At 38.2% G+C, this 123,354-nt stretch overlaps 4 protein-coding genes across 4 annotated transcripts; 1 reads left to right on the plus strand and 3 right to left on the minus strand.

The window, feature by feature from the left end:
* Nucleotides 1–9,712: 9,712 nt before the first annotated feature.
* Nucleotides 9,713–35,938, minus strand: IQCK (IQ motif containing K). The gene is made up of 8 exons (XM_074158750.1): nt 35,902–35,938; nt 34,417–34,472; nt 32,995–33,133; nt 31,058–31,155; nt 25,150–25,202; nt 24,939–25,016; nt 15,805–15,889; nt 9,713–9,832 (listed from the first exon to the last, which is right to left on the minus strand). Exons 1-8 carry the CDS (start codon nt 35,936–35,938, stop codon nt 9,713–9,715), a joined length of 666 nt encoding a protein of 221 aa, XP_074014851.1.
* An 83-nt stretch (nt 35,939–36,021) lies between these two features.
* On the plus strand, nt 36,022–47,032 carry KNOP1 (lysine rich nucleolar protein 1). Its single transcript, XM_074158581.1, has 5 exons — nt 36,022–36,057; nt 37,099–38,524; nt 42,237–42,305; nt 42,818–42,895; nt 45,267–47,032. The coding sequence occupies exons 2-5, from the start codon at nt 37,100–37,102 to the stop codon at nt 45,576–45,578; spliced, it is 1,884 nt and encodes a 627-aa protein (XP_074014682.1). The 5' UTR covers nt 36,022–36,057; nt 37,099; the 3' UTR covers nt 45,579–47,032.
* Nucleotides 47,033–47,976: 944 nt separating this feature from the next.
* On the minus strand, nt 47,977–101,839 carry VPS35L (VPS35 endosomal protein sorting factor like). The gene is made up of 31 exons (XM_074158582.1): nt 101,811–101,839; nt 97,978–98,077; nt 96,855–97,022; nt 96,393–96,515; nt 96,018–96,042; nt 94,906–94,982; nt 93,270–93,398; nt 89,906–89,990; nt 88,885–88,944; nt 86,857–86,953; nt 86,398–86,445; nt 85,273–85,366; nt 84,867–84,944; nt 84,387–84,509; nt 83,635–83,681; nt 81,374–81,485; nt 81,050–81,166; nt 80,659–80,712; nt 80,156–80,236; nt 79,259–79,321; nt 78,114–78,199; nt 76,981–77,061; nt 74,249–74,312; nt 72,172–72,270; nt 71,280–71,357; nt 70,046–70,160; nt 60,413–60,552; nt 58,304–58,469; nt 56,369–56,487; nt 49,231–49,377; nt 47,977–48,693 (listed from the first exon to the last, which is right to left on the minus strand). Exons 1-31 carry the CDS (start codon nt 101,825–101,827, stop codon nt 48,595–48,597), a joined length of 2,892 nt encoding a protein of 963 aa, XP_074014683.1. The 5' UTR covers nt 101,828–101,839; the 3' UTR covers nt 47,977–48,594.
* Nucleotides 101,840–102,144: 305 nt separating this feature from the next.
* Nucleotides 102,145–121,286, minus strand: CCP110 (centriolar coiled-coil protein 110). The gene is made up of 14 exons (XM_074158541.1): nt 121,137–121,286; nt 119,758–119,886; nt 116,684–118,319; nt 115,570–115,694; nt 115,242–115,425; nt 113,972–114,111; nt 112,694–112,810; nt 112,329–112,430; nt 111,945–112,061; nt 111,402–111,481; nt 110,730–110,792; nt 109,709–109,768; nt 109,058–109,140; nt 102,145–104,352 (listed from the first exon to the last, which is right to left on the minus strand). Exons 1-14 carry the CDS (start codon nt 121,281–121,283, stop codon nt 104,300–104,302), a joined length of 3,036 nt encoding a protein of 1,011 aa, XP_074014642.1. The 5' UTR covers nt 121,284–121,286; the 3' UTR covers nt 102,145–104,299.
* Nucleotides 121,287–123,354: the final 2,068 nt, after the last annotated feature.

Below are 123,354 nucleotides of genomic sequence, written 5' to 3' on the forward strand. Positions count from 1 at the left end.
CCCTTTGGTGAAAGTGGAAAAAAAAAAAGAAAGAAAGAAAGAAAGAAGCACTCACATAAAACTGATGAATTCCTTACAGTTTACTGAGCTGAATTTTCCTAAATAAACCATAGAGGTGTAGTCTTTAAGAAATCCATTAGCTATTCAGACCATGTCTTTTCCTAATCCACCATTATTACCTACAGTACATTTTAAATATTTTTTTAAGCCTAGTGTAAGACATCCCATTTATATATATCTCATTTTCAGTATTTTCCTTGGGAAACTACTCAGTCCTGTAAACATTCATGCAATTGTAACTTCATTTATGGCCCCATTAATAAGGATCCATTAGAGCACATGACTATACTCATATGTTGTTTATGGAATGAATTCCAAGAAGTTTCACAGTGTGGCCATTTTTTTCTGGGTACTGAATTTAACATTTTTCCCTCCCTCAATTCATTCTGCTTTGATGTAATATGATTATTTACTTTGATACGATTACATACAGCCATCCATCAAAAGTATGCAGACTAGACTTCCCTTGTTCAACTTAACTTGGTAAGCATATTTAGCTTTCAAATCCTTCCTCATAATTCAGGTGAAGACACATCGCAGCTGTGCAAGGAGTGACTGACTGCATTTCCTTGCTTCTTGACAGTACGCATCTGTTTCTGCTCTAGCGCTCCGAAAATATGCAGCCTGTTCCCCCCTTTATCTGCAATCTCATTCCCATTTTCAAGGATTTTCCAGTGACAGAACACCTACATTTTCAGTTCTTCAGCATGTTGCTGGTTGCATCTTCCAAAGGGAAAAGATTCTTTCTATGAAAGAAGTCTTTTTAAAATCTCTCAGTATAGGTGAGTAATAACTTCTACTGCCAAAGGAGAAATAGAGCTTGAAAATTGAATGGAATGCAAAGGAATATTGCCTCCTGTATCTGGAAATCAACCCCTTCACCTGCTGTGAAGATTACTTTCTGTCTCAGTTTGGTTTAACTAGATTTTCCACACACTGTGTACATTCACTGTTACAGAAGTGATTTCCAAAGCCAAGGCTATGGTTGACCTGTAAGAACCACTAGTTAATAGGGTCACAATTGTTTTTGTCATAAAACCAGGAATATTTTTTTCTTTTACTATTTTCCCTAAGAACAATGCTTTTTAAACATAAAATTTTAGAAATTTTACACTGGTAAGAAGAAGAAAAGAAAGCCCTTAGGAAATAAAATAACTGAAAGTACTAGAGAGGGTATACAGAACCAATTGTCTTTCCCACAGCACACCAGCAGAGAAATAACCATTGTAACAGACATTGTCAGTGGAGTGTTTGTTCATGGAAGCAATGAATGAAGATGTAGGTATTTTCATAAAAAGGTCAAACATTTTCAAATCCTTTTCATTGCAGGAGAGATACTTTTTCATTTCCAGTGATGTCCCATCAGTACTGCATCTGTATAACACGCTGCTCAGAATCACGACTAGATGGGGTTTGTGCCCTGCACAGATCAAATTAACCAGGTCGTTAACGAAAAAGCGAATGCCTATTTCTTCTTGGAAATATTAAAGCAAAAACACGACAGGAGCTAAATAGGATACCAGCTAGAAAACAAGAAGATGCAGCAAATTATGTCCAGCTTCAAATGGCTGCAGATATTGAAGAAATTGATACGGACAGCCCTAGATAAATGCATGCTGGGAACAGAAGTTCTCCTAAACAATCTCATGGCACATCATCAGCCTCATGAAACCAAAAGCAGGTCCTGCTATGGGTGTGCCACTGTGTTACATCCTGCCAAACATGATCTCAAATAACATGCAGGTTATTAAATCACCTGTTTAAATACATTTACATTAAAGTAATTTTAGCATATTGGAATAATAAAATCAGAAAGGACATCATCTCCAGAAAAAAAAAGAAAAAGCCCCAGCCCATCTGCTATTGACTCACATCCTCTGGAGGTTGGGGTTTTATTAGCCATATTTTGTGTAGAAGATAGTATTTTTTAAAAAAGTCTGTAAAATATTCAAATATTCTGGAACAAATTTATCCCATCAACTGCTATATTGGGGAGAATTCTCTTTCTCCCTACAAGTCTAGAGCTGTGAGCCACTAAACCGAGTCCTGAGTGCCATGTCTCTCTGTACATTTTCAGTCTGAAAGTAGAAGTTGTTAAGAGTAAGAACTATCATGCCTTAAATATAGATCATTTTGTGGAATGTAATGTTACAGCACTGGAACAGTATAGCAAACAAAATGTCAGCTAAGAATGCTGGAGCTTTATGGTTTTAGGTAAAGTGTGAAAGAAACACACCTTTTTCGTTGCACTCAAAAAGAAATTTAGCAGGCATACGCATTAAAGAAGTCAAGAGTCCTCCAGGATGCTATTAATTTGTAAAGTAATTTTCATGCAAAGTTTTCACACTTTCTATCCCAGAATACTTTTCAAAACTAGTAATAAATAGTATAAAAGACAGTGAAAGAAAAATAAAGAATTACAAACAAAGGAAGAAAAGTGACACTTTAAATGTGCTGTAAATCTGGGGGAGAATCAGTGGTTTATGTGAGGCTATGTTACATCCCAGCCCACCAAACCTCGCAGACCTGCCATGCAGGGGATGGTTTCACGTGACACCACAGGCACAGGACAGACCAGCTGATCTAAAAGCCAGCGGCCATCACCAATGGGCGGTTTTCCTCCGCGCTATTACTGTTGCACCATTTCCCTTACACTGGATGTAAGGATTGTGTCAGTTTATCAGACTGATGCAGCTGAAAACTAACCCGAGGGGCAGCAGAACAGAACTGAAGAGCAGTTCTTTGTCAGACCTGGCAGCTGAACCAATGCACCATGAAGCCAAAGCCATGATGCTAGAGCCAAGGAAAGGAAAGGATGGCAGAAACCTTGGCTGAGGAAGGCCAGCGCTGCCTTTTTAACGGGGAAGTTGCTGGGTCACCTTAGCTGCCCCATAGAAATCGTACTTTGGTCCCTACTTGAAAAAAAAAGCCCAAGTGTTTCGTTCTGGCTACGTTCTAATGAAAACTAAAACTTCACTATTTGTTTCAATAATAATGAACATGTTTTAACACACTTTCTGAAACCAGAAAAATAAATTACATATGCCTTTGGATTTTTTAATTACAATCAGTTTACATTTCTAACTTCCTCTTAATATTCCTTTTTAAATATCATACCGGTCAGGATTATACAAAGATACTTGCATAAAATTATACATCTTCACCTAAAACATACCCATGAAGTAAGTTACACATAGCATTGTGCTGAAAGCCACAACAAAGCAGAACCTGACTGTTAGCTCACATTAACTGAGTCTCTGGCTGATATTTTCACGGAAGGTATGCTGATCTTTCTAGTAGTGTCAGTAGAATCACGTTACTGCTCGAGTCAGCGTTTTCTAAAAGCTATTTGGCAGCTCACCATTCATCCCCTACTGTTAGATTCAACACTGTTTACAGCATCTAATAAACAGGGTTAGTCTTACACAAATTTAAGAGGTACTTCATTGTTACTCTTAATGTAGTTAACTTTGTCATAAATTGCTGTATCTATTTAAAAATGTTTTTCTTCTTTTTCTTTTGATCATGAATCTTAATGCTTTATTTGTGACATCTGAGTTTACAGTAACAATAAATGCTTTGTCCTGCTTGATGTGAAGAGCTCAGTGGTTTAATTAAAGGGGATTAATTGAATTAACTGAATGAATTAATTCAGTTAAACCAAACGCGCAGAAAGACAAGGTTAAGAAGTAGTTGCATTATGCTATTCATTATTACACGAGTGCTCACAATCCACTTCAGCGCAAAGTCAGCTGGGTTAGACTGAAACACTAGTAAAAGCAGTGTAAACTAACCTTGCTGACTTTACAATGAAATAAGGTTTAACAACATTAACAGCAGAATAATAATAGCAAAAATAAGAGCAGCTGGAGCACTAACAAAATTAATTATGGCATCACAGCTGAGATTGATAATGAAAACCCCTGGACAGTAACTCCTCGAACTAGTACAGCTGTTTCCAAATAGCCATCTGTCTGGGCCCCAAGGCTATTTTACGTATGCATACTCTTAAATTAACTTAGCAGGGCTCAGTCAAGGAATTACAGAAACAATGTGATAATATTGAAAGCTAATGTGATATAAGCAATACCAACTTGAACGGGTTTAAGAAAAACATTGAAAAGGGGCAATTTTGCAACTTTCTTTGAAGTGGTGAAACAGCTGTTCGTCCAAGAGTCCAAAAATAATTAATTTGATGACAGGAAAGCTCTATGAGAGTGATTAAAAGGAAATTTGTTTTTCTTTTTGAAACAATTGGCAAAGAAGGCAAAGGAAATCTTATCACTACATTACTCTCCAAAACAACATAAATACAGTTTATGGAAAGATTAAATTTCTTCAGAGACGGGAGTTTTTTTAATCAATTCATCTGCCAAATGACACAGTCCGCTCCACCCTTAGCCCCTACTTTTCTTAGTTGGAACATTTTGAAAATGGTTTCAGCTTGTCCTCTGAAAATACACTTGCAATTATCACCTTTAAGATTTTACATGCATAAAGACTGTAAACTATGATCATATAAACATTGAATATCATGCACATCCTTTTTCACCGTGGTATCTTGTAAACATATAGGTTTATTTCTTAGAAGTAAGTGGGAAACATATACATTTGTACCTCTTACTGGTATCGTGGACAATGGAACATATGAAAAAACATGCTGAGATGATGTAAATGGTAACAAATTGAAAACAGAGAGTCCAAAACACAAACATTAAACTGCAATCATTTAAAATGAACTAGCAAGTTTGCTGGGTCAAATTCTACCATCACCTTCAAGAATGCAATTTTTCAACAATTAAGACTGACAATTAAATATGTATTACAAAGAGAAGAATTTGTCTTTTATTTTTTGAATTTATAATGGGATTAATTTTATCATAGTAAATTTGAATCTACTCATTTCAGATCTTCAAAAACAGATCTATTTAAAAGCCTACATTGTTTTTCAAAGTAAACTCTTAATAAGCTATAGTAAATAGGCTATGAAATCCCACAAAGACTTGAAAAAAACCTTGGATGCTCAGCCAAAGTTTTCTTTACATTTCAGTCAAGTCTGCTGGAAGACAATTTACGTCTTATGGATTTTATTTCTCATCATTTTTGTACACTGTTACTAGTTACTATTTCGTTTAATCTTCTAGCTCTAAGCTGCTAAAGCCAAGAATTCTACTTCACTTACTGCATACAAACACCCCATATATACACACACACACATATAAATGCGGTTTTCCCCTGGTGTGATGTATGATTTTGCTCCTCAGAATGAATTATTTTCAGCTATAAAATATCCCTTAGGGGATTGCATGGATTGGTAAATAAAACCTGACCTTTTGTGAATTAAAACTGCAGTACAAATATGAATAATGTTTTCAAAATCTATGCAGTCCTTGTAACAAGCTGCTATCATGAAAAAAAATCATGACAGTCTTCTGGTTTCAGTATTTGTACTAAAACGTCTGTTGCGCTGATGAAAATCCTTCTAGTTATGAGCAATTCTTAATGAAGTGAAGCAGTGATCAAAAGGTCCTGCAGACAGCACAGTGCAGACACAGAAAAGCGTGTCAACTCATAACACCTTGCACTATATAATACTGTAATAGCAACGCAACTGAGGAGGCCATGATACATACAGGAAGGTTTTGAAAAAAATTTCCTTCAAAAAAATTACTCTTTTATGACAGCTTTGATATCAGCTGATACTTAACTGTCCTTATGATTTAAAAAATTCTACCCTGAGACTTCCGCAGACTGAATTCACACTTACGCCTTCACAGCGGAAATACAACCTGCAGGAACCACTTTCATTGTGGTCCTGCTGGTGGCATAGACATGCAGAAACGCTTTTGAGGTTGTCATTCACTACCGTCTTTCTTAATTATAAGCCTGCCTCTCAATGTATCTAAATATCTACTCACAGAAATCTATTGCTGTTTGTATTGGTATCAATACTGGTATCAATGCAAACTCCTTATGACAAGAGCTCTTAAGACTGGGAAGGAACATTGGAAGAACATCAAGCATTTTGAAATGTATGCAAAACACCAACTTATTCTGCAATTGGAATTGGAAAAGTAGATTTCTCTACTGGATATTTCCTACTGAACTCAGGGGGTAATATATATTATAAATCTTGCCATATTGCAATGGAAGTAGATGTTGCTGGACACATTTTATTAAATAGCATGAGGCAGCTGAAGCTACCCTGCAGGAGCTTCAATCCAGCTAACACATTTTCCCTGGAAATGATGAAGAATGGCTGTTTGGGCAGGAAAAGTACCTCCAACAGGAAAACGCTTTTCCTTGCACTTGCAAAGATGCAAACCACAGAACTCTCCAGAGGTGGCTGCTGCAGTCACCATCTCTCCTCACAGGGAAAGCAGCAAAACTGGAGACAGACCTCCCTCTATGCAAGAGCTTTGTCTAGCGTAGGTAAGTCAGGAGGACCGGCTGAGGTTGTCCAGGCCCTGGGGAACATGGTGGACGCAGCACTTGAATGTGAATCTCTCCACTGCAAAGATTAAATCACCCTGTGGTACCAGCTTGTGCATGTGACTGGGAGGTGAGTGCTGCAGAGGATCAAAGGAGGCGGCACACAGAGGCAGCTCTTTAACAGTGTGCCCTGTTTGACAGGACGAGAGTTGCCACTGATTCACTTCATGTTATGTGACAGAATGTAGATTACTTCAGAAATCCAGAGCAACAATTTAAAATGTTTGATCCCAGTACTACCTGGAGTTTGCTGTGCAGCTGCTGCGTGAGAGCGGGTTTAAATAGTGTTCCACTACACGCAATAGAGGAGAAATTGTGTTACAATAGCAGTGTGTATGAAGATATTTATTGGAAAGGTTTAAACTATAACTACTGAACCCTGTGTTCATTAGAAGATACCCAGTGGAAATACCTACTTATCCAATTCTGACTGCAGAATTGGTTGGTGTTCCACATGTACTTCAGAAGCCTTGACAGTGAACTTAAAATGGTACAACTGCAACATTACCCTGACCAGATGCCCCAAAAACTACTGCTATCCAACAGATATGCAAGTACAAATAGGAAATAATAGAAAAGAAGTTTAGGGAATCAAAGGTTTGCCAGTGGGGGAGCTTGAAAACATGAAGAACTTACAAATATATGACTTGGTGTTTGGTGGTATTACAAAAAGTAGCTCGTCTGGAAGTGTTGTGATTTCACGCAAGAAAGAGTCTAGCATTTGCTTAAAATGTTATTATTAGCCCCAAGTGCCCATTACATTTATTTTGTGTGAAGGAAAAAACATCAAAATAAGGAAACCTGAAAACAAGGGGCTATTTTGTAATCCCAGTTGTTATAATGATGTTACTAAATAACAGATTTCTCATTTTTACACCTGCAAAAGGAGAAACTCCTTTCACCTTAAGGCAAAAATTTCAAAAGAAGATTGCAAGCAGAAAAGGAAATGTGTCTGGCTTTCATGCCATTCTTTAAGCCTGATCTACTTGTAACTAATGATAGATAGAATGGATGCACACTAAAAGTGAAAAACTAATTGCAGTGCATCAGGTTAATGACCTGACTGCTGTTAATTCCTTTGGCATTTACAGAGTATGGTAAAATGCTTCATAGGGAAGTTTCAGTAGTATGATCTATTAAAAAGCAGAGCAGTTTTGAAATTAACAATAGCCACAAAAAATTTGATGACTAGAGTTACTGAGGAATTGCAAGGCTGTAGTCACAACAAGCTCTGACTGCTCAGCAGTGACGTTAGTAACTACTATTTATGTATGGACATTCTTACTGTAGTTTCTAAAATAAAGCATACTGTGAGGATGTCAAACACTTAATTCCAGAATACTCTATTTCATATCAGTGCATGAGTAGAATAACTCCATTTAATTACAAGAACAGTTAAGTTGCACAGAGAATAAGGAAAGAAAAAACATTTGAGCAAAGACCCAGCAGGACATATTCAATGTCTCAGCTTAGACTTTAAGTGCATAGAAATCAGGCACCTGAAGCTGAACCAACAAAACAAGGGCATGGTCTATAGAGGCAACAAAGACAAAGAGCTCCAAGTGGTGACCCACAAATATTCAATGCTGAGTGAAAAGCTGCCTCAGTCATTAGGCAACACAGAGGACAGAGGCCTCCCATTAGGAGGAAGCTGCCGAATTCTAGATTGCACAACAGCAACTTTCTGTCAGTTGAAATCCAGAGTTGTAAATTTCTTCTGGATAGTACGTATCTAACTGACCAGGACTCAGCATTTGAAAACCTTTCACAGAAACCTGATTCTGAACTCCCTCACCCTGCAGGATTCAAACGTAGGTCTTTCCTTCTCCAGTGCAGTCCCATGAAAACCAGGCTCAGAATAAGGGCATAAACAGATGTGCTTTTCTGTACCAGTCTGAAGAGGTATAAGCCATGACTTGCCCCTGGCTTTTAACTCCTGCCAATCACCTGGAGATTGGTACTTCCTTAGCCATGAACAGTAACCAGGTATGAGAATACCGTCTCATATTCTGCCTAATTTAACCATGTTATAGGCTCCTGAAAGTCATTATTCCTCTCTCTTCCAGTCCACTTTCTCCTTTGTATTAGATACAGCAATCGTGTGCCAATAACATTGTGGAAAACTAACCTGCCCCATACCAAACCCCTCACTGCACCAAACCCATGGTGCAGTTATACAATCACCAAAATCAATGCAAGAGCTACAGAGCAGGACTAACCCTTTTAGCAGCTCCCAGTCTGATCCAACTGCCTGTGTGAAACTGCACCCTGAATACTTTATGTAGTTCAGGGCAAAGATTGTCCCTCTGAGAACACATCTGTGACAGTGCCATCCGACTGAAGGAGCACACAGTGGTGACTGGTACAACAGGATTTTCCCTCTCCAACACATGAACACCACAGCTGAACGACCTCTTCTCACCACCATCTATTGGCTAGTGGTTCACATCCCTGCGTGTATCACATTTAACTCCAGCCCATGAAGACTTGACAAAATGGCAACTGGTTGAGGAGCTCATGAATCCTCCTGCACGAGCAAAGCGTCTGGGTGAATAACCATAATCACTCCACTGTGCCTGAGTAAGTGAATGATAACTTTGGCTCTGTCAGTAAAGCCTTAACCACGATCAGGGCAAAAAGGAAACATATTACAGTGGCGGTTCTTAAAGCAATCTGGCCTCATTTCCTTTGGCAATTATACTGGGTTGTTTGGGTTTGTTTTCTTTTTTTAGAACTGTACAGGCCAACTTCTGCTATAAATAACTACAGGAAAATGCCAGTAGAACATTTACCAGATAGAAATCCCACAGTTCAGAAGAAATGTACAACAACCTGTCTGGTAAAAATCAGTATTTACGTGTTGTGCAGCTGGTAGAGGTCTGATCCTGTCTAAGAAATACTGTGCCAGCACATTATCATAGTCCTGTGAAATTATTGAGCTTTGGCCCTGTACTGTATTTTTAATTGCCACTTTCAGCTATACAGGCTAAGAGTAAGTAGTAACTGTAAAGAAACAGCCAGGCCTTTCCAACAGACATTGCCTTCTCTTCTCACCTGTGATTCGTGTCTTACTGTGTGTCCTACTTCTTAATACAAGTTGAAATATAAAAATTAAACACTTACTGTAAAAAAGAAAAATCATTATAATATACAATTTAATTCACCCACCTTTGGCTTCTTGCTTACTCCAGAATTCTCTCACGCTCTTAAAAATGTTTTTGTCGTCTCTCAACTTCTTTTGCCACTGACGTAGCTCTTGTATTTCACTATCGCAGCGGACCTGGGAAAGGGAAAACAAAAAATGCAACTAAAATTATATATGTCCATTGCATATATATGTCCGTTTGCACCCAAGAAGACAAGACAAATTTTTTTCACAGGCCTGTGGCTGGGCAAATACATGACAACCATCCTTTTCGCAGGGCCTGATATAAAAGCACAAGCCCAGAGGTTTACAGTTTTCAACTTATACTGAAATAAAACCTACATAATTGACAAACCCTATTGAAAACATAAATATGCCAATTAGGGGATCATTTTGATTACCAAGCACTCCTGAGGATGTGATTGCAGTGAGATGCTTATTCTTTGCGTTAATTAAAATTTAAAGCATTATGCCAAAGGGTATTAGTGCCTTTAGAAAACCACAACGCTATAAAACCAACCCATTGACCAACATAATAGAGCAGAAGAGGAGCATGAAGGGTCATACAGCAGGAAATTTATTCCAGCAAACTGATTCACACCTGCTACCAGCTGCAAATAGGCTCACTGACAATCCCAGCCATACAATTTTCACAAACGTGAGAGCCATTAATCTGTTATTTAAAGTAATGCGAATGCATAACTTGATATTTATTCTTGTCAGTCAATCACCCCATGAAAGGCATAATTCTGCTTCCACATAAAATGACAATAGTCACAGGCCTTGACTCCATTTAAGATTTAAGTTGAATTCTTCTGTTACTGCTTTTGTACTGGTGTAGATCCTACTAATAAAAGAAAGAGCCAGATTTACATCAACAGCTTTTACCACTCTGCTACTTAAACTTGTTCGAAGCAGGATTTGATTAATTAACAGTGGTAATTAACAGTAGGCCAGTTGCCTACCTCGGCATTCACACAATTACTACCTCCAGTACAAGAGCAAAAATCCAGAACAGACACCATTCTGACAATAGTGGGAAGGGGACATGCTACTATTAGCTTAGACATTGGTAAGTGATTATTCTCTTAGAGTCATATTCAAATTATAATAGAATTATTAAAAATACATTTTCTTTTTTTTCTAAATATTATGTATATAAAATGTCATTATGTTTTAGGACTTAATGTCCAAGTAATTCAGGCTGAAGTTGAAGAACATGGTAGAAACAAGCAGCAATAAGCTTGGTTTCCCTGGCACATTTTTTCTTTCAGGAAGCTGTCTACTTAGTTTCCTAGAAAATTTCTTATGTTCATTTTTTTCTTACATGATATGGTAACGAGTTTGCTCTGTGATTTGAATGCTATTACTCCACTCCATTACACTTTGGTTTTCTCCCACTTTCCTGAGATACATACAGAGCAAAAGAGCATGACTTAGTTTTCCACTAGTTAAAAACAACAACAAAAATAACAAACCCCAAACAACTTAAAGAAAACAATGTGAATTATTTATCAAAAGTATTCTTTCCACTTAGAATTCCTCCTTTGTGATTCAGCTAAGAATGCAATAGACAGTAGCTGAACTCCCACAGCACTTCTCAATCCACTTAAGAGAAGATAACTTGCTGTATTTCAGATAGTGCACTGGCAGAGCAGAAATACAAGGTTACATGATCAATAAAGACAGGCAAGACTTTTACTCAGTCACTTGACATCAGATACCTCTCAGGCCTCTAATAATATCTCTTCATACTAATATAGCTTTGTATTATCTTCTATAAAAGCGATATGAAGTTCTTACAAGGTTGATATGAAATTTTTATTAAAAATAAAAAAAAATAAATTACTGTTACAAGTGATCTTCTTTTCAGCTATACAAAAAAAAAAATCAAAACCATTTTCTATTAAATCCATCAAATACTATTTCCAAAAATACAGTATAATCCCAAACATGGGATAGTTTCTTTAGGCTTGGAAGAGACATTTTTTCTTTTATACTGTCATGTATGCTTTTATTTAATCCGTAATTCTCTATTACATGAAGTCAGCTTATCTGCTCAGAAAAGGGTTAAGGGAACGCTTATGGGACATATAAATGACAGCAGCAGAAAAGAGGCAGGAAGATAGAGAAATTACTACCTCTATTTCTACCTATAATTTTTTTTGGAAAAAATGAATATTTTTATATTCATTTATAACTGCAGCAATGTAAGACCTGTATTTTGGCCCAAGACAGGGAAACAGTGGTGTCTGTACACTGAAAATGAAGACAGTAACACTTAACAGTTAAAAGATAAAAGGCAAGTACAGTAGATGCTGTATACTCTCCCAAGATAATTAAAACAGTAAAAGTATAGTGAAATACATAGCAAAATTCAGGGCTCTGAGACAAAGGCATAGTCAGATAGACTCAAATACTCCAAAGTCCAACATTAAATTCAAGCAGTGAAGATGAGCTCCCAGAACAAAGTGATTTTTTAGGAAAGTGAAAGAAAAGAAAAAAGGAACACAGATACATCACCTGCAGTGAAACAGGTAACAGGAACTTAAGAAAATACTATCATCATATTCTAAATATGCTTAATAGATTATAATTTAGCATAGCTGTGATAATTTCTCACAGACTAGTCTGCATTGTGTAATCAGAGTGCAGTTCTACCATGATTAAAAAGCCATGACTCATCAGCAAAACCTCCAGGCAAATAATCAAACGGTCAAAGTCTTGTCCAAATAACTGATGTGTGTCTCCTGCAGACTAGCAATGCATGAAGCACCGAAAGAGTCTTAACTTTGAAGTGAGAGTTCCCTCTTACTCAAGTCACTTGAATAGAATCTACATTTGCTACAAAGAACAGTGAATATTTGTGTGACCTTCTGGGTCCAAGCCCTTGCTAGTAGCCACAACTTGCTGAAAAGGAATATAAACTGTGATAGCAAAAGCAGAACAACACAACGCTTTGTAAGAGATAAAGATAAACCTGCTTAAATTCTGATTTATCTTTTGCTCAAACAATATTTATGTATAAAACAGCACTGAATATTTACATAATGCTGTTCAATTTAAACTCCATGATATTACAAGATTTAGTCAACATAAACTGCTTTCAGTGCTAGGGGAGAACATGCTGCACAACAGCAGAAGGATAGCACTAAAGCTCTGACCAGAGACGTTAGAGGAAATTGTATTAATGAAAAATCCCTTTAGACTAGAATAGTTATGCAAATTGCAAAGATTAAAAAGACCCCAGAGAACAAATGGCACTAAACACTGATTCTGAAGTAGAGGGGTGAAGAAATATATCTTCTTTTATTGGAAAAGCGCCTGGAAAATTGATACCTACCAACCAAGGGCTTTCATCAGATACTGAATACTGCCTTGGCCCCTGACAGGTGAATGAAACCTCAATAAAAAAGGACGGTGAGAAGTGAAGAGAAAGAATTCTGATGACAGAGATGTCTCAAGCCTTATTTAGGTGCTCCTCCTTGCCCTCAGAGAGACACCTCAAGATGGTATCTTCCTTAGCGATCTCCTTAGAGTACTCAGAAGTTGTAGCTTCTACTGCTGTTTTCTCTGGAATTTAATTCTTGATTAAACTTGAAATAATTTTCAGAGTGCTCATCAATGTCTTTGTATCAAAGATTGTAGCAAAGACTTTGTTGATAGCAGCCATTAATTATTACTACCAAAACTAGTATTTTCCTGAAATTTGATTCAGATAAGGATGAATGTACTGCTTTGATCGTGCTTTATTATGAGAAAGTTCTCAATATTCTGTACCTAGAGCTCTTTTTTTGTCCCTTTACATAGAAAAATATTTAATGCCTGATCTATTTTTGCCGATTGCCATGTGGTTTTGATACTGCCACACCCAGGGAGCTAGATGTGGCAGAAACAAGTGAAGTATCATGAGAAGACACAGTGCTCAGCCAGTTTCATAACTAGATAAACTCTATTGCCTAGACCAATGTGGTTAACAAAATATCAAAAATGGTCTAAGGCCACAGAAGATGCGTCTGAGAAAAATAATTTGCTATGGTTTCTTACACTTTATATGACATTGTTTGAGAATAAAAAACTTACAAGATTCACATTTTGGGTAGCGTTGTTAAAGACAAAACTATCCTGCCCACATTTCTGAGCCTTTCACTTTTTCTGAAATCCAACAAGTGTGTCCAGAATCCTTCTCCATCCATCTTTCAAACAAGTACTCGTGGCATGTGATTTTATGTCCTTTAAAGTGTATCTTGAGAAGACCAATGATAAAGCACACTGTTCCTTTATCACAGTGCCATGTAAAATATGTATGTGTGTTTGTGTTTAATTATTCAATGTCATCACAATGTGTAAACTTTTATTTCAATAATAGTGTTTAAAATTTCCAAATTCTGTGAATTATAAAACAAGGCTTAATAAAAACATCAGAAAAGAGTTTAAAATAATAACACAATAATGTCCTTAAAATGCAAAAGAGCATTATTTGTAAGTGTTCAGTTATTACAATAAATCAGTGTTAGCTAACCGAGCTATTTATTTTAAAAGCAAATCATCTGAATTCGTGGTAAATTTTTATAATATACTTTATCATTAATTCGATGAAATCCCATTTAAGCTTAATGTTCTCTTAATATACAAGCCCAAGGATAACACATTGCCCTATGTAGTAACTTGTAACTAAAGATTTTTTTTAAATATCTGATTTAAATTTAAATTTTAATATTTAAAAACCCAAGTTCTTTCAACTCTAATAAGCTAAATCATGTAACAGCTAATTATAGCCTGAATTATTTTTGATGAATCCTACTTTTTATAACTACAGTTTCTCTCTCCTTTCTGGGAACTGTTTTAGAATGATAAATACTACTGGGAAAATTTTAAAGTTAATATATATAGCAAGGAAGGATAGAAGTTTTAGTAGAAGCACAAGGTATCTGAGCAACCTTGCACTGTTCAGCAAACCATTACTCAGTAACGGTTGCCTTTGCAATACTCCACTGTAAGGATGCCTGCAGTGATATTGTCAATGCTAATTAATGGTAGTGTCCATGCCATCTCTGCTTAAAAAAAAGGAAAATAAAGGAAAACAAACAAGAAAAAGGCATCAAAAAAAATCAGTCAAGAAGATCATTTCAAGGTATTTCATAATCTTCGGCTGCACAGCACATTTATAGTAGCCACTCATATATTCATGTTTGTTAATAGTAAAGAAGTGTTTTATACTGATTGTTATTTAAACATTAGCTGATGTACAGACAGAGACATTTCACTGTCCATCACAATGAAATTACTGCTATAGCTGGAGGCTATTTACAAGCTAAAATTTTGATAAAGGCAGTCAAAGACATTTCTTTGTCACCAAAGTCACCTGAATTTCAAGTCTATTTTTTTCCAAGGCATGGAGGTGTTAGAGCCTTTCAAAGAAATATTTGACAGAATCTGTTCAGGATTTTCAAAATAATTTATTTCATACTGTAGGCTTAGCATGGCTGTTACCCTTCAAAATAACAGCATTAGCCAACTTTGTATTTATTTTATGTGCCTTGATTTTCCCCCTTATATTGGGGATTGAGTTAGTGCTGTATTACTAGTATGGCTTCCAACATCTGCTTGCCATTTTATATTCCCTTTCCTTGAAAAACAGCCTTCTTGCCTCTCCTACATCTCCTGTCTCAATCTTGGTCTCAATTTTTGATTTGTTTCTGTACACCTTTATTTCTTAAGAGACCTCACTGATCCTCCTTGTGCATCTCTGCACTCACTCACATATCCCTGCATGAAGCAAAATAATACTTCAACCTTTAGCAACTAGCCAAAGATCAACTAAAATAAATTTAAATTGTTCTGTGTTAATTGTACTTTTGAAAATCAAATTTCTGCAGATTTTCTGTCGTTGAGGAAAACAGAGAGATTGTATCAGTGTAAATGCCTGTGAAATAATTGTAGTCACTAGGCATAAGGCAGAGCAACATCCAAAGCCAATGAACCATGGGGGTCTCAGCAGCTATTTATAGTATCTCCTACTTAAAATTTATGTAAGGATTTTCCCTGGGGCCTTCACAGTCCTACGGTTTTCAACATCAAGCAAAATAATTATAGATTACTCTTACCCGATAACCTCTCCAGAAGGACTGAATTATTATGCTTGCTTCTTCTTCTGACAGAAGGAGAGAGAGAGGAATAGGTGGCCTAGGACTTAAAAAAAAAAAAAAAAAGTTTTGTGAACACCCTATAAAAGTAAAATATTTTCTTCCCTAACATACTTTATATATTGACAAAAAAAGAGAAATGTTGCTCAGGAGCTTGAAAGATACTATTATTTATTGCTTGAAAGATAAAATGTGCAAAGAGTATCTCCTTTAAAAATACATTGTGCTATTGATACTACAATTATTTCTTCTTGAAAAAAATAATATACAAGTGTCACATCAAGCACAGTAATCTTTCTTATTTTTCTACACAGATTTCAAATTCCTACTATTATGGTAAGGTTTGAGGTGGCAGTGAGAGAGGGGCAAGAGAAGTAGGTGTGCCATTTGTAAAGCAGAGGAGGTTTTAGTGTGCATGCAACAATGAACAAACTTATGACATAAATGTTACGTTTATAACAGTTATTAAATACACAGAATGCAAAAATATTTTAGTACATTAACTAATGATTATCATATCTGCATAAGCATGGATCCATGTTTAGAAATGTCTAAACAAGTTCTTAAAATGCTGAAATTTTACTTTTAATAGCATATACACATCATTTGGTGATAAATGAAAGTAAAACGTGAAGCCAACAATTTTCAGCCAAAATATACAGAAATTTGAAAGCACGTTTGGTGTTTCTGTTGCTAGCAATTTTAATGGGAAACACTCTAAACTATAATTACAATTCAGCCATCACTAAAAAAAAACTCAAACCACTATATCAAATCTTGCTTCCCAAAAGCCATTTTCCATAGGTGTTGATTTATTTCTCACATACGATGATCAGACAGGATCCAATGGAAAGGACAAGACAAAATTAATTTATATAGTTTCTTTTATAATAAATGTAATTCAAAGCTAATGAGCTATAGGGCAGTAATGTTGCAACTCATGAAAATACCAGTTACAAACAGCAGACTTGGCAGAGCTTTGGAATGGCTGCTGAGAGCAGTGGGACAAGTCCACGTGGGACACAGACTGAACACAGCTTTGACATGGAAGACCACAATATCATGAATTCGGATGCAGCAACCATCGACAGACACATGCAACCCGTGCATGGACATTGTTTAGAGTATTCATACTATAAAGACACATATACTGCAAAGACCATCAATTAACCAGCTATTTATGCAGTCTTACGTTTTCTGGCTAAAACATTACTTCTGCCATTTCTTTTGCAAATTTATTTTACAGTATATTACAACTCAAGGTAGCAGGCTTGACAGCTTACATTTTCCTTTCACTTAATTTCATTCATATTAGTCTCTGCCCTAGTGAGCTTCCTACGCTCTCTGACGTCTTTCTCTTAGGGCTTGTCTGAAGGAGCATTTCAACTTAGAGCACAGTCTCAACTATTATCTAATGCTACACTGACTACACCGTTTGAGTCTGTGTACTCAGCTAAATCGGTCTCATCGTCATGTCAGCTGGGTTCTGGCCTAGATTTATTTTAATGTGAAAGAAAACCTTGGTCTGTTTGGAAGAGTAGAAATAAGACAAAAAATAAAAATAAGTCTCTGCATTAAGGTAAACAGTTTTAGCTCTGTGAACGTTAATTAGCATTTGTACTGCTCAAGGGAAATCGCAAGTGCTGGACAAGCAAGGCTTCCTGAGCTGACTGCTTCTTATAATCAGATTTAAAAATATGAAGTTGGACTGTGCTGGTTTGGTTGATAGGCTTTCATCTGCTGTTCTATTTTTGATCTTTTTGAAAACCAAAACTTAGAGTGGGAAAATCACAGAAAGACCTACATATTTTACAGCAGTCATATCAAAGACATTGAACTTTCTCTAAGAATGAGTACATCTCTACAGAACAAACTGAGATTTCTCCTAACCTGCAAGGCTGGCTCTACCATTAATTTGCTTTCATTTTCAAAGTATAAAAATGTCTAGTTTGCAATCCAACACTCAATTTGAGAAAGCAATATAAAATGAAGCAAGAAACAGGATTTAATTTTCAGTATGACAGCCACTGGCAAATATCAATCATTACAGCAGGGCAGCTATAAAGAAGAGAAGTCATGCCAGGTCCAGTTTTGTCTAAGAGAATATACGCAATTGGCTTCAGGTCAAGTAAAAATAGCATCTGAGCAGAGGCAATCACCCCTCAGCAGTGAAGTAGGAAAAGAGGGAATATGTCATTTGTGGCAGAAGACAGCTGTGTGCCTCCAAGAAGATTAAAACTGACAGCAAAAAGCACACTAACTATATTCTGGTTATTTAGTCTTCAATCACGCACAATCTTAAAAGCCCGCACATTAAGCAAATTGATATCTATTTTGATATATAGATCAGATATACTAACATAAGTTGCACCTGTAAAAGAGGATCAGTAAAATTATTTTTCTTAAGTATTGTATTTTACCAAATCTGAATAAAGCAGACACTGACCAGAGGAAAGTTAAATTCCAGATACACGTTTCTCGCATTTGGAGCAAGCTTATACAGATCCTGACCGTGTGAGATACTTACTAATTTTATTACATTATGCAGGTGGAATTTGGCACTCAGAAGATTTAAAGCAGACTTGCATTAAGTAAATGTATGAAGTATTGAAAAAGTTTCTTAGTGAAGACGTGCATCTCATTTCCTCATGAACAGAAGCTGGGTTTCTCAATGAAATCTCAAGAATGAGGGAAAAGAGGCCCTCCGCTATCTTGTCACCAAAATAGATAAGGTAACCTACAGACGTTCATAGTCATGCTGATGGACACTGTATACAGCCAGTATTTTTACACAGTAATGTCCAGAAACTCCAATTGTTGTTAAGTTCCCAATCTGTCCTACAAACAGAAGGTCTGACTCCCTTAGAGTTTGCTTTAGAAAACTCCTCTCTAGGAATACTGAAGCAACCTTAACAACAGGAGTCAGGCTGTCTGGAGGCCTGTAAATTCCCATATGAGAGCCACTGCCATATTAAACAGCCACAACCACTGCACCTTTAATTTGACTGTGATGGTAATTGTTCTTGAATGTTTATATCAGGTATGAACACAGGCAATGACAGAGTCACTGCAAAATTTATAATCTAAAAGACAAACAGACCAAAGAATAGGGATAAATACAAGACATGCAAGTAAACGACCATGGTGATCTGCGTAACTCTTAAAAAAAGGATTCTGAGAAAGTTTTTGGTTTGGAAAGTACTCCAGAAATTCAGATGCTGGTCTGAACAACCAAAAAAATTGGTCTGGAAATTTTTCAAAGTAGTTTTCTTTTCTATTTTTAGTATTTCTTATTCCTACTCAGAGAATCTAGAAATACGACAGCAGCACCTGCCTTCTCTAAGTCCTTCTTCTTACATGCCTATCCAGAGTTGCAAAAGTGTACACCAATGAAAAAGTATTATTTTGATTCAAAATAAATGTCTCAAAAATCTCTGCTTATAGATACTATTAAGATCATTTACCCAAAAAGCAGGAGAAAACGTTGTTTATAAACAGACACTCAAGTACTGATTTATCTGACCTGATATTTAAAAACAATTAGATATATTAATCACATATTACACTATCTCTGTATAAGCCTCACAGGTTTACAGGGAAATATTCCCACAGACACTTGACAAAAATACCCTGGAGCTTTTTCACAGGTCAAACTGAGTGTGAACGGAGATCTTTCTTTCTAACATTGTAAGTATTAATACAATTACTGAACAGTCAGAAAGAAATAACTGACTACCAGTTTTCTTTTGCAGTAATCTAAATGTGCTAGAATAAGAGAAAAGCATTTGGAGAAAATATAAAGGCTATAGGTTTTGAAAAACAAAAAAAAAACCCACACAAAAAAAGATGCAAAATATTACAGTATAATAAAACTATAAAAATACACTCGGAAGTATTATCAAAGTGGTCATAGTTATAATATGCATACAACTGTTAACACACAAACTATTTATATACTTATTTACCTATTTATAATGAAGAAAAGACATGGTAAAAATAAAGATAGTGTGGAACTAACTTGAGAAAGTTGGTAAGTGGGGAGGCAGAGTCATATAACAGGCAGGAGAATGAGGCTGAACAGGGGAATGGTGACAAGAACGCGAGAGGAATTAGAGGAAGCGCAGCAAGAAGTCTCAGTAGCGAGAACAAGCCAAAACAATAAAAGACCAACCATCTTTTGTCTTCAGTTCTGCCTGAAAACTATAGTAACTACCTTCCCCACTAATACGCTCTCGACCTGGGCAGGACCTAACCATTTGAAAGATAAAACTCAGTCCTCCTTCTGTGCTTGCAAACTTGCTCCATATTTTGCAAGTCACAATGTGTTGCCTCAGTTTTCTCTTTTGTAGGATCAGTATTTATATCTGTAAGAGTGTTTGTGGTCCGGGACTGAAGGAAACCAAACACAGACCTATTCCAAAGTCCACTCATGTCAAAAGGGAAATTTCCATCTATGTTTGTGTACTTTAGATCAGTCCGGTATCCTGTAAACATGAAAAACTAACAGCAGCAAAAATAATCTCCAGTTAGGGCTCTAACAGCAACATTAGGAAGATGTCACAAACCACTAACACGTTTTCAATTTTCTCATTGCCATTTTGACAATCTGTACATAAATTAAGGCAAGTTTCAACACTTGTATATGGATTTGTAGCCCTAAAACCTCAACCTCATAAAACACCATTACACAATATAAATATTTTGTACAGAAACTTTGCGCAATTTTCCAACACACCGTTGTAGTTTTTTAAGCCAAAATTTTCTCCTTCATTAACTTAAATTCTTCCACATAACCGGAATGGCAATTCTTTACTAGGGTCCACATACAACAACATCCATGCAAACATGTTTGTTGGACTTTTATGTTATTATAATTAAATGTACTGCTCATCATAACCCCTAAAAAAACCTAAAGCACAAATTATCAAAGAAAATTAAAGAAAAAAAAGTAATAGAAATCAAATATACACATAAACACTAAACAAGGCTGGTGTAGAGACAAACCAGTGAAATATAGCAGTGTGCAGAAAGCAAAGCCTGTGGAACCAGCTTTACAGAAAGAAAGAAATCAGCCACCCATGCAAAATTACCCCTGTTGGCCATCTGAGAACTGACAATGAAGTGAACTGTAAAGGCAGCTGAGACCAGCAGGCTTCACCTAATTAAAATATTGGGGAGTAGGGAGAAAAAAATAAAATCAATGTATATATATGCATATACAGATATTTGGCAAAAAGCCACTACTTCAGATTTAGTAATAATTTATTTATATATATATTAGTTAGCCACTGCATTAAAGCCACGATAAATTTATTTTCTCTGTATCTACACATTTATTTTGATACACACAGATAGATTAAACCAGGAAATGTGTCCTTCTGAACTGAGGATCAAGTGAATACCTCTATATAGAAAATAAGAAAATGCAGATAAATAAATTGTGAATGAATGTTTATTTACACAATACACCTTCAGTTCCTGTTACCCCTGTAAAATATGTCTACAAAGACTGATCTTCAACAGCCAGGAAAACATGTATGCTTATTCCTAACCTAGATCCCTATACCATTGTCTTTCACCAAATGTAAGGACTGAAGGTGAACTTCAGCAATACTGTCATATTATTAAATTCACATGACAGTAGACTTTTATGACATCAGTTTTTTCATAGCAGTGGAACTTTTATTTTATTTTTTTCTTCATATTTCTTTCATTAATATGCTAAAGAAGGATGGGTAATGATAATCCCATGATACTCAGAATGAAGACTCGGCCCAAATATGCCAGAAATGTAAAATTTAAGAGGGATCAAGACATAAACACAGATCGCTCTCTTCCCCTGTCCCTGACCCAGAACATAGAGCTTGGTTACTTGCGATGGAGCTTCACTGCTATTCAACCAGAAACACCACTGGAAAACGCTGACAAAAGGCAACTGTGTTGCTCATTAGCATATTTATAGGAGTACAAAACATTCAAGGCTCTAGTTCTATTTACTTTACTTGGCTATATCAGCAGTCTGGAATGTAGGAATAGGGACATCAGTATGTATCTCAGCAAGTTTCAACAAAATTTTGTTAGTTTCTCGATAAAACTCCTGTTTCCTGTTCTCTGAAAGGTACAGCTGTCCTTTAGGACAACAGAAATGTTTTGTGTTCTCCTGGATGTGAAATGCAGATTACCAGTCACTGTCGAGGCTGCTCCTTCTATTGCTTTTGAAATCTGCTTCAGGAATCAAGGATTCCCAAGGGATATAATATTTTGACAGTGCTACTATCATATACAGAACACAGTGGAAGACAAGGTAACTATACTGAGGCTTTTATTTACTGATGTCAAAGCAATTACTATAAATAATAAAGCTGGAAACAAACTCAAATTTTACAAGCTCCTTCAACTACAGTAACCAGCTTTTGAAGGTACAATGTTTGCACTTAAAATTCTGGAAACTGATGCAGCATTTGCCTCTCCTTATAAAGGGAAAGTAGGCTGCAAGATCTCATTTAGAAACACATCATACAGAGAGTGAGGCTCATAAGAGTGTGGACTTGACTATTCTTAAAAAAAAAATTGAGCTTCAAAGAAAAAACTGGAGGCACTGGAGGAGAGCCAAAGAAGTCACACTCAGGTATGGAATATATTAGAAAAAAGCTGGATCTCTGATAGAACAAAAATTTATCCCTCTGGGCTTTTTAGTTTTGGCTTTTTTTTTTTTGTAAGCACAAAGACTGCTTTGCACTGATAAATCCTATTTTAACACAGTATAGAAATGTATTTCTATTTAACAGACCTTTAAGAATGCTTTCCAAATTTAGACAAGTAACTGAAAAAGCAACACAAGAGTTTACCCCTTAAATTTGCAGCAACTTCTTTTTCTTTATTATACCACCTAAACAGTTGGGATAAGGATGTTTCCCATCAGAATTTGACCGGCACCTTTTAGCATGTTGTCTCTTACACATTCATGAATACTGTTAAAAAAAGAAAACTCCTTTACAAATAAAAATGAAAATGACAATAAAAAGCATAGAATCAATTACATTTTAAATGTGATATCTGGAAGGATATAATAATAAACTATTTATGATATATCCAGAAGGACATAATAATAAATTCTCTCATTTTCATTCATATTTAATATTGCAATCTTTCCCTTTGCTCTAATAATGCTTACTTCATAAGCAATATTTGTAAAGAAATCTATAATTTTAAGATAAGGTCACAAAAAGTTGGGTTTTAATAATAATTTTAATAATTATTATTTTTAAAGGCCTAATTGCTTAGAGGATTTAAGATCAAGTGTGTATCAATTAAAGTAGGACTTTGACACTTCAGTGTCCTTGTGGAGCTGTCACTACGTTATTTAGGAGCACAAGTACTAACAGAAGCTATGAGTCATTCAGGCTGTGATTCCACAGAGTATTTCTCTTGTTGGCAAAGCTGACTTAAGCAGTTCCTGCCGCCACCTCTATATCTTACCAGCTCATTTGTTTTCTTCACCTTGCCCTGAGCCCTTCATTTTAATCCTTCATTTCTGCCAGTACAAAAGCTTGTCGGGCCACCAGGTGAACCAGATGGGAGAAATTATCTGTATTTTAAATAGCTATACAAACCCGCCTCACACATTTTGTTGGAGAGATTTCTAACTCAGAGTATGTCCCTCATCAGAATACCCAGGCATCCTACCAGACAGGGTGATATTAGGTTGCCCATAAGCAGGTTGGGATGAAGAACAGGAAAGAGCAGGGAACCACTTATGTCAGCTTTACTTTCAAGAGAAACATTTGTAAAACTGCGATCTTAGGTATTTAACTTCAGTACAAATATCCATCCTCACAATTCAGTGGTATCAAAACTGCCTTACTAAATGATGGCTCTTTGGTGTGCTTAAGAAATGAGCATGACAATCTCACTGCAGCTCATAATTAGTTTCCAAACTACAAAATTCACTGCCTTAAGCAGGAATCTTGTTGGCAAGATCTACAGAAGGAAACTGTCAGAAGTAGTCCCACCAGTGGTAGGTTTGAACAACAGTGGCTGGACAACATGATGCAGTAGCAGGTACCTGAAGGTATCAAAGTTCAGATGAAATGGGTCACCCTCCAAGGATGTCCATCTCTTACTGCAGAAACTTCCTACACAACTTTGGCCTCATAACTACTTCTAAGATAGTCAGTTAACTGTTCATGCCACAATCACCACCAAAGCTCCTGTCAAGGAGCTTTCTTCTTGCTGGATCAGTAACTCAAGGTTCCAAATTTCACAATGATGAGTTCAAGTAAGCTCAATTTCCACTTACATAATGTAATGAAGTAAACATTTTAACAAAGGTGTTAATCTCCAAGTTTTTACTGACCACTAACCTGCCCTCCAATTAAGTTTTCAAATTGAACATTTTCTTTAAAACCTGACCTCTGTAATTTTCTTAGTCTCTCACTGTAGACTATTACTTCACTTTTCTTCTTTTCTCACACAACAGCTACGTTTCAAAACAAAATGCAGTCTCAAGGACAGTAGCATTTCTTTCAAAACTACTGTGTAGCTTGATTCTACAGGAATAATGAGGAATATATGATTGGGGCTGCCAAAACAAGTGTTCATTTCTCAGATGCAAAGTCATAAATGTCTGCAGAAATGCTGAAATGCATCCTGACGCCAAGGATTATTACAGGTATTTTTAAAACAGCTGCTTACAGTTAGAGGAAGAATTTCTAGACCGTATATATATCCTCAAAGATTTCCATAGTAGGAAGCAGCATTGAAAACACTGCTTTGCTCCTTAGTACAAAGATATTCATAATACTACCAGACTATTCGAACACACTGCACTCTACAATCAAAATGTTTAAGAATTCTAAACTAATTTCTCAGTGAGTATTTCTGGTACAAAATACCTTGTAACGAATACACTACCAAGTTAGAAAGCATCACTTAGTTCTTTGTTGCAAACAGTAAAGGGCATTTAGAGGGCACAATTGTAACGCATTGAAGCTCTATTACTTTTTTGGAATAGCAGGGGGAAAAGAATAAAAGGAGAAAAGGTTACTCTGAGTAATAACTGAGTAATAACTAAGTAATAACCAGCAATAACTTACTGGTCCTTTAGCCAGTCGTTAACAAAAGGAATGGAAAAGAATTCTGTGAATGACTCATCTTTCCTCTTTGGATTCTTGCTGATAACAAAAAAAAAAAAAAAAAAAAAAAAAAGAAAACAACTCATTAATTTAAATTGTAGCTATTCTATTTGCAAATTAATGCCTTTGAATCATTGAGCATAATTAATAGTAAAAGCCACGATTAACTTACTTGTATAACCACTCAGTTAGGAAATCACAGGCAATAAATTTGGTCCTTTTTCTCTAAAGATAGAAGATAGGTTCAAATTATTTATTATCTTTGGATTGGTCACATGTTTTTACTACTGGAGAGGAACAGAAGCTAAATTGACTGCTTTTATTAAATAAAATATACAGTACATTACTCTGTCTACATTCATATTGCTACTGCCAGCAGTCAGTGGCTCAGCCAAAATTTTAGAGATTTTGTGGAACGCTTTCAAGTAAAGTGAAAAATAAGTGAGAAAATTCTACATGTACTATCTTGATATTTGCTGCAGGATAGCTATAACAAGTACCTCTGAATGGTGTTCTTTCTAAGCGGCAATCTCATTGCAAAGAAATTAACAGAACTCATTTATGAAAATACGGTGTAAATTACTTGTCATTTTGTTCAAAGTTCTATTACCATACTTAAAATACTTCAGTGCTTCCAAGCCCCAGAAGGAACATTGATGGAATATTGTTTCCCCCTGCACGGAACCAGCTTGAAGTGCTGTGAATACTTAGGACACACAGACAGCAGAGTATTGTATGGCTGCTCAGACAAAATTGTCTGTTGGGTAGCCCAGAAAGGAAGGCAGAAACAAGGCATACGTATATCCTCAAACACAGATACCATGGACATTACAGAGAATCAGTTAAGAAGTTCAAAACCTGGAGCTTCAGTGCACAACATTTGTGCCCTTTGGTCCCAGTTCTAAGACTTCTTCACCACGAAAGAAAATGTTGCAGAATGCTTTGCTGCGTGTTACCCTTAGTGCCTCTCACCACCAGTACCTGTTTAGCCGGACAGCACTGCGTGCTGTAAAACACTTTTGAACTCAACATTCAAGGCATGAATTTTGATCAATACAGAATTGATTAGGGCCTTCCTCTTCTTAGAGATTTCCTCTCCACATTCCATCTTCGCAGACTGAATGTATAAATGAGTAAAGGTGCTAATTCTGCTTATCACAAACCAGAGTAACCATGATGTGGGGAATATAACATAGACTTCTGGTCAGAGTAACAGAAGAGCTTGACTAGTATCTTCTGATCCCCTCTTACATAGGGTGTGTTATGGATGTACACGGCCAGGGAGAGAACACTAAAAGCCATTAAGCCCCTGCAGAACAGAGACACTGAGTGTTTTATCAAAACAGCAGCCATTTAGCTGGAAATCTAATGCATGACAAATTACTTTATTCTATGCATTATCCTCATGATCTGTGTTTCTCCCCGTGCTACAAGAATACGATGCAAAAAGGACTGGGGGATGTGAATAGAGAGGCAAAAAAAAAGTACTTTACATGGCATTTTGGGATGTTAGCACATGGCATAATTTGGGGGTCGGTGTATTACTTCAGGCACAGGTGAAGTGGAAGAGGAACACTATGTGAGTTGCCGACTGCACTGCAAAGAATATGGGGTATTCATGTAGCCAGGGGATGACAAATGTGCATTTAGAGCTGGACTGCACAGCATTCCCAGATGATACCCAGGAAAGCTTTTACTTTTCTAAGTGAATCTTACTCTTGGTAGACACACTGTCTGACTCCCTCAGAACGAAAGAGAATTTCTTTTAAAAAAAAGCAGAACAGAAAGAGAGAACATCCCAAAACAATTATCAGTGCTGAACCCCATTTACCTTTATGGTCCATTTCATGACAACAAAAGCTTTGGGGTGCATGTGGCGCTCCATTAGAGCACTGGGCTGCCAAGAAACACAACTCCTTAAGGAATTTTCACAATTGTCATACTAATACCAGATACTGTTCCGAGAAGCCAAACACCTAAGCTTTAAACACCTTCACTGGAGAGCTTTCAGTGGGTCATTTTAAATGTTAAATGGACAATTTTTGACTTGAACAGAATCTGAAAACAAATAGCAGAGTCTGATTGTCTTTGTACAGCTATTCCCAATCCCAGTATGCAATTGGGTTCCATTACTTAGTGAATTGTTTCAGAGAATAAATTCTATACTTTGACAACAAAATTCAATTTAATCTAGCAGTTGTAATTTAATCTGTTTTAAGTAAATTGCTTTTCCTTTGCAACGGGAAAAAACAATCAGAACACCGTTGTCAAAACAGTCATCATCAAAGGAATCAAATTCATCTTGCTTTATCCTTGCTAGATCCAGGGAACTTATCAGGGAGTAATTTGGTCAAGCTCATTTTTTTTTTTTACTTTGTTATTTTTTTGCCAGGAAACAGTTCACTTTTCTAGTGAATTAAATCATTAGTTGCACAGCAGTCAACATTTATAGAAGGGAAAAAATGACATAAATTGACCTGCCTTTGACACATTCCTCCTAGGTTACATGAATCAGGATAAACACAGGAAATATCTGCACAATGTGCATTGTTAACCTGCAGATGTGTTTATAAACTATACTCAGAATTCATTTTCCATTTTTCAGTTTAAATATGATGTGCTTGGTAATAATAATGTCAAAATACTGGTGGTCAGGAGATGGCAAAGTCATTAGGAAACCTTCTTCCATTTACTTTCCCTGACCTATCATACTTTTAAATATAATATATGCCATTAGAGAGTTTGATACAGCATCCTCTTTCTGTGATTGCTAACCAGAAAGAAAAGTCAGAGTTATGCTAGTAAAAACATTTAAACATTGTTAAGTTTTAATACTGAAAAATGAATGCATTAGTCAGTACTCATGAGAGAAAAGACTTAAGAAAATAGTCTTTTCCCTGGAGACGTTTGACAGCAGATAGGATAAAGCACAGGAGAACTTGCAGTAGGGAAAAAGAAATCAGCAAGGGAATACACTGGGCAACCTAATAGGTTTCTTTCATCTCTAATTTAAAAATGAAGCTTCTGCAGACTGTTCTCATATTTATGTGAGTTTGAAGTCTGCAAATATATCTAGCAGCTGGTGGTTCTTCTAGGTTTTTGCTTTTCAGACTCTTCATATGCACTACGTAATGCAAGAGAGTCTATTTTAAATGAAATGTTTAAGTTGTTTCTGTATCACCTTCCAAATAAGATCTTGCAGATTTCTTTCCTGCACAAATGTCTACTTTCACATAACTCTCTCCCTTTCCTGACTTTCCCATCTGATTCTACAATTCTTCCTTTCCAGACATGGATGCATCTTTTCTAATCTCTTCCTTGAATTCCTCTGTTTGTCCCATACTCCGCTCTCCCTTAACACAATTTAAATTGCTAAACAACTCTCCTACTTAATTTTTCATTCTCTTCTCATTCATCTTCACTCCCCTTCAAAACATGAAAACCTTTATTCTCTGTCATCAAAAAACCATTCTTCGTTCTCCCTCACAATTCCTTCTCTCTTCTCCCAGGCTCATTCAACTTTGACTGCAGCCAGTTTGATTTTTCCTCCCTTTCTTCCAGTGCTTCTTCCATTTATCTTCCACTGGTTTATTCTATACAGCTGCCCTTTACAGGCTTTCATGACTCATGTCTAGCCAAAATTCAAACCCAATATTCTGTTCTCATCCTTCATGATTTCAATTAGTTTAATCACAATTAATCATGTTTCTCTTCTTTTCTCTCATGAATTCCATGAATGTTTCTGCTATTTGTTCTGCTCTTATTTTTTGAAGCTATCTTCTAGTGTGTTTAACACAAGATCCATTCTCCCTGTTCCTAATTTTGTCTGGGTTTCTAAGAGCTCTGGTTTTGATCCTAAAAATCAGTTCCACTTATTGCACTAACCATTTTAATACAAATCTAGCATGGTTCTTTTCTCCAAATACATATGGAGCAACAAATTTCTTCTGAAAAAAAAAAAAGTATAATTAGAAATTACGTATTTAAGCCAGATAAGGAAACAGAATGTCCAAGTACAAGCACCTGGACAGAATGGAAAAGAACACAAATACTCAGTTATATGGCAAGCATAAAGAGCTATTGTTTTACTAGTTATTGTTCAAAAGGAGGAAGAAATGATGTCACAGTGGGAAATGATCATTTGACATAACCTTGCTTTCCTAAACTTGGTTTCCCAATAGCAGGACATCTCTTCATATAACAACAAAAATCACTTAGTGTCTTTTTCATAAAATGTGCTTATCTTTATGAAGGTTCTGTACATGAGAATATACGATTGTTTTTATTAGTTTACTATAAAGCAGCACACAGACCCATACAAAACCCATTTTCAGAACAGGTACTTTCTAATCGAGATACTATTGAAGCTCTGCCAAATTTCTATTTCTCAGATTAAAAATAGACAAAGTAACCTTAAATTTGTCCTTAGTTTGGAACTTAAATATTTCTAAGAATTCTCATATTTTTGTATTAAGTGCTGTTTTATTGCCCTCAGAAATATGTAACATCTATCAAGGACTGTATTTGAAACTGGCTGTAAGATGTGCCTTTTTCCTGTTAAAGGATACATGCTTCCTTAAAAAAAAAAACCAAACTAATCAATATAGATTTCATTAAAAGTGTGATGAATAATATATATGTGCAATCTGTTCTTGGCTAGGTAATGTAAATGTGATGGCAGGAATCATGTACAGAGATGTCATGCCATAACAACATGTAAATGAAACATTTTCCTATTCCACCTGTCTTAATCACAGATTATAAATGCATAAACATACATCTATAAATCAATCAGTTTATAGACATACACAAATCTGGTGAAGACAGCAAAAACTGAAATAACTTACTGTTACGACATGTAGAGATTTGAATTTGAAATGCAAGTTTGGGGTGTCCACTCAAGCATGGTAAGCTTTGTGTATATTTAGCTGTGCCAAGCATGTATAGGTCAGTGACAAATAGCACACATGCCATTTTTACTAATTGTTCCACAATGTGTGTCATCATATATACACATGCCCATAAAAGGAAGTCAACATCAGTAGCTGGAGAGGAGGTGGATCAAGACCTAAGGTGATTCATAACCCACTAGTAATACAAAGTCCTCCTCACTTCGCCATCATTTTAATCTATAACTCCAAAAGCACAGACCGTATTCCTCAGATGTGTACGACGCAGAAAAAGGGAGATATTTTGTCATTTATATTAATTGTTCTTTATACTACGAAGCTGCAAGTAAGAGGAGGCTCAGCTACAGGCATAAAAATATGGAGTTTTACATTGGAAAGCGTGGATGACAGGCAGAAAGTTGGAAAGAAATAGAAAAAAAAATCACTTCCATGGTTGCAGAAAACAGCAGAAATGATGGAAGATCCCACAACTCCCAGTACCTAATCTATTGCTGGGGGTCTGTGAGTCAGGCTCTGGTGATACAATGAGCTTTGTTTTGCACCACGTCTAATGTTTTTTTAAGGATTCCCTATATACACTTAGGAACATCTCCCTAGATGTTTGTGCACACATACACTGAAAACAATTATATAAAAATATATGTAGCAAACAATGATTTTTAAAATGTACAATTTTTATAAGCTCATTAATGCTGAATACCCTGCTTTCTAATTGAATAGAATTTACATAGAATGTTAAAAAGCAAAAATAGAAAATATGCCTCTATTAGGATGCCAGGCCAGCAAAAATAATTGACTAATGACATAAAATTCAAGTTCTTTATGTCCCCCTCAAATAAGTGATGCATATTAATCTGAAAGGAAGCCTGTTTCTCTAAAAGACAACATTATTTCGGGTAGACACAACTGGATATTTAAAGAGGTTTTATTGTGAGTCAGAGATTGTCATAATGATCAGGTATGTGTAGTAAGTGATCTGTTCTGAATTACTGGAGAAAATAACACTCAAGACCAGATCCGAAACAACTCATGATACGTTATTTCATATTATTGTCGTTGGTTTTCTTGCAAAAGACCAAATAAAGAAATACTGCCTGTGAAATAAAAGGATTCCTGACTTCCTAACAGTAATTTCCTGACAATGATTTGAACTAAAAACTAAAAACTAACCTCAAAACACTTTTCCTTCTTTGCTCGATGCAGAAGTTCAGCCATTCCGGGTAAGAGTACTGGAAATATGTAATACTCTAAGTATTCTCCAGAAGAACCTGGGCAAAACAGTAGAACGTTCACTTACAGGTAAGCACTTATATTTCACAAAAAGACAAACATTAGATATCATAAACCAGGTATCAGTCTTTTTATCAATACAATCGCAGCTTGAACTGAGCAGAATCATTCAGTTCAGATACAGCCATGGATCTGTCTCTGTTTCTCTTCAGCCAAGACAACCTCAACTTGAGTAAATTCCAAACTAAAGGTGCATCACCACTCAAACTACAGTGTACCTCAGAGATGTCAGACTTAGTTTTAAATGACTAAACTCAGACACCAGAAGCCGTTCAGCCACAGAAATGGAAAGCAATGTGAACTAATTTACCCTGACAGAAAGAAAAGTAAATTAGCTTGCACTGAACTCTGTGCTGTTACGGCTAGGCGACTTTTGGTATCTATCCTCATGTCCTTTACAATCTGCAGTAACAGAGTTGGTCATAAAACTGATTTTCTAGACAGAAGAAAAAACAAAGTTTATATTTCAGCGGTGCTGTGGTTTCTTTTTCATAATTACTTCCTGCTTGCCAGATCCTTCAGAAATTTGAACATGACTCCATATACCCAATTTTTCCTCCTTAGGAGAGCCATCTGGGTTGGCACCTCTCTCTCCTGTTTGACTGCACTGCCCTTACATGAGGTCTACTTACCATACTGCCCATGTGCTCACACACATGGGCATCTCCGAGGTCCATGAAGAAGCAAGCAGCGGCAGTCACCATCGCCAAATACAGCAGTGCTACCGCCTGTGCTCTATGTATGGCCTAATGTAGAGCCATACGTAGGCTCCTGCTCAAGTGAGAGACTCCAGCTCTCCTTCCTTCTCAGCTTTTCCCCACATTTCCATCTTCCCTAATGGGAGCTTTCACCATCAACCTATAAACTGGGTTAAGCGGGGGAGCCTTCTATCCCTTCCAATGAAAGCACTGCACATGGAGGAACTCAGGTTCACTGGGCCAGAGGGAACAGGGAGCACAACCCTGTACGAAGCTGTAAGAGCACCTCCCTCAGAAAGGTGAGCCAAACAAAACCTGTCAAGATCCTAGACAAGCAGCTGTCCTTGATTTAAAGCCAGAGTGCCTGCTGTTCAGCAAATATTCAGGTTTTGGTGTGGTCAGTAAAGATTAAGTCACAGAAGTGTTCTCCTCTGGCAACACATCTGAAACACTGAATTTATTCTCTGCTTTATACCTTTAATTGGTTCATATATTTCCAGAAAACGTTCGGAATTGGAAGGACACTATATACATAAAAGCCAAGGGTAACACAGCTTCTGACTAGCAATAGAAATTCCTAATGAGCAAAAATGAATGTAAGAGGAGAAAAGACACCAGGGAGGGCTAGGATGCATAATAAAAATACATTGTTACTTGGTAAATTTTCTGAAATATAGAAATTGATAAAAATGGAAGAAACTTTAGAGCTTTCCATTCTAATTTGTAGTCAGACAGGCAAAGACAATATTTTGAAAGCAGTTTTCAAACTCAATTGTCTATTTAGTCTATTGATCCTTGTTTGCATTATTAAATTAGAGGAAGAAAGGCTTACCTTTTGCTGATTTAAGTGGCTAAATAAAAAGTCACTTATTCAGAAGAGAACAGAACTACGTTAACAGCTAGACAGTGCTACTGATTTGTAATGCACCATTTGAGCTTTCTTCCATTGACCAAGGCCACGCTGGTTCCCTGTTTACAGACCAGGGGAGTAATCAAGCAAATTCCACTTAAGAAAAGGTGGTGTAGCTCTTAACACTTTCAATTCAACAAATGACAAACCTTTGCCAAATGCAAAAAAAATAATCACAGCAAGTTTCCAGATAATATATTCCTACTTACACGTTTTTGGATCAGGTGGTTCTGGAAAGGGGGCTGCCTCGGCTACGGGAAGCAACTGTTGGACAACAGTATCAGCTGCAGGGGCTGAATAAAATTGTTCCATACATAAGGACTGCAATATTCCTGCTTCCAAAGACACCTGCTCAAGATAAATGTAACCTATATAGATACCCCAATCACACTGTAAAAAAATATAGACGCTGATTCAACAGGAAAAATTATAAGGTCAGTTTAAAAAATATGGAATTATAATTTCAAATTTAAATTTTATTTCACTATTTTCAGAGTACTTTAAAAGAAAGAGCTACACTTTAAAAAAATCTGCAGTTTCCAGAACAATAAAAGCATCCAAACCTAACAGAAGGTATATGGCTTTTAACAGAATGTGATGAGGTATCACAGTTTAAAAAATATTTTAGCCATTGTAGGAAATAGTAATTCTTTGAAAATTAAAATTGGCAACATTTTCTGAAGAAGTATTTTCCACTCAGCAGCTTAAATATTTCTTTCTGTATTGTTCAGAAGTCCAGACACTCACCTTTTAAAGAAACTTTATTTCTAAACAAAGCACAAACAGACAAATTCAGAGCAGATACAAATCCAAGTCTTAAGGTTCCCCATACAGAAACAGTTACAGATACCAGGAAAAAAATCGTCCACAATTTAAGATTCGGTTTTTAGGAGTGCAGGAACTGTTACAGTGAGCCAGCAGAATACTCCTAACAGACACTGAGTTACACCTGCTATAGAAAGGCAGATACCTCCTGTTATCCCGAAGAATGCACTACCATTACAGTTTGCTGTGAAAATGTGTTCTGAAAACTAATGTCATCTGAACAGTTTCATTTTGAAATTCAGTTGGATTTATGAGCTACTGAAAAGCTGGCTTGTCCTTCTTAAGTTTTAATGTTTGCCAAAAAAAAAAATCTCACTAGACTGAATTTATTTGGTCAAAATTAGGCTTCAAACAACTTTGATCAGGTTTATTTCCACTAATTTCAATGGACACATCTAAGCAACCTATCACATATTTGAAATTGAGGCGTAACTCCCTCACTGTGCTTGCTCCCCTCTCCTGCATATTTCAGTACTCGGATCTGCTTGCAACACCACCAAAAGGAGATCCTTGCACACTTCAGAGTCCTGCCTACAGAGGAGACAGTCACAGCAAAAAGACAGCGAGATGTACAAACCAAACACAGCTGGTAATCTAATTTTAGCCTAGCACTACCCAAGTTGCTTTAAATAAAAGCAATGATTTAGAAGATTACATTTGTTGATTCACAGAAGTTGTTTGCAAAATGTACTTTTATTTTCACGTTATGAATGAGTCTATTCTGCGGGTACGTAATTTTCCCATTTAGTTATTTAAAATCAATTAAAATCAGCCTTATGCAGATTTTTTACTTGAACTATACTCACAGATCCATGTTCTGATTCAGGAATATCTGGAAATTGAGGCTGTTCTGCTTCATACTCTAAAAGTAAAAAGAAATACGACATTTATTCAGTAGACTTTAAAAACATTTGTTATTCTCTAAACAAACATTACTTTCTAAAGGTACTTATTCTGGTTTGAAACAATAAAAATTAGTATGCAACAAATACTTTTTAAACATGAAATCTAACGCTTTCAAACAAGTGAGAACTTTACAGCCTCTTGTCTTGGTTTTAAGTCAAGTTCAAGGTTCTCAGCAATAAAACAACTCTTCATTGGGAAAAAAAATTTTAACCATAATAATTTAAAATACTTTGATGTAAGTAAAATGCAGATGCTTGCACAGAATTAACCATTGTTTTTACTAGTATATAATAGTGCTTTTCAACTTGAATTCCGCTATAAGGAATTAAATCCCCAGGACATTGCTAAGATTACTGTCTCCACTTTCAAAAAAACCAAAAAAACCCATGAAAGCAGAGCATGAGGCACATAGATTACCGAATGAATCAGGATAAGCAAAACAAAGGAGGACAATGACCCTGATATGAAAAAAACTTCCAGATTATATAAAATACAGAAAATTCTTACAGTCAAACTCAGCAGGTTTACTATTCTAGTAAGAGAATTACTGGCATCACTACTTCCATGTGTAGAACAGATGCCTCAGCTGAGTTATATTAGAATAAGCAACTTTATACCTACATGGCTGTTTTAATGCAAAATACTTACTTCAAGGCATTATGAAGTACAAACTGAAGAGAACCCCACTCAGATACCTCAGAACTGTGGCGTGGGTCTCTCGGCTTCCTGACTATTCTCAGTGCTCTCAGATTTTAGGAAAAGGCCGAGACTTTTGCCATTAGAAACAGACTCTGATGACAGAAGTTTTGTATTCATTGAACTTGCACAACAGAGGTAACACTGTCACCTCTCTGCTTTCCCAAGGATAATGCAACTCCGTTACCGGGATCCAAAACTGGATCCAGATTACTGCACGGTAAACCAGAGGCCGTGACACTATTGCAATAAACTGGACGCTTCTGGCCTTACTGGCAGCAGAAACAAAGGTCCGTTTCTGTCAGAAGATGACAACGACGACAAGTAATGTAATGCTCGGGGGCTCACACGCTTTCGGGCTTGCTCCCGGGGTGAGCAGGGCGGTTTTTAGCACTCTTCTCCCGGCCGGCACAGCCAACGCCTACGCAGGGCCGACTGCGCTCCCGTCTCCACAGCACCGAGGCGGAACGGCCAACGGCGGGGCAGGAGCGCGGCGCCGGCCTCGGCCCGGCCGGCAGCGAGGAGCGGCCTTGAAGGGGCCGAGTGACGGAGGCGGCGACGCGCGGCCCAGCCCTGCACCCCCGCGGGGAGAGACACACACACACACACCCCCCAGAAGGGCCGCGGGAGCCGCCGCCTTCCCCCGGCGGCCGGCAGCCCCGTTGGCCCGGCGGGGCAGGCGCTCCCACCTGCGCACACCCGCTCCCAGAGCCCGCCCGCCGCCATGCCGCCGCGCCGCGTTGCCGCGGCAACCGCTCCGCCAGTCCCCGGCGCGGGGCGGGCGCGGCCGCGTTCCCCTTCCGGGTCGGCGCGGGGCGGCGGGCGCTGCACGTGGGCGGCGGCAGGTAAGCGGCGGGGCCGGGTCGGAGCGGGCCGCCTCAGGCCGGTGCTGCCCGGCGGAGAGGGGCGGTGACGGGGCGCTCCCATCTAACGGGGGAAGAAGCGGAGCGGGATGTGGGGTTCCCTTTCCCCGCCCCCGCCTCGCCGGGTGGGTGCCCCGAAATTGGGTTCGGTCGGCGGGGGGGCGGCCCCTCCGCCGGCCTGGGCGGCCCTGTGCCCGGCTCAACCCCGCACAGACCGGCAGCGAGGGCAGGAGGAGCGGGCGGCCCTCACACAGGTCTGCTGGTTGTTTGAACCCCGACGTGGCTGCAGATACACCCATAGTATGGCTTACCTGGACTTTTTTAAAAGGATTTTAATAGGGTGCCTTACAAGAGGCACGTAAAGAAATCCCGTGGATTAGTTACTGATTAAGAGATGGGAAACCATGTAAAAACAGATTTCTCAGCAAAGGCAGGAACTGTCACCGGGTCCCAAAGGCCTCTCTGCTGTAACTTGCTTGTAGGCTTAAATGTCCCCGGAAAGGATGCGGATAGCAAGGAGGAGAAACCGCAAACAAGCAAATTCAAGGTAATGACTAAGGTGCCTTGAAAGGGTCTTGTAGTGCTAAGTAGTCAGTGAACTGAAGTTCAGTGTTAAGTGAAAAGTCATACATACATGGAAACCCACCTTAACTATACTTACCGGTCTATATACGTGTATATGTCTTGTCATTCAGGAAAGAGAAGGTAGATATTTGTGTCAAAATGTCATGCTTGGCAGATGTCAAAAAGATGTCAAAAACAGAAAGTTACAAACTAACTAGGACAGCAATAAAGAACAAGACAAAAGAATCGCCTCCTCACCACTCCAGTTGACTGGCTTTTCAGAGCTGCCCTGCAGTTTTGGTTCCCTCCCGTCACAGAAAGCAGATTGTGAAACGGGGAAAAGAGTGCTGGGGACAATGCGAGATATAGGATGGTTTCAGAATAAAGGAAGACCAAATAGACTAGGACTTGCGTCATCTTGTTGAAGCAGTGCGCTAACATCTTCATTTCATTTTTTAGAATGATAAAAAAGAAAAAGAGAAAAGTTCTTGTGGAACCTGTACAGGAAAAGAAAAAGGTGAAAAGTAGTAGGAGCCATATTATCATTAAAATTGAGGAAGATGTTCAAACTGTCATTAAAACTGAGGGTGACAACCAGCTTGAGACAAAAACAAAGGTAAGGAAAAAGGAAAATTTAATAGAAGATAACTGTATAGATCAATTAGAACTGAAAAAGAAGAAGAAGAAAAACAAGAAAAAGAAAGTTGACTCTGAATTACTGGAAGAAGCACATTCAGAAAGCTTTGTGAATGTAGGCGGCCATCTGGATTCAGAAGCTCAAGAAGAAATTAAAATTTTCAAAAAGAAGAAAAAAAAAGTTCAACGTCATTCCTGCTTATCATTGGAGAATAATGAGAGTAATGATGCAGAGCTTTCAAATCATCATACAGATGGTACCAAGGAAAATGAATTTGCTTTTAAAAAAAGTAGAAAAAATACTGCTTTGAATTTGGAATTGGATGATGAAGTAACTAAGAAAAAAAAGGAAGTACCTAAGAAAAAAAAGAAGAAAGCCAATTTTTCTTTTTCATTAGAGGACATCCAGGACAGTGAACATAAACAGTCTGAAAAAGTTCATAAAAAACCACACAAATACATTTCAGAAGAAAAAGCTTTTACTGGCGAAAACCATGGAACAGATATTATCCAGAATGATGGGGAGAATTATGTGAGAAGAAAGAAGAGGAAGAAAAAGAAAGATAAGTCCAGCTCCTTTTTACCACTAGCAGATACTCAGGACAACATCTATGAAGTTCCTGACAGCCCCATTGCATTAAGTGACTTCAGCAAAAGGCAAAGAAAGAATTTCCAGGAAACCGCATTCATAAATAGAGGGGAAGAGGACATGACTGAGAACTCTAAAAGTATCAGAGAGACCAAGAGGAAGAAGAAGAGAAGCAAAGATGTTTCTTCCTTAACATGTGAAGATGACCAAGGCTACAGTCACAGAGCTCCTGATAAGCGTCCCCCTGTACAGCAAGAAGTTGAGTCTGAAGAAAAAGAGCTTTCTGGAAAAAAATCCAGGAAGCATATCAAGGATAATAATGAAGTAATTGAGAAGAAAAAGAAAAAGAAGATTCAGAAAGAGGAGGAGGAAACAACATATTCAAAAGTTTCTTTAAGCAATGACAGTGCATCTAAAAGCCAAAAAATAATTCTACTAGAAAGCAGTAAAAAGAACAAAGAGAGTGAAATGAAGCGAGCTGAATGTGTCACGGGGGTTGTTGTAGATAGGGTATTATGCACGAATAATCATATGCTCTGTGACAAAAAAAGGAAAAAAAGAAAAAAAGAAGTACCACAGGACTCTGCTGAAGAACCAGGTTCAGAAGCAAATACAAAAAAGAAAAAGATCAAAAGAGAAGACATGGGAAATAAGGCACTGGTAAGTTGTAAAGAAGAGTGTATCTTTGTGCCCTCCTGCTGAGGCATTGAAAGCTTTCTAGGCAGGCAGTTTCCTGTTTGGCTGGCTGTTCTGCCTGTTCAGACCCGTAGGTTACATTTTGGTTTTTGAGAAGCAGGATCAGCTGAGCTGTTGATTTCAGCATGTAGTAGTTGAGAAACATGGGTAAGTATTTTTAATGCCTACTGCTGCAGTCTTCTAGTGTTTCAATTGTGAAAATGTAAAATGTGTAAATCACATATTAGAACAAACAGCAAGTATTGGCACAAAAAGAAAACTAGTATGTACAGTCAGATGTCCTTCTGTCCCTTTTTAAGTTGCTCTTAGCAAAGTAGCAACACTCCTATAAAACAGGATTTTAATACTACGTCATTTAAGGTGAGCAGGTTGCTAACACTGGCAGCACGAGTGCATCTCATTGTGTTTGTTAGACTTTTCCTCAAGCTTTTGCTGCTGTTGCTGCTGAAATTGCGTAGTGTTAGAAACAAGGGGGAAACTTAGCCAAAACCTGTTGTCTAACTTGGACAAAACTTTAGAGAAACTAAGAATCACAAGTGCAGACTAGGCCTTGAGCACAGCTGTATAAATTCTGACAGAAAAATACTAGAGAACAACCTAAACACAAATTCTTAATTAAAAAAAACCAAACAACCGTGCAAGAAAATAGATAGAGCTGTGTAAATTGTAACTGAAGGCAACTGGAATTGTATCCAGGGTGACTGTTAGAGGAAATCCCATGCCGGAGCCTTGCAGTACTGCCGTTGCTGAGGTGAAGCAAACGTGGAGAGGAACTGGTGAAAGATTTGAAATACAGAGGTTTCTTCTTTGATTTTTTTTTTTTCCCAAAAAATTAGTCTATTAAGATCTGGTTTATTGCTTTAGCTTTTTTTTTTTTTAAAAAAACTTTCTTCTTTCATCTGCCTAGGGTCATATTTTAAAGCTACTTAAGTGCCTAAAGTTAGTACCTACATGCCTAACCTCTGTTGTTGTGGTTGGGAATTAAGCTGCGAGAAGCTCAGAAATTCAGTAGGTATCTATCTGTATTTTTAGGTGCTTATGCAACTTTGAAAAGAGCGCATTGCAGGTCATTAGGAGCTTGTTATTTTTTTTTCATAGGTAATGGGAAACTACACTCCAGTTGTTTTTTATCAAGAACTTGGAACGCTTGGCTTGTTTAAAAGTCATGCACTAGCTAATGAAGCATCATTGAAGGTTTTTGTAAACTAGGGCCATAGTGCTACCTGCCTCTCAAACACGCTTCGGGGAGTTACGAGTGTTGTGAGTGTTATGCACTCACATACACAGTTTCTTCATGTTCTGTGGAAACCTGGCAGCTTTCTGGGGTCTAATGCTAATAATTAAATATAGATTTATATAAGCAGGTTCTTCAGCCTTTGTGGAGACCCAGATACAGGCATTTTCCCCAAAGATTTGTATTGGGAGTGTGTATGCGCATCTGTCATGAGGTGAGCAAATGCTTGGGGCTTTTTACTGAGGTTTCTCCTTTTGACCTTTCAAAGGACAAGCTGGTTTTGTTGCTGGGATATATTTTCTAATTAAATTGACATTGTCTTTTTGAGACTCTTAGACATTATTTGGACTCTTGCAGCTGCTCACATTCTGTAGAGACAAGATGAGCCTAACAACAAGAAGTAAACCTGCATGAGGGTGATGACCAATTACAATGGAAAACACAGCAAATACTTTGCAAACAATTGAGGAGCAGGGCATAGGGTGATGCATGTTTTGTTTCTCTTCCCCATATTCAGCTCTGTCCTTTAATAATAAAAACCACTTCAGAGAAATTCTCCTGAAGATTGAAAAGTTTGGGTAAATCAGTCCTAGAGAAATCTAGTTCCTGCCAGGCCAAAAGACACTGCTGTAATAAATAGCTGGTAACCTGGACTTCATTTTACTGTGCCATTTTCTAGTCTCTAGTGTGTCACGCACATGATGCATGCCTTCAAAAATCCTCTGTTGGGCTTCTGCAGCAAGCAAAAGAGTAAGTTTTTAAAGACAATGTGGAGTGATACCCACTTAATATCATTTTCCCCACTGCATGCCATTGCAGTCAGCTTGGGCAGAGTGAGGAGGAGTGAGGACTCGGTTTACTTCTTTGCAGTTGTTTGCTTGCAGAGAGCATAATCCTACCATGTGTGACTGTGCTGCCCTTCTATGACGCTGGGGGAAGGCTGGCACACCTCCAGAGAGGGGTGATTTTTGCCACGCAGTAGCCGTCAGCCAGTCATCCACGGCTGTGAACCAGCAGGGAAGGGGGTGCCCCCTTCCTCCTTCCTCATCTGCCACTTGACCTTCCAGCTAAAAAAAAAAAAAATACATTGCAGCTGTTTGCAGAATCCTGTCACAACAGTTTTCCTGCTTGTTTTAAGAGATCTGAAAAGACAGTACCAGGCCATCTAGAAATAAACTGGGGCTTGTTCCTAGGTTTTGGCTTTTTTCTTTTCATCCAAGAGAATGAGCTCTCCTCATTGTAGACTGTTCTCACATTTTTAATGGTGTGTGTACTTGTGTGTGTGTGTGTGAAATCAATGTATAAAAGGTAGCTTTGGAAAAGGAGGTAAATTATTCATGGCTTTAAATAAACCTGCAAACTCTCAAAAAAGTAACAGCAGCTTCTGCTGACAGAGGTACGTTACAAATCTTTTCCTTGTCTTCTTAGTGTTCCCTGGCTATTTCATGCTTGGATTATTATGGTAGCTGTATCAATAGATCTTCACTTTGGCCACTTTTTCCAGGCTGGTCTAAAGCTTATGGCTCTAATTTACCACTATCCTGGACTTACTACTTATCCTGTTACACTGGATGCTCAAAAATTTTATCCTTATTACAAATTTGGAAAAGAAAGGCTGAGAGCAATGATCTAGAAACGCCAGTCAATGGGAGCAGAAGCTGCTGAAGGGCTGCAGTTGGTGGCAGAGTTATCGGTGTCTGGCTGCCTATGGACTCTCCCACTGATTTATCTCTTGCCCCTCCATCCCTGCCGGAGCTGCTCTGTCTCCTCACATCAGCTCCCTGGTCCTTGCTTTCCTCTGTGGAACTAACATGCTGTTTGCTGCCATTGTAGGAGACACTTTATGTACGTGTCATGCCTCTCCCTGTGCTCTTTCCAGACTGGAAGCTTCTTGGGGACCATCATCTATTCTGCATTTATACAAGATGGAGCTCAATGCAGCTGCCTCTCGATTGTTTGGGTTTTGTTTTTGTTTTTTTTTTTGAAGTGGCTAGTGGGATCAACAAGCCTCAAGCTTGTCCTGTGCCTTCGGAGGGGCCATTATCTTACCACCAAATTTTTAATTTTTTTTTTAACTTTCACTCTGTCCCTTTTTTCAGGTATAAATTTAAACTTTTATAAAACAGTTTCACTGGAAGTGACCTTGTCTGCAAATGTTACTGTATGTGCAAGTGATGTTGGCAGGTCCCTTTTAATGTGTGAATTTAAAAAAATTCTTTTATCCTCTTTGTTAAAAAAGGGTATCTTCCTTGGGGAGAAAGTCTCTCCATAGACATACACAGGCTTAACTGGCATTTCCAGCTTAGATCTGACTATTTATTGCTCCAGAACAGTACTACTGTATTGCTTAGTGTTTTTACTACTATCATGACCAGAGCTGTGTAAATTCTAATTAACCAGAATGAATAAAAATACTCATACAAGCCTTTTCCTGTTTTACAGGAACACGAAGATGATGTAACTATTGTGCAGGAAAAAAAAGGAAACTGTGATGAAATTAACATAGACAAGGTATGCTTTGTCTTAATTGTCTTAAGATTTAAAGCAAGTCAGCATTTAATGTATGGATAGAATTTGTAACAAAAAACCTGCTTTGTTGCTTGCCTGTGCCAAGATTTCCCTGAACAGAGCTCTGCTTAAAATGTGCTTTACCTTCCATGGGTTAAGTCCAAAACGTACAACTCCAGGCTTATTAGAAGCTTCTAAGTAGCTTATTAGGTTATATACGGGTTTCTTTGCCTCTCATCAATGTTGGCAGTTTCAGTGTAGCTGTTACCTGCAGTTAGAAGATTAAACTAGCAATCAACTAGATTGATACAGCAAAATGTTCGTTTAAAATACCACTAGAAAAATCACAGTTCTTGTGTTGAGTGTGTAAAAGGATCACATGTAACTTTTTAATTATCCTTGCAAAACTCTGAATATAACTAATTATTTTATTCTTCCCTTTCCATTATGAATTAAATTAACTGTCATTTAACACACAGAAGATAGTGTCTTGTGCTGTTTTTTCTGCGTGCTAGGTGAGGCGGCAGGCTCTGCAAGAAGAAATCGATAGAGAATCTGGCAAAACTAAGGGTTTCAGTCCCAAAGTGGAACGGGTATGTATGAACTTAGACCTTGATCTGATGGAAATATTGTGTCCCAGAGCAAGTTCCTGAAAAAGGCACTGCAGTCTTTTTTGTATGTGGCTCAGGTACATGGCTTGGCACAACAGCCTTCCTTCTTACTGTAAATTTAAGGTCATGCTATATAACGAGTCAGTACAATCCCAGAAGAGTCTGGGAGCTGACCAGTGAACTCCAGCAGCAGTTGGCATTTTACAGAGTTCTAATTCCCTCAAAAACAAAATTTTCTCTGGTTCCCCCGGAGAATGAGCCACGACAAATTGCTACAGAAGCATTTTCTGCTTAGTGTGAAATATAAATAATTCTAGGCTGTGGATATAGCAGTCCCTGAATTGTCTGGAAGACTGCAGACATTCAGAAACAGGGGGTGCCCAAGGAAAAGTAGAAGGGGATGACAACAGATAATACACGTGGGTGATATTTACAGTCAGTCCTCTCCTAACTTCTACTTCCTTCCTTCACCTCTTTGAAAGGTGATTCTTTATTCTTTGCTTTTGCATCCTCCTCAGCCTGCCTCCTGACAGGTTTGCAGTCAGGTAGTGGGAGCTGCTGCAGTGCTGTTTAGCAGGGGTAGTAAGATTGAGGAGGAGAGAAAGCTTTACTTGTAATTCAGGATTCTTGGTTGTTTTGCAAGACTGCCAGATGCCTAGAAAGTTGGAATATACCTCAAACAAATGCCAGAAACAACTCCTGTCGGTTTTCACATAGCGGGAGGCAGACTGCAGTAGCTCTGGAACTGCATCTATCTAATAGTCTCTGAAGTCATTTAGAGAAATGACATCCTTGGCAGGGGATCTCTGTTCTTTGGTGCTGATCTCTCTCTGTTTAGTCCTATGCAGCAGAATAGAAACTATGAAAACTAATTCATCAGCTTCACAAAGAGTGAGCTGAAAATGCTGCTGCAAGAGTTGTGTATAGTGCCTGCCAGCAATTCACTTAAAAAAAAATTACAGGGTTTGACAAGCCATAATTATTTTTGCATCTGTGCAGCTCTCTCCCATTCCAAAGGGGGGACGCATATGCGTGTACATGTGCACGCGTCTGTGTCACAGACCTGGGCTTAAACAGCAACCTCGTATTTTTACCTTGTCTTTGAGCAAGGTAAAAATACTAAGGTATTATAGATAGCTTTCTTTTAACGGCAGGTATTCTGGCCTGTGATTGACAGTGAACAATACTCCAGCCTTGCATTTTTTTAACTTAAAAAAACCTGCTACAGCTTGCCTGCAATATTGCGTAGCATGCTGTGTGTTATGTTGGCTGTCTAGTGGAGAACGACTGTTTCATGCAAGCTACAACTGTTCAGTTGGAAGGATTTCAGGCTGACATAAACACACCACTAAACTCGTATTTTTTCCTTTGATGTAGCCAGCTCAGTCTGTTTAATTAACGATCAAACATTCCTCTATTTAATATCACCCCCCATTTTAAAGAAAAAATTGGGAGTAGCAGTCCTGCCAGAAATAGTTACAAATAACTGCACAGCTCCTACCTATAGCTCAGGAGTCAAATAAGATCCATAGATAATGAAGCCTTTCTTAGGTAAGCCAAGTTCATAAACTTTGTAAATCCTATGATGTATCTTGGGTTGTCCAGAAACAGCCAAATTCTGATTTTACTTGGACATTACCTCTATTCTCAGAAAATAGCCAGTATCTGCAGACAAAAATCCTGGAGTGAACTAGTTCAAAGAATCCAGTGAAAGGCAGAGTTAAGGAATGGCAAAATGCGAGGGAGGGCAGGCTTTAAGAGTCCTATATTTAGACGTGTTGGATAAGGGTATGCTCTCGGTTTTTGCCCCCTTGCAGTATTAGTGGTAATTAGTGGGATGAGAATGCAAGTATTACTTAAAGCATATGCACCAGATTGAACACTGTCTCTAAAACTAATATAACAAAACACTGCTGAAAACAACAGCTACCTAACTAGGCAGTGGGAAAATAAACGTTAACAGTGCAAAGTGATGGAGTGAAAGAGGATTAAGTCTGACAGTTGCCTCGGAATAAGAGGTCGGGTAATGTCTGGCTCTTTGAGCTAGGTAAATATTACCCAGAGAGCACAGAAGTCAAGATTCCTAAAGACAGAGGGAAAGGAGATTCTAAAAGTGCATTAAACCCTGTCTCCAGGTTAAATGAGCTGAAATGCTAATGAAGATGCACTCGTGCAGGGTGATGTCATTCTTTTACCACGTCCTTTGAGAGGTACTGCCCATGGAACGACTGCTTCCCAGCTTTGGCAGCCCCGTCACGTTTCTGTAGCTGGTTCTGTTCTCGCACAGCCAGAGATTGCCTTCCTTGGTCTTGCTATTGTTTAGTTTTAGCGTTAACCTGGTTTTGCTTCACAGGGTACAAAGTTCGGCCAGTGGAGTACAGCTGCTTTTCAAAGTTCTGAGGAAGAAATGAAGTTTTTTAGACTGATGGGTGGCTTTAAAAAGGGCGCTGTGCCCATCCAAAATCTCTCAGCGACTACAAACAAACCAAACATGGCTCTGAACAGGGAAGGGGAGGAGAAGTTACAGCAGGCTCTGAAGATGGAATTTGATAAAGCAATGGACTTGAAGCAACATAGAGGAATTGGTCTTGGATTTCAACCTGCTGCCAACAAAAAAGTATACATAGACAAATATACAACTAGATCTATAAAATTTGAAGATTAAAACTCTGAAGTAATAAAAAGAATGAAAATTCAACAGGCAAATTTATTTTCACTTTCCACATCTTTTTACTTGAAATAAAATACAAAATGTTTAAGAAATTTGAGGTACTTCTAGTACAAGTTTTTAACTGCATACGCCAGATGGGCCCTCACTTCAGCTAAACAGTAAGTTTTGGAAACCTTTACAATGTTTTCTACAAGGCAAGAGATGGTGTCCTTCAAACATTGGAGATATATGGGCAATGCCTGCAACAAGTTGAAACATAATAATTTTTTTAAAAAATACTGATTTCATAAATTTCTTTTGAGCTACATCATAGTGATTCAAAAGGATTTTAGTGTTCTGTAAAGTCTTCACATTTTTCACTCAGTGAGTGATAAAAAGTGATGGATGCCTGCTATAGTGTAATAGTGGCCGACTTGCAGGGGAACCTCACTCCCCAGAATTAGGTTAGTGTCTCTCCTTACCCACCTCATTGTTTTTCTGCCCAGTGCCTTATCCTTTCTGATAAGCTCTTGCCAACTGATCTACTATATTTCTAGCTCTTTTAAGGCAACCTCAATTTCCACAGTAGTCTTTTCCGGTGGACTGCTCCACCTGAAACCAGCTGCCTCCAACTGAAAGTATACTTAACAAAACAGCAGTTGGTTCTGGTGCATTTTGGGCAACTCCTGAGGGGAAGTGAAAATTATGCAGAGGCTCCAGCTTAAGGGCTTGCCCTGAATCCATTCCCATACCTAGGAAGAGGAGATGCTGAACCACTTCCTGCAGGATCTGAACTTGTCTTTGAGGAAACCATCTCCTTAAGTGTCATGTAAAACCAGTACTACCTCAGGGTGAGGCTGTTTTACACCAGTGCTCTCAAAGCTCAGCAATAGGCTTCAGCTGTTGCTTTACTTAAATTAGTGACTTCATTCAGGAGGAGAGGGACAGCGTGTACAGCTTTCTGCTGCAGAGCCAATCTTGGATGGGTAGTGACTGGTCTTGCACTGCCACTGATGATGATGCTGAAGGTGATACTGGTCCTTACCTTGCCTGTGGATAAGGATTCACTTTCTCATCTAGAACTGCATAATGCATACTGGTGTGTTGCTCAACTATAGCTTTGTGGGTGGCCTGGCACCTTGCTCTTGATAATACTGTGCACATGAAAATGTCATAGTTTGAGAAACAAGATCCATACCTGGGGAAAAACCGTCAGCTTTTTTCAAGCAGTCAAACTTGGTCTGGCCTGAATAGTTGCTATATACAGAAGAAAGAGGAAGTCTATAATAAGTAGAGTGCTTTAACTAAAATTACTTTTGCTCAGACATGGAAGTAAGCCAAAAGTTTATTAGAGGGGTTATGTTAGCTTCTATGTTAGATGTTTAGAGTTTGCTCCTGATAACTATCCAGAGCTTTCTGCCTGTCCTTGAGCTATTTTTGCACTAATAAAAACAGTAGTAAAACATTTGAAAACATTTCTCATGGCGGTCTTGCATCAAGAAAGAAACCAAAGTTACACTATGCTCAAAAGACAACAGGCAAAAATTGGTGCCTGCACGGGGCAGAGGAAGGGTCGGGACCTTTGTAACCCTCCTGTAAGAGTTTCCATTTGATAGAATCTGGAAGGACTCCGCACTGGTTTTAGAGCAGGACATTTGCCCTCAGAGAGCAATTTCTGCCGTACCACAGCCGCTTGGTGTGACCCACTTGGAGGTTTAGAGAGCTCAGAGTTTAATCCCACTTACCCAGTTTGTGGTTTTTTTTTCCAAGCCCAACAGGAAGAATCATCAAAGTGCTGCTGAGAGTTGTTTTGTGCAGCTGCAGCAAGAAGGAAAGCTACATTACAGTGGGACACGATAACGTGCAGTACGATCATTTCATTGTCTGTGCACACTTTATACAGAATTATTTAAGGAAAGTCAGTATAATTAAAATACCTATGTACTAAAGGTTGGAAAGGTTCTGTATCAAGTCGATACCACTTCATCATTATCTTGTATTCCTGCAATTTTACTCTGCTTACATGTAAGTCTGTACCAGGACCAAAGGGTCTTGTATCAATTCTTTACCACCTTAACACAAAATACATATTTTAGATTTATTATCAGCTTGCTAACTCCTTAAGTATATGATTCTAACAAAATTGATTGCTTGTTTAGCCTTAACAAAATAAAACGTTTTTCTGCAAAAATATATCTTAATATCCATATAAGGATTTAGCTCATTAAAATACTTACCGCTAAGCAAAAGCAGCAGTAGATGCAAGGTCTCAACATGGTTCCTTACTCCTTACCGTGGGACAGAAGTGGGGAGAGTGAAATTTATTAGGTGTAATAGCAGCACATGTAACTAAATTCCCTGAGGGTAAGGTGATGAATTTGTATACGCAAAAACTCCCCCAGAACAAACGGATGAACTGCAAATTGTTTTATTCAGTGATACAGTGTACTTAGCGAATATAGAGTACTTTGCATACATTTCCATTTTCCTTTGCAGACAGCATTTAAAGGTTCCTTCCATTTTACAAAACACCATTGAGCTAAAATGAAAGCATAAACATGTCTGTGAAAATGTATTGTAGAAATCAGAACAGTAAGACCCCGGGCATTTTTCTCTTTTACTGGAACTGACCAAACAAATGTTGGCAGCGTCCCAAAGCAGAAAGATGACTGAGTAGCATTATTATATTGAAATGCTGCTTTCTATACAGAAGAAAGACTATTCTGCAAGTGGGATGAAGTTTGGAGGCTGCGACTTGATCCGTACAGATTATCTTCTTCCTTTGTTGCTAAAATGACAACAGATTAGATCTGGAAAGGCTTTTGCAACTGTAGAGGTTCAAAATACTCTTTACTGAAACAGAAATTCAGGTTAAATTATTGCACAGAACAGTTTTACCTTCGTCGAAGTAAATCTGTCACACTACGTAAAATAAAAATACACTCAGCTCCTCCAGGCAAAATCTAAATCAGTGATTTCTGGCCTCAGCTACATGCTCCCTTATACAGATGGCTGTGGAAAAGAGGCAGCATCAGGTCCTGGACTGCAGAGGCAGCCGAAGGGCCAAGTCTGTGAAGTGACTCGTTTCAGGTTGTTTGCTTCGCCTCTTGATGTATTCTAGCGTTTTCACCTGGGTGTGAAACAAAAGATATTTTGAGATTTTTAGTGTCTTTGTCTTATTTCATAGGCCATCATTTAATCTATGTCAAGGTATTTCAATAGACACTCTCGTGATTTTCCTTAAATATCACATTTCTTACTCCAAAGCTTGTTATCACGTCTATCTTTAAGTCTTAAAGGCCCTGGAATATCCACTTTCCAAGCTTACACCATGCTGTTCCTCAAAAAAAATGCTGTATTTCTCTTAAAAGAGTTTCTATACTGAAAAGAAGTTAAAGCACCCAACATCTCCAAGTTCTTTAATGTGTAAAATACATTGAAAAGTGCTAGAAAAATTCAGACCACTTGAATTAGGAGAAGCTGCTCATTCATGAAGAAGCATTTAAAAATAAGTTGGTTTTTAAAGGTCATTTAATTTTATTTTTATAAGAGAGCAACTTGTAAAGAGATTAGGTTTATTCAGATCAAGAAAATGTTACCTTTTCCCAAACGAGGAGCCAAAAAAGATCTTAAGAAGTCAAATTTGTCTGCATTGTATTTTCCTTACCATAGTCTTGGTGTCAGCAAAGCCATGTTTCTGAGCAAGGTTCCAGAGATTGACTGAAAGCTGGTTGAGTTTGTTGTTCCGTAGATCTCCATGAGCTAAAATAGTGTTAAAGAAATACAGTGCCAACTGGCTCTGTCGCTTTAGGGTCTATAATGAAAAAAAATTCCTGTATTACCATATAATCATCCCAGAACATCCAGCATAACCTCTCTGGGTTCTCTGAAGTCTTAGAAGTGCAAGGGGCAGATACTCGTTCTGTAATACCCAGCACTAATTACGGACACAATAACACGGGCATAATTTCCATGTTCCATTCAAAATGCAACAAGTAGTGATAATCATGAATCAACCTAAGTTGCTGTAAATAAAGTAATTACACAAGACTCCTACATCTCATACCACTTTGGCACAGCACGGTATGTAGCTCTGACACATTTTTAACTCAAGACTCCCTACAATTGCATAGAAATCACCCTCCCACCAACCAACTTTGCACTTGCATCACCATGGCTATATATTTTTTAGAGAGACCACAATCATCAATCTAGATTAACGCAACTTCAGGCTTTTTCCAGCAGTCTATTCTAATTTCATTTATTTAATCAAAGACATTTTTCCCTGCTATTCTTCCACTGAAATTTTGGCGATACCAACACATTTGCACCGTATTTGCAGCTACGCTCCTTAAAATTGCTGAGGAGAGACCTTGAGAAAGACCCTGCCCTTCGGCCTCTGCGGAACGGTTCTGGGGCACAGACAATCCTGTGCTAAGCTTACGGGCTACTACCACCCTGATTTGGGGTGAATGAAAAACACAAGTAATTAAAATGCTATTGCAAATTCTGCCTACTACAAAATAAGTTTTAAAAGGCCAAGAGCACCAATTATTATTGGATGCCTCTGAGAGGCATATTTGTTTATACTGCTTTGCTGCAGCTGTCCTTTGGTTTTTGCTCAAGACAGACCACTGATAAAAGCGCAGCTCCATTCCACACAGAAACCACAGCAGCAGAGCAGTAGCTAGACCAAAACTGTCAGCCGAGCACCTCGATTAATGAACTCACCAGTTCACTTCAGCCCTCTCAGTTCATTCCATGTTAGGGTAGGTAATATACAGCGCTCAGATATGAAGTTACAAGAAAGAGGCAGAGGTTGGGGTATGGGGAGTGCAGGGATCTCTGTGACCTGTGCTCTCCTGACATGATACCAAAGCAGCCATCCAGCCTCTGTCCTTTCCCTAAGGGACTGAAAGTAAATTAATTTCCCTTCTCACTGCCAGCAGAAGAGAGGTCAGATGCTATTAATCAAAGAAATGGCACACACTGAGTTATCAGTCCTCCAGATAAATATGGAAAAGAGAGCCATGCCATTAAAGAATTGGCTAACTAGAAAAGAGCACACAAGCACGCCCCAAACAAGGAGCATCAGACAGCTACTGTACGTGTGCGACACACACAGTACATTTGTACACGCAGAACAAATGTGACCCATCAGAAACTGCACACACACACACTCATGCATATACAACGCCCAGAGCTGCTCAAGGCCCCAGGGAAAGTTCCCTAAGCACTAAATTAATTACATGAAACAACCAAGAAGACAGCTCTTCCTGTAACAGTTATCTACGTTAGCAATTTCCATCCCAAGAGCTCCAAAACCTGTTTACAGGCTAACACTACAACCATCGTTTGGGAGCACTGAACTGTACTCTCTACCAGATAGAGAAACACAATTGAACAGTCTACTCCAGCAGCAGTAACACAAAGAGCAGAAATACAACTAAAGGAAACAATAAAAGGGAAAGTAGTTATGCTTAAATGCTTGAGTATTACTGTAGTATTTCTTTTGTAGAACTAACATCCTTCAGGGATAAACAGATATAGGATACAGTCAGTTAGTCCACATTTTGCCACATTATTCACCAGACATAGAGCCTGCCACCGGCCACATCACCATGTATCATCCTGCATTAGCAAAATAAGGGGTTACCTATTATTTTTTTCCCATTGATCATCTAATGCCTGCGTGTCTTCTGCTGAATACAAACTTCAAAGAGGTTCCTGGGAATTGCTCGGAGGTTTCCTCACAAGAAGTGGGGCAGTTAAATTATTGGGCAGAATGCAGAAGCATCAGTACTCCAATCTAAATATCAACTAGCGAGGTTTTCCAGGCAGTATCAATGCAAATATAAAATCCATTCTTGAAAATAAGGATGACATTTTGACTAATTTGAAACACATGTACTTCAAAAAGAATCAAACTTCAAAAAGGATCTAGAAACACATTGAAGAGCTGGAAGGATGCAACGCACACTAACTCTCATTGTATTGGGGTAGGTATAACAGGCTGCATTTTGGCATCTTCTCATCAGTTACAGTTACACAATGTGAAGTGAAGGGAGAGGCAGGCTCAGGTATGGGTAAATCCCACCACATCTGAAAACGAGCAAGAAGAGTCAGACAAGGCCTCACATGATGCTGAACAGGAGTGTTTGTGTAACATGGCACCGACCTCCAGCTTGAGGGAGACATCTCTGCCAGCAAGCTGCCACGTCTGCTGACATAACAGACTGAACTGTGGGTGGCACTCCTACTCGCAGGACATGTACACAGGCAGCAAGGAGAAAGCAACAGCTCAGCTATTTGGCAACATCATACTCCACAGGACTAGCAATTCCCACACCAAAAAGAATTGCCAGCCTTCAAGGCAGTGCATTTTCCATAATCTTTGGAATAATGCTGATGACAGTGAAACAAATAACAAACTACATCACCCCAGAACATGACCCCCTTGTGTCCTAGCCCCTCCAAAGTGCAGAGCAATGTCCAAATTTCATATAGCGCAACAGAAAAAAACCCAGGATCTTTCATGCAATGGACCATGTAACTTTGTATTTCACAAAATTCTGGCCAGCAATTCAAATATTCATTCCTGTCTTTCAGTGACTTTTGCCGGACACCTACGTCATAAGGATACCTTGAGCCTTCTGTTAGAAAAGCGTTTAGATACGTTGCTCCTCTGAAGGTGCCAGTAGCCTGCTGCTGCTCCCATGCACAGCTTTCAAACAACTGGCTCTGACACTTGTGGCAGCACAACCTTGGCATGGGCTGTAGGGCTCCTCCAAGGTACTAAGACTATCAGTCTAAGCCGAGTCTCTGTGCTGACAGAGCATCTGTTTGCTAGCATTACCTGAACTATCTAGCCCAAAATTAATTCCAGGACTACTGTGATGCTGGTGGTTTGATCCTCGCGATACAAATCTAGGTATTCCTAAAGAAAGCCATGACAGGCAGCCTTGCGTTCCCTTAAAAGCTCTCACCTGAAGCCCTTTGGGAATCTTTTAACATCTGTTAGCCCACTGGAAAAAATCACTAACTGCATGGGGCAAACAGATTCTCAACTCCCTCATTACACAACTGTCTTAACATGGGATAAATGAAGAACCTAGCACCAATGGCAGCTGATACGAGTTCGTTCATAATAAAAGGAAATAATGATTTAAGAAAACACCAAGAATTCATATAGCACACACGAAGACGCATATCCCTTATTTCACCCCTCCTCTAGCACACTGAGATGGTCAGAAGAGAAAATGCTTTCTTTTGTATATAATCCTTGAAAGAGCAGTCCAGAACCTCCTTCTACGGTACTCAGAGTCTCAGTGACACCTTCTGCTGGCTCAGGGTGCAGTATCACACCTCTTCGCTAAGACAGGCTGAAATATTTTACTCCTAGCTCTATACTGGCACCATCTCTAGGTTCATCTCTATTTCAAAGTCCTTAATCTATTTTATAGCTTCCAATATTCATAGTGCTGCTCCCATCAGTTTGATTTACTTCTAAAATTAACCCAAGAAAGATGTGCTCCATGTTGAACCTATGGTTCATGGAGGACCAGACCCTACTTTGCAAAGCCATACTCAGCAATCCTGCTGTAGGCCATTACCAGAATCCCAATTTATTTATTTTGGTTTCTACCATTTAACAAGTATCTTACAAACATGCAGAAACAATGCTCCAAATCAACCTATTTCTAGCCTTGAAACTCCACCAGCGCGCCAGAGATCATGGCGTAATAGAAGGATTAATATGGGAGTCAGGACTCTCCAACTCTGAGCCAAAGAAGTGCAGTTGACGTGCTCCCCACCAGCCACAGCTCCTCATCGCAACGCACCCATCCTCTTGCTGAGCCATCAGCAGGCAAACGTGCCAAAAGAGGCACCTCCTCCACCTGCAATGTCTTCTAGAAACTGCAGCAGGTAAATTCTCTTGCCTCCCTCCTCCCAAAGAGGAACAAAATGTTTAACCACCTTTAGAAAATCTTGGCCAAGGACACAAAATTCTTCAGGATGCTTAACCTCATCTCAATTTAAAACATACCCACAAACAGTGAATTATCTCCAGCTCTGCTTCTAGTTTAAACACACGTGAAATCAACTGAAGTTTTTATAAGTATATATAAAATAAAAAATCAGTTGTGCTGATAGGAGAAGTTTCAAAAGCATACCTAGGAATTGCTTTCTACTGCTCCATTTTTGATGCTTCCAGTATCTAGTGGTACATGGGAAGACTGCCATCCTAACATGGCGCTGCCAAGGACACAACAACACGCTCTGAATTTCACTGAATTTCACTGAATTTTTTTTTAGAGTTGGAAGGGATCATATAGATCATCTATATGATGATCTAACAGTTTGGATTAGCTCCTAACAGTTTGGATTAAAAGTCATCTTTGAATCAAACACACTCCATCTGGACATTTATCACCAAGTAGCAAGTGGCAAGGTATTTACATTCCTAAGAAACCCAGAGCATAAGATTAGTCTTCCGCCCACACAAAGGCAGGGAGGATTCACTGATACATGCTCTGATGACCAGAAACAGCTTGAACTTCACAGAACTGTCCAGAATGGAAAATTTCCATTCAAACACATAAATGAAGCATTCTCTAATACTGTGAAAAGACCATGCTGTGTTAACGTAAGATACATTGTTCTCTTCCAAATTGCCATTTCGATGAAAGCATTGTATTCTGAGAAAAAATTATTTTCCCTTATAGCTTTTAAGGGAAATGAACCAATAAAATCACAGAATCATCAGAGGCTTGTTCATTTAAATGAGCAGCCAAGCAGATGAATAATAAAAGGTCACCAACACTGAAGCAATCCAAATACCACAGTGATTTTACGATTGGTTCTACTTTAGCACAAATGGAGGTCTCTGACAATATTCTCGTCGCCTCTATTTCCTCAGCAACAACAGCTTCCTCAAAAAACTATTCAGTTTTACAAAACAATTTTTATCTAATTCTCTCAAGGACTTTTACTCAACAGATCAAAATAAATGCTCTCCCTTTGTAAATAAGGATAGACGGAGGAGTAAATCCAAGGCCACAGAGGCAAAGGCAGGGCAAGAACCTATATCCATGCCGCTTAGCTTTAAATCCAGTTTTCTATGCAACAACTGCTTCAGTGAAATAACACAGGATCTCATTATTCAAAGTATTAAGCCTGAAAGCAGGAAAAAAAAAGTGCCTTTCAAAAACAACAGCCCTACAAGCATTCCCACCCGCATACTCCATACAGGAGTTAGATGCAAAAAATCCTTAATACACAACACGCAGTCCTGAAAATCTCTGTTAAAAATCTCCTTCCAATACCTGCTTGGACACTCTTAGCCGTGCACGAATAGTTGTTTTCTGTTGTTATTGTTCTGAAAAAGAACTGCTGTTCACTGTGGTGACGGTACAATGATGTAGAGGCATTTGAGCAAAGGATTTATTCATCTTACTTCTCTACAATTGCTCAAAGAAGGATAAACAGGACAGCAAAAGCAGAGAAAAAGCTACACTTCGCATAGTGTCCTCCAAATATGTATCACTTAATACATTCTGTATTGGGAAACACTACAGGCTGCTGTGCAAACAGGCGATCTAAAACATTCCATCCAATCATCCCCTGCCCTCCCATTTCAGCCTCCAAGCCACAAGATTTCTATCATTATGCAGCAGTTTAATAGAGGGTGGTTAGGAAGTTGTGGAGGGGTTCAATCACAGAAACGGGTACATTAGCAGAATGGTAAGTTCTCCTTATTTCAGTAATACTAAAAACATTAGTCACCTGCCTTTCACATACAATCCATTAAGCTATTTTTGATCTCTCATAGCCTCTGAACTCCAATCAAGAAATTCAATAAGCTGCCTAGAGCTTTCTATATTTTATATTGAACAAATATAACCCCGTACTAAAAACAAAGTAAAGCCAAAACACCTTTCCCCTCCCTCTGCACCTCCCTCCTGACTTCATCCTAGCAACTTTTTGGGATGGAAAATTTTTACAAATTAAAGGTGCTTTCCACTGTATTTTACCCAGTAACAGACTAAGTATGAATTCTGACTTTTCCCATTACAGAATTAGACATTTCAGGCTACCGTTAACTTCGCTGGCAATAAAATACGGTTTATTTACAGAGAACAAAAGGTGACAGCCAGGAGGAAACAATAGGAAGGATGGACATGGAACAGATTTTAAGCATAATTATACTGCAGTCAAAGGAGTGACTGTGGCACTGTCTCCAACTCTCTAGCTTAGGCCAATAATTGCAATACCAGCAACATAGAGCTCATTACAGGCAGAGAGACTCTCATAAGAAAAAAAAGTTATCCCACACTGACCATCAAATTTCCATAACCAAACTACACCAGGACTCAAGCCGGTGAATTTAAAGCTAAGCCTAACCTCATTATGCTGCTCTGCAATGATCATTCTGCACTGCAGCAGAATCACACCCTTTGGTGCAGCGCCACAATCGATACCGTGGAGTACACCAGAGCAACTTCTACTGCTTGTCGGTTCTATCAGACTACCCGTGTACAGCACACAGCTCAGCAGGTAACTTTAGCCTGCAGCTTAAAAATGTATTATAAATGCTACATGATCTCTTTCACATCATTAGGTCTTTCCACCACAAACCTGCCTACACGACTGATTCAATTTTTAACTAAAATTACCTTATTTCCCCTTGTTGTAAGGTTCCTGGAGCTTTCTAAAAGACCAGCACCTGGTCAAGAAGGCAGTCTGTTTATTAAACTCCAAAGTAATTTTGGGTTTGTATTGAACTGAGCTGAGTAAGAACATACCTCTTCTTTTCCAAGGGTTTTCAGATGATCCAGGATCTGTGCTATCACTGTTTCACACAGTTTATTAATTTCAGCCAGGAACTTGGAGTCTCCACCATACAGGGTATCATTGGAATCAACTGCAGAGATAAAATCAAGCTCAGGTCTGGCTAAAGAGCTATACATCTGTTTGCTACTGAAAACACCAGCTATTTATAGAAGACCAGACTTGGAAGTTATAAAGTGACCCTCCTCCACCAAACACAAACATAACAATCTTGTTTAAGTGCCTACCACTTGGTTGCCTACTATGTCCTCTTGATTTTAGAAACAAAACACCGAAAAGAATCTTCTAGCTTAAAGCCAGTCCTGTATTCCTGGATGCAGCCAGGTTCAAAAATACCTGCTAGACTTAAATGCAAAGCAACATACAATGTCAATTTTCACTTATTCTACAGAGACAGACTCCGTGCTCCCATCAGTTTAGAACAGCATGGCCATCATCTTTAATGGCAGCAGAACTGGGCCAAACAGGTTATGTTTTACTCAGTGAAAAAACCCAAGATTTTCAAAGGAAACTGCATTTAATTTTTTTTTTTTTCCTGAAATAAAACCTTGATTACCTCAAAGTCACAGAGAGAAATTCAGAAAGTGTATTTTCAATTTCGAAGTCCTTGAAGGATTTTTTGGAGGGAGAGAACTCTTGAAGTTTTTAGAGCTTATATAATTGTGATTTTAAACATGTGGTTTGGCCTCATTTACTTATAATGTTTTATTAAGAAGTTATAAGAAATTTGTAAGTTTAAGTGTGTTCTGGGTAAATCAGAGAACACGTAAGATAAAAAATGATCCCTTGTTCCCAAGTAAACTCAATTTTAAGAAGCTAAGGTACACGGTCAAAAACCAAACATCATCCAAATACAGGGAAAAAATTACTAGTTTATATTTCCATGCTTCTCTCCATTGAAATCTAATTAATTTAAATTTCTCCTTTGGGGATTATACAGTTATTTTTGTCATACAAAAAATGGAATGAAAGAAAAAGTAGCTAAACCACGTTTCCACAGAATTCGAACAGTATATTTACTATAGAGTAGTTGTTCAACTGACAACTCTCTTCTGTGCTGCCAACTGCAAGAGATATTTTGTCACGGTTGGTAACTCTGGTGGACTATTCACCAAAACTGCAGAATATATTCCAGCCTGCCACTTTGTGAGAGCCCTGTGCAACCAAAAAAAAAAAAAAAAGACAAACTAGCGTGGCCTCTCAGACTAACTAATCTTGCCAGTATGCTTTAAAAGACTTGATTAATACTCTACCTTAATTTAGTAACCTCTCTATGATCAGAAGGCAAACACTCAAATTTTAGAGCAATCAAAATTTTATTACAAAAAGACTACAGCCACTTTACAAAATGCAAAATCTTTAGAATTTTTTTCCTAGCTATTCTGAAGATTTTTGTAAGTTACCGCTACAGTTTCCAGAACTGAAAGTGCCTTCAAAGCAGCAAATACATCATCTAAATAATGATGACTAGGCATTACATGCTGAAAACTGGAGTTGTTAATAAATGTGAAGGAAACACCAACGTAAGTGTAAACCAAGTTGATACTTTAGACTAAAAAAAAACCAAACTCTCCATACATATAAAATTCTGTATTTTGTATTTATATTTACTTGAAAAATTCACAGCTCTAAGTATTTGCATCAACACTGCCAGGAACAAACTAAGTAAACCACTCTGCACAGATTCACTTTAGAGAACAGACTGTAATTCTGCTTGGCAGCCACCTCCTGTGATTATTTTTAAGTTACAGTATTTGGACCTGCATAGGAAAAGGATCCATTCTGTAAGATTGACTGTCATTTACCTTCATTAACTAGGAACAGTGATAACACAGTACTATAAATTGCACGGTGGAACGCAAGGATCCAGAGCCACCCTTACGTATTACCTTTATCTACATGGTAGATGTATGCTTCTTGAGCCATTGCAGACAGCAGATGCAAAACATTAGTATAAATCCTGACTTTGTCATCACTGTTATCCTCCCAAGTATAATCCTGGATCACATTTAGTAATCCTCGCACAAGAAACAACACTCCTTGTTCTGGATGGTCCTACAGGAAAGAAAAGAGATAAATCAAAAACAACACAACAACCCCAAAAAGAAAAATGGGATTATTTGTGGTCACTCAGGGGTTTAGAGTCACAATATTAGCTCTAGAAAAGCAAAAACTACTATATAATTAAAACTGACAACTACTTTTCTGAAGTGTGCTTCCAGCAAATCCTTTCAAAAATTTGTTCCAGTTTCCTTGATGTTTCCAGGCCTGTTTGACCCATAATTGTAAAGTTGATCTAGGCAGCCTCCACAGACAAACGCTGAAATGCTTTGTTTTCTAGTCATGGGGACTAGTACAAAATTAATTGTCAGTTTCTTAACAGCTAAGCCTCTAAAATTAAACACACTGGGTAGGATTCTTTTTATTAGAAGAATGTCAGTAAGCCATAGAAACAAGTATATTACTCATGTAATTATGAGTTTCAGAAGAACACCTACACTGGGAAGTCAAAGTTACAGACAATCAACAATCTTTTAATATGAAAGGAATATAATTATAAAGACATTTGCTTTACATAAGCTATGAATTTTTGCAAGCAGTTTTAAGACTGCATCCAGCTTATTTGAAGCTGGCAGTTGATGCAATGATACCAACATACATAGGACAAATCAGAGCCCACTGGGGACATTTCCTTCTGATCATGTATCCTGTACAGTATATAGGAGAAAAAAATTATGAAAGCTAATTTCTGAATCCTGGTTATTTCACTGCAACTTTTTCTTCATTACTGAATCTGAGAGGCCAAATCTCCCTCCTTCAATCATCCCTTAATGATCTGAGGCATTTCTCTGAGGAGCATCCAGTTCTGACATAGCCTTCCTCCAAAGTCTGTCTTCTGCAGTCAGTGGACAGCAGTGACACATCACAGTGGCAACTGACAACACCTCCGCGGTGCAGAACACACGTGGCTGGGGAGACCCCTTCCATTGGAAAAAGGGGAACACACTGCCGTGATGATGAGGATTCGGACAGCACTACACTGTACGCTGCTTCATCAAACATGCAGTCAAAGAAGAAAGGAAGAAGGAAACCATAAGGAATGTTTTGGTGAGGAGGAACAACCTACTCTAAGAACAAATGAATAAGCCTCAAACTTTTTTTTTTCCTTTTTTTTCAAACATGCCATTATACTAAGCCAACTCTTGCTGGGAAAGAAGAATCTTCTCAGAGAGGACCAGAGCTGTTAACAGAGGGAGATAAAATCTTCAGGCATTAGGTTTCTAGTGCAGTGAAATCTTGACAATCAGAGGCCTTTCTTTTCTAAGGTCATCAAAATACCTTGGCTATGTAAGTTTTATCTCAAGTCTTCCAGATTTTTTACCATTTTTCCTCATCTTTTAGCTATAGATGAAAATATAGGAAGGAAAATTACATATATATATATATCTATTTAAACTTGACAATTGGTTAAAAATTGGAAGGTGTAGAATGGTAGTATTTTGTTAAATATTAATCAGAGGAGGAAGGTTATGCCAAAACATATCTTCTAATTTCTAATTATTGTGTTCAGTCAAAAGATTAGGCAACCTGTAACAAAGAAACTAACTGAAAATAATAGAAACTGGAGCCCTATATTTTTCCTCTCCTCGGGTATTAGATTTTATGAGCGCTCAGCTAAAATACCACTTTTCTGCAAGGATTTACTAAAACAGTAAATGATGTTTACACAGTTAAATGATGGCAAGATTTCACTCTGCCCCAAATCCAGTGAAGCGCAAGGTGCTACTGAGAGAGGCAATGCTGTTCCTCCACCTCCGAACAACTGTCCCGGCCCCCCATTTTGCATTGGGGTGAATGATTTTGCAGGCAACGAGTAAATCAGTTCAGTTTGCTCACGGAAAGCTAACCACTCTCCCACTCCCAAAAGCCCAGTCTACTCTAAATTTTTAAACAGGAAAGTCAAAAGCCTACGTGCTATTCATACACATACAACTTACCGGAACAACTAACAACGTGGAAAAAAAATTACAAAGGAATTCCAGGAGGAAGGCATCAGAAGGTCGCATCTTTCCATCAACACTGATCATTTTTGGCACTTCAGGAACAAGGCTCACTGCAGCTTTGAAAAAAGCATCAGCTAGAAAATAAAAATATAGTTGCTGTATTATCACTCCAGCTGCGATGGCAGTCGTGCCTGTGACCCTGTGATTGCTTCCATTTTTTTTTCAAATAGACCACAGAAAATGAACATACGCTTAACTGCAGAGAAACTCGAGACTCAGCAGTCAAAACCTCTGGTAATTCAAGTGATGCTGTTTTTTTCAAAAGAAGTTCACATATCACTTGAGACTTCTGAAATTGTAATTCTTTTCCTTTGCTTAAGAAGAGGACACCATTGTTTCAAATATATTGCATATATAATTAAAAAAAAAAAAATCACACAATTCAAAATGGACTTATGGGAAGAAATGCTTATGCCAGGAGAATGGAAAATCCAAAGGGAGGACAAAAGCGTATTAGATCGTGCTAACATTTCACGAATTCATTCACAAAAGGCTGTTAAAGTTATAAGGAAGTATAGATAACTTCATTTCCCTAAGTATTTACAATCATTAAAAGTAATATAGTACCAGAACCTGAGATATTGCTGGTTACCTAGATATTTTGATTCTTGGAAAGAATCAAAATACAGGAATTACAGAAACCATCCACCATTATGGCCTTGGCAAAATAGCTATTAAGAGGATTTTCATAACTCTTTGTCATGTCTCCAAGGAAAAAAAAAAAAAAAAAAACAAAAAAAACCCCAAAAAACCCACCCCAAACAACACTAGAACATTTATTCCTCAGTTTATTAAGTTAATATTCACAAATTTAAAACAACATTATTTTCCCTCTTACCTAGAAGACCTCCTGTACATGCTAAGAGTTCACAAAAAAATGTCTGACAGCAACATTCTTTTGCACTTTCTTGGCTACATTTGAAAATATCCAAGTACCCAAATCCCATTCAAGTTGTTTAGCCATATACTTCAACGCATCCTTCAGAATTAATACTGTGTCTTTATTTTACAGGAACAGAGACTGAGGCCATGAAATCAAGTTTTAGCAAAGAGAAAAAGAGAATTCTTGGTGAAAGCCAGGAGGTGTTACGCTCTGGGACGGAGATACCACTGACGGGCAGGCATGGGCATTTCCAGGAGCGCAGCTTGCTCTGGAAAAATTCATTTGAGCACGAGACTCCAAGCAAATTTGCTAAATATAGTACCAACTGATATCTAATTTAAGCTTATGAGGAATACCAGGGAAACACGTGCTTTGGAAAAACTGTAATTCTTCTGACTCTTATTTCTTTTCAGCACAGAAGCGCTCGAGCCCTTCTGAACTTTCCAGTGCTTAGAAGGCAGCCCCCTTCAGTCAGACATCATACTTCCTTTTACTCTGCACATTTATTTTGAGGTGAAAGAATGTTTCAAATTTATTTCAAACAACATGTAAGTTTCCACAGCCAACCCAAAGGAAGGTAAGTAATCTTTCTCTGAGCTTTATTAGAGGAAGGAAAGCAGCAGCAGATGTTCATTCTAGCACAAGTAAATGAATCCCTGTCACTTCCACAGTTGTCTCAGCAAAAAAAAAAACCCCGCATGCCCCACATCACCATATAATCAAAACATGTGACCAGACAAAGAAAAAAACGTGTCTCAGAAAATAGCCTGCATACCAAAGTACCCAGATCTGTGCAGAGAATACTCCTGCCTTCTGAAGTTATTTCATAATGGGAAAGAACGATCTGTGCAGCAATCGGTCTCCGCAGCGAAAGAGAAGAGCTGCAAAGCACCTCACCCCCATTTACTGCCTGCGCTCCCTGCAATCAGTCCGAGACACTCTCCTCTAAACTTCGGCCCGAGCACAAACTCCAGACCTCGTCTTCGCTAGGAATAACTGCAATTTGATTTGGTTTAGTCTTCTTGACCTCCTGCCGTTGCAGTAAACGAGAACTGCCTTCTCATCTGGTTGAGCACCTTCAGAGACCTCAGCTCCCGCCTTTGCCCCCACCCCCAGTAAGAGCATCATGCCCAGCTCCTCTTTGAGGGTACTGGAGGGGAAGCATCTTTTCCTTCCCCAAGCACGGCAGTCCCACGGGGCGGCTGTCCTCCGGCCACTGCCACGGGGCTGTTTGAGAGTCACCCTCCAACCCCCACCGTCTCAGCACAGTGGGGACACTGCCAGACTCCTGCCCCCACGCTTTGAATTCTTCTTCCTTGACTGGCTCTCCTGCCCCTCACACAGCGAGCAAGGCAATCCACAAAAGCAATGGAGCATAAAAGCAGGTAGTTTCATTTTCTGTTAAAGAGAGAGATATTTCACTTCGGTACATCCAGAAGTACTGGCACAGGAGAATATATTCATTTTGCTACGAGTTCAGCCAATCCGTGCTAACCACAAAATGGTTCTTACATTGGAACACTAAAAGCACATTCATCCAAGGTATATGTGCTTCGCAAGAAGCAAAAATAAAGTAAATTCACATTAACGCAAAGGTTTTATTACAGAGTGTGCAGAAAACTAACTGTTCTGTAAAATGCTGCCAGGCTATTCACTTTTAGAGAGGTGTCAGAGTATACATCACCTTCTCTGAGTTTGGAGAAAAAGTTCACTAAATAGGTTGTCACAGAGTGCTATTTTATTAAATATTAAGTATTAAATAAGTATTAAATATTTAATTCTGAATTACACTAATTATGAGGTTTGCAACAGTGCTTTCTCTGTATCTTTTAGAAGTCAATTTATAGAGCTATTACTGTAGAGATGTTTTAAGAGAAACCCATACACTCGGTTTTCCTGGCTTCCAAAAAGTATAAGGAACAACTTAAAAAGCACTGAAAACCACAACGATGTTATGTTCTCAATTAAAAAAGCGAAGGATGCTGTTTTCTTATCTGCCTCAAGTACAACCCTGCTTCTAAAGTGAGCCACGGTTAAGTTGGATAAGGGGAGAGCAGCCTGCGCACTACAACAAATCATGATGATAAAGTCTTCCCAGCCTGCTGTTAATATCTTGTGCAGCGCTCCGAACATGACATACTTCATGCTTCGCTAGATTTATCCTTTCACAGCAGCTCCTTCATTTTGGTTGACCATAATCCTACAGATCTTTCCCCCGAGCATACATGCTGACCTTCAGGCTATGAAAACTAACAGTCTTGGATATCCAAGTCAGCACTTCCAGTAATACTCTCCTACAGGAAAAGCAAGTGAAATTGGTGTTGAATGTTTTGCTATTGTCAATATTCATGATGGTACACACACACACGTTTAATTACACATACACACAAATATACGTAGCTCCGTATTTTTCTATATATCAATCTCTCTACATATGAAAATTTAGTTTTGCATTTGCTGCATCTATGACACTCAATTAAAATGTACTAATTTAAGGTTTCAGGCAGGCAAAAAACCAAGGAGGAACAAAGCCATTAGAGATGGGAAAACAATTAAGCTCCTTAAGTCCACCTTCAAAGAGCAAGAGGGAGCGAGTCCGACATACCTAAACATACTATTTTTAACCACAGATACAATTACACAAGGCTAAGTCCACAGAAGGACAAAACCAGGGGACCATATGCCATCTTCTGCATTCCACATCACTTGTGTCCTACAACACTGTCGAGCATATTTTAATACTCCAAAGATTTTGCTTCCACATCAGACAGATGTTGGAAATTTAAAGAAGCCTTGTACTCCAGCGCAAAAAATTAATGGAAAGCAAGTGTGGGGTTTTTTTGTTGCCTTTTTTTTTTCGCCTCTGTTAAATAACACATTTCAATGCTTGGTTGTCAAAACAGTAAACATTTGGAACTCCTCCTCCTCCTCACATTGGTGAGGTCACTGTGGGAGTTTTGCCACGTTGTTGAAATGTGTTTTTCCCTTGAGCTATTGAACGTTCTCTGTCTTAAAACTCTCTACACATCACTTCCAATCCAGAAAGTTATTTGAAGTAACAAAGAGTTATTTGAAGTAACAAAGATGAAATAAGAAAATAAATGCACTGCTGCTTGGTGGACTGGAATGTAATATTTTAATTCATACTAATTCATACTACAAATTAGCTGCAGATAAAAAGGTAATTACGTGGATGAAGCTTGCTAGTGCTGGTTTTCAGAACAGCTTGACCATAGATCGTTTGCAAGGCCTTAGTACTTCGGACAAAGGCACACAGAGACGTGAGTGGAAAGGGAAGAGTCGTACAGAGAGATCATACAGTTTGAGCAAGAACACTGGATACAAGATATGTTATCCTTCAGCTGTAATCAGTAAACGGAACATATGCTCCCCTGCTCCCCTCAAGGAAAACAACCCTAAAAACCCCCAAAAAACCACCACAAATTTCAGCCTGCATCTCTAGATTCCATGTAATCCCTAAAGACTGTGAGGTAAAGTATGATCATCAGTCTTCACTGAGAGTTCCATTAGCAATACTGGAAACTTTGAAATAATAAATGCTGCAGTTAAATACTGTAGTTTCTCCTTGTTATATGAGGTGGTGGGGGAAAAAAAAAAAAATCTAACGAGCAGACACATGGAAAAACATGATAGAACACTGAAGAGTCAATATGGCTTTTGCAGAAAGAAATCATTCCTCGCAAGTCTCTCAAGTTTTCCAAAGAACCAGCAAGTTTATGTTTAAAAGTGACCCAGCCAATGCAAATATTTAGATTTTTAAAAAACATTTCACAATGTCCCTCATAAAAAATGTTCTTAAAACAACTAAGTTGACAAAAGATAAGGAGGAAAGTCCACCTGAGGATTCATAACTTAATAAAGGATGGGGTGGAGGGGGAAAGGAGCAGGAATAAAAAGTTTTCACAGTAAGGATCTACTGCGTTCCTTAAGGTTTTGCAGATAGACACGTCCTTACGATGAGCCGGGAGGTGACAATGTTTGCAGACTAGTCTGGAACGTGACTGCAAAGCATCGCAGATGGAGCTCCTGATTCTGAGCAATAAAGTAGCAGATGAAATCTAATATTAGTAAGGCATGTGGGGAAAGAAACAGCCCTTGCTATAACTATAGAAAGATAAGCTCTAAATAGGCTATTTACACTCATGAAAGATTTTGGAGTCATTATAGATGGTTTCCTGAAAACTACATCCTAAACAGCTGCTGAAAAGGGAAGGCAATTATAAGAATCATTAGGACAGTAATGGAAAACTGAGGCGTCATTGTGTCATTTTACATAGCTGTTCTGCATTTATACCTGGAATGCAGTCCTGATCTTCCCATTTCCAAAAGGATAAAAAGAAGATTAAAAAGGTGCTAAGGCACGGAACCGTTTCCTAATTAGAAAAAAAAATGATACCAACACAAATTCTACAGGAACTTATCAACTACATCATCTCATAGGCAGCATGAGGAAAATGAACCAAGAACGACTGAATTTTTCACAGTATCACTAGTAGATGTATGCACTGCAATGCTCAGCTAGTATTTAAAAGCCATACAGAAATAAATCCTTAAGTAGTACATTTCCAAGTTGCATGTAACTGTGGAACTCACTGTCACATGAAGTAACAAAGGCCAAAAAGTAAAAATTGATTAAAAAAAAAAATCAAATTCGTAAGGATTGTTCCATCTATTTTATGAAATACCATGATCCACATGCAACCTCTGTTGAAGGATGTTTTTAGACCACCTGCAGCTGAAAGCTAGGAAGCATCATTCTACATTATTGTTTCCTGTATATTCTCTTACTAGATGCTACCAGACACTTTCAAAGACAGGTCATGGGCCAGACAAACATGAAGAACTGACAAACTGATCAGAAACGCTAGTCTGAAAAGCTTACAGAGACAGAGATGTTGTCTCTCTCAAATCATACGCTAAACAAAATAAAGATCTGTGTCAGTTGATTTGGGGGATAAAGACTCTCAATTTTTATGAAGTTCTGATGATGATATGTTCAACAATATCCCAGTGAAATTATTCACACAGAATCAGCTGAATTACTTTATTCACTCAGAATGTTACCTCTGAAGCCAGGCAAGGATTTCACAGACCTTAAAATAAAAATGCCACTCAACACACATTACCAGAAAGTTGCGTCATCTCTACCCACCTGCTGAATGCTGTGACCAACAATTAAAAAATTATGCTGTCTGTTCTTTGACAGGCAAAAGCAGCATTTTCACAGGGAGGAAATATGTGCAATTAAAATAATGCCTATAACTCAAAAATCCAGAAGAGTGAAACAACAGGGCATGCATTTAATCTCAATTTAGTCCAAGCACTCCCTATGACAGAAAGCATGACCGATGAGAATTTATTATTCTATGTTGGCAGCACGCAGCGTTCTGTGGCTCGGTTTAAAAAAAAAAAAAAAAAAAAAAAAAAAAAAAAAAAAGGAAAGTACATCTCTCTAAAATCTAGCATCTTCTGTTCCAAGGTGGGCTCATAATGGACTCTCCAGAGGTACAAACTATGCATCCAGAACAAAATCACCTAAAACATTCCAAACGTAATTACAGATTCATTTTATTTAAAGCACCCCTTGGGAGCTGGAAACAATAATGTTTGATACATGTTGAACAGCATACCTGGACGGACATCCGCTACTGTATTAATACTGGACTTTTCATGAGCCTCTAAATTCATGTTTCTAATTTAATTGTATTAAAGAAAATCTATTCCAAGAAAAATTACAATTACACTTTTCTAATACTGAATTATTTGAGTGAGTTCAAACAAGCACCACACAGTTGCTTTGATTAACAGCGTGGCGAATCCCAGCAGGCAAGGCTGGGATTTGACAGAGGAAATTGGAACAGTGAGACACTAGAACCGATGGGTCTATTCTGTTCCTGCCCCTGAGCCTGGGAATGAGGCAAAACCAGACTCCTCCCAGTATAAGCAGATGAGCTGTGCCTCTCCAGTTCATGGTAGTTTATCAATGCAATCCTCAAATCAGCAAACTTTATTTACTGTTATGACCCACACATCCTCTTTATTAAAAAGCAATCTTTTAAATTCCCCTTATCTAACCCAATAAGTAATTCTACTCCTTTTCCAAGTTAGATACATTGGCAATTTAGAGAAATCTTCCAATTGCTTACAGAAGTCTATTCTGTGAAATTCAATTTTCTTCCATGTTTAAGTGAAAATTCAACTCCCTGAAATAGTTAGACTCCCTGTAGGAACTTAATTAAAAAAAAAAAAAACAACACGAATTTAACTCACTAAAAACAACAGCTGGAATGTTTAAAGAGAAACCACAATGCATGGGCACACGTGCCTGCCCCACTACTGCCTGAGCTATCAGATCAGGTACATTACCTTTCAGTTTTATTCCTCTTCCCAATTTGAAACTGATTAAGCTAATTCCAATGAGCATGAAATTTCACTTCCTAGCCTAATGCTGTCATTAATTGCACGCTCTTAAAACTTCACTTCATGCTGCATTGGTTTTAGTAGATCAGTGTCTAATTGGTATCGTTTGACTCAGTTAACTCACTGGATTTAAATTTGCTGTTATGAATTAAATCAGTAACTCTTATACACATGAAATGCATTCAGTTGAGATACAGATTAAACTGCGTTAAAAGCAACTTTCAAGGACCCGTTATCTGACTACAATACATCAGAATAAGCAAAGACAGTTCACAACAAGTGTCCCAAGACTGGTGTCACTGTTGCCTGACTGGTTAACACTTGCTAAACTACTCATGCAAGTGACATGTCTCTGAATACAAATTATGCCCAAAATAGCTTTTTTAAGGAAGGAAAAAGTGTGTAACAATAAAACCTTGGCAATCGAAGTGAGTTACTGAACACCAGAGTTTTGCACGTGCTTCATTTCAACAAAAGCTGAAATGGACCAAATACTCCTCTCTCTAGCTTGTGGGTCTAAAATTCAGGACAGAGTAGTTAATAAATATACATTTTAGAGACTGAGTTCATAATACTTTGCATATACCTGCTACCTTAAAAGATTTCAGAATGGGGATCTTATCCATTGTTTAGCGAGTGCACTGTGTTCACCTGTCAAACAGCAGCTGCGCACATTTATAACTTCTCACACTGAGAAATCTGGACAATTGTTGGGGCCCAGGAGTCTTCCTCAGAGAAGACTTGGGTCACAAAAATAGTGGAAAATCAGTTCATAAATTGAAAGATAATTAAACCACAGAGTTGGGCCCAACATGGGTAGGGCACAGTCCTCAAAGATCAAATATTACAGAAAAACTGCTTTGGATTTGCTTCCAACAAGAGACGCACTGCAACACAGCAACAATAACAAACATTGATACAAAGGATAAGGTAAACTGGTCAATTAAACAAAATACCATAGGAAGAAAAAAAGTGAGTCCATTTTTGGTAAACTCTATTATCTACAAAGAAACTGCACAATGCTAATTGCACAACAACAGACTTTGCAGATCTTTTATTTGCACAACATGCTTGGACACAACAGCCAGCTTTACTCTAAATCCCTCTGCTTTGTTAGTGGTAAGCACCAGATTCAAAACAAAGAAATAGAACAGTCACCCTGTACTAAAAAGTCTTAATCAGCATCCCAAGTCAGCATGTTTGTGCAGCTGGAACTTACTGGTTAATGCAGAGCTTGGAAAACAAGCTCCTGTGAAGAAGCACTGAGCTAAAACAAAGAATTAATAGTCACAACAAAAGATGTCACAAAGCAATCCAATTTATCAGTCTCACACCTCCACTAAAAACATGTCAAGGAAAAGCATTTACCATTGGAAAGCAGACGTTTAAAGTCAGTATTAAAATTGCAAAACAAAGCAGAATCACATCACTTCAAAAAGGAAAAGAAAGACACTGCAAACAGTTAAAAAGTATGAGACGACTTTCAGAATAGGTCTTCCATCTGTGTTATGGACAGGAACAAGATCATATTAAATGGTGATATAGACTTAATGCTCATTCTAGTCCCAGAGTAGCTCCATTTTTTTTTCCCCCAAATCACTTTTTGTCAGAATTTCCAATTACTTAAGACAGAGCTAACAGAATAGCTAAAAACTGGCCCTATTTCAATCAATAACTCGGATCAAAAAAATAAAATATATTTTTTGTTCTTCATAATATCTGGTGTTACTCCATTGTTTCACTCTAATATAGTGGTATATTTCTTAGCTAAGCGCTTATCACACATATGCTTTGATAGCAAGTTTCTGGTGTCATTGACCTAAACTGTAATTCTTTTCCAGCTTGTTGCAGGATTTTGTCAGCCTGTGAACTACTACACAGATGCACTTGTTTCTTTTTGCATAGTTACAATAAAGCACATCATTTGTGATTAGAGTGCTTGCATAATTATGCAGGAGAAAAACATTCCATGCTTTCCATAATTTCTAAGTAATTTAGGACAACCTACCTCATAGCAATGACTGTCAACTAGTGTCAGCTGTCTTGGTTATTTAAATCACAGGATTAGTGTTAGAATTGAAGAGTTGCTTTAATATGACAATCACTGTAACCCTGCTTAAAATAGGGCTGTATTTTTAATTACATCATAAATATATGACTTAGGATTTCAACCAAGTTGTTATTCACAGCTAGAAATACTTCTGAAATAAGAGAACCTTTAAGCAGACAAATTCATGCCTTACCTTGTGAAAGGCACTGATTTGCCAGAGCAACCTGTCCAGAGTGTAGATACAGATTAAGACGTGTGAAAATACTGTTCAGAGATGGAATTGTAATGAAGCAGAAGGCAACACAAGCCTAAAGCAAATAAAAAAAATGAAACTGAAGAAAATTGCTAACTCAGAGTTATAGCTATCATTACTGGTTTTATACACCATTAGGAATTAAAATCTGTAAATCAGTTTTGGGAAAGACTTTCAATAAAAAGCAAATAGTATGTGCATCCAAAATCAGCAACTTCAAATTTTCATTGTTATGTCAATAATTATAACAATATTTATTATTACTAATTATCGTTATTATAAGTAGATTAGCTCAAAACTTACTCTATGACTAGCTCAAAGAGTTCCTCTCTCAAGTAACCAGCTTGCAGCTCAAGATCAAAATCTAACTAGAAAAGCAGACTACTGGTTCTTGGGGACAACTGGTCAGAGCAGGGGCACAGTGTCTATTTGGGAGCCCAAACACCTAGAAGGAGCGAGTGGCTCCCATGCATACAGAATTTGGCCAGTGTCACTCTAGCTAGCCTTTGTCCAGGACACCATGCACAGGTGCCATGAACAAAAATCCATCAATTAGCAGTAGCATATGCAAACACCCTCACAACACATGAAGGTGAAGACATCTTAGTTGATAATTTCAGGTGAGAAGAGGGGAACACCAGCAACTTGCATGGCCTGTGCATAGTTCAGGGCTCATTTGACCGCCTCTATATAAACTCGGAGGCACAAAAGCTGAAAGGAGCATTTTATTTGAAACGCAAATACTGATTTCAGCATATCAACACTGATACTATGAGACAGAATTTTAAATATTTGCTTTCCCCCCTATCTCTCATTCTCTCTGTGATTGAGCTACACAGAAATGAAGTGTTTTATTTCAAATATAATTTGAAAAGCTGAACTTTCTAGAATTCACACAAACACCTCTCCAATGAACCTTCCTTTGGAGAGGGAGTCAGCCTTGCTGCTCTTTTTTAACACAAAGCTGTTATTAGATGCTTTAGGTCTTTTTTTTCTTAAATGGCAGCATTTAGCTTTAGAGAGTAAAGATCAATGATACCAAGAGAAAATGAGACTACAAGCAGTATCAAAAAATACTAACATATTGTTTTTGCAAAAATTATAAACATAGGTGGCAGCAGATAGCATTATCTGCTAAGAAGGCAGTCTCAAAGTTTATTGGAGTCAGACCTACCCTGACAAATGCAGCAGTCTTTCTGGAATGATTTCCTCTCATCACCTTTCTTGTTTCCATTGCTAGTTGGTTCACAGACTACATGTAAAAACCAAATAATTAAGAAAAATGCATAGATTTATTAGGTCAGCGGCAAATCACAAACTGCATGTTTTACTGCATGCATTTAGAGAACAGAAACCATCAACAGTGACCCCAATATGGTGTGCTCTCACTGTAGTATTTAATTTTCACTTGGAGAATTATAGTGACTCTTCCTTAAAGCGAATATTATTCTGAAGGTTTGTAAATGCAGACTTGTTGATTTATTCAAGGCTTTAGATCCTCCCTTGCTTCCCAGCTATAGTGCTGTCATCTCCTCCTTCCTGGCGTAAAAAAAAAAAATCACGATTTCTAGCTACACACTTAGTAAAAAAACAAAACCAAAATCGTAAGAGGATTTATGAGAAGACACAATATTGCAAAGGAGTCAGCTGCAGCTAAGGCTCACCTGACGTGTGACTCAATACAGAGAAGAGATTAACCTTCCCAAACACAGCAGGACTCTGCCTGTATCTGCAGCGAGACACAGTCTAATCTCTCCTAGATGGAGGATTATAGAACAGAGAACCTAAATTCTGAATGCACAAAAGTGCCATTTATTTTATTAGACATGAAATATCTTGCAAGATAGCCAGTTTTCTTTGTTGCAATGATACCATCGATGCCTGTCAAGCAAGAACTTCAGAGAGTTAGGGGTGATAAAATGAGAGATGAGATCAAAGTCTACTTTAAAAACACCTGATAAAAAGACTTCAGACTTATTTTGACAAACCAATGATCTGGACAGGGAACGGGAGAACTGCAAATATATCCCCACTTATTATGATAATGTAGATAAACAGTAGCTTACATGAATCAACTGGACTAGAACAGGCTCCAGATTGCAAAACATTGACCTGGCTTCAACATAGAAACTCAGCTGTTGTTCGAAGTCACGGCCAAATGAAACCTATAAAAGACAAAACCCCCCTAGATTTTACCACTGTAGGCCATTAACTTCGTGAAATATAAAACTGCATGCAGATAAACCACAGATATTCAAAAGTCAAACCCCCCATATATTGGCAAGAAAAAACCCCACCATTAACAACAAAATAGCACCTGGAGAAGCTCTGTCTGTTAAACAGTTGGGATTCCAGTACTTAACTTTCAGGGAAACTTCAACATTTTGCTGGGGTTTTTTTTGTCCATACTCCACATAATCTTCTACTCTACAGATGAAGTATTTATCAAAAAACCAAAATTTAAATCTAGATTTGTGAAATGTTTTCAAAACTAGAAAAACTCTTGATTCTTTACGGAATAGAGACAAAGGCTTGGTATAGTTCATACTTAAAAACACAAAACAAAAAAATCCCAGAAAAATAGAAATAGATCAGTGAATCTGTATTCAGAGTGCTGTAATTTCTAGATGCTAAAGGGCTCCAAGAGAAATTAGCATTTTCCTAACTAGATATACCAGTAAGAAAAGCAGGTTTTCCTCGAGTTTGGTTAATAAATATATGCTTATATTGTATAGCAAAAGCTTGCAATCTTGCATGCTGGCAGGAAAGAAGAGAAATCAAAAACAGCCCTTGTGTGAGAACACCCTACTTCCAACCCTCCAGATTTTAAAAACCCAAGTGCTGTCAGGTGGAGTGTCTCAGTTGCCAATTAAAAGCCTTGCAAGAGAAACAGTCTCCAGGCAGTCCACATTTATGTATTCAAATGGAATTTTTTTTTCTAACAGAAATAAAGGTTGCATTATTTCTTATTTCTTAAGCCACATGCAAAAGAAGTTTTTACGGAATTAAAATAAAAATCGCATTTAATCCATACAGTGAAAGATCAAAGGAACCACACCAGAAAACAAAGGATTGCTTCTTACATTGCAGACAACTGCCTTTGCCATTTTTCTATTTGTGCAACTGCTGACTCTTGAGTCCTAGTCTCAAGAAAGCTTGTCTAAAAATATAAAATTTTCCACAAAAAAGCCTGACTGTAAGGATGACTGTTACAACTGCTTTTCCCTCTGCATCTTAAAATCTGTTTAAAATAGTTTAAAATATATAACTAGATATTTGCTGCTATGGGATCCCCCTCCCCCCCACGTAAACCAAGACTATAAAGCCACATCAAATATGATTCAATGTGGGAAATCCTCCTAAAGGAAATGATACAATGTTATACTGCATATAAAGCTTAATAACAAAAATTATATTAAAAACATTAAATTATTATAGCTGAAGTGAAAGCAACCATCTAGAGATAATTCATAAAATTGCAACAGAGAACAAAGAGGACAAGTAGAGACAAAGCGTGTCAGCTCTGACTACGTGAAAGAAAAGCCAAACTTTGACAGTACCTGGTTAGAGAAGAAAAAAAGCTTGAGAACATCTCCCTAAAACAACTTGACATCTCAAACACAACAGACAAGAACAAAAGATTTTACTGGAATAAGAGGGAGGGAAGCGTTAAAAATTAATTTCAAGACAATACAACTGGAGTATTTTTGGGACTACTGATTTGATGATACAAATTATCTTATTTGTAAATAAGGTTAAAGATAAGAATAAGATAAGGATAAGAATAAAAACAAGTTATATTTGTGGTTTTTAAAGCTGGTATTGGTTCCATTTAGAGCTGGGTGGTGGAACTTCATTCACATACATCAGTGACCTCTCTGATGCTGTAATAGGCAAGACTTTAATTGCTGTTTAACTTTTAAATACTTACCATGTTTTACATGAGATTTAAAAAACTAGCAGAAAATACGATTAAACACCACGTGCACCTTAAACTCATATATGGCAGCATGTCAGCTTCTGTCTTAAGGAAGTCAGACACGGTCTCTGATTCAGCTACCCAGGCAGCTGTTTCCCATGGGGATCTCCTGAAAATCCAAGCTCTAAGGTACACCCCAACAGTTACACACTATTGTCACTCACCATTTTTATGAACCCATTTATCAAAGCTGCTAACATTCTTTTCTCATCCTCAAGTGTTAGTGCACTATAAAAGAAAATTTATACGGTAAATTTTAGAATATCGCTTATCTTATTTATCTGTAAAGGTTCAAATGATATGTACTAATTGAAATGTTATGTCTATATAAAATATTTATTGCACACTAAGACCCCTAAGCTTGTAATTTTAGTTATAAAGCAATAAAACTAATTTAATATGAATATCACCAAGACAACCAAACTAAATTCCAAATCTAAAGAAAAAGTAAAAATTGCTAAGAGTGTCTTTAAATTTTACAGAAACTAAGATTTTGGCACGAGGACAAGGAAGTTAAGCTGATGTTCTTTACTGCAGCAAGCAAATGGCTTCAGTCTTGTGTTACAACATGAGAACTTGAGTAGGAACTGATTATAAAAGCCTAAAGAAATTAGTAAATATATTCTTAGAAGAAAGTTATCCTATTTAAGGGGAAAAGCCTTTAAAACACACTTTAAATAGTGTATGTAATAGTTCATGTATTTATCTTAGAAACAACATTAATTTATTGTTTGGGGGGGGTTGCTTTGTTTTGCTTTTTACTAACCCTGCCACATAATTTAAAAAATAATTAGTCACTTTGTTACAGTGCTGCCTTTTTGATATTCTACTAAGAACTGAAGTGATATGTCAAAAGAGTTTCTTTTCAAGATTATCACAGTTACCTATTCTATAGCAAGAGTCCAAATCTGATTTGAAACAAATTTACATCCTGTGAAAATCCAATAAGTCAAACCTGTTTCACTGAAAATGGATGAACAAAAAGTTAAATTACAATTAACTAATACAATTTAATCCTTTTACTATCATATACTTGGCTCCAGCTTTGACCTTTAGTGTATCAGTTACCAATTTCCTAGCTCAGACACCAGATGGGAAGAGAACAATAGTTTTATTATACAAATTCAGTAAAGGAGGAAAGAAAATCTCAGCTTGATTAGCTCATTAGTGCATTGCCAATCAAGACAGTCAACTGATGGGCTCTGAAAGGCTCAGAAGACTTGTAATGAGATCTCCGGGTCAGTTATAGGTTTCCAGTTCAATTCTGAATCAGACCCCTACCAGTCTAAAGGCAACAGCCTTTATCCTCCAGCAGCTGTTACGGGGTCAGCAAGCCCCACACAATGGGCTGGGAGCTTTCTGAACCAGGGTGTAAAAATAGATGCAGGAGTTACTTTAAGATGGTTAGAATTTATGATGATTTGCCAGTAAGAGATGAGACAACAGAACCAAGCAAACAATGTAGACTGCCCTATCTCAGCGAAAAGAACTGCTGGTTTAAGGGATTTTTAAGGATCTTGGCAAACTATCAAAATTGTTTTGGCAAAATGGCAGAGGAAGTACCAAATATGGATTGCCATAAATGGCTTAATCTTTTTTAATAAGCTGTTTGAGCTTCAATATATTGTTCTATTTAAAGACTGAAGGGGCTTTTAGTGCAACATACAGCCAAATAAGGTGCTCTAACCCAAATAAACCACTCTAGCTGGTATAAATTGGAATTACATGCCAAATCTGATTTCTTTATTGGCAATAAATCTTGCATTCATGGCATATCAAGGCTGAGAAAGTTACAAGTTTCCTAAAGCATTTGCCGTACTAAGAGGCTCTGGGCTCAGAGCACCAAAAGAAACTGTGCCTTTACAATTCTACTCAACCCACACTGGAAGAAATAAGGAGATTTTTGCTCTTAAGATCTAAAACTTACAGCATTGTGATTTTGGCCCTATTTTCAGTCAGACACAGATTTCTGTGTGATTTTTGCAAGTTACCTACAACCTACCCACAACTCTTTCACATCGCACGAGCTTGATTTACAAGTATCTACCAGTGTTCTAAGACACTCTACTTCAAAGTATTAAAAAAATGGAAAGAAAATTATCATAGTCTAACTTTGGCACACAAACCCCTTTTTATCCTATTTATAAATCTGTTTAAAATAAATATTAATAGAAATTACAGGCAGACTGTCAAGTCATAATCGCCAAGAACTTGGCATATCAGAAGGCATTTGGCACAGAAAATTAAAGACGTCCTGAGCTATGCACAACTGCTGTTCCAACAGCGAGGATGCAACAGGGTACCCAGGATCCTTCACAACCTCAGCACTCAGAGTCAAAGGAAAAAGAGAAGAAGAGGACTTAGAGAAAGACACAGATGGTTCAAGAGCTTCTCCTCTGTTCTTGCTTCCCCTACTCAAGTTCCTAGAGGTCTTCCAGGTGTCCTAAAGATTTCACACCCCTTTGTAATGGCTGAAAAAAGCAGCCCCCAAAAAAGGTATAATTAAGTATGGCAATCTGTGTTTTAATGGCTACACATTCACTTAAATCTCAAAGGTAGTTTATTATTCACTATAACTTGAAGATTACATTGATTTCACTCTCAAAAATATTTTTAAAGGATTGGATTGTTTCGTGTCTCTGCTTCACTTGAAAACTCTAAAAAAAAACATTGCTACTTTCCTTTTAAAATTCTGCTTCAGTATTCAAAATAAAGCAGTAATTAAAGAGCAAATGGTATGTGCTGCCACTTCACTGCACAGCACTTCCCTCGCCACTAATTGGATTCATGTCTTAATCCAACGTGAAACAAACAGCCTCAGAAGTGGGAAACTGTACACCAACCAGCCAAACTTTGCATAAACGATAGTTATTAGTATGAGTAAAGTTAATCTTACTTCACAGAATCATGCATCGTCTTGCAGATATGCAGAAGAGCATTGAGTATAACAGGATCCTTTGTAGATTCCTGCTGATGCCTATAAAATGTTTTAGAAAAAGTGATGAAAAATCCTGCTCTGTCAAAATGAAAAACAATGAATAGAATAACACCGATTTAATGCGTAATTCCAATCACCAGCATTGTATGACACTACAGAAGTTTTATATTCATTTTTTAACCAACAGATCTCCAAAGATCACATGGTTAATAGACATACAATTCCAACAAGTGCCAGTCGAGAAAAATTATCTTAATACTTGGAACTTTACTTCCAAGCCACAGTCTGATTTCTTAAGGGACAAAAGAAGCTAGTTGTGATATGTTGAAGCAATCTAAGAATGTCAAAAAAAAGCAATCCTAGATCTACCAAGAAGCAATATAGCTTCTCATCTATGGATGGACAGACAGGAAGGATGTATGTCACGTTTAGGTACAGAGGCACACGTGCAGCCGAGCACCTCTAAGATGATTAAGGAGCTGCAGCATCTCTGATATGAGCAAAGGCCAAGAGAGCTGGGACTATTTAGCCCAGAGAAGAGAAGGCTTGGGCTGGCTTAGCAGTGTATATAAATAACCTGAAGGGAAGGTGAAAAAGAAAAAAATGTTTCAAGGAACCTGACAATTATTTGGAAAGAAAAGGACGGCTTGACTTCTACAATATTTGAAGATGAAGCCTCATCTTCTACATTCACTTTTAAGTAGGGAAATACAGGCTCCATTATGTAGAAAACTGGGTAACAAGAGACTGTCTCTCTTCCTCCATTGTACCAAGGTAACAGTTCTGTGCTGTCACATCAGCTGGAATAAATTTCATAAAACCAACTAAGGCAACATAAATTTTAAAAAGCTCAGAGAACAACTATTCTGATAATGGACAGCAAGTCAGCATGAATATGGTTATTTCAATTTAAGCTTTGTGAACAGTTAAACAGTCAATCAATAGATTAACACATTTTCATTTTTTTCCCCATAGCCTGGAACACCTTCACAAGCTAAGTGGCCTATATACTGACTCATCTTCCCCAGCAATCTTCCACTACATTCCCCAGATCCCCCAGAGTGCATTTAATCTGAATATTCTCCACTTACTTAATAAAAGATTCCATGATGCACTTGCAAACCTCCACTCTCACATTTTCCTTCTGGAACATATCCAGAAATGGCAAGAATTTCTCCTAAAAGTACAAATGTATAAAAAAGTAAAATTAGCTGTTTTTACAAACTACACAGTAAAACAATAAATACTTTGGATAAGTTTATAATCACAGCTGGTTTAGTTAAAATTATGTTAATATTTTTTGAAGACAGTAATTCATCTTGAAGGATGAGAGAGTGGAACAAATGGAAAAGCACCGATGGCTGAGAGGTCTATCAATTCACTGACTGCAGAGACCCAGGATAAAACACAAAACACAGAACTGTTGCAAAATGTTGCAAAAATTTTAAAAGCAGTCATATGCTTGAAACAGCTTAAGATCATGATAAATTCAGACATTAATGGGAACAAAAGGTAGGATATTAAACCCAATGAGAACAGTCCACAAGCCAGCAACCATTTTGCATGTATTCAGGACAACTTAAGAAGGCCCAAGGTATTCAAATTGTCTTCAAAGATAAGGGGTTAGGTTGCTAAGATAGTGAAATACTTAGTTACTGTATCATCTCAACGTAAGGTTAAGTTTTTCAGAATTATCTGAGCAATTTGTGAACAAGACTTAACTCCAAATCCACAGGATCACTCTTGAATTTTACTCTTCAACCGGTTTCAGTACTTTGACACTCGCTGTCTTTGTTTCTCCCTCTCTCCCTCATACACAGTTTCTGACCTCTCTAAGTTTCACTTTGTTTCAGTGCTAAACTTAAGCCCTATGATAAAGCATGTGAAGTATATATCATAACACAGAAATGGCTACGAGAAATTACATGAACACATACACAAGTAAATGGTATTTTATCTTCCACTGATTGTCACTTACACCATAGTAACAAACAAACTTAGAGGATCTAACAGCCTAAGAAAAAAAAGATTATAGAAAATTGGAGTTGGAATAACAAAATTTAAATAGTAAGCAGCAGAGACCTTTCCAAATGTTTCTGAACCTATCTACTTGAAAAAACATCCTCTCACTATGTGAGCTTGCCAACAATCTAAATATCCAAGTCAGGTAAATTCACTTGCAGAAACAGTGCAAAATAGCTCTGCCTAACATTTTATTAAACAGAATATCACTTACCACTGAAAAAAGCAGAGAGAAGTCATGGATATAGGTAATCACTTTCCGAATAATTGACTGCAGCTAAAGGAAAAAAAAGGAAAAAAAAAGAGAGGGGAAATGATTGTAATACAAGTTAAATCAAGACTAAGCACACCAGAAATTATTCTTCTCTAGTTATTCATAGAAAACTGGGCTGGAAGACACTTCAAGCATTCATCGACGTAATTTCTTTCCCCAAAGCAGGATCAACTAGAGCTCTACTGTTCCTTACAGACGTTTTTCCAACATGCTCTTAAGAATTCATATGAACAGAGGCTGACCAGCCTGCCCAGGCTTTATTTGTTCTTTATTTTTTATAGTTAAGCAGATTTTTCTGATTTATACTCTACACATCCTCCAGCTCTCTAGACTAAAACAAACAAACAAAACCCAAACCAGTTTGTTAAATCTTCTTTTGTAGGCACTTTTAACCACAAAAACCTTCTAGAACCACTTTAACTAATCCATCTCTCACCTGGCATGCAGTCTCAAGAACTGGACACGGTAATTCACTGAAGCCTTAAGAATGTCAAGTAGAGATGGATTATTTTATGGTTTAATTCTGTTTAAACAGCCTGCCATGATTGCTAATCTTCTTCAGCAGGATACCACTGTTGACGTAAGAGTTAACTATTGCTAATTCTAAATACATAAATCATTCTGGTTTAGCATTTTGCTGGACCAAAAGATTGATGTGCAGAGAAAATGGAAGGAACAAGTCACAGCATTATATCGTTCCAAAAGGCTTCCCAAATTATAGCCAGTGTTTAAAAATAATTATTTTATGGCAAGAGACATCAGCAATGTTTAAGAATTAATTTCATCTAAGAAAATGCACATCAGATTTTTACAGAATTCCCAAAGTAAGTTCTTTACCTGTGGGTAAGCATCTTCAAATGCCCGATCAGGAGTCATGTGTTTGATAACATCTGCCAAAACTGTATTGACCTCTCGCTTCTGTGTAGCAAAAAATGAGGTTACAAAATACAGTAATGAAACCAGCACATAAACCAAGTCATTGAAAACCAGTTGGATAATTTATTTTCATTTGCCAAAGCATCAGGTTTCTATGGAGCTCTAGTTAAGCCAGGAACTTCAGCCATAGCTCCAGTAAATCCTTACTTAAACTGGTCCATCTGCCATTAAAATAAAAGGATAAGAAATATGCAGTGCTGGGAAGTGGTGGAGACTCCTTCAAATCTGCATTATTTGTCCCTATTCATCTGTCATGAAAGGAAATACATTTTTTCATTCACTACTGAAGTCCGACACACTTATATTGAATAGTCATAGTTTTTCCATTTTTAATAAAACTGCTAATATAGCAACGACATCTGTATCAGAAAACCTTCAAAGGAAATAAAGTAATTTTCACGTACCGTAAAATGTCTGCATGTGTATTCCACCCACACTTCAGCACAGTTGATATAATCCTAGAAATACATGTGTCTTATGATTACCGATATTTACAGTAGGTTATAAGAAATACACTTACAAAAAATACACTTAAAAGAATAACTCCTGAGGTATGATTCATGCAGACCCAAAGATCTAGCACGAATGATAAACCTCAGAAGTTGCTTATGTATGTAAGTAGAGCTCAGAAAAGCAGGGATCATATAAAGATACTATTAGGTATCATATTTTTAGCAACTGTGTGTATCTAGAAAAGCTAAATTATGTCATGCTAAGCATATGCCTACTGAACAACGGCTACAGTTTTGCCCTAAACACAGATTCAGTAGGGAAACAGAACAGACAATAACTCACCTGTGGGTTCTTCAGCTTTGTTATAACCTTCCAGGCTTCATTTAATATTTGAAGGCGATCATTTTCAGGAGGATCAGCCAATGCCAAGTTTAACCCCAAGGAGCGAAAGAGGAGATGCTGAAAGTTAATGGGAAATTCTAAATTAAAAGCAGAAGATGCATGTCTGTCCAATGCTTCTGTAGCAGGTACGCTGCGTAGAAAGATTTTTTGGATCAAACCACCTTTTATTTAAGTGATGTGCACGTTTCGTAGGCAACTAAGAGTATAAAGAACTTTGTTGGACGACCAACAGGAATTCTTACAAATTACATACAAAAAAGTTACCTTTGGGAATCCAGATTCATCACACTCTTTAATCATGCCAATGAAGTTCATAGACCTTGCAGCAATAAACTCTGCTCTGAACGCTGACATAACTGAATTCAACAGCAAAGCACTGCAACCAACATAACACAAATCAATACAGCTTAGTATCAACTAAATTTTGTTGTCCCTTCATTTACACTAATCTGAACTTCTTAGTCTAACAATTGTCCAGCATCTATTCTAAATTTAAACCAGGGGAGAAGGAGGAAAAAACCCACACAAACTGAGCTTGCATTGATGAGGAGTAATAGTGCATAAGCAAAACAAAAACACATTAAGCCATCAGACAAGGAAAAGGTAACCCAGCCTGGAGAATACTTGTTCCACACAGGTTTTTTGAAACCAGTTTTACCAGAAGTTTCCTAGAAAGATCAAGTAAACCAGCAGTAGCTGACACATTTAGAAACTTACTCTCTCTTTTTAAGTACAGTTCAGAAGTCTACTTTGGCAGGCCTCTCTACTGAAGTTTTTTCTCACTGAATTAAAATACATATGTGTTGTAAGAGTCAGATTTCTAGCAGCTGTGTTGTTAGAATTAAAATAAAACCAAACAGTCATTATCATACGATAACTGGCAATGACATATTTAGATATTTATGATTAATCATTTAGACCCATATATGTATTACTATCAAGCCAAAGTTACCAATGGAAGAGTGGAGACATTGCGTTAATGTAAAACCCAGTTTACTGATACTTTTATGCAAACCTGAGAAAGAAAATCTAGCATCATTCAAAAGGCAATTCCTTCAGGCAAACGCAGCCATGAGTTAGCAGAGAAGCTGCTTCATGTGCCTTTGCTAGTCTGAAACAGACAGACTGAACATGGAGCAGTTTACCTTGAGGGAAATTCTACAGAATGCCTAAAATAGCCCAGCATCCTCTGTGTTTCTGACTGAGCATTAGTGGTCCCATTGCAATTTGACTGGAATTTGCATTTTATCATTAGACAAGTACTTCCAGTTCACTAGATATCTGCTTTGCCACACAGAGAAGCAGGCTGTCACTTTTCACTTAGATGGTTGCAACATAGTTCATGGAAAATACTGAGATTATTTAAAGATTTATATACTGATGCCTCTTGCTTTGTAATATTTTGACAGTCATGAGAATACATAAAAGCACAGAACTCCACTTTAAAAGAAACTACTGTGCTTTATATATCATCTAAAAGGGATTATTCAGATTCCCAATAAAACATTCCCCAAAACATTTCTTTAACACCACCCCCACCTGCCCATTATACTCATAATTTTGTCCTTCCTTGAAAGAGCAAACAGGCACAAAGAGAAGGCACCTAACCCGTTTTTTTAGAAATGCTAAAAGGCGATTTAAGAATTAGTTCCACAAAACAAATCAACACCTATACAAAATAATTAATACAGCAGAGTACGTGGGTTATTTTTATCCGTATTATACACTCTGATAGTATAGTACCTTCACATCGTATTTTTAAAATCACACTTTCCCCACGCTGCTTAGCTCAGTCACAGAATGCTAATGCTGGCATTCCTCATTTAAGTGATTAACGTTATTTCAGTTCCTCAGCCACTGCAAAGCACATCAGGAAAAAGTAGGTAGCTGAAAACTTTCACAGAACTCAGGCTACCTACCCAATAAATGAACTGAGATGAGCTCAGCAGCAGGCCAAATTGCATTCACAAAGCTCAGAAAGTACATCCAAAACTTTCAGACCATCTTCCTGAACTACTCACTGAAGGTGATTAGCCTGCACACAGACTTCTAGGAGATATTTGAGATACTAATTTTAATGTTGAAAAAAGCAGTCGCCTAAATATTACCATCTTCCAAAGGTGTCAGCTGCTTTACAACTTCCCTTGCAAAATGCAAGTACGGGCTGACTGTAGCCAGTGGAGGTGAGGGGGAAGGGAAGGAAAACAGAGAAAAATCAAGCACAACCATGGACCAGAGACATGGCTGATGGAGAACACATTACGTGTCCTAAACTTTGGCTTAGGAACCAAAATGCAGCAACCAAGTTAAATTAATTTAACTTTTGCTCTACAAGTAATCTACCATATTTTAGAATTCATCTCTGGAAAATAGATGTTCATAATCATGATTTTGTAAGCTCCTGGGAGAACAAGAGCTATACTATGCATCCAGAAAGTGTTTTCGAAGGGAGAGGGAGAATTTTATTACAGGGACTCACGGGTACTCATTATGGACTCATGTCTTCTATGTTGTGCAACACTTACTTGTTCCCCAATTTTTTGCATCTCTCCATCATCTCAGTAAGCAGAACCTGGAAGAATTACTTATAAAAATTAGTGAGTAGAGACTCTGCAAATAAATTCAGCTTTAATTACTGTAACAAAGTCTACTAAAAGCTGTTTTAATTACCTACCCAATACATTCCAATAATCCTGTCTTATCCTGTATTTACAACACAAGAAAACAATGGTGTAGTACAACATAAAAGACACCTAGTGGAATAGGTACAGTGATGTTTTAATCAAAAATGCTGTTTTATGAAAGTCAAATTTGCAATCCTTCAGCCATTTCTCAAAATAATTTTGCCACCAAGGTCAATTACCTCTGGCAGAAGAGGTGAAGATTACCAACTCTTTGCCACAGAATGCAAAACAGACTGATGGAGATTAAAATAGCCTGTTGACTACAGTAAGTAATTACAAAGCTACAGTTTACTCAAATCATGTTTATATCTGTATGACAGAAGAAATTAATGATTTCAGGAAATAAAAGAATAAATGAACTAAAGGACAACAAGAAACAAACAGGAATACTGTCTGTGAAATTAAAGTGGTCTAATTTGAGCTTTGTGGAAATGTTCTTCCTGTGTAGAAGAGGGAAACAAGCAGTCATCTAGGCTCTTTATACTTGCTTTCACACTCATGTAAGTACTGACTCGGAGGTTTTTTTAACAGGCAAAATTAACTCTTCACCCCAACATCTCCTTTAAGTGTCAAGCATTACCACACCTACTTACCTCAGGAGCACGGTATGCAATACACTGTAAAATCCAGTCTATAGCAGGAGAATATAGAGTCAAATACAAAGGAATCTCCACACACTGTACTACCAGCTGATTCTGAACCGTATCCCCATGGATCTGTTGAAATTAAAGACAAAAACATGTATTTAATAGGAGCTATGATAAACTGGACAAAGCTTGCGTATGAACAGGAACGACAACAGACAAGACCACAAAGATACACAGATATTCTAAAGCATTCCTTGCATGCTGGGAAAAAACTATCAAGCTCATGGCATATATTATTAAAGTATGGAAACATGCTGAATAGAGCAGTTTCAACTTATCAGAACGTATGTAAAATTTCCCATACTATATCTGGATACAGGAACAACCCTAAATCTAGATTTAAGAACTTCAAAAGATTTTTAAAAAGTATGAAGTAGTTTGGCTAAGTGATATGTGGTTTTGCAAATAAAAATTTTATTTGCTTACTTGTTTAAACGTTAGAAGAAAGTCAAAGAAATTTTTGTTAAGGCTTTCTTTGAGTTGTGGTGCCACTTCCATCCCAACCTGCATTAAAAGAAAGAGAAAGATTTCATCTGCCTATATCACCTACGATTCTCCTTCCACTTCGGTCCCTAACATTTTGTCCTATGTGAAGATGAAAAACTGGCATAAGCAGCACATACAATTATTTTTACTGATTATAAAACACTTAAAGAAAGATTCCCCATTATTGAAACAAAAGAGACATTTTATTTTTTGATTTGTTAGGAGGAAAAGACAGGCTGCTGACCTCTTCAGATAAAAACAGTAGTGAAAAGAAATTTTCATTTAGTGGCAGAGCTAGCTGCAGTAAGTCCTTGATACAGATCTGAAGTGTTAAATGATAGCCTACCCTGCAAAGGTATGCTCTTGCATAGACTGCAACCAGTGGATCTCCAATTCCTCTAATCATAGATGTTAACCGTGGGAGACATTCCGAAATCCCCCTGTTAAGATTTTTCAGAGATGAAAATGAGATTTAACAATCAATACCAGAATCATATTACCTACAGATAACTTCAGAAGCTGCCTTGTATACTGACATTTGAGCGCGAGTTATAGAAACAACTGCCAAAGCTGAGGCATATTAGCATAAAATTTTATTTCAGATGTAATTTTTTTGTGTGTATAGTAACACATTTCCTATATTCAAATTGCAGCATTTGCCATTAGGAGTAGTGCAGACAACCAGGTTGGATGCTTGGCTTGTAAAAGACAAGCACAATTAAAAAACTCCTCTAGAGTTTGGAGGAACAGCAGAGCTCTAGAAGGGCTGTAATTCAATGTGAAGAAAGTATCCGCTTAGAGCGGAACTGGCAGAACTCCCTGTATGTCTCATTTTCCCACAGGTCCTTTTTGACAAAGTTGTACCAGTGCCTGGAGAACAGGCCCATCAATTCCAGTAAAAGAACTGCTTTTTAGGGATAATGAAGTTGTCACTATAGTAGCAATTTGGCTTACACCATTCATTTCAAAATATAACTGAAAAAAGACGATTACATGTGAAGGAACATTTTCAGCTCAGCAACTGACATTGTTTGAAAACATATAAAACTTATACCAAGATCTGCAATAGATAATGGTTCATTGCTCCTAAATTGTTTCTGCAACTCTGTCTCTAGCAATACAAGACATCAATATTTTCCTTCCAGCTCTCTATCCTGTCTTTTTGCCACACTCCTCATCTCAACAGTCTTGCTTCCCCCTCCACCATCTGAAGCCACTGGTCTTCAATTTGCAAACAACTCATGTCACAATTACACACATATTCCAAAACTGCAAGCACTATTGTATTCCAAACTGTACCACAGTTCACCTTGAATTTATTCCATGGCATTCTCATCAAAAACTCCAAAGCTCCTCAGTACTGCTTTTCCTCAGACCTATTAAGACTCTATGGTACTTGCATGCTCAACCCCTTAAATTAGCTTATAAACTGCCCACTCGCTTCTTTTCCACACTTAACATTTACTCTTACGTTTTGGATAGGAACTTATTGCACTTCAGTATTGCTGCTTCCACGTAACTAAAATGAAGCCAAGTTAAGGAACAAAACTAAGATGCATGGCATTTAAAACCACAAAAACAAGCTTACACACCAAATACATACTGAACAAACTTTTTCAAGTCCTTCTGTAATTAATCTCACTACACCTTGTTGATTTTTACTATTTATCTACAAGATTTTCCTTGTTTCCCAGGTTTTCACACATCAGCTTCACTTTACCACTCCCATGCTGCTCATAGCCAGTAATTCAGCATTCAGTTTACTATGAAACATGACTCAAATTTAAAACATACAATGTGAAACAAACAAAACAAAGTCAGTATAAACATCAGATTGCTGTAGGGTTTATTGAAACAAACATGTTTATTTTTTGAAAAGTCTGTAAAAAACCTGCAAGCACACTCTGAGAGTCTCACTTGACAAGGATACAATCTGGGAATGAGTTCTCTGATTGAAGCAATCTTGAAAAACCAGTTTAAGCAAGTTTCTTTAGCGGTATCGTTAACACTCTCTGGAGAAAAATTATCTGGGGAGAAAAAGCAACCCAGAAATTGTTACATTTTTCCTGGAAAGAAGTTATTTTTCATTCTAGGTTTAAAATTGTATTCTCTCTCCTTTCAACAACAAATTAGGCTCACCATAATAAATAGGCATTATGTTTGATTCTCAGCTCTCTCTTGCAGCAGTAAGAGCTGAGTACACAGAGAGTGAGAAGAGGTAACTAGAGCTTCCGACTAGCATTAAGTCACATTTTAGAAGCTGAAGTCAGGCACTCAAAGCTAATCTCAGAACTGCTGCTTGGAAATCTAGCCTCTGCCTCCCCCCAAAAGCAGAAATTGTAAAAATTAAAAAAAAAAAATAAATTAAAAAATAGGGAATCCATAACAAATACATGTATATAAATCTATAACATGCATACGTACAAAAGAGATTTAAGCACTCAAATTCTTTACTTTAAAAGGCTAATGTAATTTTTAAAGAATATTATTTAAAACCATATTGCAGAAGTAGGAAATATTAAACACTGACAGAACATTTGTTTTTGTACTCTAAACACCTAACACTGCAGCGCAGTTCTCTCCTCGTGAGCTCTAGGACTATTTGTGTCAGCTGCCAGCAGGAAAAAGCTGCCACCCCAGGGTGGAACAGATGGGTTACGGTGACAGCGCTCCGCTCAGGCGGGCATGCAGTTGCAGGGCTAACTGCCTCCTTTCTCTAGACCACCTGGAAGGTCCACCTCAAAGAAGGCAAAAACAGGCTTCTTGGGATCTCCCCAGGTCTGAGGAAAGGTGCTTGGGAAGGATGGCTCCCTCTTCTCTCAGTCATAAAGCTACACAAGCAGCTTCTGCTGTGAATGTCTGCTTACAAACTCCTTGTGAAAAAGTTTTAAAATATCAGTGCTCTCCCATCCCTGCCCCTTGAAGGTGAGAAGCTCCTCTTTCCACAAAAGTTTCCCACTTTCAAGTCTAGAGAAGCCACACGCTAGATGGTGACTGAGTACAGGAAGATATTCTCCCTCATCTAAGACGATGGGAGTTCTTATCCAACTTTGTTTCGCTTGGTTCCCACGGGACGGGCAGGGAGGCTGGGCTCACACTGCCGTGCACAGCAAGCACAGCAGACTTTCCTCTCCCTCCCACTGTTAGAGCTGACGGGGCAGTTCCCACCAGCAATGCCCGGAGCTGCAGCACAAACTCCGCTCTCCAGAACAGGGGTAACTGTGCCCAGTAATCGTGACGCACTACGGGAACTGTCTGTCATCACTGATGTTTACAAGATCAGTTTATCACAGCAGCAGCAACCAAATTTATTCTAAGTATTTTCTGTAAGTTTATTTCAAATTTAAATATTTGCTGGTTTCAGGCTTCTGGCTCAAATCCTATAGATTTAACTGTAACTTAATGGTACTGTTGCAGCGTCAAGTACAGAAGTGTCAAGTACGTGTTTTAAGGACATGCTCTTAATACACTTGAAATTGCAAGGAAAAGCCATATCCAACGGAATGTTTCATTGCCTTCCTAAAGAAGTACTTCCATATATGTTTGTACCTTAAATGTCAAGTTTAGCTTTTACATTGTGTTAGAACTTCAACTGAAAAAATAAAAAGGGCCCAAGTTAGAAAGATCATGCTGACAGCCAGCTCCTCCTTCCAGAAGTCTTCCCCCATTAAAGCAAAACTATCCATAGTTTCTAGTGTAGCAACAAAACCATCTATTTACCAAACACTGATGCTCTCAGCTTCATCTGTATATTCTCCACAGTTAAAATGTAAACTTGCAAAAACACTGTGAATGGTGAAAGCTATAAGCTATAGATTTTACTCTGCTAAAAACTAGAAGTTACTAGATTCAAATCAGAACCTTTTTCATAGGAAAAAAAGTAGCATGGGTTCTATTTAACCTTTCTCAAGTTAGTTCAGACATGATTTTTCCAGGAGCACAGTAGAAACAAAGTTACCTGGCAAAGAGACACGATTATCCACGCACATTGACAGAATTCTTTCATACACTAGTTTCCCTGTTTAAAAAAAATGTAAATAAAAAAACATTCATAAGTGACTGTAAAACACAAAATGTTGATACAAAGGTTCCCTCTTTAACATACGTAGCTATCAGCTAGAAAAACTTCCTAGAACACTAACATAATGCTGCCCTCTACTGAGGCTAGAATTAGCACTTCGCACACTACAAAAAAGAAGAAATAAATAAAAGAAGTCTCTGGCGCCTTCAGCGCAGAGGTAGCACACAGGTCAGGTTTCTCCCAGGCCAGGAAAGGACAGCTGGCGTCCTGTCTCTGCTGGGTTTGGGTATTATGTTATCTTCAGCAACTTTCAGTAAGTAGGAAAGAGAACAAAGAGGAAGCAAGATCTGAAAAAAACAATTGGAGCTATGTCACAGCGTATCCTGCTAAACATCAAAATACCCTTCAACTTTGAATACTGTCGTAAATCTTTTCCATAACATGGAAGAAAACCAAGAGAATCACATGAGATGGATGACGATTTCATTTAAAGGATCATTTAAAAATTATTAAAATAGATTAAAAAATTCAGTAACTACATTTTGATCACTTCATAGTCCCTATTCAGCTAAAGAAAGCTTTCTGACTTCTATTCTTCAAATATAAATAGAATGAAATATCAAGTCTAGAGGCTGCCAAAACCAAAGTATTTTCCTAACAATAAGTGTCTTTTAAATTTCAAAATGCAGAGATCATGATTTTTTGCCTAGATATTCACTAATACATAAAGCACAGAACTACAAAATGAAATATTTTTATTTTAAAGACTTCACACATCAGAGTTTTTACACCGCTTTATGCTACTGGTGTCCAAGTGTTTATGTTGGAAATATTCCATGTTAAAACTGGGTCTCATTTCAGCACTTTTTGGATAACTTTGATGCTTTCTAACATTCCAAAAAAATTAATTTCATCTTATAAACAATTGTTTAGTAAGTCTGGCACATTAGATACTTACCAAAAGTATCAAGGATATCTGTAATCAAAACAAATTTACTTGGATAAAACTGGATTACTGTTGTATCTGAAAGAAGCTTAGAACACTAGAAGAGAAAACAAAGCAAAACAAAAACATTTTTAGAGGACAATGCAAGTTTGTGTTTTTACACCAGACAGGCTGGAACAGATGAATACCTACATATGCAAAGAACCAACATGAACGTCCCAGCAAAAAGCACAACAACCTGTAACATAACACATCATGGTGCTCTCTACTTTTTCAGGTTATTCTTCATTTCCAGCAGAGCTTGTCACAGATCTATTTTTGCTTTATTCAAGGTAATCTACAATGCAGAATTTCAGCTGACCATGCAGATCCGTTCATTTCTTCAGACAAGACAAATTATCTCCCAGAAGAAGCATAAAAAGGCACTTCTTTTCTAAAAATAACTTTAAGGGCATTTTTCAGTTTCTCACCATCTTTCTAAGCATCCATATCAAACACAAAATTTGATATAGACTAAAGTAAGAAAAATTTTAAAAGTTTAGCTAATGAGCTTTTCAACACATCTCTGAGGCTCACATAACTAGTTCAAACATTTTGGAAACACGCCAGCGATCCACAGTCAGCTGCAGGGAGGAATCTGTAATCAATCACCACCCACAGGCACCCAACACGAGCTTGGCTTTTGCACTATAATGATGGCTGGTACAAAGTCACATTTGAAAATGTATCACACAACTTAGTTCTACTATTGTGGAATGTTAAGTCCAGGTAGGAACATGTCCATTTATGATATGAATTCAAAATACACACTGAAGAATCAAGACGTTTTTAAAATATTCAATTAAGCTATACTTTTTTTTCCAAGACTGTCCAAAAACTGCACACTAAACTGGAGTTAAAAACTGTGGCAGAAGTCTATTCGCAAAAAAATCAAATTCCACCTGAAGAAAACAGGCAAACAACCAACTGCAGAGAGAAATCCACCTCCTCCTTCCTTGAGCCAAATTTGGCCTTTGACCACGAGTCTTCTCTGGTCTCTAAGGCTGACAAGTACAGTATTCTCTGTGACCTCTGACCCTTCTCTCTCCTTCATCAGGAGACAGTTCTTCAAGCTCAATGGAATAAATAAAGTTCAAGTTCTCATTACATTCCAAAAATCCAGGAAGCAATTCCATGCCCCACAAGAACTGCTTTGTTCAAACAAGAAAATCATAACATTTGAACATGCTTAAACGAGGGCCACGTTTAGTCTTTTTGCTTTATTCATCAAGGAGGAACTTAAGACTGCACCAGAAAAACAGGTGAGAGCATTCACATCTTACAACCAGAGCAGAACCTTCCCTACTGCATGGTCAGTCACCTTCAAAGAAGGGTAATTCAGCAGCTGTTTACGACCTACAGAAACCATGAACACTTAATTACCACTTTTCTTAGAGCTCACATACATAATCAACTTACTTCAGCTTACTCTAAGTAGCTTAGCTTATTCCATCTTGACAAGTAAAGTATCTTGTAAAAAGGCACTTGAGGAACTCACGTGCTATACATTCAGACCCTGCCTTAATAACCAGAACTCTTCCTGCACTTCAAGCTCTGTAAAACTCTTGCACAGAGAATGGCAGCCTCATCCTCAATGTCCAAATGAAAGATGTCATGTAATTGCATCATTAGTTCTTAAATCAATATAATTCCAGCATTCAAATGAAAATTGCTTTTGCCAGGCCAGTATACATTTCTGAAAACAACAACAACAACAACAAAAAAAAAAGCCAAACTTACTCCTCCTATCGCATACTAATCAGTATGTGATGATACTAATGATAGACTATATAAATAATCACATGCTGATGTCAAGAAAAGTGCTTAGTTCTTTTAGGGGACACAACACTCTTTAAAGTTATGTTATTTACTAGGAAAAGCCACAACAAGTAAAGTTCAGTCAGGTTTCTATCCTATCTGGCTTTATAAGTATAGAATTAATAATAGTTACTTAGTCTTCTTCATGAAAATTTTTTTATTCATGTTAATTACCAAAATACCTGTTTCAATCTTACCCAGTCTTTCAATTAACGGTGAGCATCTGCAGCACGAAGCTCAAGTGCAAAGTGAACAACACACAGACAACACTTTAAGAGAGAGAAAGATAGGCAACTTTGATACCACTTTCCAAGAAGGGAGCACTGAATCCCATCTTAGAAACTACCTTATTACAAAAGTAGATAAAGTAGATTTGTGAAACCATTTGTAAAAGAACATATGAAAGTATTAATGCATAGCTATTAATCACTGCACGTCAGACACTATATTTATACACACATATTAATGCACTGTAAATACAGTACATCCATCTCTCTCTTCTTCTCATCCAAAGGCTTTTAATATTGTATTCTCTTTCACTAAAATATTCACACTTCACAATGCTATATATGGATCATTTTTTAAAAAAAGTAATAGTGCTGATTTTATAGTATTACAATAGAACATTGGTCACCTGGGGTCCCATATAATTTTTTGATCTCACTTCATTTATGTTTCATTTCTTTTATTGTCTTTACCACAATTTAAGCTGAAATTACTGTAAACAGTTTTCACAAGAGTATCCAGCACAACCGACAAAAAAAAAATAATCCTGACTTTATATAACCCCACTTGATGACTATTAGCATTACATCAGTTTTACAGCTTTTAAGGATGTCATTATCTCTTCTGTCCTCTGATGCGCTCAGCCTCCGGCCTTTTTTAATTGTACTGTTTTCCCCTGCTGTCCTCAAAGCCCATCACCCCAAATGAGCAGAGGAAGACTGTGGACAAGTTTAAAAAAAAAAAACAAAACCAACAAAAAAAACACAACCAAAAAAACCCACACAACAAAAAACATACACACATTTAAAAAATCTGAAGTTGTTTTCTGTAGCTTGCTATAGTCCTAAATCAGATTATTCAATTGCCTTAGTAAGTTTGGATGGGGAAAACACTGACGTTCAAAAAGCCATTCTGGTATTATTCGGGGCAGGGAGCAAGCAGCTAGATGGGGAAGAGGAAAGGAAATGCCATGTTTTTAGAAAGAGTTGGTATCACTACATATTGTTTATTCTAATTATCCTTAAACAGGTAAAATTTCCACATCTGTCATTTGGCCACTCTCTTTAGTGAGAATTCCATCCCACATACCCTGCTCCAAATCTATACGTAACAACGAAGTTGAAAATCCAACTGTTGTCAGAAGTCATAAAACTCCCAAAGAAATGAGTTTCAGTGAATAACAGAAGAAAATAACAGAAAAATAATAAAACCCCTTCTTTTCCCAAGAAAGAAATCGGACAAACCACACCACCAAACACACCGGTTCTGTACAGAACAAAACCATGAAACTGACCTGGATGACTATTTTCAGAGCTTTTACTTTTTGATCAGAGGACCAAGCATCCTTTAAAGACTGGTTCAGTTCTTCAATTCGGTTCATGTAATCCTGCTGAGTCAAATTCAACAGCTCTTTCTGTGACCCCTGGCAAGAAAACACAAGCCTACTTATTAAGAGGGAAGGAAGGAAGGAGAATGCCGTTATTATAGAGTCAACTGGGGGTGTGAACCCATAAAACTTACTACAGAACTCCCTGATTTTCCCTTCTTACCTTTGCAGCATCAATATTGCAGGTGTTTGGCACACGAGTGCGTCACAACTGCCTTGGTTTTCAAGAGTCATTCATGTTGGTACCGGAAGAAAGTTGTCCGTGAGGTCAGAAATGCCAGACTACATCAGTGGTATTCTACTCACAGTACAATTATGTATATACATATATATATGGATACACACACACACACATATATATATCTATATATATAATTATGTATATATATAACTATGTAGAAGTGTCATCAGAAATTAAACGTTTTGCCAGCAATTCCCTAAGAAATTTGTTGACAACAAGAAAAATCTGGCCGTGTTCACCCCAAGTAAGAAAATAAAACTATCTTCACTTCACAGTCAGTACCAGAGCATTCTTGTGATTTGTTTTCCCAAAGATCTTAAAGACCTTATAAAAAGATTACATATCAAAAATAAACTAGTGAAACAATGGAAGGAGAAATTATTGTTTAACCTTTAGAACCAAACTGACACAGGAACAAAGTGATTAAAAATGCATTCAGAAACATCAGAAGGTGGTTCGGGAACAGTCTTCAAGAGAAGTATGAGTTACATTCAAAACTACCTTCAGGACTAGTTTTGATTATTTATTAAGCTGCATTACAGAACAGATTTCATAACATCTGAGAGTCTGGAAACAACCATCAGTAAAAACAAGCAGAGATGAAGAGATAAAATGCAAATGCAATTACAGTTTCACCAAAAGATTACGTCTTTCCGTATGATAAAGTGTACCTTATTTTTCTACTAAAAGAATCCAATCCTTTGTGATATGCAACTATTAGAACCGCACTGGCTCAGGCAACCTGAACTTAGTTAAGAGGCAGAGGTTTCAAAACAACATTACCCGAAACAACTCTAAGAGCACCCTGCAAAATCAGGTTTTAGGAAAATAAATTACAGAATATCTCATCTCTGCCCAGTAAAATGCTGCAGTTTGAGAAGTAACTTGAGTACTCAGTATTTCTATCAAGCACGTATATGTAACTTGAAGCTCAGGTAGACAGTACACAGCTTCTGCAACAGGGGTAAACAAAATTATCAGATGTTAAGACTATTAGGCTCCACTGAGTTTTATAGCAGCTGCAGACTGTACACAGTAGCAAATTAAATCAACATTGGTAGATCAGGTGAATTTTCAAATCACGATTTCTAGCGATACAAAAATATAATTCTGCCTGAATTCTGTAACAATAAAGATTAAAATTACTAGAGAAATCCCACGGAAAGTATGTATTTATCTAAATACTGCATAAGCACATGCAGGATTCAGGACCTTTTTAAAAGGTTTCATAAAAGAACTTTATTTCACAAATTTATTTCACTTTTAAAACGGTGATGTAATAGAATAAGAAAACTTTCTCACCTCCTCCAGATCGTCTAGTTCCTCTAACCTTGTCCTCACTTTTTCAGAAACTGCTGAGCCAGTCGTTGTAGCTTTTCCTGTAAAGAATTATATGTTTGAGTTTCTTTAACATTTAAACACTTGGACGTGTACAGGGAAACAAACCTGAAGGAGCTCGACAGACTCAGACAAATAGTCAGCTTCCGTGACAGAAGACAAGTGGTTTGATTCATTTGGTGGCTAATCCTGAAGAGACACATGTAAACATACCTACAATTCATTCACTTGGAACAAGGAATGACAAATAAGCAAAACTGAATATAAATGGATTTTCTTGCAAGTTTTGCTGGTAAGGAAAGAACCATCGGGGAGAAGCAAAGGATAGTTTAGGTTAGAAAAGCCCTACAGAGGTCTGTTTCCAACTCTCCTCAAAGCTGGTCCAATTTTGATAGGTTGCACAGGGTTATATCCAGTCAATGTAATGATATCTAAGGATGGAGATGTCACACTCTCCCCGGACATCCTGTTTCAGTGTAATGAGAATGGTCAAACAAAAAAGGTATTTAATTTGCAGAAGCTGAAAAGCTGCATTTTTACTCATACACAAAAATTCTGATTTACTATTCAATCAGCTATGACTACTTAGCCCAGATTTGCTTCGCTAGAAAACATGATAAAATATTTAACATTTGGTTCTTTTTTGAACACTCAGCATACAGTTGAAATAATTTTGCTTTCATGTAAAGAGAATAACTGAACAAGTCCCCCAGGGACTTGTTTGCTTTCCCTTCCAGCAAGCAGAAATGTTGATGAACATGATCCTCAAAACATCCTTGCTCGCTTTAAGTGGAAGAAAGTTTTAAGCTGCAGTGGAAGGCAGTGAATTTCATTTCCTTCCACAACACATAATCACAAATTCATTAGCCTAAAGGAATACAAGAGAAGGTGGTTTGTTTTCAATAACTATTTTAAGTAAAAATCCATCAGAAGTCTTATTAACAAAAAACCCACAAATCCAACCATATGTCAGAATGGGGGAGGACAGGAAAACACATTTCAAATATTTTTGACCATAAACCTGACACTGCACCCCACCTCAAGCAAAATCTGTTACTGTTAAAGAAACTGCTTACCTTTTTCAGATCCCATGTACAGATTCTGTGAAGAAGCAGAAAAAGCAGACTTTCAGAAAACACATACTCGATAGCATTCCAAGAATGCACGAGTAATTACACTACTAATTAAGTCTCTAATGGTTTAGAAGTAGACATAAGACCAGAAGATTTGTATTGTTACAAAAAGACAAAGCGATGACTTCTAACTATCAACACTTTTGGACTCAGCTCCAAAACAATCATTATAAGTGAGAGCTTGTGGTACAGCTTCCTACAATATTGAAACTGAAATTTAGAGGACCAGTATTTACTCATGAAATAATTACAAAACAGCAACACCCGAAATCCAGAGGTCCAGTAAAAATAAACAATAGCAGAGCAGCTGCCACTTACAATGGAGAGCTTCTCTGTTGTTGTGTATCTAGCAAGGATGTCACCACGTTTGCTTGACCATGGTTCAAAGTCACTCCCTACAGCTGAGCTGTCATCTTTATCCCGTTTCTTCCGTGTACTATCCTATGAGGAGAGTACAAGTGCAAACGTTAAATACAAGTCTGGAAAAAGAAGAGAAGGCTGATAAAGGTCAACTTAAGGGTTCAAGTGATAACTGATCCTTCCAAAAATTACAATATTAACAAAACAAAAATAATCCATATTTAAATAAATGTCAACATTAGCCAGATTAATATAGGTAAATAAAGAAGAATACATTATTCTATTAATACAGTGTATTTCCTAATTGCATTAACCTCCTAGCTGATGAGACAAATACATTTTATCCAAAGTTGGCTTTGTAGTTTTGTTTTGGTCAGGTTTTTTTCCATTTTACTTAGTTAAGATAACTCCCAGTATTACCATGGCAGCAGTAGTGGTCACAGGATCTGCAGCTGCTGCAAATAATGACAAGGGATCTGTACCATCCAATACACTGCTCAATGGATCCATCATAGAACTAGAAGAAGAAGAGGAGGTAGAAGAAGTACTTCCTTTCCGGTTCATTTTCTTGGTCTTGGATTCAGTAACCTAAAAGAAAAGCTCAAAACTGTTAAACTAAAAGGCCTTCTCTTCCCCCTGTTTTCTTTAATAAATCATCAAAATACATTCTACGTAAATTCTGCTGTTGCAATGAAAGCAAGGACCAAACAAACGAACTCTTTAGAATGAGCATCAGCATTTAAGCTGAAGTACCTCCTTTTCCCCTGAATCTGGCGGCACTCTTCAATAGCATTTCCATTACTTTTTTTTTTTCCCCCTTTCAATTCTAAATCTACAGAACTATAAGAACAACCACTCTAAACTTCCTTCTAGTACCACCCCTCTACTTTATTGTTTTTCTCCCTCTCCTCCAACCTCTTTCTTGCTATTTGATTCCCTCTGCCAGTCTCATCTTTACTTTTCTTGTAGGATACTCAAGCCTGGAACATTAAATCCATTCTTAAGGCCTCTGTCCTATCTCCCTACTGACCTTCCCGAGCAAAAGCTGCTGTCCATTCATCATTCATTAGCGCATGACTATCATCTCTTTGAAGCTGGATTTTTTTGTACATCCACATTTTTAAAAGCCTCTCATACATTAAAGAAATGATAAATGTTTTAAAGCATACAGCTGACTGGAAGTTAACCCAAAACCAAATCTTACATCAAGCAATTACGAAGGTTATTTGTAATGCAACAATTTGATTTTAAACTTATGTATTATTCAGCATTTAATGCTACCAAGAAAACCCACAAGTTGGATCGCTATATTTGTCAGGAGGAGACTGTTTCTGACACATTACAGCACCAGCAAATTTCTGTAAAGGACAAACAGAATAAACCTTGATGCCTCTAAAATAACAGGCCACTAACACAGAAAGCAACTTCACTAGTACCACCACCAACTTCAAAGCCTTTTCATTTTAAAGGAATGGAAGTAAAAAGAGGAACACAATCAGTTTTAATTCACATTCACTTTCCAAAAGCACAAAAAGAAACTCACTGTAATGGGTTTTAGTGGATGGTAATCGCCAAAATCCAAGGGTACAGATTCCAGTTTGCACACTTCAGATTCTGAAACATAGTTTCTTGATCTCGCATGCCTTAAAAAGCAAGAGCAAAAGGAAAGTGGATATATAATCACATACTTACAGAGAGATATATCCTACATCTATATAGATGTAAGCGTATTTACAAAAAGAAATGCATGTTGAAAAACAAGTCAATGTAAAGACCAAAATTTCTCTCTCTACTGAGATACATAAAACTAAAACTGAAGAAATTTTACTTTCAGCCATTCAACTGTATTCTACCTCTACAGCTGGGTTCTCTTCCATTCCATTGTACATCAAAAGGGCAATTTAACCAAGGATTTGTACATGTGACAGGGTGATGGAGATATTAAACACCTCTTTTAAGATGAATAGTGAAAGTGAAGGAAAAAGTTAAGTATGAAAACACAAGGGAAGAAATCAAAGTGATTATGCACACAGATAATGAGGGACTGCACCGATTCACTTGTGTAGCTGCAAAGCTTCTCCCTTTCTATTTTTCTATTCTTCTCCCTTTATTTCTATGTTGGCTGCATTCATAATAAAAGTTGCAAAAGTCAAATTATAAGAAAGAAGCTATCAGTACTCATATGCTTGCATTGTGGGTAAGTCCTTGTGTAAGAGCTTTGCCTCATCTAAGAAAATTAAGTATGTCAGTAAGTGAAATAAATCACAAAAATATATGTATTTCAAGCTCTATTTTGAATCTGATATTAAGAGAGAACTGTGAAAACTATGGCCTCCCTGTCCAATTAAAGAAAGATTTGATTCCAGAAAAGAACATAAATAAAAGTATTTGAATCAAACAACATTCCCACTAGGAACTAACAGTAACACACACTAATTTATCAATCATGGTTTAAAGACACTGCTCTTTTATAAAATAGACCGTTCATCCTGGTTTTAAGTGCTCAAATATAAATACAAAATTCTATTTTAAAAAGGCTTCTAAAGCACATTTGACAATGTAGGAAGGCAAAAAAAAAGAGGAATTAAGACTTCTGTGACTAGCACTCGATGACAATTTCAAAAGAGACTTAAGAGTTAAAAATGCTTTCTAGTATCTCTGACAACACATCAATACATGAAATTAAATACTTTTAATTGTACGAGTAGTAGTAATGGTTAAACCAGGAAATGAAAATACAAACTCACAAAAATACATAGGACAGCTGCTTCCTGGAACAACTGCCTTCATGGCTACCACATGGTACCAGTGAAATCCACGTGCTTATTCTTTTTGTTTTCTTGATCTCCAGCTCTTTTTCTTTATACATTAATTGTCTCTTTAACTTACTATTGTCCCATGATTCAGTGATTCTCCTTGCTCACTTGCTTTATGAATTAATTAGCATCTGGGTGAAAGATCTTTCAAACTTTGTCTGGCTTCCCAACTATAACATTTCTATTACTCTGCTCCAGTTGTGTCGGTATTTCCAGACTGCTCCTTTACAGATAGTTCCAAACTAGCGGTACAGAAAAATGTCACTGACAGCTCACACTTGGCACATCCCTTCCCCGGCCAAAACCAGTTGTACTCTAATTATAACGTAAGGCATCACTGGGCAAGCGTACGTGTCTAATACACACGAGGGAAAGAAGAAGAGCTGTTCACTCTGCAATTAAGTCTTTAAAAAATATATTTACAATGTGGCTATTCAAGTGATAAGACAGCTTGTAACACAGCTAATACGGGGGGACAAGTTCAAGCTCACTCTGACATTATGTTCCACTTAGTCTCCAGGGAAAGGAGATTAAGCATTCCTATCTTGGCCACGGCAGCGCAGCCAACTTCTGAGAGTAAACAAAAACGAGACTCAGACCAAACCTGGGTTTCACCCCCAGCGCACACTGCAAGATAAACCCCTGCTGCAGGTGCTCTTTTAACAGCAGGGTTTAGCCTTTTCACACTCCCGAGCGTCACTGCAATCGCCACCACTCGGTGCCTTCCACACCTGCCAGACTGACGACCCTTTTCTCTCCTCCTGGTAAACCATCTTTTTTTCCGGGAACGGCTGTACTTCCTCCTCACCCCCACGTTACTGAAGCTCTTCCAGGGCCCAGCCCACCCCACGCACCCAGGTGTCTCCCTCGCGCTCCGGGTTCAGCACAGAGACAGCCTCTGCCCAGCAGAACCACCATATTACAGCAAAACACGCATTAAAACATTTCATTCATCAAAACATTTCTCCATGGCCGCTTCTGCATCAGTAGTACCAGACCCAATGAGTTGCTCATTGCTGTATTACCTAAAAATCTATTTGGCAGCACCCCTACCACTCGGCTCCGGGGCTGCCGTCCTTAGTTTTTCGTTATATTTTGGTACAGCAAGAAATTCAAAAGTTGCAGCCACATTTATTCCTTTCTGTTTCTGCAAGGTCACTGACCACACTGAGAGATTCCACCCAAATTTCTGCACTCGAAGTATCAACCGTTCCAAGAGCCGACTAACGTGAGAGCCGCTCTACACACTCAGTTTTCTTACCTACAGAAATTCACATTTTAAAGTTATTTCATACCCTGGTGAATTTATTTTAAAAGGCGTAGCTCTGGTGTTCTCTTTATGAAAACCTCAACTGGTTTCATTAACAATGAAACTTCTAAATCCACAAATTATTTCCACTTTTTACCACACATAAAAGTTTGCTCACACAATAATAATATGAAAGAGTGAGAGAGGTGACTTTCGGTGTGACGATATAGATGTGGGGGGAACTTTTTGGCAATCTAATGCTTTAATTGTGGCACATTACTTTTCTCGACTCCACATTAAGTTTTCGTTTCTAGTTTGCTCAGGACTGTAAACCCATCAGCCACATCAAAACCTGGAAGCCAGATATATTCAGTATGTTATATATAATGTATATGACATTAGCCTTGGAGAGCAAGCCTTCCAGAAACAAAATCAGCTCATTTGTAAACAAGTTTGGAGAAAAACGAACTCTGAAGGTATTTTCCTTTACTCTGTCAGAGAAAGAGAGCCTGTTTTATCCTTCCTTTCCATAACAAATATGACCGTAAATTATTCCATGTCCCACACAGTGCAGGTTCCTCAGCTGTACACCAAGTTCTCCTGTGGAAAGACTTCACATCGACCCTGCCTCTTCAGTCTGTGGGCCTTCAACACCGCCTCTACTTCTGAAGAGCCTGTGAAAGACCACTAACGGGAGCCAAACCCCGCTACTAAACCTCCATCCGCCGCAGGAAACCTCCCGCTTCAGCCCGCAGTGACACCGCCCGGCGCGGCGGGGGAGCGCCTTTCCCTCACGGAACGGAGGGCACCCGGCATCGAAACCGCAGCGGGGCCAGGCCACGCCAAAGGCCGGCTGCCCCGCAGCGACCTCCTTGGTGAGTCAGCGGGGGATAACCCCACGGCGGGGCGCAGGGACCTGCGGCCGTCATGTTTCTCCACAGCCGCAGAAGACGGGCGCCCCGGCTCCCTTCCGCCACCCCCCGAGCTTCCAGCCGCTCAGGCCGAGCGGCCCCGAGCCCCGCAGGGAGCAGCCCCGGCGGCGAGGCTTCCCCGGCCCCGCCTCGGCTGGGGAGCCTCCCCCGCGGATGCGCCCGGGCGCCCCCGAGCCGCCCCTGCCTCAGCGCGGCGGACCCCGGTTGTGAGGGAGGCAGGGATGACGGCCGCCCTCACGCAGCCGTAGGAACCCGCAGCCCCCTCAGAACCCGCTACCCGGCCTCGCCCTCCCCCGGCGCCGCCTGAGGGGCCGGCGGGAACGCGCCCCCCTCCCGGGACGGGACCAGGCAGCACCCGGCCACCCCGCCCGCAGCTCACCAGAGGACGGCAGCCATCTTGCCGCCCCGTCACATGACGCCGCGGCCGGGAAGCGCCTTCCGCCGCCATTTCCCGCCCCGCCCCGCGGCGGGAAGCGCCTCTCCTCAGAGTGGCGGCAGGGGGGCGGCCGCCGTGACGGGCCGTGAAAGCTGCTTTACGGGGCCTTGGATGGTCTCTCGTGTAAAATACACAAAACTGTGTACGGACAGGGCAAAAGGTCCTTCTTAGGAATGTCAGTGAGGTGTGAGGCCTCGCACCACAGGGTTTGCCTTTTCCTGATTTTACATCAAGTGATCTTTCAACCCGGAAAAATAAAGGAAACGCAGTTCTTTTTAAAGATTTAAAAGTTTATTGTGCAGTATGTCTTAAGTAAAAAGCAAGACTGGTGAAAATGAAATAAAGTACAAAAATAAATACACTTTTATAATGATAATAACAACTCCACACAAAATAAAAAGATAAATATGTATAAATACAAGACATCAAGTACAAAACCAAATTCTGGCACTTATCAAGAGAAAGGCCTTGTGAAAGTTAAAAAAAAAAAGGAAAAAAAGCCCCGTGCTTCGATGTTTTATGACACGTATTGGAAGCATGCGTGAAGTCAAAGCGGTTTAGATGTGAAACCCAAAGAGAAGGTAAGCATTCCTTTATACTAACACTTCAGCTAAACCTATTTTTACATCAATATATTGCCTATGCTAATAATCACAGCACATAAAACATCCTTTAAAGACATCAATCTTTAGCACTGTTATGTCAACAGCACATTCTGTCACCTGTGATGCAGGTTACTCTCCTCACTGTAAATTTTCCCCCTTTCTAGATGTTTTCCACCCCTAAGGAAGGCTGGGAACCAAAAGAGAGCGGCGATGGCTGCTGGGTGACAGGAAGCCACATCGGGCGTTTTCTGTGTTATGTCTGAAATCCTGAAGAACCACGGCATTTGTATGAAGGAGGCACATCCTCCACTGGTGCAAGCTCTTATATTTACACCACTAGGGGAGCCACCCCCAGAGCTTTCAAACAAACGCCACTGAGCAGTGTCATTCTGACAAGTGTTTAGGCAGCGTTTTTGCCATTTGCCAAGTATGCAGTTTGGGTAACGTACCCCATGGTATAAAACATTTATTTTAAACAATGCCACTGCCTGTGAATATGCTCTCCTCATTCCACCATTAATGTTCCTCTTTCACACTATTTAACACAACAAAATTTTCTTTTTTTTCCCTCTTATATCCATGTCAACATACTACAAAGCTTCCAAAGTTAGGGTGTTGTACTGATACTGGGAAAGTAACAATATATAAGCCATTTCACATTGCGGTAGTCGGTTCTCTGCTTCTGCTGATTGCCGAGCAAGAGCAAGCACCGCAAAGACTGACACAGCCAAGCTGCCCTCCACTGGACTCTGACCGTAACATCATGTCTCAAGTCCATTAAAACCAGTTACACCATTCTGCTCCCCTCAAGATGAAGGATAAAATCCATCAGTATCAAGACCAAAGTAAAAATATGAGCATGATCTTTTAATGTTAGATTTTCGTAATTATGAGAGTGTCTTTGTTGGGATTTGGTAGGAACCCCCCTTGCCCATTCGATCATGGTAGAAGAGAAACTGGTCAGAAAAATTGTGACTGTCATCAACGACATGTAAGATATCTGAATTATTTTTATGGACAGTTGTTTCTAAGTTTGAAATGGTAAACCAATTAAAATCTTGCCTTCTGAAATTTTTGTAGAACATCCACTTCTTTTCATCTTGGCCAAAAGTTGTTTCCATAAGAAACAGTAGTAAACAGCAAGGAAAAAAAATCCTAGGGCTCTTTCAGCACAGTGGTTTGATCTACCACATGTATAAGCGTGCAATTTTGGTAGAGTCATTGAAAGTACGTCTGTCTGCCCAGCAGTTAATCTGGATCCACGCCTGTCCAACTCAGCAGAAATACAAAACATTTAGATTTAAATTTGAGGTAATCTCATTCATACAGAAAGTACATTCAAAAAGGCTGCTGACAAATTCAGACGTAAGAGCTCAGTTTTGTTTGAATTAAGAAAAAACCCAAAACTTATTTAACTGCTTTACCTTTATGGTAGGAAACTAAAAATTTATACACATTTCTTATTTATGGTGGCAATCATAAGTAGAAATTGCAATTTTAAGTAATGCAAAAAGCATTGCATTAGAGTGTGAAAAAGTCACAAATTAACTTAATGTTGCCCTCTGGTGGTCTTTGAATAAACAAGATTATGAATCTTGCGTGTGCACAGTAGTATGAATACATAATAAGCTTTAACATGCAATTTTTCCACAAGTATTAGAGCTTTACAGGCCAGATTGTATTAATGTGTCATTATGTGTCATTGTCTGTAAATGACAAAGTATGTTTATCCTTTATAAATATACATATAGAAGATGCAATATTGAATCAGTGCCGAGACTACCATCATTAAAAAATAGCCGTTTTATCCCAGTGAGTGCTGTCTTCTTAAATTGTCACAACATTTGGCTTCTTTCTTTGGGTTCTTCCTGCATATGCTCCTAAAAATGAAGTAGAAACATTACCATTTTACAATTAGTAGTACTGTTTTTTTTTAATAACAGAATTATCCAACAAAAATAGCTGAAAACGTTTAGGACAAAATTTTTTTTAAGCAGTATTATATGTATTCAGTGGCTACTTTTAAAGTAACAGTTTTCATAATGTTACACCCAAAATGCCTTACAAAAACTACCTATAGGTTTGAAAGTAACGACAATTTATAGTATTTCTTTCCTCAGTAACTATTCCATCTTCTTTTTTGCTACTCTAAAACATCTACAACTGCAATACATAAGTTTTTAAAAGATAAGTCTGTCACATCAACAAGACAGATTAAACGACTGATAAGTTTAACTGTGCTGGGTACTACTTTTAAACAATCCATCCATTAAAAAAATATTATACAAGTCAAATATTTAAGATAACTTTCCTTTTCCTCAGCTGCTATATTAATAAACCAAGAGACAGTTGTAGGTTTCTGTATGTCAATATACATAGCCAGAATTAAAAGTGCAGTATGAATAATGTCATCAGGCAGAGCCCTTATAAACAGAAAGCTGCCGAAGTATAAAAACAATAGAACAAATATACACATATTAATATAGCCATATTGTACTATGCATAGCATAAGTATCTTCCAGTAATAACAATTTAGCACTGCAGGCTGCTAAAAAGTAGCACAAGTCAGCATTCGTTAGGTTCAGGCAGTTAAAGAGAGTGTCCAGCAACGTGAGCAAACACATACACAAAGCAGTGAGAATCACACCACGTGGTGCAGAGCAGTGGAAATGGAGGACAGCCATGGAAGAGAAATAATTACCAGGCAATTAAATGAATGTGACAAGGTTAAGTGCCAGTCCTTTTCAGGATCTTCAGTCACTCTTTGTCAGAGTTGCAGTGGTTACTTACCGGTGTCCGAGGGCCACACTCAGCACAGCGCAAAGCAGCTTTGGAAGTGCCCCCCAAGGCCTTACCACCGCAGGGTCCCCCACCTGGGCACACTGCTTCCCTCTACACTAGCACCCTCCAGTGCTGTGCTCTTCAGCTCACCTACCATCTCGTAGGACAAACAACCAGGCTGAAAGCCATAATGCTTTATTACTAATTTAACACCACCTCTTAACTCTCCTCTAGTGCACTCCAACTTATATAAAAGTCTCACATACAGAATAGGGTGGTATAGGGAGGTGTAAAATGCCCCAGCAATCTAGACTAAGGAACTGAAGAAGCCAAACTTTATTAAAAAGAGTTACAGCCCTTCTGAATACAACTATCACCCAACCTTTTCCAGTGCCAAAGGGAATAATTACATGAGGCCTCCCTCCTGTGACATAGAACTGACCTGCTCCTCACACACAGCAAGTGTGACACCTGCCTGGAGCGCTGGCCTGGACACTGACACACACCAGGGCACACAACATCCCACACAGGCATCTCCTCCCTGCTCAGCCTGGGCTGCCAGGCGGGAAAGATCAGGCTTGGCCAAGTGCGGCTGCCACCCTGGTACTCTGCGCTGTGTGCCTCATGCCCCATATTCCTTTTCCACAACACTTACTCAGAGTGGGCAGAAACAAAAGGCATTACAGGTCTAGCTGCAGCATTAGCCTGATCTCAACCACCTTCTTTCTAATGCAATCAGACCACATTAAATGCCCTCCCTGGCACAGCTGGCAGGCTATTGACTGAGCATCTCTGTCCTTTTTAAAATAAAAATTAAAAAAAAAAAAACCACAAATAAAGACTCTCTATGGATTTATTAGCTTGTACTTTTCTCTTTAGCACAGAACTCTGGATTGAAGGAGTACAACCAACCAAAAACTAAATTTAAGATCACCAGTTGATTCCTAAAAGAAATGCCCTCTCATTGGAAACAGACAACAATCAATCAATCAGTGGTATTAAAGCTACAAAGCACTTTGCAGACAGAATTTATAACAATAATCAGAAGAACCTTTTTTAAAAAAGGCAGTAAGTAGTTGGATGAGTATGCTATTGTTTTCTTCTGAGGCTATGTCCCACATCTAATTTGAATGCATAAGTGGCATTTACATATAGTAGTTGTATTCTACTAACCCTCCTTCCCTTTTGCCCCTCTAATAAGCACAATTTAATTGGGACTTAGGGATGAATCAAGACAAAAAATTAAATAGAAATATCATGGGTTACAAGTATAGCAGACTGGCATAGTTGCAGATATAAATAAGACTCTGCATTGCCTAGACCAAACTACTGCTACAGGTCTTTGTTTTCTGACATGCACAACTTCTACTAAAATAAGAGAAGCATATGCATTTGTTTGGCTTTGTACGTTTTCTTTTCAACTTGAGATTATAGTTTCTCTGTCTATGGTCTTTCCCAGACAGAACTTGTTGCCTCAATACAGATGACTTTCAAGGATCTCTCTTGAAGACACTTTATTACTTCAAAAAAAACAGATTTAGAAAAAAATTATTAACAAAAAACCCTATTCAACATACAGCCAAGCCTTTCACTGGTCATATTTTATCTATATATAAAGAAAACCATGTTCTATTTAAATGTATTCAACTTAATGTTTTTTCATTATTGCAAAATTATGCAGATTATTTCTTTAATGCCAAGCGTTCCCATCTAGTAATTTCAGAATGCACCTCTATTCACTGAATTTCACTGAATTTTTTAGAGTTGGAAGGGACCATAGAGATCATCTAGCCCAACTCCCCTGCTGAAGCAGGATTGCCCAGAGCATTCATTAAGTACAAGTAGTCTAAGCTACTTCTAAAGGATCCTAGGGAAGTATTGGTATTACGCCATGGGAACACATGTGATATCCAAACACTAAATGAGGTTTGGTGCAACCAGAACTAGACAGCGTACGAGTGGCTAGACACACCTCATCTGCTTTAAGTTCCAAGAAGGCCACTATCGAAGGCATTAAATAGCTTTCCAGATATTCAACAAATAGCAATAAAGAGAGGCAAAGAGAAATTCAGAGATATATCCCACAGGATTCTTTTCATTGCCAAGTATCAACTACCATGACTGAGATTAATTATGACTGACTTAGAGCAGCACACGCTCCCAACACAGAAGAACGAGAGAGAATGCTTTAATTGGATGTCTGACACCAGATGCAAAGGTAAAACACACTGTAGATCATTACAGGCTGAGCATAAATTATGAGACAGAGGGGATGACATCAAAATCTCAAATCATTGCTAAAGACACTGACCCTGCCCTTACACTACTTCTCTTCTACAGTCTCTTGCAATACTGAAACTGCTGGAGGTCCTGACTGTTGTGTTGTCCTTGCTCTTCAGCACTTCCACTTATTAGTTAATACCAGACACTTTTTTTTTTTGCAAACTTGCAGATGAAAACTTATCTCAATGGCTACCTCTGGTTGCTAAAATTGCATTGCTTACTTGATTTTCTTCTTTATATTTCAGACAGATTATTTACTACCTGCACTAATTTTTCTGTAGTGTCACTGAGTGGAACTGAGCCACTGCCTTGCTCCACTTCAGTAGTGACAGCACTGCCAGGAGAACAGGCAACAGAAAAATAAATGAACAAACCTTGGCTGTAATCTCATCATTTACTTTTTTCTATTTTCCTCTTCAAACTGAAATGCTACAGATGTGTATGCACAGTTTCCTTCTATACACCCTTCTATGGCCACTTCTCTCAGCTTTACAAAGTACTACAGTAAAACCAAACACTCTGGAGAAACATCACATTTAAACAGCATACGCACTGCACGAAAGCTCACAGATACTCCCTGCCAGCACTGTTCCAGGGCAGCAATAAATGGAGAATTTCCCTTATAGGAAAGGTTTGATACTTAATATATAAGGATAATTCAGAACACTATGGAAACCAGTTGAAATCCTACTACATTATAATTTGCCTTACTGAGCCAAAAATTTCCCAATTTTTATACTTGACTCATGGAGCTCTCTTTTGAGAACAATGTGTAATTAAGATCTTAAACAGTTTTAAAACCTATAAAACACTTTACCTTCTGATAAATTAAGGTTTGTCACTTAAGAAATTTAAAATTTGATTTAAAAATTGGTAATTGTGTAAGATGTTTCATAGTGTTCTATTCCCTTCATGCCTGAACGGGCTGAAAACGGAGAGGTTTGGCACCATTATCAAACCTTTTTAATAAAAGGTAACCAATTAGTAATCTCTGTATGTGAGTACAGGAATACTTCACTTTTAAAATTGTGTCATTGGGACTTGAACATTGTGCAAGATGCTACAGTAATATATACAATTTTAGGACTGTACGATGACTGAACGCCCACTGATAAGTCTGAAACTGTCCTTCCTGTCCTTTCGCTAAGCTTCGTATTGCAGACAAGTTACACATGTGACAGAAATAAGACTCAAATGACATTGGGATTCTAATCCAAGTCTATTTTGACTACTATTAGCTTCTCAAACAGTTCCAGTGAATGTATCTGGCAAACATTTTTATGGTTGGGCATCTGGTGAGTGAAAGCAAATGAGCTGTGCAGTACATTCTATACATTACGTTTATAGAATTTGGAAGTGGATGGTTGAGTTACCAGCGCATGTTTATTTAAAGAGATAGGTGAGATTTAAGACATAGCAAAGCAAGTGCATGAGAAAAGGAAAACAATATATTCCCCATTTACTTTTTCTACATACTAGTAACTTATTACTATAAGATCCAAGCACCAATTTTCTACACACCTGGAACAGCCTTGTTAGACACTCTGCTCTCTGGGGCCTTCTTTCTATTTTGCTCAACCCCCTTCATTGAGGTCTTAGGGGTTCTAATTAAATATAAAAGAGTCAATAAGTCACTTGCAAAGTTGAAAGGCTGTATCCAAAAATATAAAGACACTATCAAACTGTGTTTGGCATGAAAACATTTTTTACAGTGTCCCACAGCACCACTTCCTGAGTACGTGTACAATTCCTGTTGACATTATTATGGCTTAAGTAGATACATTAAATAGGAAAACATCTCCCCACAAACAGGTTTTTAAAACTCTGTTTAAGAAACTGATTAGGTTCAGATACTGTGGTATTACAGTCTACATTTAAAAATATATGTATTTCATTAAGTGGAAGCAAAGCTTCATGGAATGAATGTTACAAATAGAAATGTTGGAACACAGTGTAAATGGAGACAATACACAAGAGGATGAGGACACTAAGTATTTTCTTGCAGTATAAGATAAAACAAAGCTTCATCACTCTCTCAAAATACTGTGAGAACTAATTATTTTTACTTTGAACAAGTTGCACCAGTATGTGAAAATATTATTCAGAAATTACTGTGCACTTGCACTTTGTGTTCACTTTCATCTTTAGGCTATAAACACGCTGTGCCCTTACCCTTGTCTGCAGAGCAGCCTATGAAGTGGGGCATTCTGTCCTTGATTTGGTTGAAGTACGCTGTTAAAATACAAACTATTATTAGTGCTTTTTCCCCTTCTCTAAAAAAAAAAAAAACACACAAAAAAAGCCCAAAACTCACAAGGAATACCGAATTCTGCATCATGTTTCACATAACAGATTTCAGAAACGTTAACAGGTTCTGTAATGCAGATGACGTGTAGGCAAAAGTGGCAAGAATTAGAATTCCAGAATCGAATAACTACATCTGCTATTTAAAACAAAGAAACCAAAAAGGACACAGCTAAAATTCTCTCAGCAGTGGCTTGAATTCTTGGTCATTGATAAGGACATACAGGAAAGGAGGACGAAATCACTTAAACTAGTCATCGAAGATTGAACTGTGTTAGTAGACAGCACATCTTCAAAGCTTTTGGGTAAGCATGGGATAAAAACTGTTTTTAAGGGATGTCAGGTATCTGACTTTTTGTACTAGAAAAAGGTGCAGACAGGCCTCCTAAGAAAACTGCTGTCTTCCTGAACAGCAAGTATCGAACACCATAATTTCTGTGATCTAAGCAAAGAATCACACGTTTTAGAAGAAAGAACTGTTCCTCAGAACAGAAAGCCACTTCTTTTCTGACAGATAAGTGTATCAATGATTACATTGCAAAGTAAAGGGAATTAAGAAAATTAGTAGCGTTAAACTGAAGCTTAAGAGATACTAATAATGTGTCTCAGAGGAAGAACTTGAACCTGAGCACAGAGATTTAAAGCCATAAATAAATAACTTCTAAAGATAAAATTTCAGAACTGACTCTGAAGAAAATAAATCTTTTCTAACTTTTAATGAGCTAATAATCCCCTTTCTCAGACCATGCTAAATCAGATTTCATTACTGTCCATCATAATAGTGTCAGAAATTGAGCTGATTGATGGCAAACCAGCAACACAGATCAAAGAATCTACCATTATAAGACAGTTCTTTAACAGCATCCCAATACAAGTAATCTTCACTCACCGGCTTTCAGGAGTTTTTTGTTTTATGATTATTTTTTTACTTGGCATTCCCATTTCTGAAGTCCTAGAGAAACAAAAGTATTGAAAAATATTTAAATTATAAAATCATCAAATAGGTCTTAAAACAGAAACAGTAGGAAAAATCCTACAACAGGACCTACACCTGTGTGTAATACTGTCAGAGCAGTACTACAAATTGTCACCTTTTACTCATGAGCCAGTGTAACACACCCGGCCAGACTGCTGACCTGTGTTGCAGGATAATGCCTGCTACCATGCCCCAAAAAACTTTGCCAGAGATACTCTACCAAGAATGACTGTTGGTAGACTCTTTAAAAAGATTGATAAAGTAACTTGGAGCACTTTTTACAATTTACAAAACCAACCATAAACCAAGTGCACAAGGATCATTTTGCTCACCAGTGATATATAGCATAAATGCACAACTTGCCACATTTTTCTCCCATGCAAACCAGAAGTCTCTTAAAAGTAAGAGCAAACTACTATTAGTAAATCACCACACACGTGAAGACTTTTTAAATTCATTCTTCCCAGGGGATATATTACTTTGCAAAGAAGCTGTACTCCAAAGTCTTCTTTTCACTATTTCCAATGCCTCCTACCCATCCTCTTGCACCCCCTCCCACCACCACAAAGGGAGAACTGCACATACTTCATGTACTTTTTCCTGTCCAGAGATTTCTGTGTAGCTGTTGAAAGTGTCACTCTCTCTCTTGGGCTCTTTACTTTATCCTAAAAAAAGCAAAAGAACCCAGAATAACACTAGTTATTGCTCTTATTAAGCTTAATCCCATCAGACCTGCCCCTACTTAAAAACCAACCTAACAAAAAAAACCCTCAACAAACACAACAGTGTTTTCAGTACTCAGTTCCCATTCAGGCTAAATTCAAGGGTTGTTTTTTTTTTTCTTTTTTAAAATTAAAGGATCTTCCTTATATTATCAGATTAAAAATATTTGTGTGCTATAATGTATTCTTATTTAAAGTATGAACTTTTTGTTATTAGTTTCAACATACTAATCTCCTACTGCATAGAACCTTTTTTTTATTTGAAGAAAGTTACCTACAGAAGCATAATTAAACAACAATTTACATTTAAACAACTTTTTACTGGCTGAGGAAGAATCTCTTAAAAGCAAAATGATCCAGAACTTAAATTCTTAAAACAGTTTACATTCTCCTGACTATAACACACCATTTGCCTGAGCATCTTCTCTTTACGAACTTCACGATCATGACGCAGAATATTCATTCTTTCCGATGCCTCTATCGTAAAAAAGATGTCATGGATGTCGTACAGAGCAGCTCGCAGCTGGAAAGAATAATTGAAATTGTAATAAAACATTCAGTCAACTTAACATTCCCATGGTTAACTCTTCTTGCTTTCAATCTAAACAAAACACTTGAAAATATAATTTTGAAATCTCAATGCATCAGCACAAAAATGTGATTTTCTCTTCAAAGACATAGTTTAAACTTTTTGCTTTAAACAAAGTCACTGCGAAGGTTTACGTATTTATCTTAGAAAAGCAGAATAGTTATGAAAGAAGAAAAAAAAAAAAGATTTAAATTGTGTCACCTGAGCCATTACTCTTTCATGAAGGGATGCATCTTGTGCTGAAACACTTCCTCTTTTTAATGGTGCTTCAGACTGAAAATTTTTTATGAACTCCATAGTATCCTGGGGAAGACGGGAAAATAAGATAAGCACTAGGCATAATCCTTCACAACAAAGGAATCATTACAAACTGTACGTGTAGGACGCACAGTCGTTGTTTGACCTGGACCGTATGACACTAAGCAATGCAACACTCAAACATGTTCATGTGACAGACATTTCCAAATTCTTCTGAAAGCAGAAAATGCATGATTTCAGCTGTCAATCGAGGATATGAGCAAAAACAAACAGGAGGAGAAGCTGCATAGTAAAAATGCTGATCTTACTTTTACAGTTTGCTTAAGATGTTTCAGTTTTTCCGTCTGCAGGAGTCTACGAGTAAGAAACCCCTTTGCCACAGCAGTGATCTTATCAAACTTCATTTGTATCTCTGGACTGAAAACCTTAAAAGAAAAGAAGCGTCTTCTAAATATTCAATTAAAAAAGGCAAGAATTTTGAATTATTTCTCAAGTAACATCAATCATGTGACAAAGTTTTCAAGTAAGAAACAAGCTGCTGATAACATTTTGGCTAGGCCAGAAGTGCCCACCATAATATTAACTTAGCAGAAGCAATAGAATCACAGAATCTTCATGGTTGGAAGGGACCTTTGAGATCATCGAGTCCAACCAAAAAAAAAAAAAAAAAAACCAAAAAACAAACCACCACACACCACACCCACCCACAAACAGACGCAAACCATCAATCTCGGGCACTAGAGCATGCCCTGAAGTGCCATGTCTACAAGCTTCTTAAATACCTCCAGGGATGGCGACTCCACCACCTCGCTGGGCAGGCTGTTCCAGTACCTGACCACTCTCTCAGTAAAGTAATTCTTCTTAATATCTAATCCAAACCTCCCCTGCCGCAACTTTACACGATTTCCTCTGGTCCTGTCATTATTCCCTTGGGAGAAGAGGCCAACACCCACCTCTCTACAACCTCCTTTCAGGTAGTTGTAGAGGGCCATGAGGTCTCCCCTCAGCCTCCTCTTCTCCAAACTAAACATGCCAAGTTCCCTCAGCCTCTCCTCACATGACTTGTTCTCCAGACCCCTCACCAGCTTGGTGGCTCTCCTCTGGACATGCTCCAACAGCTCAATGTCCTTCCTGTAGTGAGGGGCCCAGAACTGAACACAGCACTCGAGGTGAGGCCTCACCAGCGCCGAGTACAGAGGCACCATCACTTCCCTACTCCTGCTGGCCACACTATTCCTGATACAGGCCAGGATGCCGTTGGCCTTCTTGGCCACCTGGGCACACTGCTGGCTCATGTTAAGCCGGCTGTCCGCCAACACCCCCAGGTCCTTTTCTGCCGGGCAGCTTTCCAGCCACTCTTCCCCAAGCCTGTAGCGTTGCTATATTAGTCCTATATTGCTATAGGATTATTTTGCATGTATGAACAAGAAAAATATCCTATACAGTTCTCTCGTGTAATCAAAGTCAAAATAGGAAGGGATACTAATTTTTTTTTTATTACTGCACAGCTATTGTAAGACTACCAGTGTCTTACAAAAACAAGAGGGCTTTTTAAGCTATAAATAAACCTTTTTTTTTTTCCTTACCTGAGTCCACCTAGTTTTGATCCTGTTACTCGGCCTAGATACTGAGGTTTTTATAACTCCACTACCTGATGGTCCCCAGAGAAAGAATGAAGTTTCACTTGTTGAAGCAAAGGTGTTAGGTGTCGCAGTGTGCGCAAAACCTGCATATAAATTAGAATGTACAGTTCAATACAGTCTTTGTCCATTAAGTAATGACTATGTGTGCATATATACATAGATACATACATAAATACACAAATGCAGCACTCCATAAAAAACAACAAATGCAGATAAAAATCAAGCACATCCATAAACTTTAACTCTGGTTGCAGTCAGGAAGCCTTTTTAGGCTTAAGAACAAAGAAGCTCCCAGTGCTGTCAGCTATTCTTATTCAAATTGCAAATGGTAATACTTGTATATCAGGAGGAAAAATGTCCATATGTTACAGCATGAAAAATCATTTACCTAATGTTAAAATTGCTACAGAAAATCCTATTCAAAAAGCATCTCAAAGGAAATGGCTTTAAAGTGTTTAATGCTATCATGGATCCTAAAGATGAATAATGAATAATCATATCAGCAATTTTACTCTCAAATTAGAAGTTCCTTTGCTGTTTGCCTGTTCGAATGCCCAATTTCCATTTGTGTTTGATAAGTGCATGTTAATACACTCAGGAAACAGAACTCAGCTGAGAGGTAGCAGCTTTGTTTACAAGGTCAATTACAGGCAAGAAGCAATATGAGTATTTCCGATTCATTTCCTAGCAGAATTTCCTAAACTGAAGACAAAACATTTCATAATGTTCTGGAACAGGTGAGAGGTGTTCCATCAGCTGTAGCTGTACTTCCTTGCAGTCAAGGACAGAGCCCTCCTAATCCTCCTACACAAATGAGAAGAGCAGGCCCACTGCTATGGAGCTACATGGCATGAGGCAGATCCTGGCATGAGGATCTACCTTCTGTAGATGATGTAAATCCACCTCCTCATCCTTGATCAAATGAGTTTACTCTCAGCTTGTTTTCCTCAAATATGCTCTATAACAATTATACACAAAAGCAGTATATGGAACAGTACAAGGATGGCTGGAACTATGCTAAACGCCAGCTAGACAAAGAGGCAACTCAGAATTTGTTTTACATACGCTGTCAACAGCTGAAGGCAGCAGCTGTCTGCATATCCTGACCAACAAGCGCCCTAGGACAGGAACGCTGGGGCAGCTGGTACAGTCAAGCACCGTAGAGCAAAATATATCACAACTTTTAATCTGTATTCTACCCTCTCGGTCTTACCAATGCTGGTAGAGTTTGCGTTGTGGACTGTCTCCAGCTGAGACTGCACACTTTCCAGCAAGCCACTTTCGCTTTTTTTCCTCCACTCCAACTCCATCCTACTGTTAATATTCACTTTGGAAATTTCTATTTCCGTTGTAGTGACCTTCCTTCCTTTCAGCTTTCTCTCCTGCTCTTCCAGTTCCTACAAAAGAGAGAATCAACTATAAGACTATTTTTCTAACTCTGCAAAGCAATAATATGTACAGTTTAAAACCATCTGCTTCCTGACAAACTTCAATATAACACACACATCCTTTGCTTCAAATTTTTCCTCTTTTTACCTTACCTTCTGCAATTTCTCCTGTTCTCTCTCTTGTTCAGCTATCAGAATTGACAGTTGTTGTGCGTGCTGTTCTTCAAGTCTCTTCCTCATTTCTTCGAAGGCCAACATTTTAGTTTTTAAAATATCTTCTGAGAAGACACATTACAAAGAATCAAGTATTAAATAATTTCTGTGATCTTTGCCACAGACATACATGCTTTAACAGGAGCAATTTGCATCATCAGTAAGAAAGTACAGCCTATCTTTGATATCGGTTTCCATTAGGTATTGCAAAGAAGCTTGGTATCAAGTTTCCATTAGGTACTGCAAAGAACCTCATCAGTTACTACAGTCCTTCAAAATATTTGTATGTTCCTATTTGTAGGAAAATCACGTGAATGAAACAGCAATAACACCAACTGAGCCTGTATTAAAATAAGGACACAAAGATCTAGCTCTAAGAATAGTAAACCTACACTTGCTTGAGCGAATTAAAATTTTTTATGCCACTTCAGCTTGATTTGGTAGAGACACACACAGATATAACAGTCTTGAATTCGAAGAAAATACCTATATAGACATATATGGATTTGCAACCCATTTAAAGGTATTTTCTTTCCATTTACACGGGCTATCTTTTCTTTTAGTAGTCTTATTTAGACCTCATGGAATAAGACAAAATTTTCTTAGTAAAACTAAATTCCAGTTTCTACGTTCAAATGGGAAATTAATATTTGTGCTGTCAAATGATACCCTTCAGAATAAATACAGAATTCACAAAACCGATATACAATGTCTTTGCTGATGTTTCCTCACAATTTTTTAATCAAGTATTTGTTACAAATAACTGTTTTAAGACTTTTTACTCCAAGTGACTAAGACAGCAATTACACTGTTCTGTAGCTGTTAAAAAAGACTGAAGGAGCAAGCTGAATTTTAGAATGTCATTAATTTAAAATTACATAATGAAGTTACTGAAAGATAATGTACACTCAATAAAATTTTAGCCTTTTGATATATATATATACACACATACTTAGAAATACCAATGACTACTGACCATTGGGTTTTTTTCTGAAATATTTATAAACTGAGAAGTAAGTTTAAGAAAAATCCTCAACTCCAGGAAATCTTTTACCTTTTGCGATATTATCAGGGGCTGTATTCTTGGTAAGGTAAACTGATCCCACAGGACATTTCTGTTCTTGCAACCACTGTTTCTCTTGTTCTTCCATTCCAGCTGTTAGAACACAGCAACTGCTTTCTTTTTGGCAGTTGTCAGTGTCCAGATCAAGCCTACGTTTTACCTTTTCAAAACTATTTTCTAGAAACTGCTCATTTGCTGGGGCAACACTTGGAGTGTCCGTCTGCTTTTGCATATTCTTGCTCTGCATTAGTAGAGGGGATGGGTTTTCGACGTCGTAAGATTTATTGAGTTCTACTGGAGAATTGCATTTAGTATTTTCTAGCAAACTAGATGGTTTGGTTTCAGTCACAGCAAGGACCTTCTGTGTTACTGTAGACTGACTGATGGCAAACGGCTCATTCAATTTTGGAGCTACAATATTAGCACTAGTCTCTACTTTATATGGCACTCTGCTGTCCATCACTACGTGTCCTTCCACTGTAGCCGACAACGTTCCTTTGCTTTCCAAGTGCCCAAAGGAATGGCGGTTTGGTTTGCCAACCCCCAACCCATCACAAGGGCCTGAAGAACTCCTGTGGATACCTGGAACTCTGCTAGGGCACGCCATAGTGAAGTCCACCATGAACTTGGGCACTGATTCAGAGACATTATTTTTATCAGCAATATCTTGCATGATTAAATCCATGGCTCTACCCTTGCCTTTAGGACTTAACTCGTAAGCGTTCACAGGGCTATTTATAACGATGTGTCCCATTGATAAAGGTCTCGGGCGCCTTCGGTGCATTTTAGGGCTCATGCTCGGCTCTGGGCTTGGCAATTTGGCGTAAGAGCCTGTGAGGCTCCTGACAATGCTACTGTCACGATCAAACATAGATGTCTTTTTAAATTCTTCATCTGAATCCGAATCCACCAATGGGGGTGTTCCAACTCTCATAGGTATGTCTACTTTAGAAAAACTGGATAAAGTTGACATACTTGTGTTACTTGTATGAGTAGAAACACCTTGGAGAAGGGTATTTGATTTATTAAGACTGGGTTTATCAGGCGTCACAGTGGTGCAACTTCTGCCCGTGAGCTTTACTCTTTCTTTCACAGAGTCAGTTGTTTTAATGCCATCATTTTCTTTATCTGAATGACTTTCACTCATACTTCTCTTTGAATTACTTTTTGAGCTACGCTTGGTTTGCTCTTTCTCTATATACTCCCTAGATTTCTTCATCAGATTCTGAAGACTCATTACGTATGGATCTTGGACTTCTTCATCCGATGGTGGCACCTCTTGCTTTTGCAAAGCCTGTGATGCAGGCTTATTATGCACGTTGTCAGGAGATGCAGCCCTTGGACAAGGTACGTCTTTTGAGAAGTGACTCTCAGTTTGCTTTGAAAAAACATTTTCTTCTGATACTTTAACTACTTCTGTCACATTTGATGTCACCTGCCCAGGAGTATCTGCTGGCATAAGTTCTGGTGTCTTTTCAAGCTCCGTGGGACCATGCCTTTCAGGAGAACATGCCAAACTGACATTTGACAGAGCTGTGAAGTCAGTCGAAGCTTTTGAATCTGAATCAGGACAAGTATTCTCAGTCTCTTGTGTGTTCACATCACTCACGCTAGGTTCTTTCCTGATCTGCAAATAAAAGTTTTAAAAATTCATGTATTTTCAATGAAATCCCCTCAGCTTCTCAGATTTCTGCAAGCTTCACCTGAATTTAAAAAGAAGAATGCTACCACCTTAAAACCAATAAAAATTCTCAGTTCAACTGTTACCGATTTCCTACGAATTACTTATGATACAGAGCTCTTCACAAGAGAAAGAGGTTATTGGAATTAATATTTACATTTGAATAATGGTCCACTCAGCATTTCTACTGATACCAAGTATCCAAATGCAAAGATGCTCTTTTATTCATGAGGCAATTTGGATACGTTCAAATAATTTTATGGCTTCAAATTATCTTGCAAGATTCTTCTTAAAATACGAAAGTATGTTTATATCATGTAATTGAAAAATTTCAGTATGAAATATAGACTAACCTATAGACGACTAAGAACAAACCAACAAAATGCCTAATAAAAAAAGTGGAACTATAAATTAATTTGTTCATTTCTTTACTAATCCAGAGACAATTAAATTCAAGTTTTCATTTGTCAAGTACCTGGAAAACCAACTTTATTTAAGCGAGAATTAAATGCTACTTCTAGCCAGCATTTGTTTAAAAGGATTTTTACACTAAAATTATCCTATAGGTTATCCAATGTGTCGCAACTCAATTATCAAAGGGAAACCCTTAGAGAGAAAAAAAAAAAAAAAAAGCTAACTTATTTTTGTATTGAACATGAGTTCCTGGTCTGCTCTTCAAATCCCAAACCAGATGACTGTTGCCATGTACACTCCAGTAAACAATGCAAACCAGCAGGTTTTGTTTGCCACCTTAGTAACTCAAATTCAGGGTTAACTGCAACTCTTTAAGCAACAGGTTAATTTAAACACTGTATTACAACTGTTTCAAAGACAAATAATATCGCTTCATTAGATGTAGCTAATACTCTTTTCAATTTAAACCTCCACTAAATCCATCATTGAAGCAGCAAAGAAAACAAAATAGTTGCAGTAAAATTATAAAACACACAACAGAATTACAAGTCGTTGCAAAGGTAATTTTAACTCTGTAATCATAGGGCTGAAAATAGATTTATTTTCTGATAAAACTACAAGCTTGCAAATAAAGCAAGCTCTAACACTGGGGGTTTTGTTCATTTGTTTTTACAATCCAGTCCTTTCAAACTCAGTTACAAAAGCAACAGTCAGTCATCTCGTTTGGTCTGTCTTTCGCATAAACCAAACAAGCAGTGAAAAGAAAGTCCCATGCATTACAATGACTGTAGATATTAGCACTAAATAGTCAATTACCAGGTAACATAGCAAGAAATACTAGCAAATGCTGGTTCTGGAGCATTAACTGCTATTAATTTCATGCTTCATACTTAAGCCCCAGCACTTTCTCAAAACATCTATAAGCAGAGGTTTTCTGTAAAGCTGTAAGAAGCCTTAGGACTAACACTACCTGAACATTTTCCAGAATCTCCTGGACACGATTCAGTAAAGCTCTTTTCCGGGAGTTCTGCCGCCAGGTCTCTAGGTCCAGTGCTTTCTGTTTATATTGTTGTATTTCCTGTTTCTTTTCAAGGCTAAGCTGCAAAACAGAGTGTAAGAATCATGGGTTATATCACTAAACGTAAATTTCAATACAGAATTCCAGAAATAAATTAGAAAGAAAAACAACAGCTTCTTTTTAACCAATTATACTTTTTTTTTTAATGGAAGATGCACAAAATGCATGCTTGGCACACATGCAAATGAACATGAATGTAAAAGATCGTTTATACAAAAATCTGCATGAACATTACATGCTACAGTACCAACTTCAAATGACACAGGACTCAGACTGCAGGACAAGTCCTTCCCTGTCCTCTATGGAGACAGGAGGTTTGTGCATCCTGTAGAGCCCTCTGTGACCTACATTCCTACCTGTACTGAAACTATTAAGCTCTACGAAGCACCAGTCTCTTGAACCAGAGGTGAATTTCACAACATGACAGAAACGTATGCAAGCAGCCTTCTGGATCCTTTCAATAATCAGAAAAGGAAAATCTTCCGAGTTACTACTTTAGAATATGTAGTTTGGATAAAAGTCAAAACTAGATCTACAAAACTACAAGGAACGGTTTCACAAACTTCTACTAAATGAACTATGCTCAAGTCAAATTATGCATTTCTTCTATGAAACCTTAAAATATCAACCCATTTGTAAATGAAAAATATTACAGTATATCGTTTAGTCTCCAATGTATTGTGATTTTTGGAGATTGTTGTTAAGAGTCTCTCCGTTCATAGTTCCCATCACTAAAACAAGGAAGTCAGCTGCATTATTGCACAAACTACCAACAGTCTTCTGCTTGGCTCTGTTTGCATTAAGCACAGAATGATTGAACATAATTGATGAGCCTGTGAAATACACTACAGGAAGCTGCAGACACATGCGAAAAAGAAATTTACTTAAAAGCTTTTTAATTATCTCAGCATTTCCTATTTGCAATTTTTTTGACACTTCTAAACAAATTCACATGTTCAATACTTGGAATGTCAATATGATTTTACATAAAGTTCAGCCCAGCAATAACATTCATCTATTTAATACCACAAACATTTTTACTCCCCTTATGAAGATAACAGATTTCAAGAAACAGAAGCAAATGTAGTCAGTGTGAAAAAATGTATATTTTAGCCCTTTTCTTAGTAAAATTAAGGCTAGGAATACACTAAGCAGCAGGCCAGATGATACCTCAACAGACCCGTACCTTCAGTAGAGTCATTACACGGGGACATCAGAGCCAGCGCCAATCACACAGCACACCAGAGAGGCAAAAAAAAAAAAAGCCTTACCAGAGGGGAAAGCACAGGAACTCCATGGAATTGGATGAGGGAGATATTTTTGTGCTGAACAGTGAAAGAGGCTTCTCTTTTTATTGCCTCTTCTTGGATTCTGGAAAGATGCTTCTTACAGAATATTTCATAGTCCTCCATCTTCATGTTAACTAAGCTGCAGAGAATAACAACATTACTCTTCCATGTACTTCCAAGACCATGAAGCGAAAACAACAGCACAGCTAATTCCGTATCACTATGTTCCGGGAAACAAATTATAGATCAGCAAACTCAATTAAGCTTCTCTTCTTCCAATCATTAACAAAAGCTGCAAAGTTGTTCTTTTTTTCCCATATTAAAATGGAATACTCGTATATAAGCAAAAAAAGATGATCACAGGTACACTGAGAAGAAAGCAAGCACTGAGATAATCGAGATTCAAAACTACACATGCTAATCTTAACAATTTCCATCAAACACTAAACCTTTAAGGTCTCCCACAACTATCAGATAGATCCTATCAACTGGCAAAAAAAAAAAAAAATCAATAAATATAATTGCAGCCAAATTTTAAAAAGAAGAAAAAGATGAAGAATTAAGCAGGTATTAAAGCAAGACCAGCCTTTGTATTTAGGGGGCTGAGGAATTTGTGTCTCACTCCCATGAGCCGCTGCCATCTCCTCCATACAACCCTGTATGAACCACCACCAAATACTTCCACCAAAAAACCAAATTACAGCCTCGTTTCTTTCAAAGAGCCTGCATATCCCACACTGTCCATTCCTACCGGAATAAAAACTCAGAGCCAAGCACCACCTGCCAAGGCCTGACAACGCTTTTGTTCCCCTCGCACACCCCTTCGGCAGATCCCTGGCTTCCTCCCGCCCGCCCCGGTAGGAGCCCAGCTCCCTGGCCCGGGCGGCAGCCTCGCCACTCCCCTCCCCTCGGCTGCCCGGCCCCGCACCTGCCCCACACTGGCCCCCGTGAAACGGCACCGGGACCCGCGGCCCTCCCCGCACCCCAGCCGCTGTTCTCCCCGCGGCGATCGGTCCACCTCTCAGTCGTCCCCCCCCGAGGCCCTGCCGCTCCCGGCGAACCGCTCGGTACCTGCGTGGGGCTCGGAGCCCCGGCCCGGCCGCTCCCGGGTGCCCTGCGCGGCGCTGCCCCACCGCCTCCCGGCAACGGCCCGGCGCCGCCGCCCGCAGCACTACAGGCCCCGGCGCGCACCGCGGCCCGCTCCGCTCCGCCTTCCGCGGGGCGGGGCGCCGGCCGAACGCTGCCCTCCCCTGGGCCGAGAATTTGAGGGGAAAACCCGTTCATTCGGTCTGGGGAAGGACGTGCGCTCCCGTCTACAAATCTCTTCACATCACCCAGCCCCGCGGGACACGTCTGTGATTCTGGGGGGAGCTCGCAGGCAAAGGCAGCTCCGATTTGCGGAGGTAGGAGGTGGCATTGAGAGCCGTCCCCCTACTCTGGGTCCTGAAGACAAGTTCCCCCGTGAGCAGGGGTGAAATCTATTCTGCTGTATCAGGTTACGTACCATCTGGCTGTGCAGCCCTTGGACAGCCAGCACCACAAGCGCGCCGCCAGCAGGTACCAGTTTCACTGTGGTGAGAAAGATACACATCAGAACTTGCTGACCGGCTGTATGAGGAGAACTTGGCCGTGGCACCCCAGACATCTCATCCCTCCATGCATCCTCCCCTCCATCCATCCCACCCCCTCCATCCATCCCACCTCTCCATCCATCCCACCCCCTCCATCCATCCCACCTCTCCATCCATCCCACCTCTCCATCCATCCCACCCCCTCCATCCATCCCACCTCTCCATCCATCCCACCCCCTCCATCCATCCCACCCCCTCCATCCATCCCACCCCCTCCATCCATCCCACCTCTCCATCCATCCCCCCCAGGCAGCCACAGGGGCAGCTGATACCACATTCCATTATTTGTTATGTGTCTGTATATATACATCTGATTTTTCTTCAGATACACCTGACAGAAGCAAAATACCATAAGAAGAATATCTGAGATGCTCAGACCAGCTAAGACGATACATGACAAAGTTATCTCAGCTATTAAAAAAAAAAAGGACAAAATTAAATCCAGTTTAGAAGATTGGCTGGTGCCTGTTCCACCTCCAGCTGGCAAGAGTTCCTCACTGCAGAGTCAGTTCCTTCCCAACTTTCTCATAGAGAACATAAAAAACATCCAAAAAAAGGTCAAAAAACTC

This window comes from Numenius arquata, chromosome 14 (genome assembly GCF_964106895.1).
Source record: "Numenius arquata chromosome 14, bNumArq3.hap1.1, whole genome shotgun sequence".
In the NCBI taxonomy this organism is placed as follows: Eukaryota; Metazoa; Chordata; class Aves; order Charadriiformes; family Scolopacidae; genus Numenius; species Numenius arquata.

What these genes read in the sequence shown, in the direction of transcription:
- KNOP1 (XM_074158581.1), top strand. Translation starts at nt 37,100, where the DNA reads ATGATAAAAAAGAAAAAGAGAAAAGTTCTTGTGGAACCTGTACAGGAA. An exon ending in ATGAAATTAACATAGACAAG is followed by an intron (nt 42,306 to 42,817) that starts GTATGCTTTGTC and finishes TCTGCGTGCTAG; the next exon opens with GTGAGGCGGCAGGCTCTGCA. An exon ending in TCAGTCCCAAAGTGGAACGG is followed by an intron (nt 42,896 to 45,266) that starts GTATGTATGAAC and finishes TTTGCTTCACAG; the next exon opens with GGTACAAAGTTCGGCCAGTG.
- CCP110 (XM_074158541.1), bottom strand. Translation starts at nt 121,283, where the DNA reads ATGAAGATGGAGGACTATGAAATATTCTGTAAGAAGCATCTTTCCAGA. An exon ending in GACAGGAAAAAGTACATGAA is followed by an intron (nt 110,793 to 111,401) that starts GTATGTGCAGTT and finishes TTGTTTCTCTAG; the next exon opens with GACTTCAGAAATGGGAATGC. An exon ending in GTCTAACAAGGCTGTTCCAG is followed by an intron (nt 104,353 to 109,057) that starts GTGTGTAGAAAA and finishes CTTCATTTTTAG; the next exon opens with GAGCATATGCAGGAAGAACC.
- VPS35L (XM_074158582.1), bottom strand. An exon ending in CAAGAGCATACCTTTGCAGG is followed by an intron (nt 84,945 to 85,272) that starts GTAGGCTATCAT and finishes CTTTTAATGCAG; the next exon opens with GTTGGGATGGAAGTGGCACC. An exon ending in TTCTTCTAACGTTTAAACAA is followed by an intron (nt 84,510 to 84,866) that starts GTAAGCAAATAA and finishes TAATTTCAACAG; the next exon opens with ATCCATGGGGATACGGTTCA.
- IQCK (XM_074158750.1), bottom strand. Translation starts at nt 35,938, where the DNA reads ATGGCGGCGGGCGGGCTCTGGGAGCGGGTGTGCGCAG. An exon ending in CTGGGAGCGGGTGTGCGCAG is followed by an intron (nt 34,473 to 35,901) that starts GTGGGAGCGCCT and finishes TTTTACTTTTAG; the next exon opens with AGTATGAAGCAGAACAGCCT. An exon ending in CTGAATCAGAACATGGATCT is followed by an intron (nt 33,134 to 34,416) that starts GTGAGTATAGTT and finishes TATCTTGAGCAG; the next exon opens with GTGTCTTTGGAAGCAGGAAT.